The sequence below is a fragment of the Phocoena sinus genome, chromosome 21 (genome assembly GCF_008692025.1).
Source record: "Phocoena sinus isolate mPhoSin1 chromosome 21, mPhoSin1.pri, whole genome shotgun sequence".
NCBI lineage: Eukaryota > Metazoa > Chordata > Mammalia > Artiodactyla > Phocoenidae > Phocoena > Phocoena sinus.
Window position 1 is genome coordinate 29,611,588 of NC_045783.1, and position 128,924 is coordinate 29,740,511.

The window sequence follows — 128,924 nt, forward strand, 5'->3', positions numbered from 1 at the left end:
CATGTAACCCTCCCAAACTCTAGGAGGTCCGCACTGTGACCCTCTCCACTTCAGAGTTGAGTAAACTGAGGAACATAGAGGTTAACTTGCCCAAGGTCACAGAGCTAGGAAGTGGCTAAGCCAAAGCGTGAGCCTAAATGATCTGACTCCAGATCAGCCTCTTCCCCACTAAACCACACCAACGGTAGCCACAGAAAGTGCCTAGGAATCCTTGAAGTGATACAGCCCCTCTCTCCTTAGAGAAAGACACTGCCAAGCTCTCCCGTGGGACACTCGCCAGCATTCAAGGACAATGACAGGGACCTTTATAAACAAGAAAAGTGCCCTGCTCATTGCACAAAAAGAACTTAATACCCTCTATAGGTTCTCAGCAGCCTTTGAGAAAGGACCAGAAACAGAGGAACCCAAGTGTTCTGGGTGCTTTTTGTTTTTCAACTTTTCAGGGATAACCACTGTAAAACTTCTGGTGTATTTCCCTCCATCTTTTCTATGCATCTATAAATATCTCACTAGATTCATATTCTGCCTGATTAATTTGACATTATCTCATGACCATTTTCCTCCTTCCTGGGAGGCAGTGAGGTACAGTGGTTAAGCCCACAAGTTGGACCCTGGGAAAACTTAAATTCAAATCTTGGCTCTAGAACTCTGCAACCTATCCATTCTCTGGACTTCAGCCCTTTGATTGGCATAATGGCATTTAAAAACTTTTTTGAAAATTGATTAAATAAGGGAGAAAAAAACAATCAAACGTTTACACTGCCTTTCCTGTATGAACTCTTCATCAAGCCAACCACATAGTTGATGAGGAAAAGAATCCTTCTCAGAAGGATTCCAATGAATAGGTGCAGAAGGAATGAGAAAATGTAAAGATCACCAACAGAGAACTTCCCTGGCATCAGAGCCCTCTCACACTTCAGTCTCTTTGATGCCTTTTTTCTACCTTTTCTGGAGAAAATTCTCTGCTCTTAAAGGGCTGACATGTTTGGGTTAGGTCCCCCTGGATAATCTACCAATTCTAAGGTCATCTGATTAGTAACCTTAATTACATCTGCAAAACGCCTTTTGCCACATCCCATAACATAGTCATGGGGGTAACCCCAGGAGGTGAAGGCCATAGGGTGATTTTGGAATTCTGCCTGCACCCCCTCCCACAAGATGTGTGGTCTGCCCTTCCTATGTGATGTCCTAGCCCTTTGCCTATCACCCCTCCCCTCTTTCCTGGACAAGAAGATTCCCACCTTGAGTTTGGGAGGGTTGTTTGTTTCTTTGTTTGTTTGAAGGAGGGCCAGGAATTTAACAATAAGGGGGAAATGCTTTATTTTTCTCTAAATTTTACACCTTTTTTTTTTTAGTTTTCTTCTGTTGGGGGGTCTAGAGAAATGGAGACAAGCAGGGGCTGACTCTCTGTGAGCGGCTAGTCAAGCAAGTTATTTATCTTCCTTGTGCTTCAGTCTCCTAGTTTATCGTATGCAGGTAATCCTGGTACCTACCATACGGGGTTTCCATGAGGAATAAGTTAGTTGATATATGTAAAGTCCTTAGAACATGCCTGGCACATAGTTAATCTAAATAAGTGTCAGCTACTAGCATCTGTAAAATGTGAATCATTTTGGTAAACAATTTATTGGGTTGTTATGGAGATTAAATGAGTTCCTCAGCGTTAAATACCCACTTGAGTCCAGCGCCAGCCATGCAGTACGTGCTCAGTAAAAGAGGGTTGTTATGCAGCTGGCCCAAGAGCCTGGGGTTGGCGGCGAGGGGTGTTGGACCAGAGGAGAGCTCCCTTAGCACGATGTGGATGCCAGAGTAACGTGCCGCGAACTCATCAAGGGCTCTTGTTAACCTCGAGGTAAAGCCTAAACACCATAGGTAGTTATAGAAGGTCCCAGAGAATCTAGAACCTCTTCAGTCTCATTCTCCACATTCTCTGCTCACTCCCCAGACAGTCTTCCGTATCAGACTGAATGTCTCCTGAATAACGTAGATGCCCCAGCTCACCCCCACTCCCCCTCTTCCCCCTGTCCCCTAGCTGTACCTGATTCCTGTTGATCAGTTCGATCTCAGATGGAAAGTAACTTCTTTAGGAAACCGTCCCTGAGCAACGCGCACGCACACACAGTTGTCGTCCCTCTCTAGATCTACCTATAGCCTCCTCTACTCCCCCCATCAAAGTGCCTCAGACTGTGGTGTAGTGGCCTGTTTACCCCACACCGCCACCCCCCTCTATACTCTCTAAGGCTGACTGTGAACACATAGATCCCAGCACACATTTCGGTCGCTCTTTGTGGAAGGAAAAGGAAAGACGTTAGGATAAGCAACGGAAGACGAGGCTCAGGTCCCAGATTTGACTCTAACGCGCTGTGTTCTGTGGACAAGTCCCTCCCCTTCCTGGGCCTCCGTTTCTGCATCTGAGAAACGGGAGTTGGACATCGTGGCCTCTAACATTCCTTCCAACGGTGACGTCCTACAAACCGATTGCCACAAGTCTCTAACTGGACCTGTGACGTGGCTGGGTTTAGAGACGGAGGCCCTTTTCCAGCCTTTCCACTGCCTCCTGGACTCTGTGGGTGACCCGACTCCTGGGACCCACGCTGGTGGGGATTGAACACCCGTGCCCTTCCAAGGTAACGTCCAAGGCCAGGCCCCAGTAGGAAGTGTGTCCTTTGTTTTTTCTTTTTAACAGCTTTATTGAGACGTAATTCACATGCCATACAGTCACCCGTTTAAAGTATAAAATTCAATGGTTTTTAATATATTCAGATATGTGCCACCATCACACAGTCAATTTTAGAACATTTTCATCATCTCGAGAAGAAACTCTCTATCCTTTAGCTGTCACCCTAAAGAGGATTCTTACAAGTGTACTTTCTCTCTCTCTCTCTCCCCATACCATTTATTGGTTTGACTTGTACGTTACAGGTGGAGGGAAAGACAGATCAGGAGAAGAAATGCAGCTCTTCCTATAAATCTCACCCATCTTTTTGATAACCATTGTCCCTCATTTACTTTCTCTTCAAGATTGGGGTCTCCCCTCGGAGCAAGGACAACTGTGTTCCTCCACACAACTCAAAGATTTTTTTTCAGGAGCTAGTTTCTTCAAAGAGCTGTTCCCTTTGCACAAAACGTTTTGAGAAGAAAAAAGCTCCCGAATATATCACACTGGGTGCTACACGGGTGTTAGGATGGGGCAGAGGGCGTGTTGGGGGAAGAAGTGATCCGGTCTGGGAAGGGAGCTGGAGGGTCAACTCCTGTGTCCCCGAGGGAGGCCCTTCAGCACCGCTGCCTAGGAAAAGACCTGACGTCTTCCGTCACTGGAGGCCCAGCAATGAGGAGATGCCCGGGAGGCCGTGAGCTTTGGAATCTCAGACAGACGTGTGGGATTCGCTTGTGTGTTAACATAGGGCTGCTGTCCACCTCTCAGGCTCACCTCTCCACGGCGCCTAATGTCATAAGTGCAGGCAGACCTCAGAGACATCATGGGTTCGGTTCCAGACCCTCACCATTAAGCGAGTATCAAATAAAGCGAGTCACCCGAATTTTTTAGCTCCCCAGTGCGTATAAAAGTTATGTTTACACTATACTGTAGTCTATTAAGGTGCACTAGCATTCTGTCTAAAAAAACAATGCACAAGAAGGAGAACACTGTCTGTACGGGAAGATAGAGACAGTGGGGCTTTCTCCTCAGAGGAGGAGGTCGAAATATCAAAAGGGGAAAAGCTGGGATAAATCCTGTGTTGTTGCATTGGAACTGGAGATAACCATGGGAACTCATGGCTTGAAACATATAGCGAGTTACAAGAATAAATGTAAATGCATGGTTTTGGTGGGAAAAAATGCACATACCTTAATTTAAAATTACCTTATTGCTAAAAACTAAAAACTGCCACCTATCCTCTGAGCCTTCAGTGAGTCATAGCGGTAACATCAAAGTTCACTGATCACAGATCCCCATGACAAATATAATAATAAAGTTTGAAATATTGTGAGAATTACCAAAATGCGACATCGAGAAACGACATGAGCCAATGCCGTTGGAAAAATGGCACCGATAGACTTGTTTGATACAGGGTTACTGCAAACCTCCAGTTTGTAAAAAACACAGTATCTGCGAAACACAATAAAGTGCACTAAAATGAGGTCTGTCTGTGTTCATTGCTCCCACTGGATGCGGAATCACTCTTCCTTTGCTTGACATAGACCACCCCCCAGTCATGGCCCAGGGGCTTCCAGGAATGGAGCCTTTACCATGTCTTGGCCATGACATTGTATGTTCCCATTCTTTCCTGATCACTTGGTATAAGAAGCATGGAGACTACTGGGCTTTTCTGGGTCCACCGTGCTTTACATGTGCAACCCAATAAGATGGGGTCCCCGGGAACACAGTGTGTACCCTGCACGCCCGGGACCCGTGCAGACCTGCGCTGTTGTGTGTTCACAAGGGTTCATTTGAGAGCATCAGCTCCCAGGTCTCGGGGAAGGTATGGGGTCTTGAGGGGATGGCAGGGTTGCCCAAAGGAACTGGGAGTGGGGAGAACGAGATGGAGAGGGACAACAAGGAGAACGGGAACAGGGAGGGCAGGAAAGAGAGGAAGGGTACCAGTCGTGAGGCAGGCTGAGTGTGAGTCTCGGGAGAAGCAGGGCTCATGGTGATTTTTTGCCGGGAGCCGACTCCAGCTGCAGGTGTCAAAGCGTTCTCAGTAACAAACGTACTTCCCACTGAGGCTCAGAGCTTTGGAGCTCAACTGATGTGGAGGCAAGGAAAGAGACAACTAGTGAGCGTCGGGGAAAAGCTGGGGAGAATTTAATTACAGGGCCAACTGGCCGCTGTGATGTAGCCAGCATCCCGCAGAGAAGTCCCGTCCTCCCGTCCACGCATGCCTCCCCAGGAATGGGCGGCCCGCTGGCTACCCGCGGCGGGACTGGGTCTACAGGAGTCTGTGAAACGTTAGTCTGTCACAGGGTCGTACTTTCCCCTGTTTGTTCCTTTCCCACTCTTTCTCCGAAACAGGGCCTGTGTCTCCACGCCTCCGTTACACGTATTGGTTCTGACAGCTCAAATTAATATGTCAGATGCTGTGATCCTCGCTGGCGACAGGCCTTTTGACCCTATCAGTGCAACCTGCCTCCCTGATTGAAAATCTCTGCGCCTCAAATTGATTCCGAGTATTATAAACATCCTGCAGCCACGATCCAAGGAAGCCACCGGTGAAAAACCTGGGAGAGCTTAATTTGCCCTCCCCTGCTCTAGCTGCTCCAAGCAGTGGGGCAGGTCTAGCAAAGGGGTTAAAAGAAAGGCCTTAGACTGGGCAACCCTGTAGGCTGGGAGTCTCAGAGACCTTCCACCAGCTAAGCTACGCCCCTGCTTGCCCTGCCTGCATCCTAAAATGCAGTTGGAATAATCCAATGAGCTGGAACCTGATTAGGCATCAGAAGTCCTGGGCTGTCTAGCTGTGTAACCTTGGAAAAGTTCCTTAACCTCTCTGAGCTTTGGTTTTCTCTTTATAAAATGAAGATAGGGGCTTCCCTGGTGGCGCAGTGGTTAAGAATCTGCCTGCCAATGCAGGGGACACAGTTTCGAGCCCTGGCCCAGGAAGATCCCACATGCCACGGAGCAAATAAGCCCGTGCGCCACAACTACTGAGCCTGCGCTCTAGAGCCCGTGAGCCACAACTACTGAAGTCTGTGCGCCTAGAGCCCATGCTCCGCAACAAGAGAAGCCGCGACAATGAGAAGCCCACGCGCAGCAACAAAGACCCAACACAGCCAAAAATAAATAAATATTTTTTTTTAATGAAGATAGTAATAACCACTCTGCTGAACTCAATAGGACTGTCATAAGGATGGCATGAGGTGATGCATTCTGAAGCATTGATGGAATGCAGGGAATTGTGACTGTTTTTATAATGCACTGGGGAGATGGAGGAAACAACATTGGCAAAATGTTGATAACTGCAGATGCTGGGAGATGAGTACATGGGGACTCACCATGCTCTTCTCTCTAATCTAGTGTATATTTGAAATTTTCTAAACTAAATTTCTTTAAACAAAATTCACGGAGCCATAAAGTAAATAAGTTTTAGAAGTATGTGTGTGTGAGCTTGCACACGAAGTATGTGTGTATGTATGCACGCGTGCCCGCACGCGCCCACATGCAGAGAGGAGAAATAGTTTCCCAGTGAACTCTTCCCATCTCACACGTTTAGGGATCCCCAGAACTGTGCATTGAACCAGAGTCTTAACCAAAAAATGGGGATGCGGATGAATTTGGATCAACATGAAAAGATGTCTGTGATACACTATTGGTTTTTTAAATGGATTATCAAGCATCCAGGGAAGGGCCCGTTTCCTGAAAAGGGATCATCATTGGACAGGGCAGAGCTCTCTGCACAGGGGCTCCCCGGCTGTGAAGAATCTTCCACCCAGAGCCCATCCCACTTTCTCTACGTGTGCCCAGCTCACACTTAGCATTCGGGATGATACTTCATCATTTACCTGCCGGCTCCTGCAGCCCTCGGAGGGATGGGCTGCAGTGTGTGGTGGGGACCTCAGTCCCAGGCACCCAGCACAGCACGTAGCACGTCGTCGATTGCACTGCTCACCGCTACTCTGCTGAGGCCTCCCTCCCGCTTCCAGCACCTTCTGTCCTGCAGCGGCTTTCCCTGCAACGCAGCCCCTCAGGCCCAGCCACCCACAGGAGACCAGCATCTCTACTAAGCTTTCTCAGAGGCTTGGGAGGGTTTCAGGACCCGTTTTTGCCAAATACGCACACGTGACTCTAACAGACAGCCCAGCCTGCCCACCATCAGCCAATGGGTCCTTTACTTGTCAGCCCCTCCGGACAGGTTCCGAGTGCAGCAGAACCGGACGAATAGCCCCCTGACGATGGCTGCTGTATTTTCCTCCCCACGTTGACGATGCCACGGAAGGAACACAGAACTTCCTCCAAACTTCTCCAGGGCTTCAGGACAGCTCTCGGGGTCCTCCGAGCACCCACAGAGAGGTCGCTCTCTCCATCCCACGGCTGCCCCCACCAAGCCGTGCTTGGGAGGGAGAGCGGGTGGGCAGGAGAGGAGGGGAAAGGGAAGCCTGTGCCTCCGGGTGAACCAAGAGACACCAGCCACGGGCAGACCCCCAGGAGAACCAGAGTCCATCTTAAGCACAGGGGAAGTTCTCACCAACCTCAGTTCCTCCTGGCGGAGGCCGACAATCAAGAATGTCATGGGGGGAGGGAGCAGGAAAAAAAAGAATGTCATGGCTCAGCATCCTAGCGGATACTCCCTCCCACTGGTCACCTCCCCAGGGCTCTGGACAAATAATGAACACAGGCTCCTCCCCCTTCCTTCCCCACCCCTCCACTTCCCAAGTTGTCACAGACTGAAATGCTTTCCAGCTGGTCCCCTTGACTGTAAGTGAAACTACTCACTCACTGCAAGTTGTCTCCAAATAGACAATGACTCATAGATACAGCATTTGTCTTCAAAGTCCATCTATCTAGAGCTGGCTCTGCAGCCCTTCCCATCGTGTCTGGTCCCAGGTATGTTGAGTCTACAGAAACCTGTGACCTTGGGCTCAGATCCTGGATCTCTCGCTTACCAGCTATGTGACCTGGTTAAGTTAGTTCATCTTTCTTTCTGTGCCTCGTTGCCCTCACCTGTAAAATGGGGACAATAATTATACTTACCGCATAGGGATGTTCAGGGGATTAGCTGAGTTTGTCTCTGTAAAGTGACACATAGTACATGCTCTGTGTTAGCTGCCACCATCATCATCACCATCACCATCATCACCGTCATCATCATCACCATCATTGTCACCATCCCTATTACTGTTTATTAGGAACCCTTGTTTCTGGCTTCCTAGAAATTCATCTTTTTCCTCTCTCCTTCCCCACCCCTTTACTTACCAAGAAGTCTGTTTTCAAAGTCCAAATCATTTCTCAAAACTAAAATATGATTTTTCTCTCTCAAGCTCTCCTCCTTCCTACAGGCCAGACTCATTTGTTCATGGTGTTTTATGATCCTCAAAACATTGGAATTTCTCCTGCAGAAGCAACAAAGTAGGCTTTGTTCATCCATAACTTTGTTAATAGCTGCTGCCAGTTTACAAAGCTCTTTTACTTACATTCTGCCATTACTCCTTTATGGAGGCCTGGAAATGGTAAGTTGGTCACCCTGGGTCCTTTCCCTTCCCAATTACAGCTTGTAAATGGCAGAGCTGCAGCTGGACTCCTGGCCTATCTGACCTCAAGTTCAGTGTTTTCCAAACCTTGCCTGCCTCCAGGGAGACCCAGGTGTCTACACACCTGAGAATAAACATTGGCCATTGGGGAGAAGTCACTTCTCAGCCAACCCTTTTTCTCACACATCCAGGGGTCTCTGGAGCTGCCCATGAGAACAAAGTCTTAACTTAAACAGCGTGATGGAGACAAATTTGGGTCAACATGGAAAAATGTTTGTGGTATGTTGTCGATCTTAAAAATAGGTTACAAAACATTATGTACAACAGGGTTTCATTTTGAAAAATACACACACCTACCCACAAAGAAAAGAAACTGAGAGTACCTATACATTTGGTGTTGACCATGGTAGAAATAATACAGTTTTTAATTCTTTTGTTTTGTCTGTATTTTCTAATTTTTCCATGAAACGCACTATTGTGTTTGTAATTTAGAAAAATTAAGACTCGGCGGGGAAATTGACACAGATGCACAAATGCTTTACTGTCTGCCCAAGGGATGCTGGAGCTTTGGAGCTTTCTCCTTAATGAGGAGAATCAGACTCATAGGAGAAATCTGGCCTCTACTCAGGGTCTCCGCACGAGACCCAGATGCCACACATGACGGCTGCCCCCATGTTTCCAGGAGAGCCTTCGTTCCTCCTGAAGACAGAGTGAGACCAGGGATGGGTACCAACACCCCGAGTGGGGAGAGAAACAGCCATCACCTTCGTCACCACCCCTAACAAGGGCAAAGCACTTACACGATTTCTCATTAAACCTACACCCCAGCCTGGGAGGTAAGTCGGGCAAGCGTTATTATCTCTATGCCATGGATGAGGAAACTGAAACACACAGAAGGGAAGGCATTTTGAGAAGCAGGTTTTAATAAATAGCTACAGAAATGAAGACTTTGCTGGGAAATCGCTATGCACACATCTTGGGTCACCCCATGTGTCACGGGGGTTGGCTCACCAGATCTAAGCAGGCAGCTCTCCAGTTTTTAACACTGGTGTGCCCTTTCCTCTGTAGCCTTTACAAACCCGGCGGTGTTGGGGCGGGGGGGACAATTTCTCTATCCCACAAAAGAAGTCCAAAATCTTTCAAGGCCCATCTGAGAAGTGTGTCGAGAAGCTCCACTCCCACCCCGCTTGGGTCCCTGTTGGGTCTGGATGGTAGGGACCCCCCAAGGACAAGAGGCCAGAGGATGGCATCTCTACTTAGACCTTCTCCTTACTAGAAGGTTAAAGCTCAAGAGAAGCCCCCTGGAGCCCCCGCTGTCTCACCACCATCTCTCTCCCACTCTCCCTGCCCATGAACTCCTACTCAACAGTCTGGCCTCCACAAGGCGTGCAGTGCTCTCTCACTCCCCGACCTCTACTCATGCTTGATCCCCCCATCCCACCATGTTGCCATGGCAAAATGTTAGGCTAAGGACCAGGAGGCCAGAGAGGACTAAGTGCCAGCTTGGGATCAGTTGTAAGGTTTGGGGCAAGTCACTTAGCTCCTCTGATTTCTCTTCTCATCTATGAAAATGGAGATGGTCATCCCTACCTCACCCTGCCGTGTTTTGGGGAAAATGGAGTAAGAGCTGCAAGACTCTTGTGAAGTTTTTCTGTAGATGTTTGACAGCACGACCTATCTTTCTCACCATCCTCCCCAGCCCTGTTCCTTTATGAAGTCTCTCCAATGACCGTGGCCCATCCGCTTCCCTAATTATCACTGTTGTTCAGGGAATTGTTCTTATATATTGAGACTGGAAAGATATAAGTAAATGTCTCAAATGGAAAAAAAAAGAGTAAAATTATTTAATTATATGTTATATGTTCCGACAACTAGTGATAACAACGGTACCTACCTTATAAATCGTTCCTGTAACGATTAAATGAATCAATATGTTATGTATATGAATACGAATGTATAAATATAAATATGAATGTGCATATGAATTAAAAGTATTAATATAAGCACTTAAAATAATGCTGGGCACATGGTAAGCCTAAGGAGTATTGGCTATGTTCATCATCAATATATACTGATAACCCAGAAACTGGTGACAGAGGTTGCCTCGGGGAAGAGGGAAAAGACTGCTTAGGGGACAGGGAAGACAGCTATTTTCCTTTTCTATGCACAGTTCTTTTTAACTTTTAAACCACTTGGATGTATATTACCTATTAAAATGAACTGGTTCTAGAGAATTCCCTGACGGTCCAGTGGTAAGATACCGTGCTTCCACTGCAGGGGGCACAGGCTCGACCCCTGGTCAGGGAACTAAGGTCCTGCAAGCCACACGGAGCGGCCAAAATAAATAAATAAAATAAAACAAAAATGCACTGGTTCTAAATTTTTTTTTAAAAAATTGAAACCATTGGTATAGCCAGCATGCACAGAGCCCTGAGTCGGTGACCGTCATTTGGTTCCTGGTCATCTGCAGCCTGGCTCTGTCACTGGATCCCCATTCTCCATCACAACCATGCTGGCGATGTTTCCTACTGAGCTACTGATCGGGGATGGTGCTAAGTCACCAAATCATGTAACCTTCATGTCAACCTTGGGAGCTGGGGAATATCACTGTCTCCATTTTAGAGCTGAGGAAATTGAGGAACCCAAGAAACAAGAAACTAACCCACGATCCTACAGACAGTAAGAGGCAGAGCAAGGATCCCACTAGGTGCGTGTGCCTCAAGCTACACTCTGGACCATCTGTCGTTACGTCCCAACTCCACCTGCCTGCACTCACTCCCAGCCAGCCAGTTTGTGCATGGCCTGGCCCCTCAGAATAGGTCAGGGTTCTAGAGAAAAGAGCCTGTGTCATCTTTATTTATATTTTCAGTGCCTTTCCCTCCTTCCTCCCCCAAAATAATAATTAGAGCTTTCCTAGCCCTGGGCAAGAATGCGTACTTGTTAAATATTTGTTGAATTGAATTAATTAAACTTGGCAAAAACATAGTCCCTTCCAGGCCCCCCCATCTTCATCATCACCGTCATCAGCCCAGGTAAATATTTCATGAGGTGTCTATGCTGTGCTAAGATCTGGAAGCGATCCGTAGATCTATAAATTCTGGAAAGACCTTCCAGATGATACTTCAGGGAAGGGAGGAGGGCTAGGAATTTCCTGAGCACCTCTGGAAATGTTCTCGGAGCTGCCTTTTCTCCCTTCCTATCCCCCGCACTCCCTTGTACATGCACATGACGGATCCTCAGCTCAGATGAAGTGTTTCAGCCATCAGTCTATCCTGGGGGACCAGGGCTTTATTGCACTGCAGTTATCATCTCCAGGAGGAAAGGAGCTTAGCCGGCCTATCCCCCTCACCTCCAGGCTCTGGCTGGGATACCTGTCAGACACCTGTCAGCTCCAGAGCCTACAGGGCCAGCGGGTTGCCTTTCAGGTCTGACATCGCCGAGGCCTTGCTACATGGGGCTGGCCCTGGGGTCAGGCAAGGTACTTCCACTCAGCTGCAGGGGAGGTGGGTGGCTCTCAGGAGACCCCCCCGCCCCGCCAAAAGAGCATTCTCCTTTACCACCTGGATCCTTGGAAGGAGGGGCCCTCCCTGAAGCCCCAGGGGAGTCAGAGCCAGTCTGTCCCCGACAGGACCACACACAGACGGCAAGGCCACAGGTCTCATCATGCACTTGGGGTTGGGGGGAGGCTAGTAGCCCCGCCCTGGCCCTTCTTTATCCTCCACTCTTCTCTGTGCTCAGGACCCACCGGGCAGCTGGTCAACCTCAGCAAACCCTCAGACGATCACCGAACAAGGACCTGAGGGCAGCGTGCAATGCTACTCGCCATCCCAGCTCAAGCTGCACTTGCACAGACTCAGGGTTGCAATCTCCTTCTCCCTGCAGAGATAGCATCTGTTCTCCTGGCTTCAGGCACCATCTGTCTCCTCTAGGCTGAGGCCCTGCATGGCCATCTCTGCCTTTGCCCCAGGTTCCAGGCCCCTTCTCTAAAGCCAGCAAGGACATTTGCACGTGGCTGCCTTGCTTCCCTGTAAGCTACATGCCTAAAATGAGAGGGATTCTGGTGTTCTGCGCCTCTCTCTCTCTCTCATCATTTCTAAATCCTCTCCATCCCTTTGCATTTCCAACCACCAAAAGTCACAGCAATCACTTTATCAATGTTAGACTTCATCAGATTCTACCAAAGTTTCAAGGCGACCTACAGAAAGGGCATCGCTGCTCCCTTCAAGGGCAAAGGCAGGAAGGGCAGCACGTTTGCCCCGGGTAGTCCCCCCTCCCCCTGTCTGTGGCCCTGACTCTAGACTTGAGCTCTGCGTGGTTGATGGTATGTCTTTTCCTCACCACTCTGCACACAGGACAGTGCCTGGCACACAGTAAGGGCTTAGAAACTCTCCCCACACCAGGCACTCGGAACTTAAACAGTTCTTAGCACGTCTGCTTCTAGTGTTTTCCAGCTATGGGAAAGACAGCAGAAACAAAATGAAGGGGCAGCGTGTTTAGGGACCACCTCCACTCTGTCTTGCTTCTTTCCATTTTTAAACCTGTCTGATTCCACCCATCTACCCAACCTCGCTCCCTGACAGGTCCTGACAGACATGTTCTGAACTCGGGACACATAGATCCAGGCCAGGGCAGTGTAATGGAGGAAGCAGTGCCCAGCCCTGGCTGCCCTGCAGAGTAAGCACCTAAGATGATTTCAGGGGGTGAGAATCACAAACCTCTGCCTCAAAAAGCATTGCCTCTCTTCTCACCAGTACTAGAAACTCTGCTGACAGGGAACAAAGCCCAGCTCTGTCTGTTTAACGGGGAATGAGGCTTCAAAAGCAAACACGTCGGACTGAGCTAAATATTGAGTTAAATTCATAAATTCATACTAGGGTGTAAATGACTGCCAGACGATCTTTCCCTGAGAGAGAATTGATGAGGATACCTGAAGAGAGGGGTGACATCTCCTGTTAGTGGAAAAGAAGGAGCAGCCAGAATCATGGCCGTTAAGAGGCTTCTCCCAGTGAGAAAGTACTGGCCTGGGGCTCAGCGACACGAATTCTAGTCCCACCACTGCTGACTTCAGGAATGTCGTTCTACCTCGTTGAGCCTCACCTTACAAATCTATAAAATGGGATAATTAAACTAGCCGTTCCCTAAGGTCCTTCCAAGATCTGACAAACTGTGATTCAATCATTTCAGTTTGGTCCGCAGCCTATTTTTTTCTGTATTCTTAACCCAGCACTGTACAGAGAGCCACTGTTTGTCACGAACGTGCCTGAAAATCCCCATTGTTCAGACCATGAGTTAAACAATGCCTCCCACGTTGATTTAGAAACCAAGGTCATCACAGCCTTGAAGAACCATAAAGAGAAACAGAAGACCGATCCTGATAGGCTTACAATCCTTTGGAATAACAGAAGCTGAGGCTCAATTAGACACGAAACAAAACTCTGTGACAGCGCATATGAGATTACAATAATCCAACAGTTTTGCAGGGTGATTTGCTATTAACCATCCTCTTTCATCCGTTTTCTGATCTGATCCTCTCTGAAGCCGTGTGAAGTAGGCAGGGCAAGAACTGTCACCCCATTTTACGGATTTAGAAACTGAGTCTCCGGCTGAGGAATTGCAGCAAGTGAGGGGCAGCCAGGACTCAAGCTCAGATCAAGTGATTCCTCTCCTACAATCCCCCCACCACCCCACTGCTACCTCCAGATCCAAAAGCAAGCTAGGAAAAGGCAGAGGGAGATAAACTCAGGAGAGAAATCCAAGTAATGTGCAAAAGCAACGGATGCTAAAGAACCCCCATTAGCTGGAGCCAGAAACCACCCCAACACCTCCTGCTCTTCTCTGCTGCCTGCCTGCAGCCGCCAGGGCTGGGACACCTCCCTGTGTCCACAGACCCCGTCTGTTGGCTGCAGCCAGTAACAGGGTGATGGGCTCCCTTAATCTGCTCTCCCATGAGCTCTGCCTAGCCAAGGCCGGGCTCACTCTGGGAAAACTGCAAAGCAGCAGACTCCTGCTTGTGACTAATCAAGCAAGTAGGACAGAGGTGAGAACAAACTCAACCAGGAGAGGAGGTGAGGGAGAGGGAGAGAGAGAGAAAGAAAAAGAAAGAGAGAGAAGGCAAGCAACTGGCAATTGCCCTCTTTAGGATTACAATCTGCCAGCATTTCACTAAACTTTATGACACACGATGACAAGTTCATAGGCCAATACCTCACTGTGTGCGTTCAACAGATGCCCCGGCCTCCTTGTTCAGGGAGGTAAACCCTAGGGCCAAAAAAAATCCAGCCAGGTGCGGGGGAAGAGGCCAAGAAGCTGGGGAAACTGGTTATTTCTGTTGTCAAAATGGCCCCGGCAATAAATCACCATTAATAATACGGCCATCTATCAAAGAAGAGCTCTGGCTGCCAAGGCCTTTGAAGTGGCAGCACCTATACTTTCCCACCTCTAAAAGGTACCTTTGTGCATCTGTCACGCTGGGAGCCGACGAGAGTGAGACGCCGAGGAGTTCAGACCTTCCCCACACACCTCACAGCAGCCAACCCACCACGCTCCCCACCTGGCGAGCCCCACAGGCCGGCCTGTCTCCACTCACTCGGCCCCAGGCTGCCAGGTCTCCAGCCGCCAGCAGACCTGCGAGACAGGGGTGTGGAGTGCAGGGAAGGGCTTCCAGCCTCCTGGGTGACTGAGGAGTGACACCTGCCACCATCCCCTCAGCACTAACCCCCAGGAAGGCAAGCCTGGGTGGGTCTGAGGGCGAGACAGCGTCTCCAAGGGACGGATCCTGTCGTCAGAGCCACTGGGGAACGTCCCCAGGGCGCCTGCCCAGACATAACTGGATGAGGCTCTGAATGGGGGGAGTGGTCATGGACTCTGCATCTTCAACGCAAGCCCCTCAAGGAGATTTTCAAGCACACAAAAGTCTGTAGTGGCTGCACCAATTTACGTTCCCGCCAACAGCGTACTTGGGTTCCCTTTTCTCCACATCTTTACCAACATTTGTTATTTATGGTCTTTTTGATGATAGCAGCCTCTATGCAAAACAGTAGGGAGGTTCCTCAAAAAGCTAAAAATAGAACTACCATATGACCCAGCAATTCCACCCCTGGGTATATATCCAAAGAAAATGAAAACACTAATTCGAAAAGATACATGCATCCCAATGTTCATAGCAGCGCTATTTACAATGGCCAAGACGTGGAAGCAGCCCAAGTGTGCATCACCAGATGAATGAATTAAAAAGATGTGGTATATATCCACAGTGGAATACTACTCAGCCATAAAAAAGAATGAAGTTTGCAACCATGCGGACGGACCTGGAGGATATTATGTTTAGCGAATTAAGTCAGCTAGAGAAAGGCAAATATGTATATAATATCCCTTATATGTGGAACCTACAAAATAAAATAAACATATGAATATAACAAAACAGAAACAGACTCACAGATCTAGAGAATAAACCAGTGAGGAGAGGGGTGGTGGGAGGGGCAATGTAGGGTCAGGGGAGTAAGAGGCACAAACTACTACGTATAAAATAAATAAGCTAAAAGACTATCTTGCAAGGGACAGGAATACAGTCAATATAGTAACTTTTCAAAGAGTTTAATCTATAAAAATATTGAATCACTATGCTGTACACCAGAAACGAATATAATATTGGAAATCAACTATGCTTCAATTTTAGAAAACCACACACACAAAAGTCTGAGAAGCAGCGCCGGCCCTTGGTCCCGTCCAGGAATCTGGGCGCCAGTGGGGGGCAGCCGTTGCTGCTCCTCAGGTCTCAGGAGCAGGGCTGTGTGCAAGCCAAGTTAGTCAGCTCTGGCCCCCGCAACCTGGAACCACAGATGGAGCGGCCTCAACAACTGAAGTGTATTTTCTCACAGTTCGGGGGCTAGAAGTCCAGGGTCCCAGGGTCAGCAGGGTTGTTTCTGAGGTCTCTTTCCTTGGCTTGTAGATGGCCGTCTTCTTCCTGTGTCTTCCCCTGGTCTTCCCTGTGGGCCTGTCTGTGTCTAAATGTCCTCCTCTTATTAGGGCCCACCCTAATGACCTTATTTTAACTTAATGGCCCCTTAAGACCCCCATCTCTAAATACAGTTGCATTCTGAGGCACTGGAGGTAGGACTTCAACATATGAATTTGGGGGACACAATCCAGACCTTAACAGAGCCCTAAAGCTCAGCCAAGGGGTGAGCTCCCGAGATGGAACAAAGGCCCTGAAAGCCACCCAAGCCGCTGGCAACATCTGCAACTAGGATAAATCTGAGTTAATAGAACCCAGCCGTCTCATGGCCCACTTCACCTCGCAGGGGATTTGTGCCTAGACTTCGACAGACCCTGCCTGCCCGCGTCCTATCCAAGGGGGCAAGGTCCTTCTTGGTTCTGCCTCCCGGAGTGAGATGTTTTCAAGGCAACCTGGACCAAGATCCCAAGGCACCTCTAAAAGGGGACAACTGCTGAGCATATACCAGGTCCCCAGCGCCGCTCCGAGGACCGATATGGTTCCATCCGTACGATTAGCTATGAGGAAAGTACATCAGGAAACTGCGAGAGAATTTGCCCAAGGTCAGCGGTTATCGAGAGCCCAGCCTGGCCTGGAACCCAAGTCTCTGTGACACCTGATCCCCTGTCTCCTTCCCCTTTGCTTCTCGGTCTCCTCTTTACACACGCAGGTGCTAAACGGTCAACACAGGAGCTGCCGCCACCATCGCCTTTTTTTTTTTTTTTTAACATCTTTATTGGGGTATAATTGCTTTACAATGGTGTGTTAGTTTCTGTTGTTTAACTTTGAGAGCCTGCCGAGCAGCTAGGAGTTAAGGACTCGCCTTTAACATTTTATAGGGGACTTAAAGTTACTTTTATCTGTGCGGCATTTTCCCGAAATCGTGGCCATCCATATACGTTTACATGTTTTATACAAGCACATCTATGGTTTATCGACAGCAACATTTGTGTGCATTTGTCTTGTAAACTGGCTCAGGCTTGAGTCCCTGGAAGCCAGGCCAGACCCCAGGGTTTCTGGGCTGATGGCTTTCCTTCTGCCGCTAGTTCCTTCCCTTCTCTGGCCTCATTTTCCTCAGGGCAGGGGGGGTGGCGGGGGTGGTTGGTAAATGAAAGGCTCAAGCTAAGTTGTTTCCACAACCTTTTCTTTCCCTGGCACTTGGGATTCTTAGGGAAACCCTGAAGAGGAAAGAAAATGGTGAGTTTTGCCTGAACAGTCCTGTGCCCTTTCCATGAGAGCTAAAATCTCAGCCCCAAAGCCGCCAGTGTCCTGAGGCAAACAGAGGACCATCGAGGCCTCCTACACATCCAGACAGAAAGTTCCACACCCACCATCACTGTCCAGGGAGGGGCACCAGCTGCTCTCCACCCGATCTCCACTGGAGATCCTCCAGTTTCATTTCATTTTCTCCTCCAGCCTCAAGTTCCTCGTGGGTGTCAGTCACACAGCCCCTGAGGTACCTGCAAAACCCACAAGCACTGCCTCCATGAATGCTAGAGAAGGGTGAGGAGGGGTTCCCTAGACCTTTCTCGATGTTTCGAATCCTGACAGATGGTTCCCGCGGCCTTGATGTTCCGCTCCTGACGGGGAGCTAGGCGCCGGTTTCGTGGTCTGGTTTCCTGAGGAGCCCGAGCTGTGGGCTGAGAGCAAGCTCTTCATACTCCTGGGCCTTGGCCTCTTCTATAAAATGAGGGGCTTGGGTCTAAGGGGTCTGTCTCCCCCTCCCCGCAGCTGCCCACCTGTGGAGGCACCCACAAAGCATCTCACAACCACACAGGTGAAGGCACACAGCGCCCCTCGTGTGCACTCACACACACACTCACACACACAGGGGGTCCCCTCCCGCCCCCCTCCCGCTCGCCCCCCCCCCTCCCCGCTCACAGGCCCTGCTTTCTCTCTCCCCCAAATGAGCCCGTCTCCAGAAGCAGCTCCCAGGAAAGGACGGCCCAGTGGGGGCTCCGAGAGGACAGCTTCTTGGCAGAGACGGAAGTGGGCGGAGTGGATCGAATTTTTTCCTTTGAGGCCCAAAGGGCTGTCAACCCTCTTCAGCTGCCCCGGGGGCCTGACAGCCACCAGAATTTACGACCTGGACAGCTTTGATCCAGGCCTCTGAAAAACATCAGGAACAGCTCGGCTCTAAGCCCCGGAGAAGGAGGTTTATGGACAGGAATGCAGCCTCCTAGAGAAAGAGAGCCCCTGGGAGGCAGTGCCTGGGGCAGGTGGAGCCTTGAAGTCCCCCCTTGCCATCTGGGGAGAGGGCACAGGGGCCTGGGCCTCAAACCACCAGTGACACTGTTCAGAGGGATGGGAAGTTGCCATCAAAACTAAACCGGGAAGAGGCGACACTCTGGCCCAGACCCCTGAAATTCCCTCACACTTGCTCACCTGTTCTTCCAAACACGTTGCCCAAGTTACTCTAAACAGAGACCAGAGAGAGTGCCAGATAAGACAGGAGCTGAGAGAGGCACGTCCACCCAGCAGGCCCCTGGGTTCTGTTCTTGTTGATGATACTGTTGTTCTTAGCGATGATGGGTGCGGCAAATCGCTGGATTAGGTTTCATCCCTGTCTCCTTGCAGAAAGGACAGCGGGCAGGACAACGTCCAAGCAGCCACAGAACCCCCGCGGCCCTTTCCCTCGCCCTCAACGTGGCCCTTCGGGAGGGCAGGGAATCGTGCACCCTCAGGGAACATCCTCAGCTTTGCCCATTGGCGAAGATATCCCCGAAATAGAGCCACATCCAAGACGAAGGAGGAGCCCAAGAGCGTCGTCCGGACACTGCCTCCGATCAGTTGCCTCAAACTTCCATCCTCAGCCACTTCCCTAAAACCGCTCCCTTTGGGAAAGCAGGCTCAGCTGTGGAGAGCCACAGAAGGGTCGTTAGGAAGCCAGCCAAACAGGTGTGGTCTCTGCCCTCTGGGGTCCACAGTGTGATACAGACGTCAGGAGACAAGTGTCTTAAGAGACACCCCCAGAAACAGGCAGCTATTCACGGGCCCAGCGAGCCTGTCTGCGGCCACGTGGGCAGGAATAGACACGTGTGCGCTGAGCACCGAACTGGGTCTAATGACCCTGGCCTGTCTCGCAGGGTCATCTTGAGAAATAATAGCTGATGTCAGACCATGAGCCAGAGCAGCTGTCCTGCATTTGCACTCAACAGGAGGAAGGGACCTTCAGTTACAGCGGGAGGGATTAAGGTTAAACATTAAGAACAGCTTCCTGGAGAGGAGGGCTGTGAAATGTGTTACCCAGGGCCTGCCATAGACATGCCTCCTTCAAGGAGGCTTGAAAGAAGCAGGAGGTTGGGGACCTCGCCAGGCCATCTCGTCCATCCTGCTGAAGGCAAGGACTTAAGACTCCAAACCCACCAGGCAGGGCCCCTCGGACACAGGATGACCCCGATGGCTCCTTCCAATCAGAAATGTGATTTTGAAAATCTCCCCACACCCTACAAATTGAGAAGAGAATCCAGAGCCATCTTGAGACTACCCTTCGGGGCCTACTTTCAAGCCTTCGTTTAGCAGTAGTCAGCATTAACAACAGAGTAGGAAGCAGAGTGGTTTCCAAATGCTGTGGAGACCGAGACGGAAATGTATCAACTAGCACCGAGAGAAAGCCCCACACCCCCAGGGACAGAGAAATCATAAGATCATAACCTTTGATTGCCAGAGGGAACCATCCACCCATTTTACAGATGGGGAAACTAAGGCCCACCTAGACATGGGCAGTTACTTTGAATCAGAGCCAGGACTGGAAGACCCTGGTGCGGAGCCTGGCTTTACCAGCAAGTCACTTAACTCCTCTGGTCCTTGGCAGCCTCGTCTCCAACATAAGAATATTATAAATGTTAAACCAAATACATAGGACAACGTCACCAATTCTAGAACTCAATAGATCTAAACTTTAGAACTTACTATTGTTATTCTCAGTTTGTGAACCTTTCTGTTAAGTCTGGCTGCCTTGATTGGAAGTGATTCTTCTAAATTTTCAGATGAGCAGAAAAATAAAATGTTTGGTCTCTAAGACCAGGGAAGATATGTAATTAGCCTTAGACATCTTCCCATCCCAGTCCATTCATTTTCCAGGTGAGAAGATGGAGGGGTGTCCAAGGGCACTCACAGAACGACAGGAGGGAACGTGGGAGAGGGGATGCAGAGGGGAAGCTTTCTGCTCCTTCAGTTCCCCGGGGGAGAGCCAGTCCACTCCCTGGCCCTGGGGATGGTTTTCAAACACATGAACTTGAAATCCCAAGTTGTTCTTTAGAAGTTGCCCCTTCCATAGCCCCCAGTTACCGGATCCTGAGGTTGGTACCCAGAGGGTCCCGGAAAGCCTTGACGAACCTGATGAACCCGACGTGGTCGCTGGCACCAGAGTAGGTGGGGTTTGTCCAATGGCTTGGCTTTCCCAGCCCTGCCCTCCGTAGCCTCCTGCCTCGTCCCATCTCCAGCCCGCTCCCCAACACACTCTCCCTCCATCTCTAAAATCAATCCCCACCCGAGAAAAGAGCAATGGAAGGCACACAAAAACACCTCTTGCTCGCAAGCCTCTATGTGAGTAAATATTACCTGATTTGGCTTCCCCCCACCCCGCCCCGTCCCACGATCCTGCAAGGTAGTTATCATTACCCACCTTTGAAGGTAAGGAAACCGAGGGTCGGAGTGGTTGGCCATGCTGACCTCGTCACACAAGGAGTGAAAGTGGCAGGTCGGGGGATTAAACCCCAGTCTCTGCATTCTGAAGCCGGCCCTCCTCTCCTGGGGCAGCCGACCCAGTCCAGCCCTGGGGCTCCACTCGGAGTCCTCTTCCTGAATGCTTCCAGCATCACTTACCAGTTCTGATGCCCCAGTCTTCACCTTGTCCCCGGGCCTGAGTCCCCTTCTTGGTGAAGTCCCCTGGGACTAGCAGAGCCCCCCCACCCCCCACCCCCTGTTCCTCAGACTCTGGAACAGACATCCTTCTGTCCCTTTCCTACCTGGCCTTCCAAGCATCCAGATTCTCTGTCACTATGAACTTCCTGCTTTGGGAGAGGGTCTGTCCCCTCTCTCTGTTACATGGGTGACTACCCTGTCTGTCACCGCATCCTTCGGGTTATAAGGTGTGCCTGCAGAAAGGGACTCCTCCCAGGACCTGCTGTCGGACTTTGCCCCAGATGCCCCTCAGCCGTGCCTGGACTAAGATGCTGCAACCAAGCCTCCTGGAAACGCCCCAGGAGACAGGACCACAGCAGCAGAGTGGGCAGGAGAACAGACCCTGGAGTCAGACTGACTAGCTGGGAACTCTTGGGCAAGCTTCTTATCTATGCCTCAGTTTCCCCAGCTATAAAATGGAAATATGAGGACCTACCTCATGGTACTCAGTAATTAAATGAGTTAATATGCGTAAGCAATTAGAACAGAGCCTGGCACGTGGTTAGTACAACGTACATGTAATTAAGTGAAAGTAAATGCCTATCCCCTTCAGTTTGAAAATCACATTCCCAGGCTTGGGGAATCTCAGGGTTGGGAGGATACATCTCCTGCCCAGCACAAGAGTGCTTACAACCACAGCACCCAAGGGTGAGCATCAGGCTCTGGAATACCTCTAAGGATGGGGAGCTCACTACCTTACAGCAGCCTACCCCAGTGTTAGACCTTTTTTTTTTTAATTGAAGTATAGTTGATTTACAATCTTTCAGGTATACAGCAAAGTGTTTCAGTTATATATATATATATTATTTTTCAGATTCTTTCCCATTATAGATTATTACAAGTTGCTGAATGTAGTTTCCTGTGCTATACAGTAGGTCCTTGTTGTTTATCTACTTTATATACAGTAGTGTATATCTGTAAATTTTGTTTTGTTTTGTTTTTACCCTGAGTTAAAAGCAGCCTCCCTGGAGCTTCCACCTCCTGGCCTGAGCCCCAAGCCTGTTTCTGCCCACATGACAGCCCCACGCTCCCTCCTCACCCCCGCTCCAGGCACCCTCAGCTGTGCACCGTGATTTACGGGCGGTTTCCACGCTGACAGTGAATGCAAACCAGCCTGGTACATTCTCACCTGCTTCCCGCACCTTCCCTCCCCAAAGCCCCCAGCCTGGCATTCCAGCACACACGCCGGTGCTGACAGCTCTGAGGGCAGCTCAGCTGGTCTGGGCATGTCCAGAGCCACTGGCCGGTGCCCAGGGACACAGCCGAGATTGTGGGCCCCGAGCAAAGCCTCCAAGCCCAGGTCCACAGACAAGGAAGGGAGAAGATCTTCCAGAATCTGCCTTAACACAGGCAGAATAAATAGGTGGGGGTAGCTGGGAGGCACCAAGAAGACTCTTGCTTTTTTTAAGGTCTTGTGCTTTGGGGTTAAGCCTTGCCCTCTTCCTCTTAACCTTTACTCAATGTAAAAATTGATGTTTATTGTTAAAAATTTATTATATAAAGCCTGTGATCCTTTGATGAAAATGAAACTGACATTTGTGGTGGGTAAATGACAGAACAAAGTGCCTAAGAAGAGAGAATATTCTGGAAAATGGAGGAAAGAGCAAACCCCCTCCACCTCTCAGCTTGCCTGGAATGATCGAAAAGGTGAAGATAAATAATATTTATTTTAGGGCCTACCATGTGCTAGGCATTGCCCTTCACCATTGACCTAAATGAATATATTTAATCCTTCCAACAACACTATGAGGTAGACGCCCCTTCCACCTACAAATAAGGACATCAAGGCTCAGAGAGGTCAAGCAGACTGCCCAAAGTCACACAGCTAATAAGCGGCTGAGTCAAAGCTCAAACTCAGGTCTGGCTCTGTGCTAAGCCCTTTCCACTTTCCACTGTGTGACCAGACCCCACAGCCCCCTCAGTGTCACCCAAGCCCTGAGAGCTTCCACATCAGGTTGAACGAAGTCTCTCTCTCTCTCTCTCTCTCTCTCTCTCTCTCTCTGTCACACACACACACACACTCATATACATATGTACACACACAAATACACACCCGCACACATAGCCTCAGGCTCACAGAAGCTGCCCAGCACCCAGGGACCTGGAGCCATCCTCAGCCCCTCTCAGGGAGAAGCCCAGCACAGGGCCCTGGAGCCAGGACGTTGCAACCAGACCCCCTGGTTCCATTCCCGGCTCAGCCTCCCTGGGGCTTGTGATCTCTTTGAGCTGCTGCTTCCCCATCTGTAAAATGAGGACAACTGCAGTTACCTCTCTGGGTTTGGGGGATGATGAAACGAGTCACTTTGTGAACAGTGAGTGAGTGAGTGTCACACACATATGTGTGCAGCATTGAGCCCTGGTAGTACAGGAGGGGCCGTGCTGGGGGCAATCCACATCTCTGAGTCCCCGTCTCAAAACAGGAGGGCTGGTTCCAGATGAAGCCTCACAGCTTTTCCAAACCAAGCATCCCGGGATGAAGCCTTAAGTGCTTCTCTCTGGGGCAGAAACGCCTCCTAGCAGGAGCCCCAGAGGCCAGCTGGCTCCAGGTGCCATTGGGGGACATAGGAACTTCTTCCCAGCTCTTTTAGAAAGAAAGCTTGAACTAAAGGTTCTGAGTGCCCAGTGTCCAGCCTAGAATGAGGTGACGTCCAGGAAGCCACCGCAGAGGCGCAGGAGCCAGGAGGGCCTAGCCTCCACATGCCTGAAGGGCCCTGGCAGCCCACGTGCTGATGGCCCTGGGGGTGGGCGTGAGGACAGGACACCCCCAGTGATACTGGTCAGGGGGCCATCTGCTCTGCCTTCTCACCCAGAGACAGGACCCGGGGTTGGGGGGCGGGGCGAGCGAAGACATCTACCCTGCGGGGAAGTAAGTAAGGTCCTGGGAACTCCTCCCCCGCAAAGGACACAGCCCTCCTGGGCACCCCACGCCCAGGGCCGCCTGAGCCGCTGCTCCTTCACACGTGACCGCTCCCCCGCTCAGAACCAGGAAACCACATTTATATTGGGGTCTTCTCTCACTCTACCATTAGGCTGGGAAGAGGCAAAGAGGCCCTGCAAGTGTTGGATTTTTCCCTCTTTTTAGACATTTTGGGACCCACTGATTCCTGATTTCCATCCCGCTGTGGAAAGGGACTGACAACTCATATGTCCAACTCGGTGCAGCTCAGCAGAGGTTCCCCCTGGGCACATGCCAGGAACTAGGTCTCTAGGGAGAGACAGAGATGAAGGAGACACAGCCCCTGCCCCCGGAGAGTTTAGAATCTAGTTAAGGAAACAGAGTAAACAAATGACTCCAACACAAAGGAGAGGCGATCACTGCTACATGAAAGACCAGAACAAAATGCCCCAGAAGCCCAAGAAAGGGGCCTGTGGCAGGAAGACTAAGTAGTATGTGTCTGCTTTCTAGAAAGTGACACCATATGACGTCATATGATATCACTGAGATGTGGAATCTAAGATATGACACAAGTGAACATATCTACGAAACAGAAACAGACTCACAGACATAGAGAACAGACTTGTGGTTGCCTGGGTGGAGGGGGGCATGGCTTGGGAGTTTGGGGTTAGCAGATGCAAACTATTATATACAGGATGGATAAACCACAAGGTCCTACTGTATAGCACAGGGACACATATTCAATAACCTGTGATAAACCATAATGGAAAAGAACATGAAAAAGAATATATATATGTATAACTGAATCACTTTGCTGTCCAGCAGGAATTAATCCAACAATGTAAGTCAGTAACATAAATTTTTTTAAAAAACAAGGTGATCTGGCAAGATTCCTCAAAAGCCTTAAAAAAATGTTCCTAATCTTTGATCCAGAAATTTCCACTTCTAAGGATCTATTTTGAGGACATGATCAGAGGTGTGCATGAAGATTTACGGGCAAAGACATATTTATGTTACTTATGAGAGAAAAATGGGGGCACAAAGCAAGTGTATAATAATCACATTATAGGTGAGAGGATGCAGAGGGGAAAGTGTTCAAGCAGAGAGAAGAGGATGTGCAGAGGCACTGTGGCAACTCCAAGGACTGAGAGAGAGAGAGGGAGAGAGAAGAAGAAGGAGGAGGAGGAGGAGAAGGAGGAGGGGGAGGAGGGGAGGGGGAGGGAGAGGGGAGGGGAGGGGAGGGGAGGGGGAGGGAGATGGGAGGGGAGGGGAGGGCAGGGGAGGGGAGGGGGAGAGGGAGGAGAAGGAGAAGAAGAAGAAGAAGAAGAAGGAGGAGGAGGAGGAGAAGGAGGAGGGGGAGGAGGGGAGGGGGAGGGAGAGGGGAGGGGAGGGGAGGGGAGGGGGAGGGAGACGGGAGGGGAGGGGAGGGGCGGGGGAGGGGGAGAGGGAGGAGAAGGAGAAGAAGAAGAAGAAGAAGGAGAAGGAGGAGGGGGAGGTCAAACCTTGTGGATCTCAGACGGTGGTGAGGATCCCAGACTGCTCTCACTCACTCACCCTAAGGGCAGTGGGAAGGAAGCCTTTGCCGTATTTTACAAGGAGGGTAGCCTCTGGCCGCACCGTGGCAACTGCCCGCTGTGTGCAGGCGCCAGTCTAAGCGCTGCATGGATTTACTTATTTAATCCGCACCGCTTTGTGAGACAGGGAAGTGAGACTCAGCGAAGTGAAGTAACTTGCCTAAGGTTGCACAGCAGTAAGAGACAGAGCCAGACAGTCTGGGCCAAAGAAGTTAGTTGCTGGGCTAAGGGTGGAGGGAGGGGACAGCGTGATGTGGGCAGACCAGTTCAGAGCCATTGTTAGGAGCCATGATTAGCAGGACCTGGTGAGAGGTGAGGGTGCCGTGGGCAGTGGTGGGGAGAGACAGGGCAAGGGTAACTCCGAGGCCTCTAGCTGGCACCTCCCTGATTTGGGGTGTGTTAAGTACATATGCATAGCTATTATATATGTACACGCACACAGACATATATGCCATATGGCCTATTAGGCAGAGAGAGAGTGGAAAGAAATACAACAGGATGGTAACAGTAGCCGTCTTTAAGTAGTAGGCTGAGGAGTTATTTTTGTATTTCTTTTTTACACACCTGCACGTTTTGTAAACTTCTTACACTAGGTGTACATTATTTCCATAATCCAAGTAAAATTGTGAGGCCTCCAGATATGCATGGAGCCGTGGGCAGCGCTGCCTGGGCGTGCAGAGGCCCCCAGGCACTGTCTGTGGCACGCGCTTGGTGAGAGACAAGCAGCCTTCTACAAGCCTCCCAGCTGCGGCTCCCCCTGTGCTCCTCCAAGGCCGCCTACAGCCTGAGGTCAGCCCGGCTCCACTCCGAGCCTCAGGGTGGACATTGGAGGTGGAGTCCTCAACAGGAATTCCAGACCAGGCTGAGAGGTCCTGGCTTCCTACGGAGGAGCCCATAACACAAGTCCAGCGGGAAGTAAAAGCAACCTCACAGTGGCGGGATGGGGAACAGATCCTCCCGTGGTCCCCACGGTAGGTGGCAGTGGGGTCTCCCACTGGGCTCTGCATGTCCTGCCAACCCCCCTGCGCTTCCTCTGCAGGTCTGGGGCCACATCCCAGCTTCCCTGCCGTCTGGATGTAGCCAGAGGTAAGTCCCGGAGAAGATGGCTGGGAAGCAAGAAAGAGGCCATTCCTCTAACTCTGTCCTCTTGAGAGCAGGATTGGGGTTCAGAGGGCAGCGTCTACAATAAAGACTCGAAAAGGCCCAGAGAACCCCAGCCGAGCGGTCAGGAGCTTGGGTGGGCTCAGCTGAGGGTGCAACCGGGAGGCACCCTCCTTATTCCCCAGGGAAGCAAAGTGAGCTCCCTTGAAACCGGCCGGTAGGAAAGTGCTAAGGAAATAGGGGCGGGGGACCCCAGGAAGAAGTGTCCGTCTGCCCGGCAGGGCTTCTCTGCTGCCTTTGGACAGGCCACTTCCGGTTTCTGGAAAAAGCCACAGCAGCTTCAGGAGTCAGCACACCCCAGTTCACATCCAGGCTCTGTTACCACTTTTGAAGAGTTACCACGTTAAAGACCTAAATGTCAGACTGGATACTATAAAACTCCTAAGGAGAACATAGGCGGAATGCTCTTTGACATAAATCACAGCAATATTTTTTGGATCCGTCTCCCAAAGCAAAGGAAACAAAAGCAAAAATAAACAAATGGGACCTAATTAAACTTCAAAACTTTTGCACAACAAAGGAAACCACTGACAAAACAAAAAGTCAACCTACTGAATGGGAGAAAATATTTGCAAATGATATGATATGACCAGTAAGGGATTAATATCCAATATATATATAACCAGCTCATACAACTCAATGTCAAAAAAAAGAAAGAAGAACTGAATAGATGTTTTTCCAAAGAGGAAATGCAGGTTGCCAACAGGCACATGAGAGGATGTTTAACATCACTAATCGTCAGGGAAATGCAAATCGAAACCACAATGAGATGTTACCTCACACCTGTCAGAATGGCTGTCATCAAAAGAACACAAATAACAAATGTTGGCGAAGATGTGGAGAAAAGGGAACTCTCGTACACTGTTGATGGGAATGTAAATTGGTGTAGCCACTGTGGAAGACAGTATGCAGGTTCCTCAAAAAACGAAAATTAGAACTATCATAGGACCCAGCAATTCCACTCTTGGGTATATATCCAAAGAAAGCAAAAGTACTAATTCCAAAAGATACAAGCACCCCAATGTTCACAGCAGCATGATTTACAATAGCTAAGACATGGAAGCAAACTATGCGTCCATCGACAGATGAATGGATAAAGATGTGGTACATATATATACAATGGAATATTACTCAGCCGTAAAAAAGAATGAAATTTTGCCATTTGCAGCAACATGGATGGACTTGTAGGGTAGAAAGAAAAATGCTGTATGCCAACACTTACATGTGGAATCTAAGAAATACAACAAACTAGTGAATATAGCAAAGAATGAATAGACTCACAGATATAGACAACAAAGTAGTGGTTACCAGTGGGGAGAGAGAAGGTGGAGGGGCAATATAGGGGTAGGGCATTAAGAGGTACAAACTATTACGTATAAAATAACCTACAAAGATATATTGTACAACATGGGGAATATAGCCAATATTTATAATAACTATAAATGGACTGTAACCTTTAAAAATTGTGAATCACTATATTGTACACTTGTAACTTATATAATATGTACAACTATATTTCAATAAAAATAAACAATTTTTTTTTGCGGTACACGGGCCTCTCACTGTCGTGGCCTCTCCCGGTTGCGGAGCACAGGCTCCGGACGCGCAGGCTCAGCGGCCATGGCTCACGGGCCCAGCCGCTCCGTGGCATGTGGGATCTTCCCGGACCGGGGCACGAACCCGCGTCCCCTGCATCGGCAGGTGGACTCTCAACCACTGCACCACCAGGGAAGCCCTAAATAAAACTTTTAAAATTGAAAAGTTAAATGGTTACCATGGCATGCCTTAAACTTATACAGTGCTGTACGTCAATTAGATCTCGGTAAAACTGGAAGGAAAAAAGTGGTTATGATGGCAGTGGACTCACAGGGCTATTGGGAGACCACAGATTGGGAATGGGGGCCACTGTGCCCAACACACGGATCCACACAGCAAAGGGCTGCCTCTGTAGGAGTCTGTTGCAGGGTAACGCTGTCCAGGTGCTGTTCGAGTGACCAAAGGACACACACACACACACACACACACACACACACACACACGTACACATCGGCGTCAGCAGTCACATTTATGAAGGCATAAAGCTAAGCATAACCACCTAAAACACACAAATGTGTGCACAATCTGTTTACTCGCATTCTTGTAGTCACATTTAATTCATAATCGTAAGTTAGGACAATATGCAAATTACAAAGTGCTTTTTACCTGACCCTTATTATCTCATTTGATTATCAAAACTTACGGCGAGAGGTAGGTAAGTTAATTGTTATCATCCAGTTTTCACAGATGATAAAACTGAGCTAAGAGTCTCTCAAAGACACATAGTAAATGACAGCAGTAGATTTAAACCCGGTTCCAAGCTGTACGCTCTTCCACTCTGCCACACAAGCTCCCATGACATATATACACCCTTATCTCCTAATCGGTAAATCGAAGTTTCCTAGCCGCCAAAAAGACGACTTGGAATCAGCCCATCAGGTGAGAGTCAAATAGGACAGAGAAGCTGATAGTCTAATAGAGAAGGCTCCCTCCGCCATCAAGCAAGAACAAGCAGCCCCTCAAGTAAGAAGTACACTTCTTACTTCCCAGCCTGTACCTGGCATGTTATTTCCACCCAGGACACCATCCCCAGACTCCCTCTAATCAAAAATCAAAGCCCAGCTCAAGTCACACCTCCTCCGAGGAGCTCCCCTCCTCCACCACCATGCTGCACACACACACACACACACACACACACACATTCTCGTTTCTCTCATGTCCCATTATAGAGTCGGGTCCTCACTGCTTGGCACATGTGGTTCTGGAATTGTTTTCTGTGTTTCAAGTATGAGAGCAAGGGCTCTGCGCTCAGCCAGCCATGGGTTTGAGTGAGCCCCATCTCCCCCTTCCTAGCTGTGTGGCCCTGGATAAGTTGCTTAACGTCTCTGGGCCTCATTCTCCTTGCTATCGAAGGGGGATAATGACAGGACAAACCTCATACTTATGAGAGCTAAATGTAAAACCTGTGCCCGACACAGAGCAAAAGCCCAATAAATGTGACCTAGGAATACAGTTTGAGTTTTCCAGCAAATGTCCACGGAGTTTTGGACACATTCTTTTAGGAACCCCCTAAAGGGTCCAGCATGGGGCTGGGCACAGCCAAGTCCTCAGTTGGCTAGTAAAGATGAGCCACCAGCCAGCTGTGGGCGCTAACCTGTCTGGCCTCAGTTCTCTGATCTGCGGGGCTCGGCGTCTTCCCTGACCCAGAGCACAGAGTGGTGACAAACGGCACTCTCAACAGCACAGATGGTCCCCAACTTATGACGGTTCGACTTACGATTTTTCAACTTTACGATGGTGTGAAGGCGATACGCATTCGGTAGAAACCATACTTCCAATTTTGAATTTTGAGCTTTTCCCAGGCTAGCGATCTGTGGCACGATGCTCTCGTGATGCTGGGCAGGGCACCAGCCACAGCTCCTCGTCAGCCCTGCTCTCAGGGAGTGGGGAAACAGCAGATGCGCTTACCACCATTCTGCACCCAGACAACCGTTGGCTGTTTTCCACTTTCAGCACAGTATTCAATCAATTACAGGAGAGATTCACACTTGATGATAAAATAAGCTTGGTGTCAGATGATTTTGCCCAACCGTAGGCTAACGGAAATGTTCTGAGCCTATTTAAGGTTGGCTAGACACAAATATGCTGTCTGGTAGGTTTGGTCTACTATATGTATTTTCATCTTATGATATTTTCAACTTCTGATGGATCTATTGGGAAATAACTGCACCATGAGATGAGGAAGGTCTGCATTCGCGAAGCGGGGTGGCTAAGTGAGCCAGGGGCTATTTGGACCTGGGTCTGGACCCTGGCTCCACCTTGAGCAACAGGAACGTCCTCTCTGAGCTTCAGCAATGAAGTAAGGGTGACAAGAGTAACTTCCCAGCACTGTTACAAAAACTCACGGGCGTCACGCACGCAGAACTCCCGGCACGTGACAAATAAACATGCAATAAAGTCATTGGTGGTGGACATTGTCGTCATTTCCATTATTATTGTTACTAGCAATCCCTAGCATGAAGGATAAAGGAGGTACAGAGAATTCAAGCCACAGCTGCTGGGACAGAAACGACTTAGGAAACCATAATTTGAAAAGATATATGCACCCCAATGTTCATTGTAGCACTATTTACAATAGCCAAGACATGGAAGCAACCTAAATGTCCATCAACAGAGGAATGGCTAAAGAAGATGTGGTACATATATAAAATGGAATATTACTCAGCCATAAAAAAGGATGAAATAATGCCATTTGCAGCAACATGGATAGACCTAGAGGTTGTCATACTGAGTGGCGTAAGTCAGACAGAGAGAGACAAATATCATACGATATCACATGCATGGAATCTAAAAAAAAAGGGTACAAATGAACTTATCTACAAAACAGAAAGAGAGTTACAGATGTAGAAAACAAACTTACGGTTACCGGGGGTAAGGGGGCATGAGGGATAAACTGGGAGACTGGGATTGACATATATACACTACTATATATAAAATGATAACTGATAAGGACCTACTGTATAGCACAGGGAACTCCACTCAATACTCTGTAATGACCTGTATGGGAAAAGCATCTAAAAAAACAGACTGGATATATGTATATGTATAACTGATTCACTTTTCTGTCCACCTGAAACTAACACAACATTGTAAATCAACTATACTCCAATAAAGATAAGAAAGAAAGAAAGAAAGAAAGAAAGAAAGAAAGAAAGAAAGAAAGAAAGAAAGGACTTAGGAGAATTGTCTCTGACAGAGTGAATAGTAAAAATTTGAGAGCTTGTGTATTACATGAACCCCAGGATCTCCTTTCTCTCTAATACTCAGTGTCAGTGGATCAAACCACACGTCTTTCCCAGGCCCCCATCCCGTAAGGTATGGAAAGAAGCTAAATACATACTTGTCCTCTGCTGTGGGAAGATCCTCGGTGCCACCTGGGCTTTACTCCAGCTTGTCCGGTCAAGGCCCCTGGGCAGGCAAGGCACACACCCAGGGCGGCACCTGTGAGGCACGGTCCCCTCTGGGGCTGAAATCACAGGCTCCCTGCCCCTGGGGAGCCCCTGCCTGCCCAAGGCCCATCTCCAAAGTGCAGAACTGCAGGCAGCCAGACTGTCCCAGGCTTGTCCGAGTACTGTCCCCCAGCCGGGAGGCCCAGGTCACTACTGTGACCCTCTGCGGGGCAGGGCGGGGCAGGAGGGGCCTAGGTGAAGGAGGAAAAGTCTCTCGGGGACCAGGAGAGGAGTCGGGCATGAAGCAACGAGCGCTCCCAATGAGCAATGGGCACTCCCAACTCCCAGAGCGGCTCTGCCCCGCCCGGCCTCCCTTGAGGCCACTGCAGCCAACTTCAGCCGGGCCACTTGCCAACCCTCAAGTGTTGCCTTTAGGGGAACTCAGCAGCTTTCAAGGTGCTGACCTTCCTGCCAGTGTTTGCCGATGAACACCTGTCACAGGCGTGAGTACCAATGACAGCCCCGAGTGAGTGGCATTAAGGGGACACCTGCATTAGTGACATGCCTTTTGAAGGTCAACGATGCCTATTTAAGTACCTGAGGGGAAGGTGAGGGTGGGAGGCACCAGCTACCCTGCAGTCCAAGCCGGGGGCTCCATGACTTGTACTAACACTCTCCCCAGGCATCCCTGTAATTGAAGGAACTCAGAGACTTTCTCTCCCTCACCCTGGAGCAGGGGGTGACAGAGAAAGACACATTTGTCTCAAGCCGGCCCTGCTCACCTCTGCTGGGAAGCTGAGCTCCCTCTGTGCTCACAGGAGGGGGCGGGGTGGGAGTTGTTGATGCCGGATGAGAAGATTTGGAGGGGAGGCGACGGGGACAGCACATTTCCAGTGAAAATACAGGGGCTCGGGAGAGGGAAAGCCTTGACAGAGTGTTCCCAATGACAGCACACCCTGGATGGGCCAGGCGTCGGCCTAAAAGTCGGGAGGAATGTATACAAAGATAGCTGCTCCATTTCAAGAAAATGGAACAGGTGTCCCAGGAAAAAAAAAAGTCCCGACAAATGAACTTATCTACAAAACAGAAAGAGAGTTACAGATGTAGAAAACAAACTTACGGTTACCGGGGGTAAGGGGGCATGAGGGATAAATTGGGAGACTGGGATTGACATATATACACTACTATATATAAAATGATAACTGATAAGGACCTAGTGTATAGCACAGGGAACTCTACTCAATACTCTGTAATGACCTGTATGGGAAAAGCATCTAAAAAAACAGACTGGATATATGTATATGTATAACTGATTCACTTTTTTTTTGGCAGTACGTGGGCCTCTCACTGTTGTGGCCTCTCCCGTTGCAGAACACAGGCTCCGGACGCACAGGCTCAGCGGCCATGGCTCACGGGCCCAGCCGCTCCGCGACATGTGGGATCTTCCCGGACCGGGGCACGAACCCGCGTCCCCTGCATCGGCAGGCGGACTCTCAACCACTGCGCCACCAGGGAAGCCCCGGAAGCCCCCCAACGCTGATTTCTAAGAGGTCTGTGCATGTGATACATGGTGGGTGGTGGTATTATTATAAAAAGATTTCGGGGATAAACCACAGGCCTCCCCACAGATGCGACGGCCAGATGGAAAGGTTGGCAGGATTTTGACCTCACTTGTTCTCTGTGTTCCAGGATCCCCACAAAGCTCCGCTAAGGGGCCCAGACACCAAGTGCTTCCATCAGCAAAACAGAGACGGAGAAACGGCAACACAGCACCGCCCAGAGCTTAAGGACCACGCTGTGTCTCCCACCAGGGCAAGTTTATGACTCACCCCACATTTTCCATTTCCCATCTTCCTGCGGGCCTGTGACTCACCTCAAGAAGCCATTTTCCAGTTGAGGAAAACTGAGACCCCAGTCACTGAGCTTAGCTCAAAGCAGAAACCAGGGGTGGCTATAATGGTAACGGGTAGCATTTATTACCGGAGCCTGGCGCTAGATACACGCTAAGGTTATTAATTCATGCAATCCTCACCTTATTATAATCTCCACTTTATAGATGAAAAAATGCGGAGGGACTTCCCTGGCGGTCCGGTGGTTAAGACTCGGTGCTTCCACCGCAGGGGCCGTGGGTTCGATCTCTGGTCCCGGAAGTTCCGCATGCCGCGTGGTGCAGCCAAAAAAAAAAAAAAAACTCAGAGAAATTGATGGAATTGCCCAAAGTCACACAGCCAGTTAAGGGGTGGGGACAACCCTCACACCTGTCCATTTGGACCCAAGGGCGGTTTTTAACTGCTATAACTGGGGCACGGCCAGGATCAGGGCTCTATGGCTGGGTGGGAGGGACTGAGCCCCCAGGGAAGCCTGCAGGAGCAGACAGAGAGCCCGGGACTCTGCTGAGACCAGCTCCCTTCCTCTCAGAAGAGAGAGGTTCCCAAGGTCTGGCAGGGAGGAAAGCCTCGGGGTTTAACCCTGTACTGGTCCAAAGACAGGTTCCCGGCGTCGGGAGGGCAATGAGAGAAGAGAAATCAAAGCCATAAAACTTCCCTGCCACCTAAGGCAGGTAAAGGGGAGGAAACGAGGCCAGCAGCCATGTACCCCTCGATCCATATTTCACAGGAAAGATGATAGCAAGTGGACACGTCACTCCCCAAAACCAGAAACTCAAAGCAATTTTAGATGAACTTTCAGAATGATGAAGGAGACGACCGTGTTCGTGTTATACACCAGATAAATCACACCAAAATGATAGCTGTAATTCCCAAAAGTACACAGAGAATTGATTTTACTATGACACTTATCATGATGAAAGGGTTCACCCCTGCAAGGACCCTTCTTAAGTGGCTCCAGCTTAACCCCTGCCCCGCCAGGTCCAGCTCATCTGCTCCCTGAGCCCCAGCGTGCAAAGCTGCCCCCTGATTCCAGGCTGCAGCCTGGCGCTCTCCCTGGGCTCCACCAACGTGGGTCACCAGCAGCTTCCGAAGCCCTGGGTGAGCCCAGCACCAGCAGACGTCTAAGGTCAACTGAGCTCCTCTCTGAACTAGGAAAGAGCCTCACTGGCTGTGTCTGTCCGAGTCTGAGTGAAGGGAGAAAAGAACTGGTGTTTTTCACGTTTACCTGCTTCTGCACAATTACCTGTGCGCTGGGTGTTATGACTTACTCGCTTTATCAGATGAATTAACTGGGGCTCAGAGAGGCCAACTTACCCAGAGATTTGAATCTGGGTCTTAGTGACTCCCAACTGGATTCTCTTCCCACCATGTCCTGCTGGCAGCCCTGCTTGGGCTGCTAAGATGCTACCCCCAACCCTGGGCCAGAATTTCATTCATTCATTCAGGGCTCAGCAAGTATTATTGAGTATCTATAGGTACCAGGCACTGGGTTGGGGAGACAGTTGAGAACAGGACTCTGTTTCTGCCTCGTGGAGCTAACTTGACACAAATGAATGAAAGTAAATGAATTACAAGCAGTGAAAGAGTGCTTTGAAGGACATGCATGGTGCTGTCCCACTTTAAAAGGGAGCTGCCTGGGTCAGGAAGAGCAGAGGAGGCTTCCCTGAGGAGGTGACCGCAGCTGAGAGCCCAAGGATGGGACGGTGCCAACCAGGCAGAAGGATAACTGCACGGTGGGGACCAGGGTCTGGAGGCAGGTGTAGCCGGAGTGGAAGAGGAGGTGAGAGAAGCAAGCTGTCAAAGGAGGCCAGAGGGATGGGAGGGCTGAACGAGCAAATCAAGGAGCTTTTCTCCATCCACAGGAAGCCATGGAAAGCCATTGCAAGGATTAAGCCGGGGAGGTTGGGACATGATCAGATTTGTGTTTCAAAAGCTCACTCCAGTGCCGATTCGAGGACCAGGCTGAGCTTAGGTGGCCTGGAGGGTGAGCTTGTTTTCAGATTGGCGCCCAAGAAGGCATAAGGCATAATGTATCCTTACAGGCGTATTTGCATCCTACCAGCTGGAGGTCAGAATTATACTGCTCACCATCAAAGGCTGCTATCAGACTTCAAGAACAAAGACTGGATAGAACAAGTTCTATAAAATAAGCTATAAAAACCAACTCAGGACAAAATCAAAGAGCGTTGCTGGAAAGAAAAATAGATGACGTTTCAGAGTTAATGTCATAAACATCTTTAGCTCTATATTGCCATCTGTTTTTATACTTCTAACTTCGGAGCTAAGATCGCTTCAGCCATGTTGTTCAAGAGTTTCTTCTGGTTTGGTTTGGTTTGGTTCTGGGGATTTGTCTTTTGTTTTCTAAATGCGGCTGGTCCAATCCCGGTTCTGCCTCTTACTACTTTGTGATCTTGGGCAAAAGCCTTGACTTTGAACTTCAGTCTTTCCTTGACTTTACAATATTATGATCCTGTGACATACAGAGACTCTATAAGAGTCAGATGGTGAAGGCTTCTCAAAGTCAAGCTGTGGGAACTTACGGTCAGACATACTCCAGAGAACAAATAACAGGAAAGCTCTCTAGCCCCCAAGCCCCCTAAAAACAAGTCTGCTGGGCTCCAGGAATCTGGCTGAGAGCAAAAGACATACCTTTAAATCAATAACCATAGTAACGTGCCCCACGGTTACAAAGATTAGGAGTAATGGGGGCAGTGATCAGAATGCAATCATCTTAAAATTATCAAAGGACAAAAAAGCAGGACTCGGGCTTCCCTGGTGGCGCAGTGGTTGAGAGTCCGCCTGCCGATGCAGGGGACACGGGTTCGTGCCCCGGTCCGGGAGGATCCCACGTGCCGCGGAGCGGCTGGGCCCATGGGCCATGACCGCTGAGCCTGCGCGTCCGGAGCCTGTGCTCCGCAACGGGAGAGGCCACAACAGTGAGAGGCCCACGTACCCCAAAAAAAAAAAAAAAAAAAGCAGGACTCAAGTAATTACCTCCCAATAAGTTTCTTCTCTCTTGAATTCTCCAAGTTACAAGGTAAACACTTAATGAATTAAACTAGAAAGTAGAGAGATTTTAGAAATGTCATTCCGCTGCCCAAACAAGTTTATAGGAGGACAATTAACAAGTGAGCATGGTATAACTTAGCAAAACCTAGATACAAGCTCCTACCGGATGCCTTTAAACCAGTAATTTTCAAACTTAAGTAGTAAAAGATAAGAACACATTTAAAGGGAAAAAAAAAAATCGCACCAATCCCCATGGGGTTGACTTAAGTTATTTTACCATAAATTTAATATATACAAACACTGACTGAGGTATAAATCCTATGCTTCTAGCTCTTATGCACATATAAAATAAAAACAAATTTATGGAATAAATACAATTAAAACTACCAAACCAATAAAATTCAAATTAACAACATTAACTTACTATGATGGATAATGATGCCTTGTAGAAGCTAGGTCTGGTGCTGGGCTCACCAGAAAGATATCATTGTTCTAGGCTTCACCTCCGCTGTCAGCTCGATTCTTTGGACTTTAACATGATGGACCATTATTTAATCCAGAGGTCATCAAACATTTTCTATAAAAGACCAGATTGTAAATATTTTTGGCTTTGCAGACCATATGGGCTCTGTCACAAACTACTAACTCTATCGTTGCAGCATGAAATCAGCCGTAGACAATGGTTAATGGATGGACCTGGCTGTGTGCCAATAAAACTTTATTTACTAAAGCAGGTGCTGGGCAGGATTTGGCCCAAGGGCCAGAGTTTGCTGACTCCTGATTTCATCCATCATCTTTATTATGTCATCATTTGGCCTTTTGCCTTTTAACAACGACTTTCACTCAACTATTGATTTATTATTTTTATGGACCAGTCAATCCAATAATTCATTCCAAATTTCAACCTTGAAAAAAATTAAACGGAACATGTATTTCTTGCCTATTCACAACTCAATCACTGATAAAAAGTTGATATGAAAAAAAGGCAGGATCTGAGTAATGCACCTTCTAAAGTGGGTTCTGGGTGCCTGTGGTCCCCTGGACCATGTGTCAGTTCCGTCCTTTTATTTCTTTTCTCTATTTGAACTACAGATTAGACTCCAACAGTGATATCCTTCTACCTTAATTGGACATGAGCGTATCATTTAAGATTGTCAGCCTCTGCTGTTTTCTCTCTATTTTACCGTTCGGTCATTCAAACAAAAAAAAAATCATTGAGCACTTACAAAATGTCAGGCACTGTCCTGAGCACTTGAGATCTTAAGTGTGGAAAACAGACCCAGAAACCCAGCCTTCACAGATCTTACATTCAGATTGGGGAGTGAGTGGCAGAGACAGACAATGAAAATTAGTCTATTAATACATACATGGTGCTGTTTGAATGAAATGAAATGAAGGTCTATGTTCAATAATGAAAGAAACCGGCATCTTCATCTTAGAAAATGATCCCAAAGAGAAGTGTTCTGTGTCTACCCTGTACAAGGATTCAACGACCGCAGACAGGGAAGGTTTGCTTTGTTTTGTACTAGGACAGGTCATCCTAACAGGAGCCAGGCTTGCTCACCAGCCCATCAGGAGCTACCATCCTGTCACATCCGGGGCTCCTTAGGTGCCGAAGCGGTCAAAGCACAAAGGCTCCAGAACTGAAACGGGGCGGCACTGTTTAGTACTTGCAGGTGACCTAAGGTATTGCTGGTATCGTTGGTTAGGTAATCTCACCTCCTTCACAGCCCCTCACAGATGGCCTGGACATGAGGAAGTGGACTTTGGAAGGCCTCGCCAGGTCCTGGCTCTGCCACTGGCGACTGTGGACCAGTCAGCCACCCTGTTTGAGTCTCAGTTTCCCCATCTATAATTCTAGAATGACAGAAGTGCCTTTCCTGTCTCCCTCAAGATTCTTCAGAAAACCAAATGAGATAAGTTATGAAAGAGTTTTGAAAATGAATCTGCTGAGAGCTGGCTTGGCCCCAGAAAAAAAGTTGGAGGGCCCCAGAGAGGGGAGATTTGTATTGATAAGTAACATGGGCCCTGGCCCCTCCAACTCACTGGGCCCTGCTTATCTGCACTGGGTCCTTACTTTTGTTCAGCCCTGTGTACAGGCAATCTATCAATGTCATGTAACCCGGTTATTACAACTGGTATGATGAGGAGGAGGATGATATCAGTGTGTTGGAAGAACTACTAAAAGTCTACATTTCTAGAATGTTCACACAGTTGAATCCTCTTTACAAAGGAGAGACCCTTATCTCTATTCACCTTCATGAACATAATTAGCTAGCAAGCCTAAAGATTTTTTCCTCTTTCATTTTTTCTGGCGAAACCTTTTATAGACTGACAATATACATTATTCCTATTATCTTTTGCTTTAATCAGTTTCAAAAAACTATCCCCCAAGCCCCATTTCTATTGCATTTTCCTCCAGACCTTGGAGAAGAAAAAAAAAAAGCAAAGCAAAATAAAACGCCCTGGTCTGCAGACTGTATTTCTGCAGGGTCATGGAGAAGAATATGAATGAATATTCGTATTTACTGAATACGAACAGGAGGGAGGACATTCCTAAAAGCTCTCAAACATCTGTACAAACACTTTTATCCCATCCAATCCCTACTGTGTGAAAGCACAGAGTCAGGACAGACACAGAATCATCACTTACTAAGCCCGATTGTATGCATCGCACTGTCCTACATACATTAATATCAACCTGGGTATTTACCGAATTTCTACTGGGGGAAAATCACTCTACAGTGTACACCCATCTAAACACAAACACGTACGGTTCTCTCTGTCCGTCTGTATCTTTCTCTCTCCAACTGTCTCTCTCTGCCCCATATCCTCTGACCACAGACCGGTTGTTCTCAATCAAAGGCTGCCCAGAATCAGACCTCATAAGCGCCCAGGGCAATAGCCTGAGGTTTACAAAGACTAATAATAATGTGGTTCCCAAGAGGAATAAAGCATCTTCCATCCTCGCTCCCCACCTCCCAGCCACCAGGCACCCCACTCCCAGAAGGCAAACACAATCAGACTAACTCCAAGAAAACCAGCCCCCAAGATGACAACATTTTCAATTCACAGGCTGGTTTTTTTTTTCTTTAATATGTGTGTTTTGTGCTTTTCCCTCTGTCGAAAGAGCACAAGCTTTTCATTTTGCCTTTTATTTGTCTTGCGGCCGGTACTGTGAAAGTGTATTGGCCTTTCAGTCAGTGATTACACATCATCACATACCCAATTTATAACACCATGCCCCAAAGAACAGATGTAATAAAGCAAGGGCAGGAAGTAGCAACCTGATAAAACAGAGCTGCCGACTCAAAGGTCTTTGCATGTGTGCAGGACAGAAAACAGTGCCGACGAAAGGCCTGGGAACCTGTATTTTGCGAACGACTGCAGATGTTATGGACACAGCCCCAGTGGGTGGGTGGAATGGGGAATCGAGAAAGTATAAGACCCACACACAGTGAACAGACTGGTGGTTGACAAGGGGGAGGGGGAGGGATGTATTGGGAGTTTGGGGTTAGTAGATGCAAACTATTACATGTAGAATGGATGGACAACAAGGTTCTAACGTACAGCAGAGGGAACTATATTCAGTGTACTAGGATAAACCATAATGGGAAACACTATAAAAAAGAATGTAGGTACATGTATAACTGAGTCACTTTGCTGTACAGCAGAAATTAACACAACATTGTAAATCAACTATACTTCAGTTACAAAAAGAAAAAAGTGTGAGACCAAATTTCCTGGCCCAAGGTCTTCTATGCTCATCTGATCCAACCCAGAACAGATCTGCGACCAGCCCCCTAAAGTCAAGGAACCCTTGGTTGGGAGGTCAGTCTACTCACTAGTGGTTTGGAATTCTATTCCTTTGTTGCAAGAGATTCCCTGGGACTAGGGTCGTGAATAGGGCCTTTTGGTGGCCACTTGCTAGTGACACCTGCCCTGATCATCCTCAGAGACTCCCAGACTGCAGAAAGGATCTACCTCGAAGGACCCAGGAAAGATTTCCTTGGTTCCATGACCATATGAACAGAAATTATACCAGTTATCTCTGACTTTACAACTAATGAGATGTACAGCTCAATGTAATTTATTTGTACGTCTGGACTAAATCAGAAAAAAAAAGTCTTTCATCAAAGGAAGGGCCCTCATTTGGGGCTCAGAAAATGTGGTCTCTCCACCCAGGGCGAACGGGCCTCCCCTTTGCCCCATCTATCAGTGGCCTCTCCCTTTCGCCCAGGTGGCCTCCAGGTCAGGGGTGGAGCCCCCTCCTCCTCCAGGCTCAGACTTGTTTGACAGGCACTTCGCCCTCAAGCCCACAAATCCAGTTCCCTGACAGTCAACTGGGCACAGGTCTTCCTGGACATGAGGTCAGAAGGGACCGTGACACAGATGCCCTCCAGACCTGCAAACACTTGGGTCCTTTCCTTCAGCGTTTTCTCCAGAGTGACCTCTGTCAGCTTTGATCTCAGCCAGGGGGGACCATCTCCCGGTCCCTGTGCTGCTCTGAGCTTTGGCTTCCTTGAGACCCTGCCCCCCACCCTCCCTACCTTCCCCCCGAGCCGTTCCTCTTCCCTCCTCCTTCCCTCCTTTCCCAGGAGACCAGGGGTGATCTCACGGTCTTCTCCACCAGCCCAGGTCCCTCTACACTTAGTCACGTAGTGGCACACACCCTCACACATACACACACCCCTGCTCACACACACTTGCACATGCACAAGTACACACCCCCATTCACACTCACACGCTCACAGCTCACTCACATACACACTTACTCACATACAGTCCTACATACTCACACATGTACAGAATCCTTTCCCAGCTGCTCCACCCCCACCGAGCTCAGAATCTAAACTCTGTCCCACACTTTCTACCCTTCAGTGTTGTCTCATTGTTTTATGTGTGTCGATCACACATCACGCCCCCTGACTCTGCCCCTGAACTGCACAAGGTTAAGGCAGAAACGTGGGCTTCCCCCGTCCCTCATCCACGGCATTTAGAGCTCAGTAAACTTTCAGAAGTGCTGAGCTGAGCGAGATCCTGGAGATCACCGAGTTTCCAAGTTCCCCGCTCCAAACTAAGCCCACTGATGGATGGACACACCCACGCACACTCGCACGCACGCATGCACACATGCATGCCCTCACACACACGTGCACACATGTACACACATGTACACATGCACGCTCGCACACACGCACACACTCAGTGATTGATGCGCTGATTGGAAGGATGGAGACAACAGTGCATGGACTCCAGGACCACGCTGTGGTTACTCCCCTGTACTTGGCACTTTGGTGGTGGACCGGGACCCTGCCACTGGACACTCCGTTCTGGCCTCAGACCACCCGCCCGGAGGGGGAAGGGGGTCCTGGAGGTCCCAGTCAGAATACTGATCTGGCTTCAGATGGACCTGGGTTCCAAGACTGTGACCATCAGCAAGTTCTTCCAAGGCTTGGTTTTTCAGTGTAAAATGGAAATAGTAATGGGATCTGTTCCATTGAGCTGCTGTGAGCATTAAAGGAGATAAAGCAAGAGAGGCACTCAGCACAGGGCCTGACGCATAGTAAAGAGCAATACGTGATTATTATCTGATTATTATCATCAGGGTTAAAAAGTAAAAGGAAGGGTGGTGTCCAGTCCTGGACCTGCAATCACTTACCTGTGAATATCACTTTACAGCTCTAAGCCCGTTTCTTGCTTTGTTTGGGGTTACTTTTCTCTTTGGCAAAAAATGAAGATCATTAAACCTGCCTTACTGGGCTGTTGTGAAAGTTAAGTAAAATTCCAGCCAGGCTGCACCTCTCACCTGTGTGCACACCTAGCACATAGGAAGCCGAGTCAAGGTGGTAATTGTCCTTATCTCTAAGGCTGTGGTGTCCACCTACACGCCTTCTGAAGTCCCCACCAGCTCTTGCCACCTCTGTCCGTGTTATCCCTTCCCTGCCCCAAGTCCCACGTAAGCCCAGCCAGGCTCTTCGAGGACAAAAAACCTCAGAAACGCCCTCTCTGGCCAAGGTTGCTAGGCACAAGCTTCCTCTCTAACATCTCAAAGCACTATAAAGCTTGTTGCCACTCACTTCTCCCATGTTTTTCGTAAACCAGATCCCAACTTGGCTCTGTAATTGTTGAGCTTGGAGTCTCATCCTCTCTCACACCCTAGAGAAATGGAGCCACTGTCATCTTCATACATCCTGAAGCTGTGTCCAGCCGTGGGCTAGCCAGGGAAGGGTCATCTAAGAAGCGTTTCAGGGACTTCTCTGGCAGTACAGTGGTAAAGACTCTGCAGTGCCACTGCAGGGGGCACGGGTTTGATCCCCGGCCGGGGAACTAAAGATCCCACCTGCTGCATGGTGTGGCCGGAAAAAAAAAAAAAAAAAAAAGCAAGTGTTTCATTGCAAATGATCCAAATCCCCTTGTTTTTGGAGAGCAAGGGTTTGGGAATTTAGAACCAAGAATGAATGTTTGGACTCACAAACACAGAGAACACACTTGTGGTTGCCAAGGGGGAGGGTGGTGGGGGAGGGATGGGTTGGGAGTTTGGGATTAGTAGATGCAAAGTATTATACATAGAATGGATAAACAACAAGGTCTTACTGTATAGCACAGGGAACTATACTCAATCTTGTGATAAACCATAATGGAAAAGAATATGAAAAAGAATATATATATGTATAACTGAATCACTTTGCTGTACAGTAGAAATTAACACAACATTGTAAATCAACTCTACTTCAATAAAATAATGTTTTTAAGAAAGAATGAGGGCTTCCCTGGTGACACAGTGGTTAAGAATCTGCCTGCCAACGCAGGGGACACAGGTTCCAGCCCTGGTCCAGGAAGATCTCACATGCCGCAGAGCAACTAAGCCCGTGCACCACAACTACTGAGCCTGCACGCCAGAGCCCGAGAGCCACAACTACTGAGCCTGTGTGCCACAACTACTGAAACCCGCATGCCTAGAAGCCGTGCTCCGCAACAAGAGAAGCCACCGCAATGAGAAGCCCACGCACCACAACGAAGAGTAGCCCCTGCTCGCTGCAACTAGAGAAAGCCCGCGTGCAGCAACAAAGACCCAACTCAGCCAAAAATAAATAAAATAAATAAATTTATTTTTTAAAAAAAATGAATGAATGTTGGAGGAAAACTCCAGAACAGACTCACGTCACACTTTGAGAATCTGCGTAAACCACTTATTCATTTGATTTTAATTTTAAATGATTTTTCTGATTATAAAAGTAATCATAGATGTAGAAAACAAACTAATGTTTACCACGGGGGTACATGGGGGAGGTATAAATTGGGAGATTGGGATTGACGTATACACACTACTATACATAAAATAGATAATCAACAAGGACCTACTGTATAACGCAGGGAACTCTACTCCATGCTCTGTAATGGCCTATATGGGAAAATAATCTAAAAAAGAGTGGATGTATGTGTATGTATAATTGATTCACTTTGCTGATTTGCAACATTGTAAATCAACTATACTCCAATAAAATTTTTCTAAACTTATCATAGAAAATACAGAAAGGCAAATATTTATGTATATACAAGTTACGTAATATATACGACTACTATTACCGGTTTTCTCATGTTTATTTTAACATCCTTGGAATCAACTTGTATAAAACATTTTACATCTGTTTTCCAGTTAATGTTATATATTATTATACAATTAATTTCCCATAGCATTAAAAACCTCTTTAATGACATCATCTTTAATGACTCCATAAACACACCCTCATTTGGAGACCACTAATTTATTTAACCATTCTCCTATCTTTGGCCATCGAAGTTGTAACCACTTTTTAAACCTAACAACCTCTGAAGCTCCCTGAAGTTCATGGCTCCCGACAAGAGGTGAAGAATTTGCAGCCCATGGGTCATAGGTACCTCTGCACCCACCCACCCAGCTCCACGTTAATGTCCTGCTTTAATTACAGGATGAAGATCAGAAAGCCACCTGCATGCTGCCTCTTTGCTCACACATCCAGAATTAACATTTTAATGGCTAAAGAGCAGCGCTGTTATCCTCACAGACATAATTCTGGTCAATAAGGTAGGTGATCTAAATTGTAGGGAAATCAATTTCTACTAGAATTCCATAAGGCTTATTGAACAAAATACAACCTATAAATCCTTTCCTTTCTTTTTTCCTTACCTTTGATCTGGTCTATCTTAGTCCAAACTCTTTTAATTGCAAGAATCAGAAACCCACTCCAAGGAGCTCGAATGAAAGGTTAGAGTTATTGCCAGGATACACAGAGGTCCAAAGGGAAACCAGGAAGCATTGAATTATGCCTAAAGCAGAGCAGAAAACAGGGATTTGCGCTCTCTCTCTCTCTCTCTCTCTTCACTCACACGTGATTTCTCTGCTCTTCTCTGGGCTCCCACTCCCTCCCCGTCTCCCTCCCGACCAGCTTCTCTGAGTCTCAGTTCCTTATACATTCAGCAAATACGTAGACCCAAAATAGCTCCCTTTGCCCCCAACTTTACAGGGAACTTTCAGCACACATGCCCAGCATCGGCCAACAAAATCCTTCTGTTGCCTGGTTCAGATTCCCCAAAGAGGGAACCTTACTGACTTAGAAGGACGTGTAAGCCATTGATAGCTCTCTGGCCAGCCCCCCGTCAGGTATTCCTGGTCCAATCGTCTGTGAGGGGGAAGCAGGGTCACATGGGCCCCACTCACCCAGCAAGGCCATGGGAGGACAGAAGTTTCCCAGGAAAGGAAGTTTGGGCCAACAAGGAGCCCCATGTCTAATTCCTAGATTAAGGGCTCTAAACTGAGTCAGAGATTTTCTTTCCACAGAAGTTCTGGAAACACAGTCTTAAGAAAGTGCCTAAGACTGATGCTAGCTCTTCATAACCAGGTGAACAAACAACATGGTTCCTGGAAGCCATTAGCCCTGTGTAACCTTAACTAAACCCCTGATCCTAGTCAGGAGCCTAAAGCCTCCAGCAGGTTTTTCAGATCAGCCGGGTCCTGGAGGTACACCCGCAAGCTCAGGGCTGCTCTCCAGCATCATGGGATTGGTCTGAAGCTGTCCTGAGAGGCGGGCAGCTACCTGGAGGCTCCCCCAGGTCACCTTCACAGTTGTCTGGTCTACAGGGAGCAGTGGGTGTAACTGAAGGACACTGAGCCTCACACCCCAAGCAAAGATTTCCCAAGTACAATACCAGAAAAGGCACTAACAACACAGGAAATGTTGAGATGTTAAGCTACCTTAAAATTAGAAGCTTCTGGGGCTTCCCTGGTGGCGCAGTGGTTGAGAGTCCACCTGCCGATGCAGGGGACACGGGTTCATGCCCGGCTCTGGGAAGATCTCACATGCCGCGGAGCGGCTGGGCCCGTGAGCCATGGCCGCTGAGCCTGCGCGTCCGGAGCCTGTGCTCCGCAATGGGAGAGGCCACAACAGTGAGAGGCCAGAGTACCTCAAAAAAAAGAAAAAAATTAGAAGCTTCTGTTCATAACAACATAAGAGGAAGAGAGTGAAAAGGCAAGCCACAGAGTAGGGGAAAATATGTGCAATAATGATATCCAATAACAGAGTGCAATTAAAATAGAATAAGAACTTGTACAGTTTTTTAAAATGCAACAGAAAAATGACCAAAAGATTTGAACAAGCACCTCGCAAAAGAGGATATTGAAATGGTTTATAAATGTACAAAAATGTGCTTAACCTCAGTAGCTACTGGGGAAATGCAAATGAAAAAACAAAGTGAGATATTGCTTTACCTCATCAGAATAACAAAATGAGAAAGAATGCCAATAGCAAGTATTGGAGAAGATGGGGAGAAATAGAAATTCACACGCTGCTGGGTGAGAGTGGAAACTGACATGTCCGTTTTGAAAACCTATTTGGTGATATCTATTCAAGCTGAGCCCTAGACATACCATAGGACTCAGCAATTCCACTCCTAGGCATATGCGAAACAGAAATGCAGGCAACATAACATTATGTAAGAGTGCCAAAAACTAGAAGCCACCCGAATCTTCATCAACAGTAGAATGGATACGTTGGGGTATAACCACACTATGGAAATTATATAGTAACGCAAATAAATAAATAAATGAACTACTGTTACCTGCAAAAACATGGGTGAGTTTCACAAGCAAAAAAGCCAGAGTACATACTATATGATTTCATCTACATGAAGTTCAAAAACAGGCAACACGAGGCCATATGATCCAGCAGTCCCACTCCTAGGCATATACCTGGACAAAACTATAATTCAAAAAGATACATGCACCCCTATGTTCACAGCAGCACTATTCACAATAGCCAAGACATGGAAACGACCTAAACGTCCATCAACAGGTGAGTGGATAAAGAAGATGTGGCATATATACACACACACACACACACACACGCACACACACACACAATGAAATGATGTCATTTGCAGCAACATGGATAGACTTAGAGATTACCATACAAAGTGAAGTAAGTCATAAAGAGAAAGGCAGATACCATATGATACCATTTATATGACACAAATGAACCTATCTACAAAACAGAAACAGACTCACAGACATAGAGAACAGACTTGTGGTTGCCAAGGGGGAAGAGGGGGCTGGGGAGGGATGGATTGGGAGTTTGGGGTTAGCAGATGCAACCTATTATGTATAGAATGGATAAACAACAAGGTCCTACTGTACAGCACAGGAAACTATATTCAATATCCTGTGATGAACCATAATGGAAAAGAATATGAAAAAGAATATATATGTATAACTGCATCATTTTGCTGTTACAGCAGAAATTAACACAACGCTGTAAATCAACTATACTTCAATTAAAAAAAAAACAGGCAACACTAGTCTATGGTGTTTGGAGATAAGATTGTGGTCATTTTAAGGGAGGTTGCCGGAGGGTGGCGGGGAGAGGGCAGAAAGGGGATTCTGGGATTCTGGAAACATTATAGCTCTTCACTGGGGTGCTTACATGGGTGTGTTTACTTTGGGGTAGTTTGTCAAGCTGTACTTTTAGATACAGGCAGTTTTCTGAACGTACCTTATACACGGAGTTTTAAATATTCATGTTTTACAAAGGTCAGTACTATACAATGTGATACATGTAACAATCCCCAAATATTGTTATATTCCATTACATATGTGACTCTTGAGGGCCACACAGGTTAAGTGATGTCCACAGGTAGTTAGTGGCGGGCCAAGTCAACCTAGGTGGTAAGACTCCAAGGTCAGTACTCTTTCTACTATATTCTGATGCTTCCATTTATACACCTAAGCTTCAACCATAACGCCCACTCCTGCCAGGACTGATCAAATAGGCCTCCACCTCACAGAAAGAAGAAACAATTGATATTGAAGACTTTTGTGGAGCCATGAACTAACCTTGATGTTATGTCAGTGGGCATTAGCCACACTCAATGCTCAATACTTCTGCCTGGCCTATAAAAGTCACTCCTGCAGAAACACCTCATCATGGAGCCACCAAACCAAGGGAGCCCTCCTTCCACTGGCCTCCCCAGACAGCTGCTGTGCTCTGACCTCATGTCTGATGTTGCAGCTTTGGCAAAGACACCCCAGTGCCCTTCCTGGTACCATTGTGGCTTTAAGGGTCTGTTTGGTTCAAATTCAAACAAAAATAAATAAAAAAGGAGAGAAAATGTAAATTAGGACTAAATTAAGATAGGACAGAGAGTCAACTCCCTGAACTGCACCTGGACCTGGGGCACTCCTTGGGATTGTGGGTGTCTCATGGGAAGAAAAGAGAGCTCTGTCCCAGGAAGAGTTTAACATCACAGAATTCATCACAGTTGAAAGAGACTTTGAAGACTTTGAAAATTCTGACAGCAGAAAATGATACAGACAACACTTGGAGAGTATTTTACAGGTTCCAAAGCTTTTTCACATTCCTCTGTTGATTCTGCAGGCAATCATTACAGATAAGATAGTATCATTATCCCCATTGTAGAGACAAGGAAATCCAATCTCAGGCTATCTGCAGAGTAACTAAGTGATTGGTCTCAGGTTGATTGAGTCCAAATTCCACGTTCTTTCTACCCCCCATACTATAAACCACACCCCACGCCAAGGGGACACCTGAAATTTGTCCTGACTGCTTCTCAAGAAGTCCTGGAACCAGAAACAAACAGGGTTCCAAGAAACTCAACTAAAGGATGTGTTAGCCCAAGACCCTGGCTGAATATGATCTTAGATGTCTCTTCATTTTCTACGTCCGCATCAAGAGGCAAATCTGAATTCAAAAGAAAAAGTTTTAAACAAGAAACTATTCACAGTCTGGATATATTCTCGAATTCTCTAGTTTTCTAGAATTCTTTCATTTTAAGATGACAGGGAAGAAAACACCACGAATAATTCTATAGCTATCTCAGCTGACTACATGGGAAAAGCATGACACACAATTATTATTTTATTTCACTGCTCCAATGAGTCCTCTGCAGTGTATGGCTGCCTGTTCTCTCTAACAATAAGGGATCAAGCCACCTACATTATAATCATCTATATCTAATAATCATCTATACATAATTATCTATATGCTAATCTACAGATCTGATTATATGAAGCACTCAGGAGTTCTGCATACCAAGGTGAAACTAGTTTAGAATAAAGTCCAAGTTCTCCAGTAATGAATATACTTTTTTCATCTCTGCAGAAAAAAGACCCTGGCTGGTACCAGGCTGAATGTCTGTGGAGTTTCATAGAGACACTGGTGTGCCCATAACACACCACATCTGTACAGAGTACCCCTCAGCCAGTCTCCTAAGTCTGCAAGGTTGGACCACTTCAGAAGGCTTATCCAGCTTGGTTGCCGCCCAGGTCTGCATTAAGACATTACGAGGTTAACAGAGAGCGAGTGGAATCAGCATAAAGGGTGCACCCCTAACATCTTGGGTTATTTCTCTCCAGAGATGAAAGATGGTGCTCATCGTGATAATTTCTGCATCAAAGAAGGACCCACTTGCCCCTGGGTTGGCTCCCACGAAGCCACGGAGCTCATCAGCTGGACAGCGCGTCCCAGGGGACGGGCGGTGAGCCACACACAACTAGCAGGTCCAAAAAAGCAACAGGAAGGTCCCACAAATCCCCTGTATCTCCCCAGAGTACCTCAGAGCCCGGCCACTGGCTTCCCGGCGAGGGGCCCACTGGCAAGAGCCTCAGACTAGAAGATTCTCTGCCCAGATTTCTCCCAGCAGCAGAAGCAAAACCACCAGGAGTCCATCAGGAGGACCCTCACCTCCCAGCATCACCTGCCCTCCCGAGGCAGGAGCCACAGGACAAGGGAGGCCACCCAAGATTTATAACATCTGGTGCATGCACCAATTTAAAAACCAGTTGCTTCTGAACAGTGAGCTTTCCTGTTCATAGTCTGGCCCTAAACAACATAAGGGTGAAGGAGATTGCTGTTTACACAAATGTGGAAGCAGGACCCAGAAAGGGCATCTCCCTTGTGTTAGAAATCTGGCTGCTCTAAAGAACTTCCTGCTCTCAGAATCACCTCTCTTTGCACACGTGCTCTGATTGTCCCATAACAAACCCTCTTCACTGAGCCAATTGGAGGTGAGCGATGGTTTAAATATTGCTGCTGCAGGGCTGCCACCACTACTTTGAAAAGCACTCCCAAGGAGCCACCGGGGGTGGGGGGCACAGCCTGCTGGCTGGATGCAGTTGCAGGCCAGGAGCCTAACACGCACGTAGGCACTCACTGCCTTCTCTTCCTCTCAAGTTTCCTGAAGTTCTGTTGATTGTTCCCCGCAGGTCCCAGCTCTTCCTGAAAGTAGCACGAGCTCACGCAGTGGCCACAGGCTTGGCACGACGGGTGCCGCTGAACCTGTGGGCCCTTACCCATGGCCGGGAGGACTGGGCCAGGCGGGCTTTCAAAGGAGCCAACCCAGAGAGCTCAGGTTCCAACCCTCTGAAATCCCTCCCTGTAGCAAGATGACTATGGCCTGGTCATTTCCCTACCTGCTGTTGCCCCTGCCATCAGAGGGAAGAAGAATCTGGGCCTAGAAGAGGGGTTGCCGTGGGCTGGAGCCCAGCCCTGGAGGGCAGGCAACCAGACATCCGTCAAGAGTGAGTATTGACGTCTATTGACTGTCTGTGGACAGAGGCTGCATCAGGAGCTTCGGGAGTTACGGAGGATCAGCCTCAGAGGAAGGCCTAGAAATAACACATGACCCATGCGGAACACCCCCCGAGGCCTAGCCCTGTGCAGAGGCCTGGCCTACACCATACCAGACACAGCACAGTTCCCTCAGCTGAGATAAGAATGTATCGTAATCAAGCGTCCCTTGGTCCAGGGGTTCCTAACAGTACCCCCTCTCCCATGGACTATTTGGAAATTCAGGCAATGGGGTTTGGGTTGTCATAGTGCCTGCGGTATGCTGGTGGTCCTTAGAAGGTAAGAACCAGAGATGCTAATCCTCCGGCAACCCAGGAGATAGCTCCGCACTAAGAGTCACCCTGCTCGAAACACCAGCAGTGTCCTTGCTGAGAAAATGCAGCGCCTACCATTCCTCCCCTTAATTCTCAGCCTGATTTTGTCTTGTCTCCCTTGGATAAATTTCAGTCTCACGCGGTGCCCTGCAGGGTGGGGACTCGGGAGCATCTGTGCGAGGATGCTTCCTCAGGCAGGGAGCTGGCAAGCACGGGAAGCTGGGTGGGTTAGTGTCACAAGCATGGACTTGAGGGAGCTTTCCAGGGTGAAATCCTGCCTGTGTGACAGTGGTCATGTCCCCATCTGTACAGGTAGTCATTTTCTCCTCCTTCCTAGAGGTTATGAGGATTTACTGCCATCATGTATTTACAGGGCTGTGCTCCATACATGTAGCACTTTCTACTGTTTAGGAAATGTTAGCCCAGGAATCTGGATTTCAGTTGTTCAGGAGCCGACATAGTAGGATAGAGTAGAATGAAGACCGATTGGGACGTAGAAACAGAGCTTCAAACCCCAGATCTACTTTTTTACTCACGAGGTCGGAAGCCAATCAGCTGACCTCTCAAAGCCCCGTCGTTTCACACCTGAAAATATTCATGTACCAGTAAATCCTTCACAGGGTTATTGTGAGGATTAACGGATATTAGGAAGTGAAAATGATTTGATCGCTCTAAAGAGAAGCTGAAATATGTGTTCCATTCACATATAAGCATCTAAAACTAGAATATCCACCCATATATTGATATTTTCTCCTTCACTTAAGATGATATCATTTCCTCTGTGACTAAAAGTAATCAACGTGATGACATATAGAAAGATGTTAGCCTCACTAATAATAAAAGATGCATATTAAAATATCAAGAGACCATTTTTCAGAGAGCACATTGGCAAAGATTCAAAAGGCAGACGACACTCAGTGTTGGCAAGGGAAACAGGCTTATTATATATAAACATCGTGGGTGGAAATATTAATTGTTACAATATTTCTAGAAGACAATATGGCAAGAACTACCAAAAATTATATATATGCATACATATTTATATATAAAGGAAATAATTAGTAATTACTCCCAAAAAACTGTACAAAAATGTTTACTGTCACATTCCTTACAAAGGATAAAAATTGGAAATAGCCTAAACGTTCTTTCACTGGAGATTGGTTAAATAAATACTGCCACACCCATATACTGAAATATAAGCAGTCATTACAAAACATAAAATAGAGCTATATGGAGTCTTGTGGAAAGAAGTTTGTATTAAATTATTGAGTGGCAAATAGCAAATTGTTGGACAGTACCCTGGTACAATCCCATTGTTGTGAGGAAAAAATATAAATATTTTATAGCTACATTTCAAAAGTTTGAAAGAAAATATGCTAGACTCAGGGGTTACCTCCAAGGAAGAGACTAAGGGTGAAGGAGAGAAAAAAAATTCAGTTTACATCTAGAGGTGCGTTATATTCAGAAGTACATTCCACCTGAATGCCAAGTGGTCAAATGTTTAAATTCAGCCAACGAGGACGCCGAAACCAACACACACTTTTTTTTTTTTTGCAGTACGCGGGCCTCTCACTGTTGGGGCCTCTCACTGTTGTGGCCTCTCCCGTTGCAGAGCACAGGCTCCGGACGCGCAGGCTCAGCGGCCATGGCTCACGGGCCCAGCTGCTCCGTGGCATGTGGGATCTTCCCAGACCGGGGCATGAACCCGAGTCCCCTGCATCGGCAGGCGGACTCTCAACCACTGCGCCACCAGGGAAGCCCCCCAACACACACTTTTATGCTAAAGCTTTAATATTGCGATTTTAAAATACTTATTTCTTTTCTTTTCTTTTCTTTATTTTTTTGGCTGCGTCAGGTCTTAGTTGCAGCACACAGGGTCTTCACTGAGGCACGCAGGATCTTTCATTGCGGCATGGGATCTTCATTGTGGCGCCTGGAGCTCTCTCTAGCTGTGGTGTGCGGGTTTTCTCTCTCTGGTTGTGGCGCGCGAGTTCCAGGGCACGTGGGCTCTGTAGTTTGCGGCATGTTAGCTATCAGCTAGCATATTCTCTCCTGTCATTCATATTAAGTATCCGCTATTCCCCCTATTTATTTATCTATTTGAAAGTTCGTAATTTTTGTGCATAAAAGTAACACACATAGTGCAGCACTTCACTCTTGCAATAATAAATGCACATTTTTACTTCCACTCATTGATAAGATTCTGACATATAAAGCACAAAAGAGATTCCCACTCCAAGTTGTATCTAGAGGGCTTGCCTTTATTTCAAAATCAATGTTTAACTATTAAAAAATCTGAATGCCACACCTTGTTCATATCACTGCTGTCATTATGATTACATATGATGCAGTCACACGACCATTGATCACACACAGGTTCAGCGAGGCCGGAAATGAGTTGAAGTCAGTCTCAACTGTCTGTCCCTCCAAAGGCAAAACTGAGGCCAAATATCAGATCTGGGCAGAATACTAAGGCCAAAGTGGCCTCTGGTCCGTCTTGAACTTATTCTTGTCTACGTTGTTTGATTTCTTTTTTTTTTTTTACAAGAAGAATGTATTTCTTTCATGATTGAACAGATATTTCTATTTAAATCACACACACAAAAACTAGCACCCCATCCTCGATAAACAAAAAAACGGATGGGCGAGAACATTGGATTGAAACTCTAAGTAGTTCTCAACCTTAGTGAATAGTGGAAGTTATTTGGTTATTATTTGATGCTAGATTCTATGGTCTGAGAGCTTGCAGTCCACTCAGGGATCAGCGTGACCCATGGCGCCTCCCACTCAGGAGTCCCTGATGGAGTCAGCTATTTACCCAGCATCAGACTGCCCTCCCTCCACACCATGATTTGAAGCATTGCAGAGGCAGTGTCTTGAACACAGACTACCTCAAGCGCCCGTGCAAAGCTTGCTAGGACTTCTTTCACTGACAGGATAAAGCCTAATCCCTGGAGTGACATTTAGCATCTTCCAAAGGATGTCCCCACCCTACCTCTTCACTCCATCCTTCCCCTGCAAACTATGCTCCTGGCACCCTGGACTCTGCTCCTCTGTTCCCTTCACCTCAAGTTCTCTTCCTGGTGAACTTGCATTCACCCTTCAAGATCCAGTGCCAACATCACCCCCTCAGTGCAATTCTCTTCCCCCGCATCCCAGCAGAATTCATCTGTCCGTGCTGCCTGCTTAGACAGAGAGGTCCCCTCCCCAACCTGCAAATTCCTGAAAATAGTTACCACATCATCGTCACCGTTCATCCCAAGCCCCCTGCACGCAGCAAATCCGTCCTTCCAGCAAACAGAAGGACCTTAGCAAATGGTGGAAGAAAGAATGAATAGATGAGTATAGACCACTGGTCCCAATTTTTCGTGTGAATTTTACGCCCACCCCTTGATATTCATGGAAATGTTCTGAACAGATTGCAAAGCCAGAGCTGGGAATCACTGGACCGTTGGTTTTCAAGCCCCATTCTCCGGAGACCCCAAGTTCAAGGCAGTGACTGAGGGCAGCTGCGAGGTCCCAGGAGAAGCAGGGGCCTCCCAACTCAGTTATTTGGTACAGCACAGACCCTCACTGGTCCTTATGTGCAGAATCCCAGGGAGAGTGTGTATGTAGTATTCCTTTTCATATTCTTTTCCTGTATAGTTTATTACAAGACACTAAATATAGCTCCCTGTGCTATACAGTAGGAGCTGTTTGTCTCTTTTATATATAGTAGATTGTATCCGCTAATCCCAAACTCCAAATTTATCCCTCCCCCTCCTTTCCTATTTGGTAACCACAAGTTTGTTTTCTATGTCTGTGAGTCTGTTTCTGTTTTGTAAATAAGTTCATTCATATTATTTTTTAGATTCCACATATGAGTGATATCATATGACATTTGTCTTTCTGTCTGACTTACTTTACTTAGTATGATAACCTCTAGGTCCATCCATGTTGCTGCAAATGGCATTATTTCATTCTTTTTTATGGCTGAGTAATATTCCATTGTAAATATGTACCACATCTTCTTTACCCATTCATCTGTCAATGGACATTCAGGTTGCTTCCACGTCTTGGCTATTGTAAATAGTGCTGCTATGAACATTGTATGCATGTACCTTTTTGAATTAGAATTTTCGTATTTTCCAGATATATGCCCAGGAGTGGGATTGCAGAATCATATGGTAGCTCTATTTTTAGTTTTTTGAGGCACTTCCATACTGTTTTCCATAGCGGCTGCACCAATTTAAATTCCCCCTAACAGTGTAGGAGGGTTCCGTTTTCTCCACACCCTCTCCAGGATTTATTGTTTGTAGACTTTTTGATGATGGCCATTCTGACCAATGTGCAGTGGTACCTCATTATGGCTTTGATTTGTATTTCTCTAATAATTAGTGATGTTGAGCATTTTTTCACGTGTCTGTTGGCCATCTGTAGGTCTTCTTTGGAGGAATGTCTATGTAGGTCTTCTACCCATTTTTTTGATTGGGTTATTTGTTTTTGTTGTTATTGACTTGCATGAGCTGTTTGTATCTTTAGGAAATTAAGCCCTTGTCAGTCCAGTTTTGCCTGCTTTTAAACTTCATACAAGTTGAATCCTAGAATAAGTGTCCTTTTGTGTCTGTCTCCTTTCATTTAACCTCATACCTGAAGTTTTACCCATGTTACTGTGTGTTTTCTTTAGTTGTTAAAACAGCCAAATAAAATACTAGGGAAGAAAAGAATTTAGAAACATGTGTAGTATTATTAGCTGAGTCTCGGGCAGTCTGTAGACTGTAAGCTCCTTGAGAGTAAAAATGATGTCTTATTCATTTTTTTCTATTTTCATCCCTTAAAATTATGCCTAGCTCATAATCAGGGCTCGACAATCTTTTGGTTGAATTGAAAATTATTATTATTATTGCATAGACCATCTGGCCTTTTATATCCCGAGTTTTGGGGTTTTTTTTAATCCACAGCCTAATTGCCCCTCCAACCCCATCTCCCCAACACAAGCCTGCCTGGCTGGACTCTGCCCTTTGTCTTTCCTCTCCAGGCTGTGCACAGGCTCTGTCCCCGGTTTTGGCTCTGTTACTTCCCTCTCCAGACGCTAGAATGACTCACTGGGGTGGAAAGAAGGGAGCAGGGAAGGAGTATGGCTGAGTGGCTCAAAGATCTAGACAGAAAACTGTCAGTAGAGGATCGTGGCCGGGCCAGGAGAAGAGCTGGAAGCAGCCTAGATGCAGTGGTCAGACAGGAGACAGAGGCAGGCCCGGTGAGGGCTCCCCATCCGGCCTGGGCTCCAGACACCAGCTCCGTGGAGCTCCCTGGTGTGGGTCTTTCCTCCTGGGTGTGCACCGCGGCCAAGTTCAGAGCTCACCCCAGCTGTCGGGGCACACTGTCACTCCAGCTGTTACTGAGCAATGGATTCCTGTTGCCAAGATATGGATTTGGTTTTAATAACAGTTAGTGCAAACACTATAAATTTACTGCTGCGAGAGAGAGTTTTTGAAAACGTCCACTCTGGCTATAATTTTTCAGCCGTGCCAGCTGTTTGCGCTCAGCTCATACCTGACGTGGTGCTTTGAAATGGCAATCACTGTATTTATAAGAAGGCGAGGACTCATAAATATGTCACAAGTGGAATATACAACGCCATATTTCACCATTTTCTATTTCAAAATTGTGAGTTATGACTGCAGAAATGCACGCCCATTAAAGGTGATATGATGTATTTTCTGCCCTGTTCAGGAGTCCATCCATCATTCAGACAATAAAGAAAACCGCACTTACTTTTTTCATGTCGTCTGTAATTTATGATCCCCAAAAAGCTGTAACCTTTTGGCAGGCTTTGCAGAAACCACTGCACCGTTAGCAACTAAATAACCTTTTATAAGGTTTTAAATGTGTTGCTACAGTCTCAATGCACTTGCTGTATTGATCCAGAAGATCTTGGGGGAAAAAAAAAGGAGTGGGAGGAATGGTGGAAGATGATCTATAAGCAGATCGATAACGGCATATAGATTGTTGAAAGATGCGTCTAATGATTTTTGCCAGCCATCATCTTTCAGCACGCCACGCCCCATCTCTTAGGCTTCGGTCTTGGCTGGAATTGATTGACCTTGCTTTTTTGCTCCCTCCCTCCCTCCTATTGAGCAGCCAGACGGGGGAGAAGCAGAACGAATTTTTCTTTGCAGAAAAGCTCTGAGAATCACAGGGCTGGAAGGTGCCGTCAAGACTAGCTCAGTGCCCAGATGAGGAAACCGAGGCCAGCCAAGCGGCTGTGACTTGCCCAAGGTCAGGTGGAGATTTAGGAGCAGAGCTCTGATGCAGATTCCTGGTTTTCAGCCCATGCTTTCCCCAACTCTTCCACTCCGCTGTCTCATGTTTGCCCTGGAGGAAGAGGGTGTGCCCGGAGCAGGTGAAGGCATTTCTGCTGAGCTCCGCGGACCCAATAAATCTGTCTGGCAGTGAGGTGTAGTGGGAAGATGATGAGCTTGGAAATCAGACAGAACCGGACTGAAACCGGACCCACCTCTCACTCCCGTTGGCAATAACCAGCCCATCTGGGTCTCTGCTACTCCACCTGCAAGATGGCATAATCCACCTTGTAAGGTGGTGGGGAATGATTAGATCTGGTGTCTGGGTGACACCAAGCTCAAAGCCTGTAAGTGACGAGGGAGCAGTAAAAGTGAATGATTCCCCGTCCTGCCCCATTCAGCCTCCTCCCATCTCTAGCATTTTCTGTGTTCTCCTCCCTCTCCCTTTGCCCCACCTTATCCTCCAGGACAGTGGCAATGGAAACCCTCCAGAAAGAGCCAGCTGTGGGAGAAAGTTGGTTGAGCTTTTCAACCACAGAATCTTTGGTGCAGAGGTGTTACCTTAATTGTCAACAATGGAAGCAGCGGGGGGTGAATACAATTAATTTCCTCTCCTAAACACAAGTGGAGCCAGGCTCCTGGAGCTCAGAGACCAAGCCTGGTCAGTTCCCTCTAGAGGGGCCCACAGGAGGCCATGGGTAATAGAGCTTTTAATACTATATTCTTGGTAGGAAACATTTGCAGGGAAAAAAACCTCCTTGTGAAGCGACCAGGCTGTGGTGCAGTGAATGTGTCTCAGGGGACCTTCCCACCAGACAGCCCTGCGTTCTCAGAAGCAGTGCTTTCAGCCCCAGGAAGATGCTGCTTGGGAGCAGAAGTGGACAAATGGCCTGCAGGACAAATCCAGCCACAGCTTGTGTCTGTAAATAAATTCCATTAGAACACAGCCACGCCCATGGAATGATGTATTGTCAAAGGCTGCTTTCAGCTACAACTGCAGACGGGAGTACAGTGTCCAAGAGGGACTGATTCCAGGACCCCCTCAGATACTAAAATCCACAGATGCTCGAGTCCTTTATATAAAACGGCGTAGAATTTGCATAGAACCTACACACATCCTCCCGTATCCTTTAAATCATCTCTAGATTATTTATAATACCTGGTACGATGTAAGTTAAATGCTACATAAAGAGCTGCCTGTGTGTGACAAATTCAAGTTTTGCTTTTGGGAGCTTTCTGGAATCTATTCTCCAAATATTTTCCATCTCTGAGGATGCGGAACCCAGTGGATAAGGAGGCCCATTTGCAGTTTCAACAGAAACCGGAAGACACGCCAAGTCTAAGACAGTTACCAGTTAGCTCTTTCCCCGAAAAGAGTTGCAAAGCCCTGCCCTGAAGTCCACCCAGCTATGCCACAGGCCAGAGGGCCTTCCCAGCAGCAGGTGACGGATATGTGCAGTGATTTATAGTTCACAAAGTACTTTCACAAATGTGATCTTGAGAAAATCTCCCAGCAATCCCGTGAGATGGAGATTCTGATTATTCCTGGGTTATGGAGACACATACTGAGACCCAGGAGCCAGAGAACTTGCCCAAGTACCCATGGGTACTCAGGGGCGGAGCTGAGCCCTGAACCCAGGCGGGGTGACCTGAGATGCCCAGCCTCCCCACTACCCAACCCAAAACAGGAAATCGGATGCCCTTCCCACGCCCCTGTGTGCCATTGCCAACCAGCTGGTGACCTGGGAAAGTCACTTGGCCCCTCTGGACCTTAGTTTCCTTACATCCAAATGAAAAGTCACTTCACAGACTTAGAGAACAAACTTATGGTTACCGGGGGGAAGCATGCGGGGAAGAGATGGTTAGGGAGTTTGGGACTGACATGTACACACTGTCATATTTAAAATGGACCAATAAGGACCTACTGTGGAGCACAGGGAACTCTGCTCAGTGTTGTGTGGCAGCCTGGATGGGAGGGGAGTCTGGGGGAGAACGGATACATATATATGCATGGCTGAGTCCCTTTGCTGTGCACCTGAAACTACCAAACATTGTTAATCGTCTCTACTCCAATATAAAAGAAAAAGTTTACCAAAAATTAGGAGTGGCTAAAACACTCGTTTTGAAAGCTGCTAAGGGGCTCTCCAACGATGCAGGTACACTGTGAAATATTTCCTGGAGCCAGGGGGAACCCACTTCCTCACTTCCTTCGCCCAGTCTGATCCACCCATGGACAGGCCATAGGGGAAGCTAGTGAGGCAGACCTGAGGGTGGAGAGGGGAAGCCCCTCTCTGTGGACTGGCCCGCCTAAAGCCCACGGGGCCCCTGGACCCCACTCGCCACGTCAGAGGATGGACACAGTAAGAGTGAGCCCAGAGAGGCTGCCCACACACACAGGATGCCTCGCCGGCTCCTGGTCATTAGCCTCCAGGCAGAGAGCATTTTCTGCGAGGCCGGAAAAGCCCCTGCTGCCTGTCACTGGAGGGCTGCCCCTCACCACTGTGGGGTAGGGCGGGTCAGGGGCGGGTGATGACAGAGGTAAGAGCGGTCTCCACTTTGTCACAAGCCCTGCCATCTCTCTGTGTCGAAGTCGCCATGTCTCTCTCTCGCTCTCTCTCTTTCCCTCCTGCTCTCTCCCAGAGCAACCCCCCCAAATCATTATTAACATTATAAATAAAAACGAGCGGCAAGTTATTAAATATAAAATATGCAGAGTTCCTCCCAGAGCTCGCCGGGCAGTTCATAAACGTGACGGCTTAATTTTGCTACCGATCCAGGCAGTTGATGAAGCATCGCTGGCTCCTGGGCTAATTGAAGCTGTTAACGAAGTGCAGGAGAGAGATGATTGCAGGCAGTCCTTGTCCTGCCCACGGGGAGCAGAGGGGCGTCTCCGCCCTGTCACTGCAGCCACTGCACCAGGGCCTCGGAATCCCCAAAAGCGAGCTCCTTCCCTGGATCCACAGCTCTGCAACTCGGAATCTCCATCTGGAGCCACTTTAAAAGCCAAAAGAGGTCCCTGAGCCTCCCATGGAGAAAAGCAGTTTCAAACACACATTGGGGTAGAGTCGATATAGGGTTGGTTTTAGGATAATCTGAGGGATTCTGGCTCTCAGGGACCCTGGCCCTCAAAACCCAGGCCGTGTGGAAATAACCCAAATGTCCATCAACAGACAAATGGATAAACAAACGCTGGCATATTTATACCACGGAATATCATTCGGGCATAAAAACTGAAACAAAGGACTGACACCTGCTACACGTGGACAATCCTTGAACACATTATGCTAAGTGAAAGAAGCCAGGCACAAAGGTCACACGTGGTATGGCTCCATTTCTATGAAATGTCCAGAAGAGGTAAATCCAGAGAGACAGAAAGTAGCTGAGTGATGGGCGGGGGCTGAGGGAGGGGAGAGGTGGAAGTGGCTGCTCACTGGGGAGAGGTTTGCTCTGGGGCAATGAAAACGTTTGGGAGTAGATAAATGTGGTAGCCACACAATACTGTGAATTACCAAACGCTACAGAACTGTTCACTTTAAAAGATTCATGTTTATATGTATTTTACCTCAATGTAAGAAAAATGAAAAAAGCAAAACAAAACCGAGGCCGAGTTTAACTTGATGCCTTTACACCAACCATACTGGCACCTCTTCACAGGCTTCTCGTTCTTCAATTCAGAAACCCTGTCAAGACCTAGCTCCATTCTCCTGGTATGACAAGGGGTGACCATAGGCCTCCAGCTTCCTCTTCAACCCATCCGAGCATCAGAAACAACTGCCTACCCTTTGCCCCAGTCGGGGGTTTGGGGCAGGAGCAAGGGAGGCTGCGTGAGGGAGAGCTCAGTATGGCAGAGAGAACTACGTGTTTGAAGTCAGGAGAAATTTACTGCAGTCCTGGTTCTGCCATGGTCTAGCTGTGAGATCATGAATAAGTCCCTTAAATTCTCTGATCATCACTTTCCTCATCCATCACACAGGGATGGCCGTGTCAGCTTTGCCTTCTTCACAGATTTGTTGAAAGCATCCAATGAGATACTTTGTGTTATCATTATTGGCACCTCTTTACAAACCAGTGTATTCTGCTCTACATCACTAATCAACAGAAATGCAGATCAAAGCCACAATGATATATCACCTCACACCCGTCAGAACGGCTATCATCAAAAAGCCTACAAATAGGGCTTCCCTGGTGGCGCAGTGGCTGAGAGTCCGCCTGCCGATGCAGGGGACACGGGTTCGTGCCCCGGTCCGGGAAGATCCCACATGCCGCGGAGCGGCTGGGCCCGTGAGCCATGGCCGCTGAGCCTGCGCGTCCGGAGCCTGTGCTCCACAACGGGAGAGGCCACAACGGTGAGAGACCCGCGTACCGCAAAAAAAAAAAAAAATAGAATTTGTGCAGCTACTATGGAAAACAGTATGGAGGGTCCTTAAAAAAACTACAAACAGAACTACCATATAATCCAGCAATCCCACTCCTGGGTATATATTTAAAGAAAAGTAAACACTCATTCGAAAAGATACATGCACCCCAATGTTCATAGAAGCATTATTTACAATAGCAGAGATGTGGAAGCAACCTAAGTGTCCATCAACAGATGAATGATAAAGAAGATGTGATACACACACACACACACACACACACACACACACACACACACACACACAGTGGAATATTACTCAGCCATATAAAAGAATGAAATTTTGCCATTTGCAACAATGTGGATGGACCTAAAGGTATTGCTTAGTGAAGTATGTCAGACAGGGAAAGACAAATACTGTATGTTATCACATATATGTGTAATCTAAAAAAATAAAACAAATGAATGAATATAACAAAAAAGAAACAGACTCACAGATACCGAGAACAAATGAGTGGTTACCAGTGGAAAGAGGGATGGGGGAGGAGCATGATATGAGATTAAGAGGTACATACTACTATGTATAAAACCAGTAAGCTACAGGGATACATTGTACAGCACAGGGAATATAGCCAATATTTTATAATAACTTTAAATGGAGCATAATCTATAAAAATATTGAATCACTACGCTGTACACCTGAAACTAATATAACATTGTAAATCAGCTATACCTCAATAAAAAATAAACAGTGTATTAGCTAACAAGTATTTATTAAGCAACCACTCCATTCCTAGCCATGTGCTAAGCCTTGTGCAGGAAGCAGGGGAAGGCTATGGGGCACCAGATAAGGTAGATAGAGAACAGGCGTAAGAGACCATCCCTGCCCTCCAGGTAGGAAGGCAAAACCAACACAAATTAAGCCATTGAAAGGCAAAGAACAGCCATGTACAATCAGTACTGATGTGATGCTGGAGAAAACACTGTGAGTTTCGGACACCGAGAGCCCAGGGTCCTGGGTTCTAGGAATGCTCTGTGACCAAGTCTAAGAGCCATTTGGAAGTCACTTAAATATTTTGGCTTTAGTTTTCTTGCTTTTAAGAGGAAAGAGGTAGCTTTAAATTCCTCAGAGATCCTTTCTGGCTTTAAAAATCTGATACTAAGCAAAATTAAAAGACACACCAGGAAATATATTTTTCATAGATATGTCGGAAGATGGATGCTTTTAACACATAAAGGGGTTTTGGAAAATCAATAGGAAAAAGATGAATATCCCAAAAGGAAGAAAACAGATAAATAACACAGGTTTTCGTACAAAAATTTTCCTACTAATTATAATAAAGAAAAACTGGAAACAGTCTAAATCCAAAGCAAAGAATAGATTTTGTCTTAACCATGACACAGTCATATCACATAGTCATTGATAATCATTTCATAGTATGTAATGATAAAGTGTTTGTAATAAAAGAGGAAAAAGGAATGAAAACTTTCAGAATTCCAGTTTTATGTCATGTTTTTCAAAAACAAAAGGACACTTATAGATAGACGATAAGTAGGCTAGAAGGAAATGTACCCAAAAGTTAATAGCAGTTATCCTTGAGTGTAGGTTAATCATTTTATTTCTCCTTTACTCTTTTATGTTTTTCTGAATTTCTACAATAAACACGTTATCTCCTAATTTAGAAAAAAATGTTTAATCTGTGATGCAACAAAATAGCAAATTCAGGGTTTTACATTCAGCTCCATTAAAATTTCATTTTAGCATCAAAGTGATAAAACCTTCACTAAAATAAATTTTCGAAGGTTATTAAAAACAGCCTTTATTATTCTGCAACTGTTTCTCCATAACACCATCTGTGTCACTCAATTGTTGATTAACCTATCTAAATTCTCAACTATTCATTAAATGTCTTGAGGACAGGCATCTAGTCAAATTTACTCCCAACACCAAATACCATAATAGGTGTTCAGGAGATGCTGGCTGAACCAAGGGCAAGAATTGAGAGAGCATCATTCTGGAAGAAATTGAGCAAAAGGCAATAGAAAGTGAGGTGGGGGCCCTTGAAGGATGGGTAGCCATGGACTCTTCATAGGTTCATTCATCTATAGAGTGAACGTGCTAGGTCTCGAGTGCTGTGCTGACACTGAAGTTCCTGAGTTAAATAGGACCCAGAGCCTCGCAGCTTAGGGATCAAGGTAGACACACCAAACAATGATGGGGACACGTGGTTTTACCACGTGTTTTCCCTTCCTCACCTCCCAGTCACCCCTCAGTCCACTGGAGGCTGCCTCTGCCCCCACCTCTCCGTGGAAACCTCTTCCGGTGAGGTCACCAGAAATCTCTCACTCTCCAACTCTCCAATAATAGAGCTGAAACAGGAGCACAAAGGAAGAAGCTGTTCATCCTGCTGGTGCTGGAGGGCAGAAAGAGAAGCAGGGAGAAGGGACAAGGTTATGAGGACAGTCTTAGAGGGACACAGAGAGGGAAGGCAGTGATCAAAGCCAAGGCTGGAATGCTGTGAGGAGAATTGGGTTTGGGAAACCGCACATTCAAGAATATCAAAGCACTTCACATACATCCCCATCACCCACGCCCAAACAAAGGTCACAGGTGGGAAGCCAAGGCACCGGGAACATGCACATCTTCTCAGGAGGGCTCATCCTGCACCTGGACCTGGGTGGGTATCCCAGCAACTGAGCCATCACTCTCTCCCCGTGACCAAGGTCTTGGACCTCAATGCCCAGCTCTGCAGAAATCCTGTTTCCCCACACGCTGGCTGGGGTACATGCCCGGCTCTATGTGGGAAATATTTTTAACCTTGAGAAGAGGCATTTCTGAAACTGAGGAGCCCATAACATGCCATCTTCATCACAATTCCATCACCTCCTGGTGATAAAGGATGAGTCTCTTTTCCTGCGTGGCTCCCTGGTGTTAAATGGGATTACGCTCCCTGAGAAACTGGTGGACCATTTCCCAAGGAATGTCCTGAAAACACACACAGTCTCCCGCATACAGGGAAGAGGTTTTTCCATCCAGGAAATGCCAGCATCTCCCTCTGAGTCGTTGCTGCCGGCTCAGATCTGGAATGCATTATTTGAAAATGGGCAAATGTAAATTAATGTCATCTTCAAGTTGAGCTTCTCAGCAAGGTAAGAAAATGCTGACATCAGCCTGAAAGTCAAATGAGGCTCTGTGTGATGTGGTGTGACCTGAGGTGTTGACACCCTGGCCGGGTGCCTTTCGAGCTTCAGGAAAGCACGTGATTAGGAACAGAGCTCGTGACTTCAGCTGCTTCCAAGAATGCCCCTGGACAGTGAAGAATCCTCGGTGAGCAAATCTGTGATGTTGCTTCAGCCTCTTCCAGGAAATGTCATGATGCATTCATTCTTCACACCATTATTGAGTATCTACAACACGTCTGACACTGGGATGGGCACTTGGGGGCAGCTGGTGACCTCCAGCTGATGTAGATCCAACCAGCAAAATCTCCCTGGGACCACTGTCGCTAGCTATCACCCCAGGGCTCTCCTCCCTTTCCTGGCCAAGTTGGTTTTACCACGTGTTTTCCCTTCCTCACCTCCCAGTCACCCCTCAGTCCACTGGAGGCTGCCTCTGCCCCCACCTCTCCGTGGAAACCTCTTCCGGTGAGGTCACCAGAAATCTCTCACTCTCCAACCCAATGATGGGGCTCATTCTTCTGGTGACCCAACCTCCTTCCAATGTTCACACTGTTGATGCATCACTCCTTTCCGAAATTCTTCTCTCTCTTGCCTTGTGTCACTGTTCCCTTATGGTTTTCACCAACCTCTCTGACATATAATTCTCCCTAAGGCCATTGAAGACCTCCCCATTTCCTACAACTATAGAATCCAAGCTTCTTGGCATGAAAGACCTCCTGGGATCCATCTCCCACCAGCCTCTCCAGACCGGCTTCCCTCTCCCTACACCTAATGCCACAGCAACTCAAAACCATGTGTGATATCCCTCCAAAGACCATGCTACCTCACATATATGCTGTGTGCCTGCTCCGCCCTAGAATACCTTTCTCCAGCACACCTGGCCATCCACCTGGTGAACCTGGACCCTGTTTCAGAACCTGGTCAGTTGTCACTTTCTTGGTGAGGTCTTCCCTGACCAGCTCTCCACTATTTACTCCAGAAAAAGCCATCTACCCCTCCTCTGGGCTACCTCTACTGTCTGCACTCAGCTCCACTATGGCACGTGTCACACTGTCTTGTAATTGTTTCTGCGTCTGTCTTACCAGGTTCTAAACTTCTTGAGGCTAGAGATCATGTCTCAGTGCTCTCTGTATCGCTGCTCCATGAGCAGTGCCCGGCACTTAATTGAATTTTGAAAAATACTTAATGAAAAGCCAAAAGGAGCTCTTGGTGTAAGGGAGATGTGATAAACACAATAATGCCTTCCCCCAAAGATGTCCTTGTCTTAATCCCCGGAAGCTGTGAACATGTTACATCACATGGCAAAGGGAATTAAGGTTGCAGATGTGATTGAAGTTAAGGACTTTGAAATGGCGAGATTCTTCTGGATTATCCGGGTGGACCCAAACCATCATGTGAATCCTTAAAATGGTAGAAGCTTCCCCAGCTGTGGTAAAAGAGAGATGTAACAATGGAAAAAGAGTCCAGAAAAAGGCAATGTTGCTGGCTTTGAAGATGGAGGAAGAGGCCACAAACCAAGGAATGTGGGCCTCCTCCAGAAGCTGGGGAAGGCGAGGAAATTGATTCTCCGCTTGCGCCTCCAGAAGGAACACAGACACGCTGATTTTAGCCCAGTGAGACCTATGTTGGATTCCTAGCCTCCAGACCTGTAAAGTAATACTTTTGTGTTATTTTAAGCCACTAAGTTTGCAGTCGTTTGTTGCAGCAACGGTAGAAAAGTTAATACAAAAAAAAAAAAGGGAGTTCATGCACAAATATAATAACTAAAAAGAGAAACTGAACAGTACCATCAAAGAGATGAAAATAGATGCCAGTGGGGTTCAGCGAGGGGAAAGGGAACTTTCAGCTGAGGGACTGGGCCACACTCTCTGGAAAAGATGACCGTGGAGCTGACTTTTGAGGGATTTGGATTTCAGACACAAGGCAATGGGGGACCTAAGTGCTGTAGCTGGAGAGAGAAGCAAGGAGAAAAGGACAGAGGCCAGGGCTCCCGAGAACAGGTATGGGTGCAAAGGGAGGCTTGGAAACTGGAGGGAAGGACTTCCTTGTGTCCAGGCTCCACAGACTCTGCCCAGGGGGGTTGCCCCCCCATTCCTCAGGAAGGCTGGTACACACCCAGTCTCAGCCCTCAGCCCACAGCCCAGACTCCAATTTTCTCTCTCATTCAAATAAGCATGAATTCACTGAGGACCACCCTCCCCAACACTGCAAGCCCCTGGACAGGGGTTGGCATTTATAGCCTGGCTGGGCGACGAGACTCACCCACAGGAAGTAATCAGAAAACAGAACAAGACAATGCACAGTGAAAGAGCCAATGGGAATATCACTGAGAGCAAATGGTATATTTTAAGTAATGAAGGCAATGGGAGGCCGATGAAGAAAGACATCACACTGTTGGCTGGTTTTTGGGGGGACAGTTTTATGGAGCACGTGGGACTTGAGCCGGGCTCTGAGAAAAAGAAGCTTCTCCCTAGAAGGAATGATGTGGGATCTCTTGCTAAAACCCACTTTGAGCTCTTGCTATTGGCAGTTTCTAGAGGTGACGGCAGAAACCTGAAAGAAGAATGATATTCACCCTCCATGGTGCCCCTCAAGCAAAATTCAGACCGTGGCAGAGCATCCTTTCTGAGCTGCTGGCAGCCACCTGGGAGGAGCTGATCCACTTGGAGCACGTTGCCCTGTTTTCGTCTCGGAGGCACAACCAGGAAAGAGGTCTCATCACTGGGCACTCGGGTGGCCCTTCCAGGCTCTGCTTGGAGGCTGAATTAGGAACAAACCAGAGGATTGCCCCAGAGCTCATCTAGGGAGGGCCCAGGGTCCCCCCCAGCACAGGGTCCCAGCCTCCTTTGGCAGTGCAAAGGGCAACCCCACGGTCCAGAAAAAAGACAGGATTGCCCAGGAAGTGAGTTAGCAAGTGAGCATGGAGTAAGCCCAGGCCCTGCAATATCTGAGCATGAGTGGTGAGTATGGGTCTCAGATTTCTCTGACATGTTGTCACCGGTCCGTCCACGAGATGGAAGGCTGAATATCCTGTTGGTCGAGTTATACCAAAGGGCTCCTAGCTTTTCTTTATTCTATTTTTTGTCGTGGTGAAAATTTGGTTTTGTTTTACACTGCCACGAGATAAAGAGCCTTACATTTCACAATTTACACTGTGATGTCATGTGCATTTGAGAGTCGGGGCATGTGTCCTGCTGCTGTAATTTTTTTCCCATCTGGAAAGATGAGGGGGGTGCATTCACACCCCCTGCAACCGTGACCTTCCAATGTTATGATTTGCCTGCTGGCGCTCCAACGCACCACCCAGCCCACTAAGGGTGGTAAATCATTCTCTTGGGTGGGTACCATTAAAAACTCAAACCAGCTGTGCTCAGGGCCCCCAGGATACAGAAGGACGGACCCCCTCACCTTGGCCATGCTAATACATCTCCTTCCAAACCTCCTTGAGAAGGCCAAACCCTGAGCTCTGGGAAGAGGCCGGCTGACTCAAGACACGAAGAAGGGCTTTTCAAAAGTGGCATGAGAAGCGGGCGGGGGAGGGGGGGGTGCGGGGTAGAAGAGGAAAGCATGAGTCCAGTGCATAATGGTATGTTTTAAACCATGTGCCTCTTTCCAGACTGGGTTATTAAATTAATTCAGAACTTATGCTTACACTTAAAAGATTTCTGTCATATTTTATGAACACGATGATCTCAGAGCAATTTGCACTGGAAATGTGTCATATTAAATCAGGGGCACTAATAAACTTTATGACTTAAACTCCACATGGATCAGACGCGGCAGATAAACCATCCTATTTTTGCACTCATATTCATGCCATTGAAATACAGCTCCTCCTATGGGAAAACATAAATAAATTTGATAACATTCCATCTGCCCCTACATAAATGTACCTGTCGGGCATTACCTGTCCTTCCTGCTCCTCCACACCGAAGCTTGTGATGCTGGTGGGACGGGTTGACCCAGGCAGAGATATTTCTTCAGGATTTTAAAACACTTTGTCTCCTATGGGCTTATGACCTTCCGTTCACTCTGGCGCATTCCTTTGTGCTGGGCTGTGTGTAACTGTTCAGAAGTGTTTTACAGGTACAAATGCGGTGTAAAAAGTGCTAGATGGTGAGTTATGACACCTGAGTTCTTCTGGTTCTGCTTCCGGCTGACTCTGTGATCTGTGCACAAATCAGACAGGACGGTGTAACAGAAAGAGCCCAGGCACTGGAATCAAAGGTTTATTTCCATTTAACAGATGTTTTTTGAAAGCCTAACGTGATCCAGGCCCTGTGCAAGGCACTAGAAATACAAGAATGAATAAGAATTCAACTAGAACCCCAACAGGGTAATTTGGGAAACTAAATTAAATTATTATAAAATTCGTGTTGATCTGTACACATCTATAGAAATGCTTTGTAATTTTTTGTTTGTTTTGTTTGTTTTAATTTTTATTGAAATATAGTTGATTTACAATGTTGTATTAGTTTTAGGTGTATAGCAAAGTGATTCAGTTATACATAATGTATATGTATTCTTTTTTAGATTCTTTTCCATGATTTTTTTAAATTCATATAAATAAATAAGTGTCTGAGACTAGCCAAGAGAAATCAGAAGAGTGAGGAGGGACTTGCCTCACCAGATATTAAATACAAAATCAATACATTCAAAGTGTTGTGGTGTTGCCAAGCTTGCATGCAAACTTCCAGCCAACAAACCTGTGGATGTGGGAGTTGGGGTGAAAAGAAGGGAAATGATTGAAAGTCTGTATTCAGAACACATGGACTTCCCAGGAGTCCTCACCAACACGAGCAGCCAAGCATCTGCCTTCCCTATTACTCAAGGAAGCTAGAAGTCTTCTCTCTGAAAAAAAATTAAACCAAGGAGATTCTAAATTCAGGAAGATGGGTTCATCAAAGCTCAAGAGCTAGGCAAATAGTGAAAATAAGAGAATTCCATGAAAGTCTACTCTTTACATATGAAGGACCCTCCACCCTTTCCTGTTCTGTTTCCAAAATGCAAGCAGCCAAGTACACCCTCACACACATCAACAGAATTCTAAAGCAGGAGACTGGATGGCACTTCTCTGGTAGGAAAAAAAAAAAAAAAAAGACCCCCAACATACTGACACTAGAGAGATACAGTGAAAAGAGTCACTGGCAACCTGATCCTCCTCCCCCAGTAAATCCCTTCCCCCAGTCAAAAACAACTCCAATTAAACATAGACAAAGAGCTTTAAGGAAATCATCAGACCCTTAAGGAAATCCTTTTCATAGAAGATACAATGGAAAGTAAACATGAGAAAAAGAATTTGGAAGGAAAATAGACAAGGCCATAATATTCTCAGAAAGATAACATGATTTTTTCATCCATAAAGCAAAAGTAAAATGCTATTTAAAAGGTATTAGTGCTATTAATGCCCAACTTGAAAACAAGAAACAGCTCTTAGAAATTAAAATTGATAACCAAAATAACATTATTCAAAAGGATTAAAATTTAAAAAGTAAGGAAGTCTCCCATAAATTATAACTAAATGACAATAAAGTAGCAAATAGAGGGACTTCCCTGAAGGTCCAGTTAAGACTCCAAGCTTCCACTGCAGGGGGCATGGGTTTGATCCTGGTCGGGGAACTAAGATCCTGCATGCCATGCAGCATGGCAAAAAAAAAAAAAAAAAAAAAAAGTAGAAAATAGAAGTAGAAAAGATCTGAAGACTTGCTGTAAACCCAAAGAATAAGAATCCAAATACTAAGAATTTCATAAGAATAGAAGAGAAAAATTCACTGGAAGGAAATTATTGATGGAAACATTAAATACAATTTTATAGAACTAAAGGACATGAGGGTTCTCCAAGTGACTAGCATAGTGAATGAAAAAAAAGTCCACATCTAGGAAGGTCATTGTAAAATTTCAAACAATAAGATAAAGAGATAATCCATAAAAAGTCCATAGGTCAAGGTAGAGGTGGAGGGAACAGGTGCATATAAAGAAATGGGAATCAGGATGGATCAAACTTCTCAAAAGACATCCTAGATGTCAAATGATGGTAGATCAATGTCTTAAAAGTTATGAAGGGAATACAAAAATCAGTTGCATTACCATACACTAACAATGAACAAACTGAAAAAGAAATGAAGAAAACATTTTCATTTACAATAACATTGAAAAGAATGAAATACTTAGGAATAAACTTAACCAAGGAGGCAAAAGACTTGTATACTAAAAGCTACAAAACATTGCTGAAAGAAATTAAAGAAGACACAGAAATGGAAAGATGCTCCTGTTCATGGATTAGAAGACTTAATATTGGTAAGATGTCAGTACTACTCAAAGCCATCTACAGATTCAGGGCAATCTATTAAAATCCCAACAATGTTTTTGCAGAAATAGAAAAAATCATCCTATATTCATATAGAATCTTAGAGGACCCTGAAAAGCCAAAACAATCTTGTAGAAGAATAACGAAGTTGGAGAAGGTCTCACACATCCTGATTTCAACACATACTACAAAGCTACGATAATCAAAACAGTGTGGCACTGGCATAAAAACAGACATATAGACCAACGGAATAGAACAGAGAGCCCAGAAATAAACCCTAGCGTGTGCGCAAATGACTCTTGACAAAGAGGCCAAGACCAATCAACAGTCTTCAGCAAATGTTGCTGGGAAAACAGCCACATGAAAAAGAATGAAGTTCTTTACCTTACACAATATACCAAAATTAACTCAAATAGATGAAAGACCTAAATGAAAGAACTAAAACTATAGAATTCTTAGAAGAAAACGTAGGGAGAAATATTCATGACACTGGATTTGGCAATGAGTTCTTGTCTATGTCATCAAAAACACAGGCAGCAAAAGAAAAAATAGATAAGTTGGACTTCATCAAAAATTAAATTTTTGTGCATCAAAGAACATTATCAACAGAGTGAAAAGAAAAACCTATGGAATAGGGGAAAATATTTGGAAATCATATATCTGGTAAAGGATTGATATTCAGAATATATGAAGAATTCCTACAACTCAACAACAAAAACACAAACACCCCAATTAAAAAATTGGCAAAGGACTTGAATAGACATTTCTCCAAAGAAAATATACAAATGGCCAATAAGCATTTGAAAAGATGCTCAATATCACTAATCATTAGAGAAATGCAAATCAAAACCACAATGAGATACCACTTTACACCCATTAGGATGGCCTGTATAAAATAAATCTTTAAAAAGCAGGAAAAAAAAGTGTTGGCAAGAACATGGAGAAATTGGAGCCTTTGTGCATTGCTGGTGGGAATGTAAAATGGTACAACTGCTATTAAAAAACGGTATGGCATTCCTTAAAAAATTAAATACAATTACCATGTGATCTAGTAATTCCACTTCTAGATATATACTCAAAAGAAGTGAGTTCTCTAGGCAAGATGGCGGTGGGGCGAGGCTGGTGTGACGTTAGTGCAGCCACGCCTTTCTTGGCAAGATCTCTCCACTTTGGATGTTACCAAGTTGACGCCACTTTCACATGAAGTTATAAGCAGACAGGCCACAATTAATATAGGTACAATTGGTCATGTAGCTCACGGGAAATCTACAGTTGTAAAAGCTATTTCTGGAGTTCACTCTGTCAGGTTCAAAAATGAACTAGAAAATAATATTACAACCATACTTGGCTATGCTAATGCTAAGATTTATAAGCTTGACGACCCAAGTTGTCCTCAGCCAGAATGTTATAGATCCCGTGGAAGTAGTACACCCGATGAGTTTCCTACAGACATTCCAGGGGCCAAAGGGAACTTCAAATTAGTCAGACATGTTTCCTTTGTTGACTGTCCTGGCCACGATAGTTTGATGGCTACTACGCTGAATGGTGCCACAGTGATGGATGCAGCTCTTCTGTTGATAGCTGGAAACGAGTCCTGTCCTCAGCCACAGCTTCTGAACACCTGACTGCTATAGAAATCATGAAACTGAAGCATATTTTGATTCTACAAAATAAAATTGATTTGGTAAAAGAAAGCCAGGCTAAAGAACAGTATGAACAGATCCTTGCATTGTACAAGGTACAGTAGCAGAAGGACCTCCTGTTATTCTAATTTCTGCTCAGCTAAAATACAATATTGAAGTTGTCTGTGAGTACACAGTAAAGAAAATTCCAGTACCCCCAAGAGACTTTACTTCAGAACTCCAACTTGTTGTTAGATCCTTTGATGTCAACAAACCTGGCTGGGAAGTTGATGACCTTAAGGGGGATGTAGACGGTGGTAGTATTCTAAAAGGAGTATTAAAGTTGGGCCAGGAGATAGAAGTCAGACCTGGTATTGTTCCAAAAATAGTGAAGGAAAACTCATGTGAAAACCCACCTTTTCCAAAATTGTATTGCTTTTCGCAGGGCATAATGATCTTCAGTATGCTACTCCAGGAGGGCTTATTGGAGCTGGAACAAAAATTAACCCCACTTTGTGCCAGGCTGACAGAATGGTGGGGCAGGTACTTGGTGCAGTAGGAGCTTTACCTGAGATCTTCACAGACTGGAAATTTCCTATTTCCTGCTTAGACGGCTTCTAGGTGTACGCACTGAAGGAGACAAGAAAGCAGCAAAAGCTGTCTAAGAATGAAGTGCTTATGGTGGACATAGGATCCCTGTCGACAGGAGGAAGAGTTAGTGCAGTCAAGGCTGATTTGGGCAAAATCACAGAAGTAAGAGAAAAAATTGCCCTTAGCCGAAGAGTTGAGAAACAGTGGCGTTTAGCTGGTTGGCGTCAAATAAGAAGAGGAGTTGACAATGAAACCAACAGTAGATGATGACTGAAGAATTAAAAACAGATTTGGATGAAGTCGTAATTTCTCTTAACAACCTAGGGGTATATTTTCAAAGCAACAGTGAGGACAGCTCATTACCTTAGGAGTAGCTGTAAGATTATTATCATTTTTTTGTGATGAAAATGTAACCTCTAGTACTAAAATAAGGTCTACAATAAAAGTAAAAATTGGCATGATGTTGGATTGAATCTACATTTTACCAGAAATTAATCATTCCCAAATAATGTCTAATTTATACATCAGTGAAGGTTTGAAAGGAAACTGCTACAACCAGCCATTGCTGTAGCACACATACGACTGAACCTATTTGAAATAAAATTTTTCTTCTTATTAAAAAAAATAATAATAAGGAAGTGAAAGCAGGGACCCAAAGAGATATTTCTATACCCATGTTCACAGCAGCATTATTCACTATAGCTAAAAGGTGGAAATGACCCAACTCTCCATCAATAGATGAATGGATAAACAAAATGTGGTATGGCCATCTAGTAAAATCCTATTCAGCAATAAAAAGGAACAAACTACTGTTATCTGCAACAATATGGATGGATCTCGAAAAATATGTTAAAGAAGCCAACATAAAAGAGTAAATATTATATGATCCCATTTGTAAGATATTTCTAAAGAGGACAAATCTCTAGAAACAGAAAGTAGATCAGTGGGTTGCCTGAGACTAAGGCAGGGAGTTGGCTCTAAATGGGCACAGGGAGACTTTGGGGTGATGCAAATGTTCTAAAACTGGATTGTAGTGATGGTTGCACGACTGTATACATTTTTTTTTTTTTTTTTTTTTTGTGGTACGCGGGCCTCTCACTGTTGTGGCCTCTCCCGTTGCGGGGCACAGGCTCCGGACGTGCACGCTCAGCGGCCATGGCTCCCGGGCCCAGCCTTTCCACGGCATGCGGGATCTTCCCGGACCGGGGCACGAACCCGCGTCCCCTGCATCGGCAGGCAGACTCCCAACCACTGCGCCACCAGGGAAGCCCACAATTGTATAAATTTACTAAACTCATCAAACTGTACACCTAAAATCAGTGAACTTTATGGTAGGTAAATTATACCTCAATAAATCTGTTTTATAAAAAAAAAAAAAAAGTGGTGTTGGTTATTCCTCCCCACACTTACTGTATGACCCAAAGAGATATGTTCTGAAATCCTGAAAGTGAGCAGATGAGGCCGGCAAACTGAAAAAGATGAAATTGTCCGTTGAAGTACTTTATGACTCCGAAAGAAAGAATTGCAGTCTTTAGGGGCTACTTGGTCACAACCTAAGGAGATGGAGACAAGGCGGAGCCAGAGCTCCTCTCCCTGCAAAGGGAAGATCTTGGGCAGCAACGCCCTGTGAAAGTGCCAGGCACCGTTTCCCATCGTCCAACTGGGACATCAGAATTCCAGGGAGAGGGACTGTGTTTCTCCATCTCCCAACATGGAGAAGAAAAGAGGGAAGAGTTATTATCAGGTGGTTGGATGAGAGGAGCAGGGCTGGATCTGTGTGTGTATGTGTGTGTGTGTGTGTGTGTGTGTGTGTGTGTGTGTGTCTGTACGAATGCACCAGCACGCAGTTAAACCCCTACACAAACACAGACCCATTTGTATGTATGACATAAAATACAAAGTTTCATTACAATCATATCACAATTATATTACATATTTTTAATTATAGGGAAATGATAAGAAGGCAATATACGCAAATGCTGAATTCTTGGTTGGTTGCTCGTTTTTAACTGAAATGAAAAACCTTTTTTTACAAACTTCCCTTTTTACACGGGTTGGCCTTCATACATATTAGCAGGCAGCATCTGCACAGAGAAAGTCTCTTTGTCTGGAAAGGTAAATGCTTAATTCAAGCTTTTGTGTCATGAAATTAATTCTAATATAAATAAGATTTTAAAGGATAAAAGCAGTCTGGAATGTTAATGTAAAAATGTGCACTGTTATTGAAAGAACAGACTTATTAGAAAACAAGGAAACAAATTAAAAACGCTTGCATTGGGTTCAAATGAAAACTTTTACCAGCTTCATTAGTCTGGGAGTCAATGTCCTTTATCCCTCCAGAGCCAGCCATGTGGTTGCTGTTGTCATTGTCGTTGTTTAGTATGTCAGAAGGTGAGGAAGAGCAAAAACGCAGAAGGTGACCCTGGGCAGAGAAAAAATCCTAAATAACACAGGTCTCCAGAAATCATTCTTTTGCTTGTATTTCCACAATGGCTGGTTCTGTAATCAGATTAGCCAAATATTTATAGAATTTCTACTTTCCCACTATGCTTTACAGACATAAAGAGTGTGACTCGTTTGTGTGGAAAAGTTCATTGAGGTCAAGGGTAGGAACTGCATTTGACTCTGCCACTTACAGGCTGTCCACCTACATGTGTACCAGCTTATGTGTTTTTAAGACACGGAGGATCCTTCCTACCCTCAGGATTGTCTTGAGAATTGAATGGTGTGATACCTGGTAAAGCAGCTGCCACCAAGAGGCCACCCAATCAGTGGTGGGTCTTTTTCCGTTCCATTCCACATTTTACCCACTGTTCACCATCCTGCTCAAACACACACACACACACACACACACACATCACAAGTCTTACTCAGAAGTTTTGTTGACATTTCCCACAGAAAAAAACAAATGGAACCATTTTCAAGAGGAAAAACTCAACAGCACACAAGATGAAGACTGTACAGGGCACCTCTACACCCAGTGAAGAAGGATTGGTGACTGGAAGCAGCAAAGAGACACCTATTCCCCTGTCCTCCCCCGTTCTGACAGGAATAGGAGTAGAGGACATCAGAGCACCTAAATCTGGCTAGGAATCTGCTGAGTGAAAGGCAGAGCCTAGTACCCCTGGCTGGTTATGAGGTCAAGGCTGCATATTCAAGTCCCATAAGGAGATTGATCCTGGCAGCAATCTTATTCCTGGCCCTGACCTACTCACTGTGCTTCCATTGGATGGAGGAGCTATGTCCAGGGGCTGGGAGGAGTAAAGGCTCATTGCATCCATTCCCATCATCAGAAAAAAAATTTAAAGCATAGATCCTATTAACAGATGTCCTTTTTTTTTTTTCTGCGGTACGCGGGCCTCTCACTGTCGTGGCCTCTCCCGTTGCAGAGCACAGGCTCCGGACGCGCAGGCTCAGCGGCCATGGTTCACGGGCCTAACTGCTCCGTGGCATGTGGGATCTTCCCGGACCGGGGCACGAACCTGTGTCCCCTGCATCGGCAGGTGGACTCCCAACCACTGCACCACCAGGGAAGCCCAACAGATGTCCTTTTAATATCAATACGTGAGAGGTACCACAAATAAACAGGGCCCTGGAATGTAAAGAAGAGCTGTATTACTTAGATAAAACATTCAGCTGCTATAACAAAAGTGAAAATAAGGGTGGCTTAAAGATGATGGCTTATTTCTCTCTCACAGAAGAATCCAAGCGCAAATAATCCAGGGCAATAAGGGAGCTCCACGATAGCAGGAAGCCAGGTTCCTTCTAGCATGTTGCTCTGAAGGCCGCAACACACGATTTCCATTTTGTAATCTCAGATGCATATTTGGGCCCCATTATTTTGCATACATTCCAACCAGAAGAAAGGGGAGAGAGCAAAGTCAAGCCACCACCCTTCCCTTTTGTTTAAAGATACAACTAGAAAGTCGTGCACATTACCTGAGTCCATACCCCAATGACTACAACCTAGTAACAAGGAATTTAGATACCTAGCTGCAAGGGAAGCTGGGAGATGCAGTCTTATTTTGTGTGGCCATGTGCTTAGCACAATTGGGGGTGGGGGTATTTTGGTTTCCATAACAAAGTACCACAGACTGGGTGGCTTAAAACAGCAGAGATTTATTCCCTCACAGTTTCAGAAGCCCAAAGCCCAAAAATCAAGGTGTTGGCAGAGTTGGTTCCTTCCCGAGGCTCTGAGGGAGAACCCATCCCATTCCTCTCTCCTAGCTTCTGGGGGTTGCTGGAAATCCTTGGGGTCCTTGGCTTCTGGCTGCATCCCTCCAATTTCTCCGTCCACCATCACCTGGCCTCAGTATCTCTGTATCCAAATCTTCTTTTCCTTTCTCTTATGAGGACACCAGTCATCTTAACGTGAGGTCATACCACGAAGATTCTATTTCCAAATAGGGTCACATTCAGAGGTACCAGGGGTTAGGACTTGAACATATTTTTTGGAGGATACAAGTCAACCCACCCCAGGGGGTTACTACTGGAATAAGAAGAGGACATTGGTGAACAATAGCACCCCTGCCCCAGGACACCAGGAAAGTGTATCAGGGGACATCTGCCAAGACATCAGAATTCACATCCCTGCTCCAGTCTGCCTAGAAGTGAACCCAACCAACATTTCTCCTCTGCAGACCCTTCATCTTCTAGGCAGGTCATTTCTTGTGTCCCCCAGACTCATTTGCTCTGCCTCCATGGATCCACATCTGGTAATGTCCTCAAGGCTCCTCCCCTCAGCCAAGTCTTAACTGGCTGCTTCCAAGGCTTTTCCTTCTGTCCCACAGTGACTGACAGCTGCCACCCTGGGGAGCAGGACCACATCATGACCCTGTGGAACCGAAACACTTTGCCTTCCTGGGCCCTCCTCTCTATGAAAAAATTATTATTATTATTAACTTTTTTTTTTTTTTGCAGTTCGCGGGCCTCTCACTGTTGTGGCCTCTCCCGTTGCGGAGCACAGGCTCCGGACGCGCAGGCTCAGCGGCCATGGCCCACGGGCCCAGCCGCTCCACGGCACGTGGGATCTTCCCGGACCAGGGCACGAACCCATATCCCCTGCATCGGCAGGCAGACTCTCAACCACTGCGCCACCAGGGAAGCCCTATTATTATTAACTTTTATTTATGTTTATATTAAAATTCTATTTTACGACTGCATTGGTATATGTACTAATATTATATAGGAAAATATTTTCTTCAACCTAAAAGATTTTTTTCTCATTGTTTTAGAAAAACTAAAACATTTTCTGAGTCCTTAAAAGCACTAAGGACAATAGGCACTGTCCTGCTGGCTTAATGGTACGTCGCTCCTGTTGGGGAGGATGGTAAGAGGGACAGGAGAAATGGCACCCAGCCACCAGATCTGAGCACAGATTCTGATCAGAGCATGGGAAGGACTGCCCACCACTCCACACCCCACACCAGGCCCTAAGACACTCTATTTGCTCTCAGCACAAGTTAGGAATATGGAACAAGGCACCGAACACCTCATTGTTGGGTTGGAAGGGCAGCCTCCTCTCAGGGTAGGAAACAAACTTCCTCACTCCAGATGTGTTCCCACCACTGCTGTCAACACAATGTGACTTGTAAGAAGTGTGGCCACCCCATCCAACATGGCGGATACACGGGAGGATCTACCTGCTTTTCAACATTGAGAACTGCTCAGTCCTGCCCCACAAATCTGACCAGTCCCAGAATACCTTTCATCCCACACTAGTCTCCTTTATTTTATAACCCATGTGGATTTCAAATCTGTTATTTCCTGATGCATTACTTTCAACACATAAGATTTGTAAGACTCATTTATTAGGGTGACCAACTCATCCTAGTTGGCCCAGGACCTTCGTGGTTTGGACACTGAAACCCGTGCATCCCACAAAACCTCTCAATTTGGGGCAAACCAGGACAGTAGGTCAATGTTTAATGGTATCCAAGCTTCATCCTCCTCTGCTGACATTTGTGTGTTTAGACCAACAAGATGAAAAGCACGGAAACGAATGTTTAAGTAGCAATAGTAATTCTGGAAAGTTCTAGTAGGGTCCAAAGTTACACTTGGCAAGATGGACACAGGCATTGAATCCTTGGAGTGGAAAGGGATGGCTGCAAGTCAGCCCCCTCTTTTCTGGGCTCCCTGGAATAGTCTCTTCCATAAATATTTGAAATGATTTGCCAAAGGAGAAAAGAAATTTGGGCAGTGGTTCTCCAACCACAGTGCACTTAAGAGTAACCTGAAGAACATGTTAAAAATATGCGTTTCTGAGCCCTATCCCCCCCACACACCCAGAGAGTTTAGCTTGGGAGTGTCTAAAAAGCAGTCTTTTTAACAAGAACCCCGAGGGGTCCTGAGGCACATAGTGGGTGGAGCACACTTTTCAAGGGTCTGCAGTAGGGGGGAAGGTGTGAGAATTACTTCTCCTCTCACTGCAAGTAAGGCAAAACCATGCAGCAAGGAACACTTAGTGTCAGGACAGCTGTTATCCAAAAAGCACTTTCTTGTAAATCTTGAGATTGTCGGAACACCTAAAGCAAAGCATATCTGAGTTAATCCAGATAACTATGGTCTATGTACATACACATGCTGTGTAGTGTATAGACCCATATAGCTATCAATATAATGTATGCATAGATAATGGCATACATAAGATCACAGCTGTTAAAGTGACACTAGGGAAGCCTTTATACATAGGAATGCTATGGTGGTGTTTAACACATGTATATTAACACATCTGGAGTCCTGTTCTCACTACATTAAATCTGAGATGGCCATAAGATAACCAAATAGAGATGATAAATGGACAGTTGGATCAAAAGCCTACAGCTCTGGGGTTTGGTTAGGGGCCAGGTTAGGTGTAGAGATAGATTTAGGGAGTGACCCACATAAGGCTTCCAGGTCTTCAGTAAAACACAGGCTACAGGGGCTGGGGTTTTAATGCCAAGGCAAGGTCAGAGACACCATAGCCCCAGAGGCAGGAGCCTGGTTCCCTACCTGGAACCAGGAACTGGTAGAACTTGGGCTCTTTATCCACCAACAGAAATGACAGTGTCTGTTCATCAGCTCAGGCTACAGCTCAAAGGCCAGGTGTGGAAGTCCTTTGTCTCTTGAGGTAAAAACCCTAATTCATTATCTCTCGGTACAGAAACTCATGGAGGAGAGCATAGGATTGTCCTGTGGGCACTCCACAGCCCAAGACATCAACAGGAAAAAATTCCCACAGACAACATCCCCAAGGGAAGATGCACTCAGGCCAGAATCACAGAATATATGAGGAAAAAGCCAAAAGCATGGCAGGCAATCGGCATACGCCACACCTCCAACCCTCATCCCAGGAAGAGGAAGAAATCACACCTGCAGAGCTAGAGGTAATAAGACAATCTGAAAGGGACTTTGAAATTGGTTCAGTTGGAAATAGAAAATCATTTAACGGTTTTGAGAAAAAGCCAGACATGCTGAAAGGGGTGTTTTACAACGATTAGTGTGGCAATGACATGAAGAATTCAACAGAGAAAGGTGTGATTAGAGGCAGCAAGAATAGATATATATCTCCTTCTTCTGAACACCCCTAAAATTTAACCTGCACATCTCTTATGACTTTATGACCTCACCACTTTATTCCATGTTTTAAAGCTGCTTTCACATATATAAACCATATAAAGGAATTTGCCAAGAGCTTCCCTGGTGGCGCAGTGGTTAAGAATCCGCCAATGCAGGGGACACGGGTTCGAGCCCTGGTCCAGGAAGATCCCACATGCCACGGAGCAACTAAGCCCGTGTGCCACAACTACTGAGCCTGCGCTCTAGAGCCTGCAAGCCACAACAACTGAGCCCACATGCCACAGCTACTGAAGCCTGTGTGCCTAGAGCCCGTGTTCCACAACAAAGAGTAGCCACCACTCTCCGCAACTAGAGAAAGCCTGCGTGCGGCAGCAAAGACCCAACGCAGCCAAAAATAAATAATAAATAAACAAACAAACATGTCCATTTTAAAAAAAAAAAAGGAATTTGCTGAACTCAAAGATCTCTCTATATATACACATGTATATCTTTCTGTACCTCCCGCAGCACCTAACATAGTGTGCTGGGCACACAGGAGAATCTCCATAAATGTTTCATGAATAAGTGATCCAACACATGAACAAGCACCATGTTAGAAGGTGATCGATCAGAACCTTGCTCCGTGGACCTCTAACTTGAACTGGAGCACAAAACCAAGCTGATGGCACATCATTAGTTCATCTCCCTGGGACCAGCTAGGTTCCCTAAACTGGTCTCTTCTTAGCCTATGTGGACATCATCTGTCAATGTATTTAAAACTCAGGTGGATTCAGTGACAGCCTTAAGCCCTGTCACCCTGAGGAAAATCTTTTGCTATGTGTGAATTTCCCCGGTGCAGATGGTTGTATAACTTGTCTTCCTCTTCCAATTGATTGTCAGCTTAGAGACATTTGACTCTACATGAGAGCAGGCTTTGCCCTAAATCTGACTACCCCGTTCCTAATCAGTTAGAGCCCTTCTCCTTCCCTCTTTGAGGAAAAGGTCCTAATGTAATGACCAAGCCCTGGGAAACAGGAGCAAAGATTGCAGGCCCTCCTGAGGGGACCAGAGCCATGCTCATTGCCAAAGCTTTCCTGTGTGCTGGTGGTGATGGGAATGATGATGACAGTGATGACGATGACACAAAGCTATCTTTTATCGACCGTCTAATATTGCCGGGCATTATCCTAGCCATCTTTAATATAACTTGGCATAACATTCTCACAAGAATCCAATTAAAACGGTTCTAGCACGCCCATTTTACAGATGAGAACATTGAAGAGGAAGGAAGTTAAATAAGTCATCCTTTGTAAAAAATCTAGTAGGTGTCAAAGCCGGGATTCAAACCCAGGTCAGCCTGAATGTAGTTTGTATTCTTTCCACCTCCCCACACTGCCTCCAAGTGCCCAGGCTCCAACGAAACATCCAGCAGCAGCCCCCAGCCACTTTGAACAACTGCCTCGAGGACTTCAGATGATGTACAGGGGTTTGGGAGCTGGAATTGTTTCCCAGGAGACTGGAAGCAGGCACCAGCTTCCTGAGTTTTTATTCCAGTTTCATTCATGGCCTCTCGAAGAGACTGACTAAATAAACCTGGTTTCATCATGCTGCCCCCATTCCACTCCACAGAGAACGAGCTGATCCTGCCCAGCTCCGGATTTTCGTGCCCCCAATGTGAAGGCAACTACCCACCCACATGGCCAAAGCAACTGCAAATAAATAGCTCTGAAATTGTAATGGGCTTCTTTTGGGATACAGAGTAAGGCCATAATGGAGAAATAGTATTCACAGCACATCCTGGTACTTACATCATTGAAAGGGTCCATTGCCAGCGTGGTCAAAACACACTGTACTGGCTAGCTCTCTAGCTCAAAATAACTGCAGAATTAATTATTTTAAAGGGTTTCAAGAAACTTAAAATGAGTGGTTTTTTTAAAATGATTCTACAAACCACATGACCATCAACAAGCCAATAGGAGAAATAAACTGTGGTCCAGGCACACTGTGAACTATTAGAAATTAGTAAAAATAGATGCATTGCATTACAGCTACTTGCAACAACATGGATGAACCTTAGAAACATAATAACCAGGCAAGACATAGGATCTAATGACTCAAAATCAAGAAGAAAAATAAATAAGTAACAGAAAAAACAGTGATGCAGATATTACTTATCAAATAGGAAATGTAAAAGTTATTATTAATGCGTTCCCCAAAACAGGAACGGAAAGGATGGAGAATTTTCCCCAGAAACTGGAATCTGTTCAGGAAAGGGTCAAATGGGAATCCTAGAATGAAAATAATAAAATTACTGAAATTAAGAATTGAATAGATAGGTTCAAAAGCAGATTAGATGTAGCCAAAGAGAGGATAATAAAGCACAGAGGAAAAGAATGAAAAGGGAGAGGGGGACAGAGCATGAGACATCTAGAGACATGGTAAAAACATCTAGCACATTCGTAACTGGAGTCCCAGGTGGAGAGGAGAGAGATAACAGGATAAAAGCAACTGTTAAAGAGGGACTTCCCTGGTGGTGCAGTGGTTAAGAATCCGCCTGCCAATGCAGGAGACATGGGTTCGAACCCTGGTCTGGGAAAATCCCACAGGCCGCAGAGCAACTAAGACCATGCGCCACAACTACTGAGCCTGTGCTCCAGAGCCCGTGAGCCACAACTACGGAGCCCTCGTGCCACAACTACTGAAGCCTGTACACCTAGAGCCTGTGCTCCACAACAAAGAGAAGCCACCACAATGAGGAGCCCGCACACCCCAATGAAGTGTAGCCCCTGATCATCGCAACTCGAGAAAGCCCACGCACAGCAACGAAGACCCAACACAGCCAAAAATAAATAAATAAATAAGTGTGTTAAAAAAAAAAAAAAGCAACTGTTAAAGAAATGCTGGCTGAGAATTCTCCAAAAATTATGAAAGATATTAAGCCACAGAATAAAGAATTTCTACAACAGTATGGAGATTCCTCAAAAAATTAAGACTAGAAATGACATACAATCCAGCAACTCCAGTTCTGGGTATTTATCCAAAGAATATAAAAATACTAATTCGAAAGATATATGCACCCCAATATTCATAGCAGCATATTTACAATAGCCAAGATATAGAGGCAACCTAAGTGTTCATCAACAGATGAATGGGTAAAGAAAATGTGGTGTATATATACAATGGAATACTACTCAGCCATGAAGAAGAGTGAAATCTTTCCATTTGTGACAAAATGGATGGACCTAGAGGGTATTATGCTAAGTGCAATAAGCCAAACCAAGAAAGACAAGTACCGTGTGATTTCACTCATATGTGGAATATAAAAAACAAACAAAGAATAATAAAAAATGACCAAACCAAACCAACACATAGATACAGAGAACAGAGTAGTGGTTACCAGAAGGGGAGGGGGAGGGAGGGTGAAATGGGTAAAGGGGATAAAGTGAATGGTGACAGATGGAAACTAAATTTTTGGTGGTGAGTACACTGTAGTGTATACAGAATTAGAAATATAATGTTGTAAACATGAAACTTATATAATGTTGTAAACTAATGTTACCACAATAAAAAAATTAATTTAAAATGTTTTAATCTGAAAAAAAAAAGATTTTCTACAACCCCCAAGCAAGATAAATACAAAGAAATAAGCACAGAAAAATTGCTGAAAACCAAAGACAAGGAGAAAAACATTAAAAGTAGCCGGGGAAGGGGTGGGGAACCCACAGTTTTTCAAAATAGCAACAATAAAGCTGATAGCTAAAAGCAATAGAAAAATGGGAACCAGAAGATAGTTAAAGGAAATTTTTTAAGTGCTGAAAGAAAGTAATTGCTAACCTAAAATTCAATGCTCAGTGAAAATAATCTTCAAAAGTGAAGCCGTAATAAATATATTTTCAGGCAAACAAAAACTGAGAGACTTTATCATTAATATATCTGTGTTAAAAGAAACACTAAAAGGATTTTTTCCGGCAGAAAGTAAATAATTCCAGATGGAAGCATAGTAATGCACAAAGGAATAAACAGCACCAAAAATGTAAAATGTATGGATAAATCTAAATTCATATTTACTGTATAAAACAATAATACTAATGTTTTGGGGTTTCAAAATATATAGAGAATTAAATATATGTTAACAATAGCACAAAGACAAGAAGAAGGTAGTGGAGTTAAAGTGTTGTAAGGTTCTTTCATCATCCAGGATGTGAAACAAATACTCATTTAAGGTAGGTTATAATAAAATAATGGTACATGTTGCAACCTCTAGGGTAATCACTAAAGAATAATAAAATAATGTACCAATAACAAGCTAATGGAGTAGGAAAATTGAATAATTCTTGAATGCATGATTAATCCAAACAAGGAAAGAAAGGAGAGCAGATTTAATAAAAACCACATGGAACAAAAAGAAAGTAAATAGTAAGATGATCAGTGTAAACCTTAATATCAATAATTACTTTAAATATAAATGGATGAAAGTCTCCAATTAGAAGACAAAGATTGTGAGACTGGATAAAAATAAATAAAATCTGACTACGTGCAACTTACCAGTAACACAACTTAAACATATGGATACAGAAAGAAAAGTTGTGCAGCAGTTTCAAAACACAGGCACAAATCCTTTGCCACTCCTCTCATTAAGAAGTGGGAGTTTAACTCCCCTCCCCAGTCTGGACAGTCTTGTGACTCCTTCAACTAATAAGGAATGGCGCGGGACTTCCCTGGCAGCGCAGTGGTTAAGAATCCACCTGCCAATGCAGGGGACGCAGGTTTGAGCCCTGGCCCGGGAAGATCCCACATGCCGTGGAGCAACTAAGCACATGCACCACAACTACTGAGCCTGCGGTCTAGAGCCCGCAAGCCACAACTACTGAGCCCTCGTGCCACAACTACTGAAGCCCGCGCACCTAGATCCCATGTTCCACAACAAGAGAAGCCACCGCAATGAGAAGCCTGTGCACCGCAGCAAAGAGTAGCCCCTGCTTGCCACAACTAGAGAAAGCCTATGCGCAGCAACAAAGACCCAACGCAGCCAAAAAACAAGTGTATTCGTAAAAAAAAAAAAGAATGGCAGAAGTAACACTTTCAAACACTTTCAAAAATCTAGTAACACCTAGATTTTTCAAAGCTAAGTCATAGAAAGCTATGCAACTTAGGCCTTGTTCAGTGATATTTTCACTTGCAGAGCTCTGAGCCACTGTGTAAGAAGCCTGACTGCCCTGAGGCTGCCAGCATAGCCCAAGCTACATGGGAAGTCTTCACTGAGCTCAGTGTCCAGTTATCCTGGTCCAGGTACAAGCCAAGTGAGTGAAAAAGTCTTCAGACGATTCCAACCCCCAACCATTCAAGTCTTTCCAGCCACGATTCCACAGACATCGTAGAGCAGAGATAAGGCATCTCTGCTATGCTCTGTCCAAATTCCTGACCCACAAAACCTATGATGGAGACAAAAGAGTTGTTGGTTTATGCCACTAAGTTTTGAAGTGCTTTGTTATACAGCAGCAGATAACTGGAAGATGTTTGAAACTAAAAGGATGGATGGGAAAAGATACTCAAAGCAAAGATTAATCAAAAGAAAGGTAGTGTATCTAAACAAGTATCAAACAAAATAAACTTTAAGGCAAGCAGTTTTACTGAATAATATTTCCTAATGAAAAAAGGCTTGGTAAAACAGAAAAATATAGCAATGCTAAACTTGTACACACATAATAACATAGCTTCAAAATATATAAAGCAAAAACTGACAGAACGAGGGGAAGAAAATACAGATCCACAAGTATAGTTGGAGATTTTCACGTACTTCTACGGGTATATTTTAAAGGATTAACATCATTCAGATACATTCTCTGATGACAGATAAACTGAGCAAGAGGTCCAAAACAGAACCATAACTAGGAAACCTCCAGATGTTTAGAAATTAAAAAATATACTTTTCTAAATAATCCATAGATCAAAGTTAAAATTTTACATTAAAATATCAAGCTTCTAACAAAACAAAAATACCATCAATAAAGAAAAAAGGCAAACACGGGATGGGAGAAGATGTTGGCAATACATATGGAGATTAGAAAATATTTTGAACTGAATGGCGGTGAAACATATGAAAAATTAATGGATGCAACTGAAATAGAGATCAAGAGAAATAGCCCAGTGCACCCACTAAAATGGCTAAAAATTTTTTGCTCAACTAACAATATGAAGTGTTGGCAAAGTTGTACAGCAACTAGGATTCAAACATATTGCTGGTGGTACAGTATGTAAATTGGTACAACCACTTGGGAAAATTGTTTGGAAGTTTCTATTATTACGTGTTCATACTCTATGACACAACAATTATATTCCTTTTATACCCAACAGAAATGAGTACATACATGCACCAAAAGACACATACAGGAAAGTTCATGGCAGCTTTCTTTATAACAACAAAAAAATGGACACAACACAAATGTCTATTAACAGAAGAATGAATGAACTGGGTGGTTTATTCACACAACAGAATACCACTCAACCAATGAAAAAGAATGAAATGCTAATGCATATGGTTAGATGAACATGGATGAATCTCACAAATACAATGCTGACTGAAAGAAGGCAGACACAAGATTACAAACCTAATAATTCCAAAACGAATCTTTGGAGACATGAGTCAGAACAGCTGTTACCTTGCAGTGAAAGTGGGTGAATAACTGACAGGAAAGGGGTGTCAGGGAAGCTTCTGCAGTACCAGTAATGGGCCACATCTTGATCTAGGTGTGGTCACATAAGTGTATACTTTGTAAAAACTAATCAAGCTGTACACTGAAGTTTTGTGAATTTTACTGTGATGTACGTTATACTTTAATTTTTTTAGGTTTTTTTAAAGCAAAGGGATAATAAACACGAAATTCAGGATAGTGATCACCTCTAGAGGAAAGACCAGGAAATAGGAAAGGAAAGAAACACAGAGATGCTTTAAATTTACATACATGACGCAAACCTATACCCTTTTGTATGTATCAAATATTACATTAGGGGCTTCCCTGGTGGCGCAGTGGTTGAGAGTCCGCCTGCCGATGCAGGGGACGCGGGTTCGTGCCCCGGACCGGGAAGATCCCACGTGCCGTGGAGCGGCTGGGCCCGTGAGCCATGGCCTCTAGGCCTGAGCGTCTGGAGACTGTGCTCCGCAACGGGGGAGGCCACAACACTGAGAGGCCCGCGTACGGCAAAAAAAAAAAAAAAATTACATTAAATGTGAATACAAATTATTTTAGTAAAAAAAAGTATTTAAAACGCCTGTGTTGAACTCAGGAAGAAATTTTAAACTAAATTCATATAAATGACTTTCAGTGATATTTAAATACAGGAAGACAGCTGCATTACTTGAATAAGTGTCCTCCTAACATCATGCTGTTGTTCCTTTAAGAGACCACTTTGTACGAGGTCGAGCAATAATAATGACTGGCATTATTGAGTACATGCTATACTGTCTGTTGAGCACTGTTGTGAATGCTTTACATGCATTTAATTGTCATATAACCCTATGAGGCCAATACTGTTATCACCCCAATTTAACAGATGGGGATACACACACAGGGAGTTCAAGTGATTTGCCCGTGGCCTCACAGCAGGCAAGCCGGAGAGCCAGCCTCTGAAGGCTGGTTTTGAATTGCAGTCCGGCTCCACAGCATACTCACTTAACCTCTGCACCACTCTGCATCTTGCAAGAGGCATATCTCCAGTTTCTGGGAGTTCTCAACCATACCCAACTCCTGACAAGGCCTGAAATGGAATTCCAGAGTTTTTTAACACCCGCCTCCTAAAGAAGGGGTGCGGTGATGTGTCCTCAGTTACAATGACAGCAGATTACATTGTCATTACCACCAGTAACAATAGCAATAAATGTTAAGCCCACACTGTACTACATTACAGAGTAAATCTGAAAGTTGCCACCATGGAGCAATTAACATGTGTCTTCATTCCAGACCCTCCCTAAGAAAAAAGTAACCTGGACAAATTATTTTTTCTCTCTGAACTTTTTCCTGTTCTCTCCTGGCTTATGGCACCTACCACTTTAAACTATGCACTCGATTTATTCATGATGTATGTCTTACCTCTCCTCTGGGAGGATAGGATTTGTTTCTGATTCTTCCTTGCCTCCTTGTGGTCCACATTACATAGACATAGTAGATGCTCAGCAAATATCTGTGTGATGAGGGCACACATGACATAAATAAAGATGAGGTCGAACAGTCCAGTTCTTTGTAAAAAGTGCCCACATATCCTTTGACCTTGCCCATCAAATTCACTGCTGTATTCCAGGGACTCAGAAAAGGGCCTGTAAGTTAGTAAATACTAAATACCAAATTTCAGTTGAATGAATGAAAATATGAAGGACAGGTAATTCTCCCACACTGCAAAGTGTCCACATCCTATTCCTCATCTGTGTGAAAGGTCTCACTGACACTTGGGATGGGTGAACATGTCTATCAACTCAAAGGAATAAGGAATTTGCTGCTGTACTGCTGGGTCTTGATCCTAGAATGAAGAGTTTACGATTAGAGCCACGGGCAGCTGGTTTGAGAGAAAACCCTGCCCACTGGCCCAAGCCTGTAGCCATGGTGGTGGTGACCTGTCTTTGGGATTTGCAGTGAGCACTTCCTATCACGCAGTCTTGGGGAGGATGGGGGTGAGTGTAAATGTCTTGAGCATCTTCAAGAATTTTCTTCCCCTCCCCCAGCTTTATTGAGTTGTAACTGATGTATAACATGTAAATTTAAGGTGATAGACTTACATATTGCAAATTACCACCATAGTGTTAGCTAACATCTCCATCTTGTCACACAATTACCATTTCTTTTTTGTGGTGAGAACATTTAAGACATACTCTCTCAGCAACATTTAAGTACATATTACAGTGTTATGGACTATAATCACCATGCTGTACATTAGATCCCCCAGAACTTATTCATCTTATAACTCAAAGTTTATCTTTGACCAAAATCTCCCCATTTCCACCAACCTCTAGCCCCTGGTAACGGCCATTCTAGTCTTTGTTTCTATGAGTTTAAGATTCCACATATACATGATATTGTACAACGTTTGCATAATACCCTCAAGGTCCATCCATGTTGTTACAAAAGGCAGGATTTCCTTCTTTCTCATGACTGAATAATGTTCCAGTGTGTGTGTGTGTGTGTGTGTGTGTGTGTGTGTATTACATATACACACACATATATATACATATGTATCTTCTAGATATGCATATATATCATATAATTATAAATATATAGATATCATATATTCTTTATCCATTCATCCACTGATGGACACTTAGGTGGTTTCCCTATCTTGGTTACGGTGAATAATGCTGCAATGAACACAAGAATGCAGGTATCTCTTGGAGACCCTGTTTCCATTTCCTTCAGATATATACCCAGAAATGGAATTGCTGGATCGTATGGTAGTTCTATTTTTAACTTTTGTGGAACCTCCATACTGTTTTCCATAGTAGCTGCACCAATTTAATTCTCACTAACAGTGAGCAAATGTTCCTTTTTTTCCACACCCTGGCCAGCACTTATCTCTTAATTTTATAGGATTATAATTGATTTACAATGTTGTGTTAGTTTCAGGTGTACAGCAAAGTGATTCAGTTATACATATACATATATTTATTCTTTTTCAGATTCTTTCCCCGTATAGTTTATCACAGAATACTGATATCATCATTTTGATGACAGCCATTCTTAACAGGGGATATTTCATTGTGGTTTTGATTTGCGTCTCCCTGATGATTAGCGATATTGAGCACCTTTTCATGTACCTGTTGGACATTTGTTTGTCTTCTTTGGAAAAATGTCTATTCAGTTACTCTGCCTATTCTTTAAATTGGACTGTTCGATTTTTTGCTATTGAGTTGTATGAATTCTTTATATATTTTGGATATTAACCCGTTATCAGATATATGATTTGCAAGTATTTCCCCCGCATTCTGTGGGTTGCTTTTTCATTTTGTTGATGATTCCCTTTGCTGTGCAGAAGCTTTTTAGTTTGATGTAGTCCCACTTGTTTATTTCTGCCTTTGTTGCCTTTGCTTTTGGTGTCAAACCCAGCAAATCATCACCAAGACTGAGGTCAAGAAGTTTACCACCTAGGTTTTTAAAATCCTAGGAGTTTTACAGCCTCAGACCTTAAGTTCAAATCTTTTTTTTTTAATTGAAGTATAGTTGATTTACAATATTATATTAGTTTCAGGTGTACAACACAGTGATTCAATATTTTTATAGATTACACTCCATTTTAAGTTATTATAAAATATTGGCTATAGTCCCTGTGCTGTACAATATATCCTTGTAGCTTATTTATTTTATACCTAGTAGTTTGTACCATGTTCAAGTCCTTAATCCAGTTGGAGTTGATTTTGGTGTATGGTGTAAGATAGAGGTCCAGTTTCTTTCTTTAGAATGTTCTTTCTTTGTCTTGTAAGAAGTCACCACAAGCTCTGGGGCTGGGCCTCCAGCTCCATGGTGGGAGTGGGGAGAAAGTCCCCTCCCTCAGTCTCCCCTGCTCCACTTCCATCTCTGGTCCTCTTGTGGGAATTATTCCTCTAGCAGTGGGGAAGGCATGTGATGGCCCTTTTTAGGTATGAAACATCACGAGTCAGGGTGAGCTATGCCTTGGGGCAACTCTGGAACAGATGTCTGGAGAAAGACTGCTCTTTCCTTCCCTTAAATAGCATGCCTTGTTCCTCCAAACTGGACACTATCCCTCCTTCCTCCCTCCTCCCCCGTCCTTCATTCACCTCCTACCCAGCCCCTCCTTCAAGCCCAAAATACAGCTGTCCCCTCTCCTCTTCTCCCTCCCCCTCCTCCTCGGGTCTGCCCCCAGGGGAAAGCCAGAGCTTGATCCCAGAAGCAGAAAGAACCTACAAAACAGCCTACAGAGCCTGGGAGAAACGCCCCGGAGTGAAGTGGTTCTTAGGGCCTAGCTCAGCAGCACATCACAACCTGACACTCAGTCCAGTGTGTCTGTTCAGATCCTTTTATTGCAGAAAATCCAGTTCTGGCCATCACGTATTTAGATGTCCGATACCAGGCATCCCTGAGCAAAGCAGCACCATTCCCTTGGCTAAGGGACATTTGGAGACTGCCGTGGGGATGGGAGGTGCCTAACCTGGATGGGTTTCTGACACTGTGACCTAGAACCCAGTGACTGAGAAGTTTCCTCCAGGTGCCTCCTTGTCTTCTAGAAGCATCTATTCATTCTCAACCCTCTGGGTGAGTTTTCATGGCAACTGTCTCAACCACTTTGCGTGTCTTCCAGTTATTTCTACTTTGGTCTGTTTTCTCAGGCTGTTTCTCCCCACTTCTTTTTCGTTTCCTTCCGTTTCTTTCTGCCTCTATCTCTATGCGACTCTCTCTGCCCAGCTCCAGAGCTCCAGACCTCTTCGCATCGCCGTGCGTCCTATGCCTCGTTTTCTGCCCCTGAACCTGGTCCTGCATCCCTCCGGGAGACCCTGGGAAACGCCTGAGTGCGGCGCTCGTGGCGCCGGCGCTTTCATCCCGATCCAGGTGGCTACAATCCAGTACAGGATTTACGGTGCCCTGACCCTGAGCCGTCAAGAAGGAACGGCCAGATTAATGGGGTGGGCGGGCTGGGGTAATAATCGTTTGTTTGATGTGACAAGCCTGATAGGCGTTGATTTACTCACAGACTGATGGGCTTTTAATTGAGCACCTCCATCGCAGGCACTTCAAAGGCAGGGGAATTGACAAGGGACCCCTTTCACGGAGGGCTCCCGGTGACTGACAGCCCCCCTCTGCCCACGATCCCCTCGGCCTAGGATTGGGCCGGGCAGCCCTGACCCGGCCCCTCTGGCAAAGTAACACGTTTTTCTGTTCAACTCAGAAATGGGCTTTTGTCTGCTGCCAAGGAAGGCAGGCCCTGCTCGGAAGGGCCCTTTTCCCGGGAGGATGAGCGGAGGGGACTCGGAGATGCTGAGACGGGTCCAGAGGACCCGGGGTGGGGGGCGGGGGGGGGGCGGAGCAGGGATGCCAGGAACTCAGCCTGCAGACCGCTACTTTTGTTCTTCTGACTCCTGCTGGCCCAGCTCTCTTCACTCACCTCTTCCTCCTTCTCCCCGCTCCCTCCCTCTAGTTCAACCCCTGTCTTTGCTTTGCTCTCCCCAGCTCTTGGCCTCTTCCTACTCTACCTCTTTCCCCTCCCACTTCCTCATTCCTCCTTGTCGGGAAAGGCCAGAAGAGGAGGAGTCAGCTTCTGCTGTCCCCGGAGTGGCCTGTTGACAGTCCTTCTCCTCCTGGACAGCCACTCTTCCCCTCTCTTCATGCTGCGGGCAGTGAGGCCTCAGTCAGGAGCACCCTTGGACCCATCCCCGCTGTAGGCTACACTACAATGAACAGGGCTGCAGATGACCTCTTTGGCTAAGGGCAGGGACTCTGGTCCAGTGGGGTTTCTACCCCACTCTTGTTTAGTCTAGAATAGGCTTTAATAATAGAGGCTTTATCCTGTTTGAAATTTTAGAAAATAGTCTTTATCAGGGAAGTTCTGTCTGAATGGATTTGCTTTGTTTTTTTGTTTGTTTGTTTGTTTTTGCGGTACGCAGGCCTCTCACTGTTGCGGCCTCTCCCGTTGCGGAGCACAGGCTCCTGACGCGCAGGCTCAGCGGCCATGGCTCACGGGCCCAGCCACTCCGCGGCATGTGGGATCCTCCCGGACCGGGGCACGAACCCGTGACCCCTGCATCGGCAGGCAGACTCTCAACCACTGCGCCACCCGGGAAGCCCTGGATTTGCTTTGTTTTTGTTAGCTTGTTCTGTTTAGTCCTGATGTCTGGGGTGCTGAACTTTCCTTATTTGTGGAAGAAGATATGCCCAAAGCTCTCTCCCAATGTCAGCTCACTTGCTGTGGCTGGGTGAGGGGTCGAAGGAGTGGGGGCAATGAGTACTGAAGGCTAGGATGCCATCCCCACCCATGGGGCAGAGTCCTTGAACTCTAGAGGGGGTCCCCTGTAGCCCCCAGGCTTCCTCACTAGGTCAGGGGTCCAGTGAGACCCCCAGCCAGGAGGAGCTTCAAGTTCTAAGTCAAGCTGCTTTAGTTACCATGGGAAGCCATGTTCCCTGTGTATCTCTTCTTCCCCTGTAGTAACTGGCCCAAGATCATAGAGCCCGGAAGTGAAAGAGCAGGTACCTGGCTGGAAAGACAACAGTAATAACTCACATTTGCATAGCATTGTGGAGTTTGGAAAGTATTTTCGCATATATTATCTTAACTGGTCTTTTAACCACCCTGTGAGGTAGTAAGTGCAATGTTGTTATGCCCATTAGACAGAGGATAAAATTGACACTCCAAGGACAACATGTCCCAAGAGGCAGAATCAGCTCTCCATCTCAGGTATTCTCCCACCAAGCCTGCCCCTTCCTTCTCTGCCCGTCACTGTAGCCCAGAGACTACTGTCCCATTCCTTTAGAAGCTGCATTTTCTTACTCCAAACAGGTGGTTTCTTCCTGTTTCTCTTTTTTGTTTTTCGCCTTTTCCAGGTCCTCCCCCCAGCTCCCCACCCTCCGGGTTTGGGCATCCAGGGACACAGCCTCCGGCCCTGGCGCTGAGGGGCCGAACCTCTCCCTGTGTCTCTGCCCCCAAGGCCACTTCCAAGCCTCGCCTGAGAGCGTGATGCTGCTCCCTTATGATCTGCTGCCCGCAGGGCTCATGCAGCATCCACGTACAAAACGGCCACGGGTGGAGCGCCTGTGCGTTTGGTTCTCTGCTGCTGGAACGTGTCGCCTCTCATTTGAAGGTCCACCCAACGGACTCCTCTCAGAGCCAAGAACGTACATGTCTCTCCTGACGTGCTGGAGGGGCAGTTTCTACTACAGAGCTAAGCCCTAGGGCAGAGGCTTTTGAGCAACTAATCATCCCTCCCTTCTCTGCCTCTATGCCTTGGATATGGCTCCAGATTGCACTTAGTGTCCTGAAATATAACGATCTGTTTACATGTTGGTCCCCTCACTGGAGTTCATGGGCAAGTACATGTCTTTTCATCTTATATTCCCAGTGTCCAACGGTGAAATTTTTTAAATTATAGTTGATTTACAATATTATATTAGTTTCAGGTGTACAACATGGTGATTCAATATTTTTACAGATTATACTCCATTTAAAGTTATTATAAAATATTAGCTATATTCCCTGTGCTGTACAATATATCCTTGTAGCTTATTAATTTTATACATAGGAGTTTGTACCTCTTAATCCCCTGCCCCTCACTTGCTCCTCCCCACTTCCCTCTCCCCACTGGTAACCAGTTAGTTTGTTCACTGTATAGGTGAGTCTGTTTCTGCTTTGTTACATACATTCATTTGTTTTATTTGTTAGATTTCATATATACATGATACATACAATATCTGTCTTTCTCTGTCTGACTTATTTCACTAAGGATAATACCCTCTAAGTCCATCCACGTTGTTACAAATGGAAAGATTTCATTCTTTTTTATGGCTGAGTAATAGTCCATTGTGTGTATATACCACATCTCCTTCATCCTTTCATCTGTAGATGGACACTTAGGTTGCTTCCATATCTTAGCTATTGTGAATAGTGCTTCTGGGAACATTGGGGTGCATGTATATTTTCAAGTTAGTGTTTTCATTTTCATCAGATATACACCCAAGAGTGGAATTGCTGGATCATACAGTAATTCTATTAACAGTGAAATTTTTTTTTTCACTGATGAATCATTTTATTCTATAATTTCAGAGTGGATACCTTCTAAAGCATAAAAGTCAGGGCGCAGAAGCCATAATGGAAATGATGGATAAATTTGTCTACATAATTTGTCTTTATATATTTCACAAGCAAAGTCAAATGACAATAAACAGATGTTGAGGAACATTTGTGCAAATACATGTGTAATAATAATATCAGGGCTGCCCTGGTGGTGCAGTGGTTAAGAATCCACCTGCCAATGCAGGGGACACGGGTTCAAGCCCTGGTCCAGGAAGACCCCACATGCCGTGGAGCAACTAAGCCCGTGCACCACAACTACTGAGCCTGCTCTTTAGAGCCCATAAGCCACAACTGCTGAGCCCACGTGCCACAACTACCGAAGCCCACGCACCTAGAGCCCGTGCTCTGCAACAAGAGAAGCCACCAAAATGAGAAGCCCGCACACCGCAACGAAGAGTAGCCCCTGCTCATCGCAACTAGAGAAAGCCCGCGTGCAGCAACGAAGACCCAACACAGCCAAAAATAAATAAATAAATTTGTTTTTTTTTTAAAAATAGTAATAATATTAATATCAGCATTACTTAATGTAACAATAGAGCATTTGGAAAACACAGCCTATAAGAGGGACCAGACAAATAAATTTCTAGTACATAACAGTGAAATTTTTGTCAAAATGATTGTTGCTGAACTACTCGGTAAAGGGCAGTATGGTGTGGAGGTAGAGTCAAACAGCCTAGGACACAGTCCCAGTTCCACTGTTTGCCATCCATGGCCCTTGGAAAAGTCATTTAAAGGTTCTGTTGGGACTTCCCCAGTGGCCCAGTGGTTAAGACTCAACGCTCCCAGTGCAGGGGGCCCAGGTTCGATCCCTGGTCAGGGAACTAGATCCCACATGCACACTGCAATTAAGAGCCCAAATGCTGCAACAAAGATCCCACGTGCCGCAACTAAGACCCGGTGCAGCCAAATGAATAAATAAATTGGTTTTTTTTAAAGTTCTATTGCCTCAGTTTCCTCATCTGTAAAATGAGACAAAAACAGCCCCTACCTCATAAAGTTATTGTGAGGACTGAGTGAGTTAATAACACATTTCATCTAATCATCTACATTATGCCATTATTTCAGGTCCAACAAAGAAAGAAGAAATGCTGCAAAATAATCTGTGGTACAATGCTTCTTTAAAAAATCAATGTCAGATGTTAAAAATGAGAAAAAGAGAATGCATCTTAGAATTGATGAAATATGTCCATGCAAAACACTTAGAAGAGAGACTGCACAGTCCATGCTAAGTTAGCTACCGTTCTCGTCATTGAATTGGCATTCTCGAAAGACCCGTATGATGGGCGAGTTAATCCTCGATTTTATAGATGAGGAAGCAGAGATTCTGAGAGATGCAGTAGCTGGCCAGGCTCACAGGGCAGTGAGCCCCCAGCAGGCATTTCAACCTGCCCTGGAGGTGCAATAATCCACAGTTATTACAATAGCTGGCCCCCACCCACCAAGCTGCCAGGGAGTTGGGAGCTGGGTTTTGTTCTCAGTTGCATTAGCTTTCCTAAATCTAAGTTTTTCCCCCTCTGGTGTAATTACTCTGCTTCTTCCTCCCCCTTCCTCCTTTGTCCTTGGCTCTGATCTTGTTACTTTTCTGCTAATGGCTTCAGGTTTTACTGTAACTGCATTTTGAATTGTAAGGGACCTCAAATCTTTTACGGATACAGGAGGGGTTCAAATAAGTATAAAGGTAAAAGTTAGTTTTTAAGGATGACACGCAGCAAGAAAAAGGGAGAGAGAAGATGCCCACGATCACACACAAAGGCATACAGGCTCAGCACAGACACCTCAAGAAAGCGCTCACAGCCCACTCTCCAATCCTACCGCGGAGGAACTGTGATGCATGCCGTGTATCCTCACAAGATGTAGAGCTCAGCTCGCCTCTGGAGCTAGGTTGTCTGCCACACCAGACTCTTTTTTCCCATGACCCAGCAAGACACTATGGGTCAGAGGGGGTAGAGGGGACTTTGGGAGGATATGAGAGGGTGGTTAACTTTTCTAGGACATTCTCTGGCTCCGCTTGGTAACCACCCCACCCAAGAAAAAGCATCTCTTTGAAAGAGTGTGAGTTTCTCACTCACTATTGCAATGAGTCTGAGGCAAGGGAGTGCATCCCATTAGCTCCAGTTGGAACCAATGTAAAAGGGTTATCATTGTTTCTAATATCAGAAAGGGAGACTTCAGAAGATACTTCATTTGAAGTTTTGTAGCGGTCTCCCCACAACCCTAGTGGCAGCTCAGGACCCGTGGCTGTTAAGATCACAGAAAGATGCCACTCGCCACTTCTGCATCATTTCCCCAAGTGAGGAACCTTGATATGCTACCTCTTCTACCAAGCTTGTAATGCTCATGTTAAAAGACAATGAATACCCAAGTTCCCGAGGACTGACATCATCAAACTGAATGTAACTCAGTTTAATGTTGAAATTGTTAACCATCTTGGGTTAGTTAGTGTGGTATCTGAGAGATGTATTTCCTTTAAAATTTAAAATATCTGGCGGAGTTTCTGTGAGTTCTGGGCACCTTGGTGCAGGTCTAGCTAACTGGTAGCTCAAAATGGTTAACAGATAAAGAAAAAAAGAAAGATAATAAATAAAGCAAGGCATAGTATCGTACTGGGTTCTTCCCTCCCACGTAGGGAAGACACAAGCTGGCTAGAGGATTGTATTTATGAATACGCTTGGATTTTTCAGGATGGAGAGGGTTTTTCTAGAACTCCTGTCCACTCTCCCACATGCCCTGAGACCCGTTTGAGTAGAGTGGTGAAGAAGCAAGTTTAAAAAGATCATTGCTATGCAGCTGCTTCCCACTAGCTATCTACCTTACGTTTGGTAGTGTATATATGTCCATGCCTCTCTCTCGCTTTGTCACAGCTTACCCTTCCCCCTCCCCATATCCTCAAGTCCATTCTCTAGTAGGTCTGTGTCTTTATTCCTGTCTTACCCCTAGGTTCTTCATGACATTTTATTTTTCTTAAATTCCATATATATGTGTTAGCATACGGTATTTGTCTTTCTCCTTCTGACTTACTTCACTCTGTATGACAGACTCTAGGTCTATCCACCTCATTACAAATAACTCAATTTCGTTTCTTTTTATGCTATGATGATCCATGTAAAAAAGAAAAATCATTGCATTAGGGCGCTTTGCCATGGGACACAGAGAGAGCACGCCATCCCTCAGTACCCCTGAATGGAGACTACTGTTCTTCCTCCAGGACGGAATAAAATGCACTCTAGGCTCTGATCCACCAGACAAAGAAAGATATATCAGCAAAGGAGGGGAAAGGTGAAGACTGGTGTTTGGCTCTCCTTTCACATACACGCAGTTCATCTCTAAGGCTTCCCAAAAAGCAGCTACGCACCAAATCCCTTCCAATGTCATCTGTATCCGAGCCTCCTGTGAGATAATCCTCATAATGGAATATTTAAGAAACAACATATAAAGCACCACCCTTTTTTCTCACCTGAAGATTTATTCTCCGTAGGACGTATGGTGTATACGTCTGTCTACACACAGATGGTTGCAGGTGACTTTCTCAGCCGATGCCATCATGTTTTTAGGCTCTATATGTTTTTCAATATATGAACCTAATTTTTTTCTGGGTGCAAAAACATAAATTTTAGAGATCAGAGCCCAGAAAATAGAGGCGCCCAGAGACATTTCCAAATTAAAACACACATCCATCAGAAAAAAACTTTTTTTGTCATTTGCAGCCAACAGAAATGCCTATTGTTAGGACATGCTCATAAATAACTTGATTTTGGTACATGCTTTCGTACCATACAGAAGATGAATAAATTATATGTGATTTACAACCTTTTTCATTTTTATTAGCACTGCTCTGAAGAGTTTATGTAAAGGACGTGCCAGAGCAGTTATGCCAAATGTTTTCAGGCGCTGGTATTGATATTACATAAATTAAGGTGTTTTAATTTGCATCTTTAATTAACTAAATACTGGCAGAAAAATAAAACACAGGGCAGCCCTGACTCATTGCCTCTATTAAACTGCTGACGTCTCCGAAAAGATGCTTTAAGTAATCCAATTCATTCAGAGAGGTGGAGGGAGGGGTATTAACACTCTTATTTGGCAAAATATACTGGGGTTTAAGAAACCAACGTCCTACTTTGCTTGCAAGGTGGCTGTGGCGAGCACGTAGCGTTCTAAGAAGGTCTGCATTTGTGTCCCTGAGGAAGGAGCTGACCGAGTACTTTAACTATCCATCCTGTCCAGGTCTGAGCCGAAGCCTGGAGAGAAGCCCAGCCCTACCACTGGGCATGGGCAGGCTCCTGGGTGCAAAGCCTGGCCACACCTGGGCTGGTTGCCTTTGTCACCCAGGGGCTGTATGGCTGCCTGTCTTGAAAAGACAAGCTGGTTGAATTAATCCAATGGTCTGATGGATCCCATACAACGTAATCATGTCCAAAAACCAAGGAGAGAAATAGTCAAAAATCCTTCACTGGAATTAGCTGCTTCTGATTAATCCTTTCCATCAAATCTGGGACCCCCCAAAAAAAACTATCCTAAAAAGATGTTCCAGCAGTACCCTAATTCTTTCCCACAAGCCCTGGGTCCTGTCACCACCTCCTGAGACTTTTGTTTTCTTCTCCGTTATAATTTATTACAGGATATTGAATATAGTCCCCTGTGCTATACGGTAGAACATTGTTGTTTATCTATTTTATATATAGTAGCGTGTATCTGTTAATCCCAAACTCCTAATTTATCCCTCTTCCACCCCCTCCCCCCTCTGGTAACCGTAAATCTGTTTTTCTATGAGAGACTTTTTAAAAATTCACTCTTACCATGGACACAATAGCTTCTTTCTCATCCAAGTTCTTCCTTTCCCCTGCTTTCTGAAGCATTCTTGATTTTTGCTGTCCGTTTCTCCTCTCCTGGTAAGGCTTCATCTTCTATCATTTTCCCTCCAGACTTTCAGGGAGGAACAGCTCTAAAGAGAAAATTACAACTTCCACTGGTTGGCCAGAGGAGAGAGCCTGCTCCCCAAACACAGGTGAGAACATTTTATTTCTCTTCCCTAAACCCACAGGGAGTGAGCCACCTGTACAAGCTTTCCTGTTGTCCCGTGATTCCCAGGGTGTCTGGCTTTAATTCTCTACCGGGACTGGGAGGCATCACGTTAAGGGTGGACCTCTAGGGGCTCATAGATGCCTACTGGGCTGACCAGAGATGTCACCCAGGGAGAGGTGGGTCGGGGAATGGAGTTTACATTTCTCCTCTGTTCACACTGTCTCTGCACCTTCGTGCACATGGTCCCTTCTGAGACAGCCCAATTGGAAGCAGTTCAGGGCAACCCAAGCCCCCTTGTCTAGACCTCAGAGTACTGTCATTATGCCATGTCCCTACCCCAGCGTTCTTCCTGGATGTTTTTCTTCCCTTGCTCCATGAGTAAAGGATGGGCTCCAACTTTTTTTTTTTTTTTTTTTTGCGGTACGCGGGCCTCTCACTGTTGTGGCCTCTCTTGTTGCGGAGCACAGGCTCTGGACGCGCAGGCTCAGCAGCCACGGCTCACGGGCCCAGCCACTCCGCGGCATGTGGGATCTTCCTGGACTGGGGCTCGAACCCGTGTCCCCTGCATCGGCAGGCGGACTCTCAACCACTGCGCCACCAGGGAAGCCCTGGATTCCAACTTTTAATAAAGAAAATGCTGTCCTCCTTTGCCAGCATCCTACCCCCTCCCCCATCACAACCCCTACCCCCAAATCGCACTTTCTTGTCGTTTCTCATCTTGGCAGCTCATCAGTTGTTTTTAAAACAAAAACATGTCTCCTGTCATAAATAAGATTGTCATTATGCATTTTGACTGCAGTGAGGAAAAATTCACCCGGGGCCTGATGTGGAACAGGAATAAACATAATAAGGGGTCTTCCCTGGTGGCACAGTGGTTAAGAATCCGCCTGCCAATGCAGGGAATATGGGTTCGAGCCCTGGTCCAGGAAGATCCCATATGCCGCGAAGCAACTAAGCCCATGCGCCACAACTGCTGAGCCTGTGCTCTACAGCCTGCAAGCCACAACTACTGAGCCCTCATGCCACAACTACTGAAACCCGCGTGCCTAGAGCCCATGCTCCGCAACAAGAGAAGCTACCACAGTAAAAAGCCTGAGCCCTGCAATGAAGAGTAGCCCCTGCTCGCTGCAACCAGAGAAAAGCCCGCTTGCAGCAACAAATACCCAATGCAGCCAAAAATAAATAAATAAATTTATTTTTAAAAAAACCCAAAACATAATAAGGAAAAATACACCATCTTCTCGGCATTTTTAATTACCGTAGCTTTTCTGGTTTGGATTGTTTGGGTTGTTTTCATTGTTACGGTTGTTTTTATCATTTGTTCATTGATTCATTTATGCAAGGAAATTAATGAGAAACAAAGAGAGCCTGGCAGAAAGCGGTTGTGTTGAATGTATCAGGACAGGGCTTGGGTGATGTGGAAGGGGCGCCTCAGGACACCTGAGAAAGGTCTTCAAGATGTTAAGAATTCTACTTTAGACAGCCTGGAAAGTATGTTTATCCTGATTCCACGGCCCATCAAAACTCTGCCCAGGGGCTTCCCTGGTGGCGCAGTGGTTGGGAGTCCGCCTGCCGATGCAGGGCACGCAGGTTCATGCCCCGGTCCGGGAAGATCCCACATGCCGCGGAGCAGCTGGGCCCGTGAGCCATGGACGCTGAGCCTGTGCGTCCGGAGCCTGTGCTTTGCAACGGGAGAGGCCACAACAGTGAGCGGCCCGCGTACTGCAAAAAAAAAAAAAAAAAACTCTGCCCAGTCCTGACTCTTCCCAGTGTCATAGGGTCAAGGTCACTAACAAAAGGTGAGCTTCAACTCCGTGGACCAAGGAGGCCCAGGCGTTGGCCTGAACTTCAGGAGACAAGAGGAGGGCTCATGCTGTTTGTCTTTGCAGCGAGAAGCTAACAGGTGCCAAAACGCCTGTATTTTTTTGTTTTCTTGGCGAATGGTCGATAAAGCAGAAAACTCTTATCATCTCAACGCTTATTGAGAAATCACATATCCATGCCCTTTGAATTTTGCAGGTAATACCTATTCAAAAATGCAAATATTAAAAGAAGAACAAAATAAAGACGACTTCCCCCGCCCTGGGTAGCACTCTGCTAACAATAATTACTGATGTTGTGATTTGATGTCTTCCGACGCTTCACAGGCCTCGTGCTGGAAATTCATGGTTAGGACTGGATATAAGCCTCCATGGACACGACAATATTTCATGCATCGTCTTTGGCGCGAAACTTTGCCTTTTCATGAGCGTGCACAAAAAAAGTCCAGACAATCCAGAGTTCTTGTTAGGGTTCACTGATTGGGAAGCTTGCAATATTAAAATGTGATTTCATCAATATCGTGGATTCTTTTAGGCCAGACCTAATATTCCCCTCCTTCTCCTCCTACTAAATGAGGGAGCAGCTGGGAATAGGAGGAGGAGGAAAGCAGGAGAAGCATACACGTTTTCCGAACTCCAAAGATGGAAACAGAACCCCTTCTTGGTGAGCCTTTAAACCTCTCCAAATAAATGTGACTGGAAGTTCCTAGAGGTATCGCCCTTGTTTCCTTGCCCGAATCCCTCGGCTGAACTTCGAACTCACTCCAAGTCTATCTTACCTACTGTGTTAAAAGGGACTTGTTTAGGGGGCTTCCCTGGTGGCGCAGTGTTGGGAGTCCGCCTGCCGATGCAGGGGACACGGGTTCATGCCCCGGTCCGGGAAGATCCCACATGCCGCGGAGCGGCTGGGCCCGTGGAGCCATGGCCGCTTAGCCTGCGCGTCCGGAGCCTGTGCTTCGCAGCGGGAGAGGCCACACAGTGAGAGGCCCGCGTACCGCAAAAAAAAAAAAAGCAACTTGTTTTGAATGCATACAGCTTTGGGCCCTGCAATTCTACTCCTAGGAATTTACCCTATAGCTTTACTAGCACACGAGGAGAATGATATATATATATATATATATATATATATATATACACATAGATATACACATACACATATGGTTATTCACTGCAGGAGCAAAAACTAGAAACCATCTAAATGTCCACCAGCAGGGGACAGGTCAAATAAACTTGTGGCACATCCATGTAACAATGCTGTGAACCTGAAAATATAAATTAAAAAAATGCAGAAGCCCGTGATGCAATCTCCAAAATACATTAACTTAAAAAAAAAAAAAAAAACCAAGTACAGAACAGTTTGTGTAGTATGTTGCCATTTGTGTATAAAAGGGAGAAAGAATATATATGTATTTGCAAGAATACAAATATACAAGAATACATATGTACAAAATACCTCTGGAAGGATGGACAATAAACTCATAGCATTGATGCATTGGGGAGAGAAACTGGATGGCTAGAGGGAGGTTTTGTCCACTGTACAGTCTCACAGTTTGGGAATTTGGCACCATGGGAATCACTTCATCATAAATAAATAAGTGCATTTCTCCCAAAAAATTAATAATAATTTAAATCACTTTTAAAGGGGTCTTATTATGCAAATCTTCACTCTGAATGGACCACTATACTTGGATAATTCCAGCCATCAGCTTGGTTGGGACCCCACCTCTCGGGTTTCCTTCTCCGAGCAGAGGCTGGCAGAGGGCCACGGAAATAAACACTCCTCGAAATTGTTCTGACATCTTGGAATTTGGTTTTATCAAATACAACCAGTGGTAATTGAGCCACTACCTGAGCAGTTTTCCCCTTTTCTCTAATCGTATTTGTTGAAATGAATTTGGAGCTGCACATCCCGCTAGTCAGGAGCCCAGCCTAGGAAAGGGCATACTTTGGACAAGTTTAAAGGCCTATACACTGCCAGAAGTGGGGGCAGGGCAGGGGCGGGGCGTGGGTGTCAGAAGCAGGTACCTGCCCTGTGTAACTGAGATATTCACAGTTTGCCACCAAGATCTCCTGCGGGTCCAGTAGTTCCAGCTGGGGGATGCTCAGAACATGGGGGCAGGACAGCTGGGGAAGCCTGGTCCCTGCTTCCCTTTCAAGGACCTCCGCTGTGCTCTTGGACTCCCCTTATACCCAAATGAGAGATGGTGCACGAACACACCTAGAATGATTCATCCTGTCACCCAGAGGTGCTCAGTAAACGTGGTAGAATCTGCATTGAACTTGAAGCAAATTCTCTTAAGAACAGTGAGCAACTGGTACAAACTCCTATGTATAAAATACATTAGCTACAAGGATATATTGTACAGCACAGGCAATATACCCAATATTTTATAATAACTTGGAATGGAGTGTAATCTAGAAAAATATTGAGTCACTATGTTGTACACCTGAAACTAATATAATATTGCAAATCAACTATACCTCAATTTAAAAAATAATAAATAAAACAATTTTTTTTAAAGAAGAATAGTGGACAACTAAACTACAGGGTAATTAGCAGGATTTAAGTTAGAGCCTCCTGACTTTTTCTTTTAATCTGCAAAAGAAGCCCACAGATGCCCGAAGGAAAGGGCTGCCCCACCTTTTAGGAGCTGGGAATGTGCATGCCAGGGAGGTGGCCTGGACTGACCAACTCGCTCTGGTCCTTACATGCTCTGGGATCGCCTTGGGCCTGCACCTACCAAGTGGCCAATGAACAGAAATTGAATAAATTCATTGAATCCAGTTCCATTAATTAAATGAATGTTCAGCTTACTTCCTTCTCTGCCTCAGTTTCCTCTCTACCATATTCTCATTCCTGGACACAAAAATAAAACGCTGGTTGCGAAGACCAGTATTCTGGAAGACAGTTGAAGTCATTTGCTTTTTTTTTGGCCATGCCACGCGGCATGTGAGATCTTAGCTCCCCGACCAGGTTTCGAAACCCATGGCCCCTGCATTGGGAGCAAGGAGTCCTAACCTAAACCACCAGGGAAGCCCCTGAAATCATTTGTTTTCAATGTCTCCTCCTGTGGGCCTCCATCTCACTCAGGCCTGCACTCAGTAGGTTGGCTCAGAAAAAAGCTACTTGGATTCGAATCCCGGTTCTACCACTTTTTGAGCTGTGAAACTTGGACAAGTTACTTAACCTCTCTGAGCCTCAGTGCCTCACCTATAAAAACAAGCATAGTCCCTACCTCATCTGTTTGTAGTGAGAAGCTGAGTGACTTATTACAGGTAAAAAGCTCAGACAGGCTGGCACACTATAAAGCTCCATAATGTTATTATTACAGAGTAAATACTCACTGCTAATCACAGCTGAGGTGTTGGCAGATTACTAAAGTATAATTCCTCCCAGCAGTATTTGCAACTTAAAAGAGAGAAGAAACTTGAAGGCCCAAAGGAACAAAGTAGTCAAGGGTGGACTGCCCAGGGCTAAGGTTGATGTCTGGGGTGGGGCAAATTGAGGGAGGAGAACTTCAAAAGCACACCTCCTCGCATCCCCCCTCCCTGCCAGCCCTGCCTATCTCCCCTTGGGCTGATAGGAGATTAAACGAAACCACTTCTTCAAAGCACCCTCCCTGCTCAAGGACCAGGATCAAACACAGGGCTGGGAGATAAGCTCAGCCTACATTTCCTTTGTCCATTCCTTCCCACCACTTTTCCAAAGGACAACTCAAGGGGGAGGGAAAAGTAGTTAATTCCTCCCTCTTTTATCAAAGGGAGTTTACCTCCCCATCTATAGGGCCATGGGGGACGATGGGGCTGTGATAGGAGAACAAGGGAGAGAAGGAAGCCTCTTCTTGCTGTGCTGACCAGGGTTGCTGTGTGACTTAGACTCCCCCAGAAGCTCTGGGAGCCCCGGCCTTTATCTGTCAAAAGGGATAAAAAAACACCTGCCCAAAATAACTCAGAAAATTGTTGCGGGATGATGAACGCAAACATGTATTTGGGAAAAGATCCTTTAGCAGGCTCATATAGTTGACATTTTGAAAAATACGAAGTTCATCCACCTTGAGTCTTTTTACTAATATGGTGAGGGGAGATAGAAAGAAATAACCCGCTGTATGTAAAATTTCTTATTCGTTCATCAACAAAACTTTCACTGGGCACGTATGGCATTCAGACTGCGTGCATTCATACCCCCATCTCGTACCAGCTGGGACTTGGGGCAGGGTACTTAACCTCTCCGTGCCTCCACTTCCTCCTCTGTGAAATGGGGTGACAACAGGACCTACTTCCTAGGGCTTCTGTGAGGATTAAATGAGAGAATTGAGGAATTGTGCAAAGCTCTTCCAACAGCGCTTGGCTGTCAGTGTTGGCTGCTGTGATGAAGACAGTTAAACATCCCTCTAGGCAATAAGAATACAAAGAGGATGAGGGCAATACAGAAGCATCCACAGTCCAGCAGGAGAATGGACAACTAAATAAATAATGGCAGATGCCCTGTGATGAGTGTAAGAACATAATCGAGCTGTGAGAACCAGAAGAGGGGGCTACCAGAGTGGGCTCCCTGGCAAGGCTGGTCCTTCTTGCTTTGCCTGTTTGTTCCCACTGTTCCTTGGGCTCCTTTGGTCTTCTCATGCCCGGGGCTGTGTCTGAAGCCTGGGATGGGGCAGACAGAGGCAGTGCTGAAATCAGGGCTCCTGGCCAAGGCAGTAGTTGCCCAGTGGCTGAAAGATATTAAGCGCCAGGGAGGAAAACCAAGTCCCCTGTGAGGGCCGACATTTCAGAATTCTTACAGCTTGTAAAAAAAAAAAGAATGTAAATAGTTACCCAGTGAGATATTATTTCTTGTTGTTGCCATTAGGGCTTGAGTGTCACAAAGAGAGAGGCCGTGATTCAGGCAATTCCACCTTGGTGAGGATGGAAAAACTCCACATTAAGCCCACACGACACACACCTCCCACCTCTCCTCCCAACCTGACTCAGGCGTTTTTTCCTGGGTGGTGAGTTTTATGTAAATTGAAATCATGAAAAAAATCTATAAATATTCAGAATTTCCTAAGGGATTTTCTTGATGGCTTCTGAGAAGCATTTATTTTTTTAAAGACTCCTTTGACTGGAGGCTGGGGGAGGGGTACCCTCATTTGGGCAGGATGCTGGGCCGACTTGGGTGTTCGAGTGGGTTCCCAGTGCTGGGAGCCTCTGGATCCAGATGTGCAGGGACTGTTCTCTAGAGCAAATCGCCCCACAGATGCCAACGATGCTGTTGGTCACAGCCATCACTGACCTGGGACTTTCTCTGTGCCAAGCACTAGTTATGTGATATGCATTGTCTGTTTGGGGCCTCCCAACTCTGAGGTGGCCACTCTTAGGTTTTATACCTGAGGTTTCCGAAGCTTAGGGAGGTTTCCTTGCCCGGGACCACCATGGTAATGTGGCTCAGAGGTCTGGTTCCCAGAAACCTGACTCCAAGGGACCGCTCTGTCACCCACTGGTCACTGGCCTTTGGGTAAGCGACTAAACCTCTCCACGCTATAAATGGGAATGATAAAGGTACCCTGAAACTTATCAAGAGCCTGACACATAGAATTGTAATTCTTCACCTCATTGGCTGGGGGCATTCTCAAGCAGCCCCACCCCATCCTACTGTCATGGTGCCCCTCCCTCTCAGGGCAATCTGGGAAGGGTCCCTTAGCCACAGGACTGCCACTTTTCTGCAGAGGAGGGACTTGGGCCCTGTACAACACTGTCTTGTGTGGCATTTTCAACCACACCTCAGCAACCTCAATAAACACGGCCCAACTGAAAACTTCTTCAGCCTCATTCTCTCCCAGGTGACAAGACATTCCTTTGAAAACGGACTTGCTTTAGGCCACTAGGGCCCCATGTAGGACTCTGTAGAGGGTAACATTTCAGCTAAGTGAATGTCAAGTACTGATTGTAATAATCGTCTAGTACCTTTTAATTAGGCCTCTGGCCTGGCTGAGTATGGTCTTCCATATTCCCTCCTAAGGCGATTGGGTGGATCCAGCCAAAGGGTTCCTGCTTTCCTCATCAGCACCCGAAAGGGAAGCATGGCCCTATTCCTTTGCTAGCACTTTCCAGGAGTGGGGAAGTAGGTCTGGTCTCCACCTAAGTGCTGTCTGGCACCCCCGTTCCTAGTGATTAGCTGTGAGCTTAGGGAATGGGGTTTCTTAAGGACAATATATGATTACCTGGGCAAACTCTCCACCCTCCATCCCGAGCCTGGTCACCCTGTCCTCACCTCCTCTGCTCTCCCTTCCTTTCATTCATTCCTTACCTTCTTCTTCTCCTTTCCTCCCCAAATAGAGAGTAAATATTTTATCTCCCACCCCCCCACCCCCCCACCCCCCACCCCCCCCCCCACCCACCCCCCCCCCCGTCTCCCCTCTCCTTCTGCTGCCTCCTACCCCTCTAGATTCCTTCCAAATTCCTAAATGCCTTTGTCTCTCACTCCTCCCCTTTGTTCCCAACTGATTCCCCATTAATCATCCCTAACACACATCTGCTGGGGTCCTAGCAGGAGTTCTTGGCTGGCACTCACAGCTGGGCTGGTTACGATAATCAAGAAGGGGTCTTTCATCTTTTCCTGTCTCCTAGGGCTCCCCCCTTCCCAGCTTCTCCTCCTCCAAGATTGCCTACAAAGGCCCACCTTCTTCCATTCTGGAAGGTTCTGCCCTCTCTCTGCAGAGCAATCTCCCAAAGGCCAAATGGCCTCATAGGCTGAAGCAGCCCTGAAGCGGATGTTTAAACTTGGTGTTGGCAGTAGCAAGGATGTCAGAGGGCTCAGAGGCTGGCATGAGAAGGGGGGGTGGGCCGGGTGTAGGGACCACCACACCACAATAAAATAAGTGAGGTCCCCCCTCCTCCTTGTAGCCCTCTTGCTGCAGTATGGAATACATCACCCAGTCAGGGCATCCCTTGGCATTCGTGGTAACCTAATTTTACCAGGATTAAAACTGGGGCAGGGAAAGCTTGTGTAATTTCTCAGAGGTCTACGCATACTGTCCAAAAACCAGATGGATCCAGGAAGTACATTCAGTTTAGTGTGTAATTGACGTGGTGCCTGCTGCCTTCTTTACTGAGCATGATAAAGATTGCCATTTGTTATTTCTGTGATACTTGTTTCTTTTCCATTGGAAGAACCCCTTTGAAATCATCTGTCCCCGTCTTGGGATCTCATGTGATCTCAAGGCGTTGATCAACGAGCAGCAGAGTCCTAGAGCAATACGCCCCGAGTGACAGGCCTGACAATCGGGAGTGATGGATTCGGGCTGGGAAAGCGGTACTCGAAGCGAGGCAGTGACACCAGCGCGCCTCCGCTGGCCGCCGAGAGCAAGGAGAAGTGGTCTCCCCAGAGGCCGGTACACAAAGGGCCAGCTTCACCTTCTGATCGGCGGACCAGGACCTTTAATGTCCAGACAAGGACTATGTGAAACCTCTGCCCGGTGCGAAGCTGGCAATGCATACTTCATCCAAAAGGCACGGGTGGGAGGGGATAGGGTGAAGGAGGATACTGTTGTTTTTAATAAAAAGTTTTTAATTCCAAAATTCCCCTGGCAAAACCTAGTGCATTTTCCCCCGCGAGAAAAAAAGGATGGGGGTAGGGTAGACGCATCTCTGGAGTTTGCATCGACGTGCAGCACTTACAGAGATTCCTCCCTCCTCTGGGATGCTGACCTCTCCGTGGTCTCCACCCGACCCCCAATAGCAGCTAGGCCGGGTGCAGTGAGAGAATTTTACGCCTCTAAGCAGAACACCGTAAGAAACCTGAAACATACCAAACATCTAAACTATAAATCAGTGCGCAGGCACCTCGCGCCCGGCGCATCCGGGAGGGGCGCACCGCCTAGGGAACCGCGGCTTATTACGACCATCTCACCCCGGGAGGGACACCTCAAACTTGCAGGCTTTGGACCGGACTGGCTCAAAGTTGTTGGAGCGGTTTGCGCCGCGTCCCGAGAACCGTGGCTGCCTCCGAGGCTCGGGCGCTTCCAAGTGAGGACACCCGGGAGAAGCCAATTAGGGGAAGAGAGCTGGACCCCGAGCAGAGCCGGGACTGAGCCCGAGCAGAGCCCGAGCAGGACCAGAGCAGAGCTGGGGCTCTGGAGGCGCGGCCCGCCCCTAGGCTGCCTCCCGGAAAGGCTTGGACTTGGCAGTGCCGGAGCCGGCGCCAGGAACTCCTACCCCACCCCCAGCCCACCCCGCCCCACCCCAATCCACCCCATCCCACCCTACCCCAGACGCACACGGCCTGTGGGTGACTGCCCCCGCCAGCACCACCCCTCGGCGGTGCGAAGCGAGAGAGGGCAGAGCGACAGGAAAGCCAGCGGAGGATAGGGAGCAGAGCCCAGGGTCCCGGAGAAGCCCCGTCCTCTCTGGGACCCCCGGGGCAGGGGCAGCCCAGTTGGGGGGAGGGGAGGAATACGGCGGGTGGTAAAGGCCGAGGCGGCGGGTTCGCGGGCGAGGCTCCTTTAAGGCTCTCCCCTCCCACCGGCGGCGCAGGCCTCCGCCCGCCGCTCTCCCCGCCCCGGGGTCCCGGCGAGAGCTGCGATTGGGCGGGCGCGGCGATCCCTTTGAAGTGTAGCTGCCGATCGCGGCTATTTGACGTGCGGCTCGCGAAAGGCGAAGGTTTTTGTGTTGCTCGCCGGGGCTAGCGGCGGCGGCGGCGGCGGCGGCGACGTCGTCGTCGTTGGAGGAGGGGTGGAGGCGCAGCGACTGCTGCACCGCGCTCGGCGCTGCGGAGCGAGCCCACCCGCCCCGGGAGCTCGCCTCCCGGTGGTCCCCCTCCCTCCCCGCCCCCCCAGTGGCGCTGCCTCCTCCAAATGAGCGATTCGCCCGCTGGATCTAACTCAAGGACACCCGAAAGCAGCGGCAGCGGCGGCGGCGGGAAGAGGCCGGCAGTGCCGGCGGCGGTGTCCCTCTTGCCTCCGGCGGACCCCCTGCGCCAGGCGAACCGGCTCCCTATCAGGGTCCTGAAGATGCTGAGCGCTCACACCGGCCACCTCCTGCACCCGGAGTACCTGCAGCCGCTGTCCTCCACTCCCGTCAGCCCCATTGAGGTCAGTCCCCTGGTCGCTAACCGCCCTGCGCCGGCCCCATTCCGCCCACCACTGCCGGGCCCTGCTCCCTGCGCCCCGGGGCTCGGTGCGACGCTCAGATCCGGCCACACTGGCGGACGGAGTGAGGAGGGACGGAGAACAGAGGGGTTAGAGCCACCCGGTGCTCCCCAGGCTTCTCCGGGAAAGGTTCCCCTCCCACACTCGCCCTTCGGAGCTACGTGTTTTCTCTCGGATTGGGTTTGCTCTTGGAGTCTCCCCTGGGTCCTTTACTTCTCCTGGGCACCCAGTGTTCAGGCCAGAGATGATCTCTTCTGGGCCTTTTCCGCCCGCCCCCACCCCCACCCCCACCCCTCCACCAGGGTTTGTTCTCTCTGAAGCTCGATCGCCCCCGTCTCACGCCGCCTCTGTCCCATCCGGTTAGAGTGCACTACGCCCAGGCACTCCCGACCCCAGGTCTTTCTTCCTCCCACTTGCCTGGGTGCCCTCCCCGGGAGGGAGGGGCTACAAAGAGAGCGCCAACGGCAGCCCTGGCTTCAGAACGCGCTTCTCCCGGCTCCTACCCCGCGGCGCCACCGCCAGAAACCCGTCCCAAGCGAAGTTACCCAAACTGAAGGAATAAGTTTTAACCCGGGCCTAGAGGCGGGGAGATGAGAGGGCAGGAGTCGAGTCACAGCCCCTCCCCCAGCCCCGAATCCAGAGAGGTCACCTTCTCCCGCGGTGGCCTTTGGTGGACTACTTCCACTGCCCATTCCCTGGGGCCTACGGCGCACTCCGGAACCCGGTGGAGCGAGGGATCCCACCGACGGGCAGTGTGAGCGCAGTTCCGCCCAGCTGCCCCGCCCGCCCGCCAGGCCCTCGAAGACCCTCTCCCCGAGGCCCTCCCGCCCCGTCGCGCCGCCTTGCATGCTCCCCGCGCCCACCCCCCTCCCCTGGCGCCCCGCTCGCTCGCTCCGTGGGTCTCTGGTCTCACCCCCGTCTCCCTTCCCTTACCACTGTCTCCCACAGCTGGACGCCAAGAAGAGTCCTTTGGCGTTGCTGGCCCAGACTTGCTCGCAGATCGGCAAGCCGGACCCGCCGCCCTCGTCCAAGCTCAACTCGGTAGCGGCGGCCAACGGGCTGGGAGCGGAGAAGGACCCTGGCCGCTCGGCCTCGGGCGCCGCCTCCGCGTCTGCGGCGCTCAAGCAGCTGGGGGACTCCCCGGCCGAGGACAAGTCCAGCTTCAAGCCCTACTCCAAGGGCTCGGGAGGCGGCGACTCTCGCAAAGACAGCGGCTCCTCCTCCGTGTCCTCCACCTCCTCCTCCTCCTCCTTGTCCCCGGGAGACAAGGCGGGCTTCAGGGTCCCTAGCGCCGCCTGCACGCCCTTTCCCCCGCATGGAGCGCCGGTCTCGGCGTCGTCGTCCTCGTCCTCCCCCGGCGGCTCCCGGGGCGGCTCCCCGCACCACTCTGACTGCAAGACCGGCGGCGGGGGCGCCGGCGGGGAGCTGGACAAGAAAGACCAGGAGCCAAGCCCAGCCCGGAGCCCGCGGCCGTGAGCCGAGGGCAGCGGTGGGGAGCCGGGTGCGCATGGCGGCGCCGAGGCCGGCGCCTCCGGGCGCAAGTCGGAGCCGCCCTCCGCGCTGGTGGGGGCCGGCCACGTGGCGCCGGTGTCGCCCTACAAGCCGGGCCACTCGGTGTTCCCGCTGCCGCCCTCCAGCATCGGCTACCACGGCTCCATCGTGGGCGCCTACGCCGGCTACCCGTCTCAGTTCGTGCCTGGCCTGGATCCGAGCAAGTCTGGCCTCGTGGGAGGCCAGCTGTCGGGGGGCCTGGGCCTGCCCCCGGGCAAGCCCCCCAGCTCCAGCCCGCTCACCGGGGCCTCCCCGCCGTCCTTCCTGCAGGGATTATGCCGCGACCCCTACTGCCTGGGAGGTTACCACGGCGCCTCGCACCTCGGCGGCTCCAGCTGCTCCACCTGCAGCGCGCACGACCCAGCTGCGCCTGGCCTGAAGGCGGGGGGCTACCCGCTGGTGTACCCCGGGCACCCGCTGCAGCCCACCGCGCTCTCGTCCAGCGCCGCCCAGGCCGCGCTCCCCGGCCACCCGCTGTACACCTACGGCTTCATGCTGCAGAACGAACCGCTGCCGCACAGCTGCAACTGGGTGGCGGCCAGCGGGCCGTGCGACAAGCGCTTCGCCACCTCGGAGGAGCTGCTCAGCCACCTACGGACTCACACGGCCCTGCCCGGCGCCGAGAAACTTCTGGCCGCCTATCCGGGGGCCTCGGGCCTGGGCAGTGCCGCCGCGGCCGCTGCGGCCGCCGCCTCCTGCCATCTGCACCTCCCCCCGCCGACTGCCCCTGGCAGCCCCGGGTCGCTGTCCTTGCGGAGTCCACACACTTTGGGACTAAGCCGGTACCACCCTTACGGCAAGAGCCACTTATCCACAGCCGGGGGCCTGGCCGTGCCGTCCCTCCCCACAGCCGGACCCTACTACTCACCATACGCGCTGTACGGACAGAGACTGGCCTCAGCCTCCGCGCTCGGATACCAGTAACTACAGCCCTGCTTCCCTCCCCAACCTCCTCTCCTCCCCGCCGCCGCCTCCCTTCCCCACCCGCCTCCGCTGCCTCCTCCACCACTGCTTGTCCCTGCCGGACCCCCGCCCAGACCCCCCCCCCCCACCGGACTGTGTATTTATTTACTGTAATGTTAGCTTACAAGCTGGGAATATAAGTGCATTAACGGCCCACATGAGTCAATGGTATGCAAAGAGTCTGTTCCCCCCCAAATAATATTAATCACACAGGTAACTACATGTCCCCAGTCCCTCTTCCTTTCTCTTCCATTTTTTTCTTTTACTTAGATGTAAGTTTCCGATTTTTTTTTCCCTTTTGCGCCTTTTTTTTTTTTTTGATTGGTTTGGTTTTATGGGGAGGAGGGGGAGTTGGGGGTTCTTTTTGTTTTCCCTTCCTGGGGAGTTTCTTGCATGCTTCTTAACTGTTCAAACTACACTTCCTCCTTCTCTTCTCCCCTCCTTTCCCCTTCATTCCTTCTTGTTTCCATCCATTTGAGGTTCTGTTTTTTTCCTTTGTACGAGTAACAGAGAGGAGGTATTTTTTGTAAGGCATTTGGGGGTGCAGGGAGCGGCCTTGGGAGCTAGAGGTCTTGCCCTCTTATGGACCTGGAACTTTGCTCTGTGACCCCTGACCTGCCACTCTCTCTCCCTAGGCTCCTTGGTCTGTGCCCTGGCCCCCCAAATTAGAGCCTTGCTCCCCGATCTTGCTCTGAGCACAGGTCAGTGGCCGGAGAGGCGCCTCCAACAGAGCCTTTCTCCTCCCAGACTCTTCCAGGCCCCAGACCCCGGGTGGTCACACTGCCTGATGGTGAGGGGCCCCGCAGGGCTCACTTCACTGAAGTAAAAGTTCTAGAAGGCCCTGCTGGCATGGAACTTTGCTCTTTATAGTTTGCAAAGTGCTTTTATAGTCATTGTTTTTCTCTGGCTATTGTGGCTGTGGTCCCTGTCCTGGCGATGGGTGCTGGGTGGGTGATTCTTGCTAGATCCTTCCAAAGCAGACCAGTGGTAGTATCAGCTGACAGCACAGCCTTTTTAGCACCATTGGGGGAGTTAGGGAGCACACGGATCACAGCAACCCCGGTGGCCCCCTCCCAGGCCTGACCCTAGAGTCCCCAAAGTTGGCTGTGGGCTCCCTCAGTTACTGGGATTGAAGGCTCGGCCCCGGGGTCTTCACCCAACACCCTCCCTCCCTCCCTCCCGGCCTTATGCAGCTGCGCAAGGGCTGCGGGGCCTGTTTGGGATGAATAGAGCTCTCCCTTGGTAAGACTTATTTTGTTAATAAATGGAGTACTTGGCTATATTCACACCGTGGTGTGTTTCTCTCTTGCCTGCCCCACTGACCCACTTCCAGACGCCTAAGCAGATGCCCTTCTTTTGTTCTTGTTTAAAACACCTTATGGTTTCCTTCTCAGATTTCCATTCAAGGACGAGTTTAATGCCTTTCCTCAAGAAAGCAGGGGAGAAGAAAACAAAACTTCTGCCAACGCGTTACAAATAACATAAAACGGCCCCTTTTTTTCCAACTTGGTTATTTAGCTCCCAGCCTCACTTCGAAGGCCTTGCCATTTCCTGGGGACAGGGTGGAGGGAGTGTGTAAATGTGGATTTTCCTCTGGGCCTAGATTCGAGGTCCAGGGGCCGAGAAGGGAACCAGGCAGGCCCCAAGACCAAGAGACTCGGCAGCGCCGCCCCGGAGCCCTGCGGGCGAGCAAAGACGACGTGCCTCTGGCGCCACCAGGTGGCGGGAAGGCGAACGACTGTCGTCAGCCCCGACCGCGCCATCCGCGCTTCGCACTCCAAATGGGGAGGATTTCCTCTCCCTGACGGTGCCTTTTATACACCTTGAAGCTGAAGGGTAAATGCACCTGTCGAGAAGAGTGCTTCTCAAGGCTTGGGGACTCCCCAAGGCCAGCTCTGGATTGTGGACCCCAGTCGTCTGCGCCCCCAGAGACTTCTCTGAGCGGGGTTTGGGTTTTGTGGAGAAGGCGCGGCGATTACTCGGGACCTGGAAGCCACACTCGGTGCTCGTTTTCTTGAGCTCGCACGATTGACACCGGCTTCTGCATCCTCGGGCAGGCCAGAGTCGGGGTGCCGTTTATCGAGATGGTGGGAGAGGGCCGGGGCACCTCCCCACGGCCCGGGGAGTCCGAAGGCCGGAGGAGAGGGCCGTGCGGGCCCGGGGCCTGTGCGTCCTCCCCGGGCTAGGGGCGCCCCCCGCCCCCCGCCACGAGGCTGGCGCCGCTCAGGTTCCGGCTGCAGGACGCCCGGTGCCCACCTCTCGGGGTGCGGCGGGCCAGGGCGCGCGAGGCCACCCGATGGGCGCACTGCAAAACGCCTGCCTCGCCCCCTCCTGGCCGTGCTCCTCTGCGTCGGCGCCGCGCAGCTTTGGGAGATGCTGCTGTTTCAGTTCACGTTGTTTTGCTTTACTTTCTCCGTGAGGAATGCGACTTGGGGGCAGCTCCCGCTCCTCAAACTGTGTGCTTCTGAAATGTCCCTAGACCCAAAGGTCAAGTGCGGAAGGGGGCGGGAGGGATGCTGCGCTCTCTGCGCGCTCTGCCCTCGCTGTCTCAGCCCACAGCCGTCCCCAAACTCCTTTAGAGACTCACAGGGTGGGTCTCGGCCTCCGGCATCATGACCTCGGGATTTGACAGAGCCTCAACATACGATGTTTCTGCGGGGGGGTTGGTTTGGGGTTTGCGGGGGTCGCCCCTATATCTTTGTTTCTGGGCAAAATTCCTTCACTAGTCAAGGGAACCTCAATCTTCTTCTGAAGCAAATGGCAGTGCTGGAGTAAGACCCGCGGGGGAAGGGACCTGGGCTGCTGGCATCCTTGTGCACAGGGCAGGGCAGAATCAGGGAGAGGCTGGATGGGCTGGAGAAGTCGCCCTGAGAGCCAGCTCAGGGTCTTCCTGGGGAGTCATCCTTATGCAACTTCTCAGAGTTCAAACTGGCCCAAAGGAAGCTTTAAAGGACCTGAAATATAGCAACTTGATTTACTTTTTCTTTTTCTGTGTTGTTTTGTTTGCTCTTGGTTATTTTATTTCCCATCTTCCTTCCTCTCAATTCCCCCTCTTTCCTTCAGATACCTTTTTTGGTTGGTTTGTGTGTGGGGGGGTTAATGCCTGCTAAAATTGCTGGAAATTTCTCCCTCTGCAGGGAGACTTAAGCTTTTCTCTTTCTTAAACTGGGTCTTCAGACCTCCCTACCTAAGGACCACAGGGCTCCCCTTGTTGGGACAGCAGAAAGGGAGAGACTCCATAACTCCAAGAGCAAACTCTCCATATAGCAAAAGAAACTTCTCTCTAGGTGCTTGGCTTACATGGGAGGTGTGAGAATGCAGGTTACAAACTCCTCAGAGGATTGAGTTTCCCCCAGAAAATGTATTATCGGCCTTTGCAGACCAGGAAGGATGCCCGTTGGCCTGATTGGAAAAGGCTGTCACCAGCTACCACTGTGACACGAAGGGCAGGCATTGTAGCCTGGAGGGGCCCTCGGATGTCAGATCTCCTCACCATAAATGGGTGACAGTCCTAAGACGTGGGGCAGTTTTCACTAACTGTGGGGGGAGTTTGTTACTTTCAGGAGCTACATTCTCAGGAAACAAAGTTGCTGTTTTAATAGAGCTCATGCTCCCCACCAGCTGCTCATTTGCATAATTAATTCGCCCAGCAAGTCTTCTTTGAGAATCACCTCTACCTTCCATCTCTCCACCTTCTCTTCCTAGCCCCCCTCCCCCTCTTCCTCCTAATCTCTCCCAGGCACCAGCAATGGGGCCTGCGTTCCCCAGGCACCAGGAAAGGTGGCAGCCACAGAGCTGGACCTTGAGACACTGGATGTTCCTGGCTCTGGGTCATATTTTCACACCTCCTGCCTGGTTATTTTTGTGGCCTCATGGGCAGCAGTGGGAGGAAGGGAGGAGAGAGAGGAAAAGGCCTCACCCTCAGATACAGGTTTGACACAAACAGAATTGTTAAGTTTTGAACTTCCCAGTCGTCCCCCCAAACCCGTCCCCTGAGAATCCGCAGCCCAAGTGGGAGGGGCGGGGCCCTGCAGCATTTTTCTGCAGCCGTAATTGCCTTGGTCTACGCAGCATCCTGGGATGTGTCTTTCAATACACGAACTAACCGCCTCCTGATGTATGTCTGGATTTCCGTGGACTCCGTCATCCAATAATACTGTGGCTTTGTACTTTATTAATCATTCTGTAGGGGAAGCTGCACTCCAGTTTTCTGTTTGACTTGATTTCATTCATCCTGTCTTTTTGCAAAATAGATGGTTGACTGCATCCGATAATGTATGGTTTAATTTGGAGCACTATGGGTTTGAATTACCATTTTCATAATGTGCTGTGCATTAATGTGTTACATCATTTATAAAGAGGAATGTGCTGGGTTTCAAACTTTCTCCTGAAAGCCAAAGTCACCTCACGGAAACAAAGCCAAATCACATCGACCCATCTCCTTCCCTAGCTGCCCAGGAAACTCTTGCCTCCTCCCCAGCCCAGGTGAAACCTGCAAGCCCCCCTAAAACTCCCCATGAGGCTTTTGTGTTCACACAATGCAGGTGGGTGTCAAGGTTTGGGGGGAACGTGCCCATGGCTGCCCGGGAGCCATCAATGGCAGCACAAAGCTCCCCCTCATTCCTGCATGGCAACCCCGCCCCTTTGCGGAGACCTCCAGTGGATGGCTCCCCCTCGACCCTAATCCCAGCACTCCCTCCCCGATGGCTGTAATAACACCAGCTGTCTGTTACTCAAACTCTGAGGAGGAAAAAGCACTGATTATCCAAATACAGTCATTAAAGGGGAAATGTGTTTTTAGGACTGTCAGAGTGATTAATGAGGGCTAGCAGTCTTTGCAAATGCACTTGTTTAGTCTAACTGGCAGCTTCTATTTTCCTATTGATTTATTGCAGCCGTTGCCGGGCCTCGGTGTGTGCGGAGTCAGGGCACTTCACAACTGTGCCCTGTTTAAACAGGAAAAGCACGCACCGTTTTGTCCAGGAGGGAGGGAACAGCCTAAAGTCTCTCCCCTCGGTTCAGTCTCCAGGGCCCCAGACCAACAAAGAAGACATTAAAAACCTGCAGCCCAGAGAGAGAGAAGGAAACTGCCTCCCCTTGGTCGTCCCCAGTTCCAAGGTCAGCGGAGGTGCACCCTGGCCCCTGGACAAAGCCCGCCCTATTGTCACACTCAGCATGCCCGCATCCTCTCCTCCGGTTCCCCCCAAACCAGCTGTCAGCCACCGGGTCCAAGGACAGGAAAGGCACCCAGCAGAGAGGGAGGCCAGGGAGGGGGCCAATGGGCTCAGCCAAGCTAAAAACAGAACCGAAGCAACCCCGTGGTCCAGGGGCGGGAATAAGGTCAGGAGTTTGTGGGAAATTGATGGAGCCGCGTGGTTGATTTCAACATTTAAAAAGGGGTGGGGGGGGCGATACAAGAGCGATATCGACTTCGTTACACTTGTACGGTTTCTGTTTTGACAAATGATGTACCCAATGACCAAGATAGAGAAATGGCAGCTTGAACATGGAGACCCAGTATTGGGGAATTAAGACTTCCAGGAGGTCGATCACCAAAGCAAACAGAGTTTACAGGATTCCTGGTCCGTGCCCAGCGCAATGCGGGGCGTCGGGAGACACAGGAGAAAACTCAGACCATGTTCCTACCCAATTTAGTTGGACGAGACAAGATATACCCATGAGATGGAGAACAAGACGGTATCTATATCACTGCCTTTATGCCAGTCTAATAAGTGCTGAGCTGAACAGTGCAGACAGTGGAGAACAGGACAGAATATAAGAAGGGGCTAGCTGTGCAGATTGACAGGCTACAGAAGATGGAGGGAGAGCTCACTGGGGCTGACACTGGGGACCCTCCCATGGGAGCTCCATTCTGTTGGGAGGCTCCCCAATTCCTCGTAGGCCCATCTTCTTCTGAAGGCTGGAAGATGGGTGAGGCCTTCATTCCATCGTGGTGAGAGGGCTGAGCCAGAGCCCAGTGATTTCCATTCTCAAGCAGATCAAGGAATAGGCCTGCCTAACCAGCTTGCGCTTTCCATGGAGAATTCCAGACCTGGAAATGGTTTGTGCTTCTTCCTAGATGAAGTGTCTTTACGAGTTTTCCCAGGGGTGGTGGCATATCACCAGCTTTATTAACACTTCCCAAGACAGGAAAAGCTGTCAGTGGATTTGGATCACAGAGGAGCTAGGAAAGCATTCTCTTCAGAGAAAAGAAATTGAACCTGCTGACTGAGAGGAAATGAAGTGACCGTATTGTTCAAAATGGAGACCAAGAGTGTGAGTGTACTTTGATAGCTTGAGGACTGTCCTGAAAAGTCCAGAGAGTGTAGTCATCATACGTATAGTAGAACGAGCATTGAAACAGAAGTCAGAAAACCTGGATTTTGCTCTGGTTCTGAAACTTGATTTCTGTGCGACCTTGAATAAGTCACTTTATCTCTCTGAGTCTCTTTTTTTTCCCATTTCTGAAATGAAGTTGTGGCACCTTGTAATTTTTAAGCCCCTTTTTTTTTTCACATGAAGCTTTTTTTTTTTTTTTTAACTGAAGTATAGTTGATTTACAATATTAGTTTCTGGTATACAACATAGCAATCCAATATTTTTATAGATGATACTCCATTTAAAGTTATTAAAAATATTGGCTATATTTCCCCATATTGTACAATATATCCTTGTACCTTATCTATTTTATACATAGCAGTTTGTATTTCTTAATCCCCTACCCCTATCTTGCCCCCCTTCCCTCTCCCCACTGGTAATCACTAGTTTGTTCTCTATGTCTGTGAGTCTGTTTCTGTTTTGTTATATACATTCATTTGTTTTATTTTTTTAGACTCCACATGTAAGTGATAACACAGAGTATTTATCTTCCTCTGACTTATTTCACTAAGCGTAATACCATCCAGGTCCATCCGCATTGTTACAAGTGACAGAATTTTGTTCTTTTTATGGCTGAGTAGTATTCTATTATATATATATATATATACCACATCTTCTTTATCCATTTGTCTGTTGATGGACACTTAGGTTGTTTCCATATCTTGACTGCTGTAAATAGTGCTGCTACAAACATTGGGATGCATGTATCTTTTTGAATTAGTGTTTTCATTTTCTCAGGGTATATGCCCAAGAGTGGAATTGCTGGGTCATATGGTAGTTCTATTTTTAGTTTTATCACAAGCCTCCATACTGTGTTCCATAGTGGCTGCACCAATTTAATTCCCACTAAAAGTGTACAGGTGTTCCCTTTTCTTCACATCTAAGCCCTTTCTAACTGGAATATTCTATGAGTTTATAAAATGTTTAAAGGGTGAAGCATGGTGGTCAGAGTTGGGCAGGTTGCTGTGACACTGGTTCCCAGTCTAATGCAATACTGAAGTTCCCATCAGCACAGTAGAAGTGGAAGACCCAGAAAAAGAAACCTTGTGACTTTACCTCAGTGATGGAGGGTAGGTGGAGAGTCCACAAGAAGAATGTTGTAACGTGGACTTTCCATCCAGGGAACTGGGCCCCAAAGAATGAAGCATTAAAATATTTTTTCAGGGCTTCCCTGGTGGCGCAGTGGTTGAGGGTCCGCCTGCCGATGCGGGGGACGTGGGTTCGTGCCCCGGTCCGGGAAGATCCCACATGCCGCGGAGCGGCTGGGCCCGTGAGCCATGGCCGCTGAGCCTGCGCGTCCGGAGCCTGTGCTCCGCAACGGGAGAGGCCACAGCAGTGAGAGGCCCGCGTACCACAAAAATATTTTTTTTTTTTCATTTGATGAAATGCTGAGAATAGGGTGATGCCGGTATTTCAGCGACTGCTTGGTAATTAAGTGGGTCAGACATTATTATTTTAAATAAGATGAGGTTAAACCGAGGTCTACAAAAAGAATCCATTTTTCACAGCCTCCATCGAATTGCTTTTGAAAAATGGGACTGGCGATGGAAGAAATGAAAGGCAGATAAAAATCAAACCACAGTGGGGGGACCTTTGCTCTGAGTGGGCAGTGGCGATCTCCATAGCTCTTTGGAACATAAAATAAAATGATCCTCCTGGAGTTTAAATCAGAGCCAGATTTTAGAAGGGAAACAGTCATTTGGAAAATGTCACTGCACGTTCCCCACATCCTATTTGTTTTCCTGGGTATGTGGATGTGTGAATTCTTGTGGAGGGGTGGGGGGCTGAGCGGGGGGTGAGTTATATACAGGTTTGTCCATAAAAGGAACTAACACGACTACGCCACCATGCTTATCCTTCTCACTCACAGCTTTACAACTTCAAATACAGGCAGCACCAAACAAGTGTACAATAAGCCAGGCATACCCTAGAGCACCTCTAGGAGCATCACTTTGTGTGCGCCACGGCACAGTTAAATATAATAATATGTGCTGGGCATTTAATATTTACAACAAGCCTCCAGGTCACGCTGATGAGAAAACTGGAATTTGGAGAGGTTAGGGAAATCGCTCACGATTTCACAGTTAAAGAGCTGTGGAACCAGGATTCCAACACAGTCCTGACTATAAAATTCTTTGCACTGAGTCAGTAGCTTCCGACTTTGTATCCAGGTGGGTTTAGATGCTGCAAATGGATAGGATCGGGGGAACTGTCCCATCAGAATGTCTTGGCCAGTGTGCCTACATGTGTTGGGACCTCGCTGGACACCATGCAGTTGAAGGTACCTGGGTCCTTCCTTCCAAGAGCTGAGACGCCGCTGAGTGTAGTGGGTTTGACTCATTTGTTAAACATTACAGAATGTCCCCTGCATACCAGGTACAATTGTCTACTCTGGGCACTAAAAAGGTGAGAGTGACCCTGGCCCTTGCCTCAAGGAGCTTCAGTTTACTAGGAGATAGATGTATAAGCTAATTAAGATATGATGGACTAAGGGCTTACTAATGCTGTTGCAATAGTCAGTATAGGCTAGATTATGCTACAGTAACAAATTAACCCTGAAATCTCAGAAGCTTAACGCAGCAAAATCTTGTTTTTCACTTACACTACATCTCCATCGTGGGTTGACAGGGATCTCTGTATCAATCCGGATTTGACCAGAGAAGCAGAACCAATAATACAGTAAGGCATTTATTATAAGGTGTTGGCTTACACAATCGTGGTGGCTAGCTAAGCAAGTTGGAAGTCCGTAAGGAGACAGGCAAGAAGAGAAGACCACAGCAGGCTGAAACTCTACTGGCATGAGCCCTTTGGAGTCTCTGAGCTCAGGGAAGCCTCTTTAAAAGGGCTCACCTGATTAGGTCAGGCCCACCCTGGATAATCTCCCTTTTGAGCCACTTAAAGCCAACTGATTAAGGACTTCAATCACATCCACAAAATTCCTTCCCAGAAGCAGAGTTTGATTAAATACCCTGGACTCTCGCTCAGTCTAACCAAGGTGACACCTCAGAAAGCATCACGGTGTTGCACATAATTAATCAGGACTCCTGACATCCTCAGTGGTCACAGCACGGGGAGAGCTGGAGGTCTTGCATGAACACAGCTCAGGCCAAAAGTGATACATGTCACCTATGCTCATAATCCTCTGGCTGGAACTGGTCACACGGCCCCTCCTAAGTGCAAGATGTTGACCCTCCCTTGTGCACACAAGGAGAGGGGAGCTGGAGAGTGGTCCCCCACAGGCGTTGTCTGGGTGCTCTGACGGCTTCCATCTTGCCCTCCCCATGCTCAGGGCAAAACTGAGTTTGTAGCAAGATGAAGGCATGTGGTGACTGCCAAGGGCCACACGGTGGGTCAGAGAGAAGCCAGGAGAGAACTCAGTTCTCCTTCACTCCAGCCCACCTCCATCCTGCTTCCTCGGACCTTCCCAAACAGAAGCCCTTCCAAACCCACAGAGCCCTGTTCACCTGGAGGAAGTTTACATTTGAACTCGTAGGAAACAGGCGCAGGGATGGAACGCTTTAGCCAGACACGGCTGACCTCCCTCCTGTTGGGACAGACATCCCAGGGCTCTGAGACCCTGAAGTTCAAAGAGGTTCGTGACCTTCCGCATAGCTTGTAGCCCTGAGGCAGCATATTAACACCTCCTCCTTATAGGAAGGGTAGGGACCTTCTGTGTATTGGACTCTAGCAAAGCTTCCATCTGTGAAACTTACAAAAAGCTAAGGATTGATTCAACGTGATAATGATCAATGGTCACCAACGAACAGGTGCCATCAACAGGATGTCCTCTTACGTTCAAAGGAAAAGTTCTGGGCAACAGGACCAGACGTGGCCTTCATCCTTCTCTAACATTTACTGAGTGCTTGCTGTATGCTAGACATTGCGCTAAGTACTTCCATACAAGGTTTTATTTAATCCTGGCATCCATTCCCTGCAGTAAGTCTACTCTTGAACACATTTTGCCCAACGTCACAAAGTCAGTAAGCATTAGAGGCAAGATCCCTACCAAATCTATCCGATTCCAAAAACCTATATTCCTGCCACCAGAGCCATCCGGCCAAGGTCGCATGAGGAAGCTCCACGACCACCCATGACACCTGGCCTGGGCTGCGTTAGCTGGGGAGGGGGCGTTTGTCTGAGTCCTCCAAAGGCCCCAGGTGGGTGGGGGCAGGATAGGCAGAGCCTTGCTGACCTCTGACCCTCTCCTCTAAAGACCACGGGTCAGAAAGAGACATTAAATCCCCTGATCCCAGACTCACTTCCTGAAGTCACGACTGAGCCTTGTAGAATCTCCTGTGGAGATATTTCTGGAGAACCTGAGAAGTTCTCTAAACACTATCAGAGGACAGAAGATGCATAAGACATGAGCCCGCACATCCAACTGTTTGCAATCTAGTAGGAGAACCAGAACAAACACATATCGATAACATGAAATAACGTATGACATTAACAAATGAACGGGAGCTGCGAAGAGTGCCAGGCGTTTGCAGCAGCCCAGGAGCTGGGAGGACTCACTTGTTCACTCAGCCCCCGGAGGAAGAAGGAGGGGCCTTCCAGGCCAGTGCAGCGGCCTGAGCAAAGCCAAAGCTGGAGTTTGCAAGGTGTATTGAGGACGTCGTCCAGCCCACGCCAACCAGCTGCCATCTGCTGGGAACAGGAAAGCACTTACAAACGTAATTTAAGGGAGTCTTTGCTTGGGGCCACCAGCATAAGTGTGGTCACCCAGCAGCCTACTCCAAGGGGCGATGGCCTCAGTACAGACACAGTCCAGTGAAGGGGCTGCAGCAGAAGGAAAGGAAGGCTCTTTGCAAACTCCAGCTCAGGGCTCAGAACTGAGACATGCCTCCCACTTGCTGGCCCGGGTCACCTTTGTGACAGCCACCCACCCCAGGCTCTCCTGCTCCAGGCCCACCTTCCTGGATCCACTTACAGCCTCGGGGCCCAGAGCACAGAGAGGGGCTGGGGAGCCTCTTGACGATGACCCTGACCGGTGGGGTCACCCACGCCATCCCCAACCTGAGCCTCACCTGTCTCCCCTGACCCTGCACCCTTCTCTGGGGGCACTGGAGGAGAAACTGTTCTTGGAAGCATCCTTCTTGGCACCCCTTGACCCCAACCATCACCCCCCCACCCCATCCCTCCCCGATGCCATTCCTCCCCCACCACACACACACACACACACACACATGCACACACACACACACACACACGTGCGATTGCGCCCCGCCCCCTTCCCCTCTCGTCCTCCCCACCCCTCCCCCTCCATTTGTGTCAATGAACAGCCCCTTTTATCTATTCTGTAGGTACAAATGGAGCTGTCAAATCTGATGAGGGGCTTGATATGACAGGCTTTAGGAGTCAGGACCCCTGGAACAGAGTATGCCTTGTCTGTCATGGCCTGCCCGCCACTTTCCATAATGCCCAGACTGATGAGATTCTGAGTAGGGCCCAGCACATTTTCAACTCTATTTTGGGTGAAAACCCTTCTTGAAAGATCTTGAAAGGAGCTGGCAGTCCAGCCGCCCAGATGATTAATGAGGGTTGGCTCCGCTGGATGGATTTCTCCGGGTGCCAACAGCCGTCCTCCCGACAGGCCAGAGCCGTCGACTTCCCCCAGCACTGCTCCCTTCCAGCAACACCCCCCAAAAAGCCTTTCCCCGAACCCTCAGACATCCCCCCCACCACGCCTCACCTCCGCCCACACCGACCTCCGGCCCCGCATCTCTCCGGCCCGTGCTGAAGCAGCCCGGCAGATGGAAAAAAGTTAGACATCGCAGCTCGGTGAGGTTTGGCTGGGCGCTCAGGGCCCACCAGGGAGCTTTGCAGGCCTGTGGGGCGCGGAGGGGGCACCGAGATGGGGTGAAGAGGCAGTGACCTAAGTTCTCCTTGAGCGCCGTGTCACACGCCCCCATGGTCAAGCGTGGGCCTGTCTACTTTTTTCCCATGGATCTCAGGAGCTCTGGGGACAGAAACCATGGGGCATCTTACACCCCAAAGAGTCAAGCATCAAAGGCCTTATTTTTCTCTCATTTCAGTGTTTCACAGAGGGGACCTTTGGAACAAGACAATTCTTTATCGGGCAGGACTCTCCCATGCAGGGCAGAAGGTTTAGCGTCCTTGGTCTCAAGGCACTGCTTGCTGGTAGCTCCTCCCCAGTCGTGGAGACGACCCCAAAATACCCTCTACAATTGCAGCGCCCCTGGGGGTGGCACCAGCCCTGGTACCTGGTGGTTGAGGTCAAGAGCCTCCCCTCCATCCCTCGTGCCTCGAGGGCCTCGTCCACTCCACTGTCTCCTCCAGCTCTCATCCTCAAGCCCACTCAGAGAGGAGACCCCTTGAAAGTCAGGAAAGAGGAGGTGGGGTGTGCTCTCACTCCCCATAGCACTAATGCTCCCCCTTTGCCACTCGCCTCAGGCCAGCCCCGCTCTAAACTCTATTTTCTTCCCTCTTCTTCTGCTCTCTTGTCTCCCCAGCAGACTGTGGCTCATCCATGCGTCAGGGAAGAGAAGGGTCCCCGAAACTTCCTTGGGATTTCCAAGCTCAGAATCCTTCAGGAACAGGCTGGTGGTGGGCAGCTGGGATTGGGAATGGGCTGTTTGGTTCTTTCTGGAACATCCATTTATTTCTTTTTCAAACAGGCTCCTAGGTCTGGGGACTCCATCAGAGGAGAAGCTGGTCCCTGGAACCAGGGCTGTCACTCAGGATCTCTTGTGGGGCAGGTTAAGCACCTTCCACAGGGCCAGACCATGAGGGAGGGCTCCCAAGAATGCCAAGCCATGCCTACTCTCCTCTCTCCCTCCCTTTTTTTTTTTTTTTTTTTTTTTTTTGCGGTACCCGGGCCTCTCACTGTTGTGGCCTCTCCCGTTGCAGAGCACAGGCTCCAGACGCACAGGCTCAGCGGCCATGGCTCACGGGCCCAGCCGCTCCGCGGCATGTGGGATCTTCCCGGACCGGGGCATGAACCCACGTCCCCCGCATCGGCAGGCGGACCCTCAACCACTGCGCCACCAGGGAAGCCCACTCCCCATTTTTTTAATTGAAATATAGCTGATCTACAATGTTGTGCTACCTTCAGGTGTACAGCAAAGTGATTCAGAATATACAGATTCTTTTTCATTACAGGTTATTACAAGATATTGAATATAATTCCCTGTGCTATACAGTAGGTCCTAGTAGTTTATCTATTTTATATATAGTAGTTTGTATCTGTTAATCCCAAACTTCCAATTTACCCTTCCCCTCCTCCCCCTTTGGTAACCATAAGTTTGTTTTCTAGGTCTGTGAGTCTGTTTCTGTTTTGTAAATAAGTTGACTTGTATTGTTTTTTTTTAGATTCCTCAGATATATGTCTTTCTCTGTCTGACTTACTTCACTCAGTGCGATCATCTCTAGGTCCTCCCATGTTGCTGCAAATGGCATCATTTCATCCTTTTTCATGGCTACTCACTCCCCATTTTCTGTTTTCCCTTTCCTTCTGAAAAAGAGAGAGAAGTCCCATAGTCTCCCTATCCCCAGGCCACTGGGTAAATGCCCAACCAGCTCTGAGATCATCCAGCCACCAGATGGACACAGCTCATGCATTCCATAACATCTCCTGAGCAGCTACTGCACACCAGGCATGGGGCTAGACTCCAGGCATACGATCATGGGCAAAAAGACACTCAGCGCCTGCCTTCATAAAGCTTGCAGACGAATACGGAGGGAAAAACTAAACCAACCAATATATAATTAAAAACTGCGGTAGCAGCAATGACAGAAATTGTTTCACAGCGCATACACGGCAGGTAACAAGGAACCATCGTTTAGAACTAAGGTCAGGGAGAATCTCTGGTTACGTGACCTTTGCAGCCAAGCCTGAAGGATGAGTGGGATCAAGTAGGTGAGGCGGGGGACTGTGTCTCAGGCTGGGAAATCCACACCCGGACGGCGGCCGGATTCTCCTGTCATGAAGGAACTTTCCCTTGGAGCTGTGCCTCCAGAGAAGGACAAAAATTCAGCCTGAGCCCTGGAAGAACCCGGAGCGGGACGAGTTGGGAGGAGAAGGGATGCCGCCGAGAGAGAGAGCATCACCATCCAGGCACCACCAGCCGCAGAACCAAGGCAGGGCTGCAAACCAGCACGAGCCAGAGGGAGATGAAGGAAGATCCGGTGCTGCCGGGACCTCTCCGGTGACTCACAGGGACACCCTGGGACAGAGCTTGGAGGTTCTTCTAGCTCCCGGAGCTGTGGCGTGGACAGTTGCTGATGGAGACAAAAATTAAACTGGTGATCACTCAAATCAACCTATAATTACAGGGTTCTTGCCTGGAGTGTGAAGCTTGAGGGCAACCTCAGCCTTCTCTCTTCCTGCAAGATACCTTTTTAATGAAATACGCAAGGGTGCATTTCT

At 47.4% G+C, this 128,924-nt stretch overlaps 1 protein-coding gene and 1 pseudogene across 1 annotated transcript; both read left to right on the top strand.

Moving 5' to 3' along the window:
• Positions 1–53,033: 53,033 nt before the first annotated feature.
• LOC116746805 lies at positions 53,034–73,636 on the top strand (annotated as a pseudogene).
• A 37,500-nt stretch (positions 73,637–111,136) lies between these two features.
• ZNF703 (zinc finger protein 703) lies at positions 111,137–115,439 on the top strand. Its single transcript, XM_032618667.1, is given in 5 exon segments — positions 111,137–111,586; positions 112,592–113,417; positions 113,420–113,473; positions 113,476–113,556; positions 113,559–115,439. Coding segments are annotated over 5 exon segments (1,758 nt in total). The 5' UTR covers positions 111,137–111,349; the 3' UTR covers positions 114,119–115,439.
• Positions 115,440–128,924: the final 13,485 nt, after the last annotated feature.